This window comes from Pinus tabuliformis, chromosome X, assembly GCF_031772625.1.
Source record: "Pinus tabuliformis cultivar Carrire ecotype Pingquan chromosome X, CPIR1, whole genome shotgun sequence".
NCBI classification, from domain to species: domain Eukaryota; kingdom Viridiplantae; phylum Streptophyta; class Pinopsida; order Pinales; family Pinaceae; genus Pinus; species Pinus tabuliformis.
In genome coordinates, this window is record NC_142308.1 from 343,969,250 (window position 1) to 344,113,428 (window position 144,179).

The 144,179-nt window shown below is 39.4% G+C and overlaps 1 protein-coding gene across 1 annotated transcript; it reads left to right on the top strand.

The window, feature by feature from the left end:
* The first annotated feature begins 1,136 nt into the window (after nt 1-1,136).
* Nucleotides 1,137-105,619, top strand: LOC149139876 (binding protein). The gene is made up of 10 exons (XM_089446493.1): nt 1,137-3,257; nt 75,888-76,643; nt 76,736-77,251; nt 77,691-77,782; nt 102,725-102,812; nt 103,176-103,290; nt 103,410-103,539; nt 103,678-103,852; nt 103,954-104,150; nt 104,339-105,619. The coding sequence occupies exons 1-10, from the start codon at nt 1,248-1,250 to the stop codon at nt 105,222-105,224; spliced, it is 4,965 nt and encodes a 1,654-aa protein (XP_089302619.1). The 5' UTR covers nt 1,137-1,247; the 3' UTR covers nt 105,225-105,619.
* The last annotated feature ends 38,560 nt before the right edge of the window (nt 105,620-144,179 follow it).

Below are 144,179 nucleotides of genomic sequence, written 5' to 3' on the forward strand. Positions count from 1 at the left end.
AAATATAAATATACATCACAATTATTTTTTAAATAATATAATGGGTTAGTTTGCTCCATATGTCATGCTAATATTGAGTATGAGCATTACATACTTCCTTATATTATATTGTAAAACACATCTTGTTTTTCTTGATTTAATAAAAGCCTTCCTCCCTCAATACACCTCAACACACCTCAATATAACATTATCCCTATAATAACAAAAATGTCGACAAAAGTATTAATCCACTTATTAGGTAAGTTAATTTTCCTGAAATACATTGATGATAATTTTAATCATATAAAGTGTAAATTAAATGGTTTGTATTGGATTTAGTCTTACTTAAGTTAATGGTTCAAATCTCATGGGAAGGGTTTGAGGGTGAGAGACAACTGTAGGGATAAAAACTACCCCAAAAGGTTCAATTGAGCATCACAGAATTGTGGTGACAATATCTCATAGGTGGACAGATACACTGCCTTATAAGTTAATGGTTCAAATCTCATGGGAAGGGTTTGAGGGTGGGAGACACCTCTAGGGATAAAAACTACCCCAAAAGGTTCAATTGAGCCTCACAGAATTGTGGTGACAATATCTTTCATAGGTGGACAAGTACAATGTCTTATAAGGTGTCCAGGTTTGATGAAGCCCTTCACAATCGTAGTGATAGGTTCCATCAAACCTTGCAAAATCCCAACGACAACATCATATATGTAGCAGTGATAGGTTCCATCAAGCCTTGCAAAATCCCAACAACAACATCATATATATAAGTTGATCATTCTTCCATCCAACAACATTCAATTCAAATTAGCCTTAGTTTAACTTAATCTAGCTAAATAAATATAAAATTTAACCTTCTAACATTGTTAATATTATCTCCATAACTATAACTTATACATAGTGGAACTCTAACTTTACGATGTGGAGAAAAAATAAATAAATTACTATTCCATCCAATAACATTATGGCTAAGCTCAGTTTAATGAAAACAATAATAAAAAAAAAAAAATCACTGATATTTCGGAAAAAAGTATCGGGAAATAGTGGAACTTAAACTTTGCGTAGCTGAGTTAAAATGGGCTGACGAAAAAGTGAGTTTGAACCAACGTGATTATGATGTTGATAATACATTTGCCACCACTATGGGATTCAAATTGAAATTTTGGGTGGGCGGGATTCGGCAGAGGCCAAGGGAAATATAGACTCAAGAATTACCAGTCGAGATAGAAAGCAAGGACGGAGAGGTCGAGCGAGTTATTGATATGGAGGACGAGGAAGCGTTGGAGAGGGCATGTGCTGCGATCGAAGCCGCGAGCAAAGAAGCCGAAGAAATCCAAGATGAATTCGGGGGGCATTTGCTTTCCGATGGAATTGTGCAGGAGCTTAATGAGATCTTCGGCAGCAGCAACAGCCATGGGTATGGCGTGGATCCGCGCCTGTGGGAGGAGGCGGCTGCGAAGGGGGTGCCGCTTGGTCTGGTCGGGCAGGGGCTGGCAGGAGTGATGGAGAAGGGCGGGGGCAGGGCTCTCATGGCTGCCGATGTCTTTTTAGGTGTCCTACTCGCTCCTGGTTGCCCTATTTACAGTTTTTTCAGCCCACTGGCATTTCTTGCACTTACTAGATGCTTGAGGAACTCATGCCGGAGGTCTGGCGAAGGGGCCGAGAACAGGTCATCGGCAGAGAGGCCGAGGGCAAGGAAGGGCCAGAAAAAAAAAGGTCGAAGAGCGGGGAAGGATGGGATTAATAATAATGATGGTGATGGGGATGGGGATGATTTGAATGGATTTGACGAGGGAGAGGCTGGGCAAGAGCAGGGGCAGAGAGGGGGATCGGTAGTGAGTGTGGAGGATTTGATGGGTGTGTTGTGCAGGCTAGAGAAGGTTATCAGTGTGCTTCAGTTGAAGGATTACCCCGAGAGTCTGAAGGGGCTCATTGAGCTACTAGTGCAGATTCCTCATCTTATTTGTGATTTATTAGGAGAGGATGCTGAAGGGTGTCAGAGGGTAGCTAAGGGTAGGAAGACTACTGCTGCCAGGTCTTCCTCGTCGCCGCCCTCGGTTTCGTCGGTCTGTTTCAAGATGATGGAGAAAGTCTTGCAGCCTGGCCACGGGGATCCTGCAGCTACAGGGGCTGCTCTGCTGAAAGCGCTGAGCCCAAGCATATTGTTGGCGCAGGCGGGTGGAAGCACGCAGCAGAAGACTCAGATTCGGCAGTCTGTGCTCGAGTTTGTCACGATAAAGATGGCAGGCATGAAATGCCAAGCTGTGAGGAGGGCAGTGGTGGCTATGCCCAAGTATTTGAGTGTCAAGGCACCAGAGAAGACGGATGCTCGGGCAATGGCGGTGGAGGCAATCTTGATGATTGTGAAAGCGTTGGGAGGCAGGGAGCAGAGGCAATTCAGTAAGTTTGTAGCGAAACTCTCTCGAGGGAAGCCGCGGTTTCGCCTCATGGCAGTTGATCTTGCTGTTGCGCTCCTTGGAGGCTTGCCTGATCCTCTGGGGCTCAACGGAGAGGATGTGGATGAGGATGAAAATCACTCTATGGAGGAACGGTTCGAAGATGCTGATTGCGATGCACTGCAGGAGCAGGATGCAGATGCCGAGAATGAAGCAGATAAAGAGGTGCAGGATGGTGATCAGAATGCAGCAGTAGAAGAGGCCCAGCCCTCTTGTCAGAAGGATCAAGGGTCTGCGCAAGTTGATTCCAATGCTGAGACTGGTAAAGCGAATACGCCGGCATCTGATAACTTATGGTGGGGTGTGCGATGCCTTGAAGCTCTGCTTCATCGCTGTTCTGATAAAGTTCCTGCAATTCGTGCCCGTGCCCTCACAAACATGGCTCAAGCTCTGGAGCTCCTCTCAGCTGATTTGAGGCATCGTCTCCGTTTGCAAGCATTAATGGGCTTTAGAATTGCTACAAATAAGACAGTTCATGAGCTCAATGCACAGCCATCAAATATCAATGAGTGCTTCACCCCAGGGCAGGAGACCCCCTCCTTGGGAGACCAGACACCATCACCTGAATTAGATGCAGATGGTCCAGGCCCAACTCCGATCACTCCTGCAGCTTCTCACCGGGATTTGGGGTTTCTTTTGAGAAGGCGATGCCTGGATGATAAAGCAGCAGTTCGCAAGGCTGCTCTGATTCTGATGACAAAGTCAACCGCTCTCTTGGGTAAGCCTCCAGATGATACCATGCTGCAAGCAATGGGTGCAGCCTGCAGTGATCCCATGGTTAGCATCAAGAAGGCTGCATTGTTTGCTTTATCAGAGGTATGCTTTGTCCCAACTCATTACTTTAAATTGCTGTTGGCAAAAGTGGCTTAATCGATTGCATCAGGCTTTTACACATGATATAGGTCACCTTCGCTACTCACAATAGAAAAGCCGCCTTCTAGATCTAATCCATATCAAACAAACAAATCAGACCAAAATTATTGATCTCCTGTAACAGGCCCCATTAAAATTTCTTAACTTTCTTCACCCCCTTCTTTTTTGAGGAAACTAACGAGGAACATGATACATTGATACAATTTGCTTTCCAAATCCAATTTTAGAACCAGCCCTTCAAAGTGCAGTTTACTGAAAACAAGTGCGTCATATGAAGTGAAGATTCAAAGTCAATCATGGGATGCTACTACATCTCCTGTATACATAGTCGCTATGCATACTAGTCACCTACTGCTATGAAAGTGGCTGATGAACGAATGCTGCTCTTAAACTATATCTAGAACTGCCAATAAGGTCTGCGTTCAATTCCTGTAGCAGTTGCATAACAGATCACCTTGGTTGGCTGTGCATTTTGCCTAAGTTTTTTGTTATACAGTGACAGAGCTTAAGAGAATGCCTTTTGTACTGGTCTCCAGTGTCACTTTGCGGGTGAAATTTGAAGTGTATAGCATGTGGGTAAACATGCTCTAGTTGGTTGGTAGGGCTATATTGTCCTCACTGTCATAGGAATTCCAGCATGGTTAAATTCGCTCGATAAATCTATATATGGTAGAGGCCATTGCCTTCATTACTTTAGCCTCCTTGGACATAGGTTATACATAGTTTGTAGATGATGAAAATTTGGCAATTTGCCCACATGGGGGGTGGCTCCCTCTTGTTTAACTAGTGCAGCAAGTAATGCAAACGACGAGAACTTGAGTCCAAGATAGACCTATTGGGTTTGTGACACATTCACTGCATGATTTTGAATCCATTAACCATTACATTCACAACAGAGTTGCTTATAAAGACCTTATACTTTCGTAAAGACCAAATTTGGTCACACTGATAATTGTTCCTAAGAATGCGATCCTATGAATAAGATAGACAATACTTAAATAGTGTTTACACTGCTTCAGAAAATTATGCCAATAATACATTAACTTTGGTGGGCAAATATCCTTAACATGTCAAGCTAATACAGGTATTGGAGTTCTGTCTGTCATATCAATAAACGAGACCCAATGGGACTAGATGAGTGCACAGTTGGACTACTAACTCACTGTGGTCAATACAAAATCCCTTGCACAAATGGTAGCTCTAACTTCCCCAACATACTGTCAATGGTATCCTAAATCTCCCAAAGACTGGAAGACTCTGAGATTGCATCTCAGATGACCTTTGCTATAGGCTTATGAACAACACCAAGTTTTTGCAATCTGCCCACCAGTGACTTGGACTCTGGACATCTGGTCAATTCTGGGGTTACAACCATTTGCTGCAACAGTCCCTGCTCCTCAATCATCCTCTTTAATACAAGGAGTTAGGTTACTCAAGTCAGTGTGCAGGATTGAGGCTATTATGATACTAGATTTCCAAACTCACCCATAATAAATTTATGTAGTCTTAGTTTGAATAATTTGTAGAAAATTAATAATCTGCACCCTAACCCCAGTTTACAATTTTGCATGTGTTCAATTGACCCAACCCACATGTTTTGTCATGCTGATATAAATTTCATGTTAAAATTGGCAACTAGGGCCAAACTCCACGTGGGTCATCTTATTTATGGCAGCTGATAATTTTTTTGGATTCCTCTCTTGAGAGGTGTAGGATTTATCTAAAGATCATCTGATTCTGACATGTATTTGTGGAGATATGAATTATTTATATTATTTGATAATTTGTCAAAGCCGGCCAGCAACCAAATAACCCCCAACTCAACCTCAATGTTGCATTTAAATAGAGGAGGCCTCAAGTCACTTGAGACACACACATCTCTCATGATCTCTCTCCACTCGTTTGTGTTTGGTGGAAAGAGATGTCAAGAAAAAGATGCCCTAGCCACAGTCAAAGGGAGAGTTCTAGCTGCAGATTGAAGGGAGATCTATTTGCTGTCTTGAGGAGATCCAATACGTAGTCTAAAGAAGCCCTAATCCGCTGACTAAAGGAGGCCCTAATTGCAGTTAAGAGAGGCCTAATCCACAGCAAGGAGGAGGCTTAATACGCAGTCAAGAGAGACATCTAGCCGCAGTCCTAGAGAGGAGACCTAGTCGCTGTCATAATGAAGCCCTAGCTGTGTTGGAAATACTGGGGGGGGGGGTGAATTAGTGTTTCTTTTCAATTATTATTTTTGTCAGTTAAAACATTTATAATTGGAACACAGAAATATATAACACGAATAGATGCTTTTGTTAATGTGATCATTGCAATAAATCAAGTACAATATATATATATATATATGATTTCAATCAGTTGCCAAGCACCAACTTGGATTCTTTGTGAGGCTCCAACCTCCAGAGCACCAACTCTGTCTTATCAAGGCACCGACCTTGAATTTAGGAGTATTAACTCCCATGACACCAACCCTTTCAGTTCTGAGGCACCAACCTCAAGGGCTCCAACCCTCTGCTGTAAACTGTCTGGATCTGTTTGGTTGTAATTCTTTGCTCCCAACCCTGCTGGGCCTATGACTTACTTCTGTCCTCATGTTCTTTCCATTTCTGCCAGAGCTTCGGCTTCCTTTATTTTCTTACAGTTTCCTAGTAACCCTAAACTTTTCTTGTTCTTTGTTTTATATTCTGGATACCCCTGACCTTTGGCTTCCTTTCTCTGCTGGCTCTTCGGCTTCCTCAACGCTTGCTTGATCTTTCAACTTCCTCTGTGCTCACTTTTCAGCATCCTCTGTCTATGCCACGTCATCCTTTTATTACAATCGCCGCTTCTGGAGGTTTGCACATAACATAGCTGATTCCCAACTGCCGATGGAGCGGATGCGATATGGTATTAAATAGTTATTAATAAGTCCGTCGGGTCCATACCCTTATCGCTATCCTCGGATTGACATTACCTTGTACATTGCGATTACTGCGGATGCGACGTTTGATTAAGCCATGCTATAATGGTGTAGTCGGGTCTGCAATTATATCGCAATCGACGGATTTCAATGTGGCAAAAACTTTAACCAAGCTTGCGATATTGCGACGGATGCGATATTACAATAGGGCATGTTATAACGTTGCAGCGGGTCGACATACGTATCGCAATCGACATTTTAATGTGGCAAGGCTTTAAAGAGGCTTGCGATGTGGCGGATGTGATGTAACTTTAAAGTGTATTACAATGGAATCCTCAAGCTCGTGTATTGTATCGCATCTATATATAATATATATACTCCTCCGTTCTTAACTTTGGTTAATGCGGACTTAACCCATAACCCTTTATCCCCTTTAATTCTATTATAACCCTCGTATAATGAGAATATACACAAACACACGAGAACTTGCAATTTCTGCTTTTACATAGCCTTGGCGCGTTTATCGATGCTTACCTTTATCAGGCTCATTCTCCATCGTAGATTAACTTGCGCTAGTTCCAACGGCAGAGATTTCAGGTGGACAAATAGCATGGAGAACCCGCCCGATAAAGCGGTTTTCTCTCTCCAACCTTGTGCTACGAATTGCTCGGTTAATGGAATCGAGTGCTCTCCTCTAAATACCACTTATCGCCTAGCGTCTGCCAAAAAACCACTGCCACTATTACAAACCCGCCTTTTTGAATATAACCACGTGCATTCACTCTTCATCCGTCTTCTTGATTTCTGCTGATATTATATACTCCTCTGCTCTTTTGGCTCCTCTGTTAACTTATTTGGCATATATTACATGCGATACTCCCGATATGGCTCCTCCTTAATGCCCTACTCTTACACTTACTTGGCTTTCTTGTGGCTTCCGATACCGCTCCAATACCTCTTCTCTGCTTTGATAGCTCCTATGACTTTCGATATTCTCTCCAATGGCTTGACTGTCTTGGCTTTCCTCTGGTTTCTCCTCATGGCTTCTTGCTCCTGTTTCTTCACGGATCTGCTCTACTTCTCCTTGCCCTCACATCATTATTTACTCATCCAGAATATTGCCGTATTGACATCAATGACAATCTAGGTCAACAAGCTGCTATCATAATGAAGCCCTAGCCGCAGTCAATGAAGCCTTAGCTGCAGATTATGAAGCCCTAGCTGCAACATGACGAGGAGAGACCTAGCTGCAGCAAGAGGAGACCTAGCCGTAGCAAAAATAACCTTATAACAACGTGAAGGAGTCTAGAAAAATCAGAGTGGTAGTTATGTGATAAAGCCACATTGTTGTAGGTGACAACATGGTCTATTTCAGGGCTGTTTGGGCATGATAAGGTTGTTCTTGAGCTCGGTTTGCAGGGCAGAAGAAGCTGTAGAAAAGAGGAGCAAGGCACTGTTGTTTAAGGGTTGATTGGGGCACTGATTGAGGGGACCGAAGTTACAGTCTACTGCTGGGTTGGTCCATAGGCCATAGCCAGCAGTTGGAGGCCTTTAGGAGTTGCGTTCAAGGAGGATAGCAACCCTATAAGGCAGCATAAGCATGGAGGGTTTCTTCTAGGTTAAACCACAGTCTTTGGAGGCTGTCTTGTTGAGTTGTGTGGAGGTTGAGAGCAGCGTGGTGTGCCCAAACCAGTGGTACAGTATTACTACAGTGCAGTAAGGTGTAAACATCAGTGTTTGAATTCAATGCTACATCTTTAATCAATCATCATTAGCAGAATGATGGACTTTCTACTCCTGTCATAAATATCAATTTTGTATATTTGTACTATTTCTCTCTCAGCTGAACTATTGAAGAATATAAGAAGAATTAATCAAGGGTTTCCCCACATTGGGGTTTGTCCCTTGCTGGTGCCACATTTTGTGTCTTCTTGTCTTGGCTTGTCTTCTACTGTTTATGTTTATGTTCTATCTACGTTTTACTATCATGCTAATGTGATTGCTAATATGGACATTGATATTGGGCTAATTAAGAAGTTGAAGTAAACTGCTCTTAAGCATAGAACATACCAAAATTTAACATGGTATCAGAGGTGAGGTGAAGACAAAGCCCAAGCAAGAGTGAAAGAGCAATCACCAAAGACATTTGGACAAGGTCAAAGGCTCAATGGGTTTCTCATCCCACTTCTCGGTTGAAGACAAGCTCCGTGAAAAGTCTGACTATCACAGACGTAATATGTTTCTTGATCTGACATTGGAAGAACAAGAAGTGCTGGATTATGTGAAGGGTAAAATCCCTGAGCCTCCATCAAATGCACCAGCTGCTACAAAGAAAACGTACACCAACGGTGAAGTCAAAGCAAAGAAGATTATCAGAGATTCCCAAGCGTCTGGTGGCCTACATCTCTGATTTGGACACCTCCAAGGAGATCTACGATAGATTGTAAGCATGTTCAAGGTTAGTGATGCAAATCAAATTTTGTTTCTCGAAAATAAGCTGAAGGATATTAAGAAGGGTAAAGACGAGGATATTCAATCCTACTTCTTAAGGATGATTGAGATCAAGAATGATCTTCTATCGATTGGAGAAATCATATATGACAGGGAGCTTACAATCAATACCCTTAGAGGGCTTGCACCCGAGTGGTATATATTTAGAACCACTATTTTCAATAATGATCGAATTCCGGGATCTCAAGAATTGATGTCAAGATGTATTCAAGAAGAAACCATGATTGTGGAGCAAGAGATGCCCTCTAATAGAGACAACCCCATTGCTTTCTCCGCTCATGCCAAAAGGAGAAATAATGCAGGGTCTAAAGGTCATTTCAAGGGAAAGCCCAGACCTAAGGGTGGAAGAAAAGCGGGTGCTTTTTTAGCAATAAGTCTGGCCACTATGCGAGGGAGTGTCCAAATAGAAGGGACACATCACATGATGATGATCACAATCATTCCAGGGGCAACTTCAACAACAATGATCGAAGGAATGATAGGTACAATGACAAAGGAAAAAGGAATGCAGGTCTTCAAGGAAATGGTCGACCCTCCAAGAATGCAAGGAGCTCCAGGTATGAAGAATCAAATGTTGTTTCTGATAAGCAAAAGGAGTATTATCTTATATCGACTGTCTCCACTACCTCTCCTCCAGACACTTTAGGAAATTGGCTTATCGATAGTGGTGCTTCAAGGCACTTCCCCAGATACAAGGAAGCTCTCTCTAATCTGATAGAGAAGGAAACAAACTTGGAGATTATTCTTGGAGACGATGCCACCTATCTCATAAAAGGTGTAGGGAATGTTACCCTTCAATTGAATCAGGGTAACTCGATTCATTTACTAGAAGTTCTATATGTACTCGATCTCAAGAAAAACTTGGTGTCCATTTTGGCAATGGAAGACAAAGGTTACAAGGTAGCATTCATCGATGGAAAGGTACGTGTTTGGAAAATGAATTTTAAAGATGCTTTTACTCTTGGGTTCAAGGTTGGCACTTTGTATCAAGTTGCAGGAAGTCCATTGGGGACCATGTCTTATGACACATCTCTACAATCTGAACTATGGCACTAGAGGTTTGCCCATCTTCATTGTAAGGCCCTACCCGCTATGAGACAAATGGTGATAGGGATGTTTGAGTTCAAAGAAGAGCATGAAGGTATATGTCCGGGATGTACCGAGGGAAAACTTACAAGGGGACCATTCCCCTCAAGTAATAGCAATACCACAAATGTGCATCAACCTGAGAGGTTTGAGGTTCATGACCAGGAATCTCATGTATGCAGGTTGAAGAAAGCTCTTTATGGTTTGAAGCAAGTACCCCAGGCTTGGTATGAGAGGATCGATAGATATCTAATGAAGCTAGGATTCACTAGGAGTGAAGCTAATCCGAACCGTTACCTTAAGGTTGAAGTTGATAGACCTCTCATACTGGTGCCTTATATGGATGACCTCTTTTTGACAGGTGCAAACCCTCTCATTCACAAACGTAAGAGGGAGTTGGATTTCGAATTTGAAATGAAGGACTCGGGACTGATGCACTACTTCCTAGGGTTGGAGGTCTGGCAAAAGCCAGGAGAAATTTTCCTATCTCAAGGAAAATATGTTATGAAGATATTGGAAAGATTTGGGATGGTGGACTAGACTACCTCGATGGAGCTTAACTTTAAGAAGTTATGCGGTAGTGTTGCTGGACCTGAATTGGGTAATGCTTTTGAGTATCGTCAACTCATACGAGCACTGATGTTCTTGGTGAACTTCTGTCCAGATATATGTTTTGCAGTTAACACTTTGAGCCAATATATGGTTGAGCCTCATCACTCACATTGGATTGGTGCCAAGAATCTTCTGAGATATCTTCAGGGCACAATCACTCTTGGACTGAGATACACTGCCAGAGATGTGAGTTTGCATGGTTATTCCGATGCTGATTGGGCAGGCAGTGTGATGGATCGCAAGAGCACTTCTAGGTGCTGTTTCTCTTTGGGTTTTTATTAGAATATATCTCTATTTAGTAATGCTCAGTCTTTTAGCTGTTTCTATTTTTCCTTTTAGCAGTTTCTTAGATGAAACTGTTTGTTCTATATTCTACATAGAAACCTGATGTTTCTATTATTGTAAATATCTTTGTATTATCATTGAGCTGTTTGCTCCAGGTTAATCAATTCATTCGATATTCTTTTACATGCGTGTTTCGCACTGTTTTATGGTATCAGAGCAAGGTTAAGAGATTCTTCTTGAACAGTAATTCTCTTTGCATCGTAATCTCTTGAGTCCTTTCTAAGGTCGAGCCCTCTGTAAGCCAGGCAGCCTTCACTGAGTCTTAGCCTCGGCTTTGCTCGCTGTGATAAAAGCTTACAGTCGTCCATCTCGATACAGAAATGGATTCTTCTCTTGCATGATCATTTTATTAAGGAAATAACTTTGTGGCGGTGACTGTTTTCGTGGGAGCGGGATTTTTTTTGGCTGGCCAGTTTTGCTTGGAATCGTGGATCCGGCTATCTTCTTCTTCACCTGGCGGCTACTCGACCACACCGTGGAATCTCTCAGCATTCGTGATCCAGGTGTTTTCTCTCAAAACTCATTTGTTTGTTTGAAAGTCAGACTCGTGGTTTGAAAAATTCGATCTGCGGGCAAATTTGTGGTTTTATTTTCAAAGCTGTCAATCCCGTGGATACGCGTGTATTCTTTGAAACTCGTGGATATTAATTTTGATGACCGAGGATTTATATTTTGAAACCCGTGAATACACATTTGAAACCTGTGATATATATTTTGCCGTGGATATATATTTTCGACCCGTGGATACGCATTTTTTGAACCCGTGAATACACATTTGAAACCTGTGATATATATTTTGCCGTGGATATATATATTTTCGACCCGTGGATACGCATTTTTGAAACCTGTGGATATATAGTTTGGTGTGATTATATATTTCCGACCCGTATTTGAAACCTGTGGCAGTTAAAACCCGTATATACAGTTATTATATACAGTCCATAATACGGGTCCATATTACAGTCCATAATACGGGTTATACAGTCCATAATACAGGTTCATATATACAGTTGAAACCAATCTATCAGTTGAAACCCATAGATATATACACCTGTGGATCTATACAGCTGAGACGTGACGTGAAGCCTTGATAGCTCACGTGGGCCAACGTGTTTAGATACTCGTATTACCAATCCGTGGTGTTTGCCGGCATACCTGAGACGTGAAATATATATACGTATATACCTGAGACGTATATACCTGAGACGTATATATCCGTGGTGTTTGCCGGCATACCTGAGACGTGGTGTTTGACGGCATAAGTGGAGTGGTGTTTGCCGGCAGTGTAAACGTGAAGCTGAGACAGCACATATCCACATAAAGGTATTTTCAGATCCACGTAGTTTCCAGATCATAGTAACGGCATAACGCATCTTTTCAGGGATTTTCCAGTGACGGTATTTTCAAGTGACGCCATCTTCCAGATTCACGTGGTTACGTAGCGGTTTGATTAAAAGTTTATTGTGATTTTCTTTTGAAGTGGTGGGACCAGAACAGCGTATACAGCACAGCTTGGACAGCTTCAGTTTACAATTTGTTAAGGTTATGTGTCTCGCCCTTATTTCCTGTTTCTTTATCTCTGAAGTTTGGCATTTGTTTGCTCAAGGCTGCCTGTGAAGAATTTGTTCTGCAGCCTGTGTTAAACCGGCAGCTGTATAATCAATAAAATCACTTCAAACAGCAGTGTAAGACTTGTGAAAGAAGGGTACAGCTACAGCAGTGGAATCTGCTCTATTGCCATTTTTTTTAGACTGTGGAAATATATTTTGTGTGCTGGACTTCTGTATTGTCTTTGAGAAAATGGCCACGCTCACCAATCTGATGTTAGAAGGAAATCAAGCCTTTTACGCTTTTATGGCTAAAAGGTCTTCAGATCATGTTCCTTCTTCTGCATGGTACATTGATTCTGGTGCATCACGCCATTTCTCTCACAGGCGTGACTGGTTTATTGACTTCTCACCTTTCAGTGATTCTGTGGTATTTGGCGGAGGTGAAAAGTACATAGTAGCTGGCAGAGGTACAGTTCAAATTCAGTCTGGTGGGCGCACACTCATATTTCTGAATGTATACTATGTTCCTGGTATGGAAATTAATCTGCTGTCTGTCAGCCAGATTATGAGGAATTCTCCTCAGCTTGATGTTGTGTTCAGTGCACACAAGTGCTCTATTATTGACAGAGAGACTAGTCTAACAGTTGCTGTTGGCTTAGAGGACCATGGTCTATATAGGCTACTTGACACCGGTGACTCTCCAGAAGTGGCTCTAGCAGCACGTGTCTCTCCCATCAGTACTCTTTGGCATCAGCGATATGGGCATCTAAATATGCAGTATCTCTCTCAGCTCTCCCGGGAGGGACTTGTGTCAGGATTACCTGATATTCAGACTCAGCAGTTAGGGGTATGCGGCGCCTGTCAAGCAGGAAAGCAACATCGGTCTTCATTCAAGAATGGAGAATCTTGGCGTGCATCTAAGGTACTCCAGTTACTTCACGCTGATATTTGTGGTCCTATGAATACAGCTTCTATCACTGCTTGCAAATATTTTTTACTTATTGTAGATGATTTCAGTAGAAAGATGTGGGTGTATTTTCTAAAAAATAAATCTGATGCACTTAGTACCTTTCAGAAGTTTAAAACCTTAGTTGAAAAAGAGTCTGGCTGTAACATCATGACTCTTAGGACCGACAATGGGGGGGAATTTTGTTCTTCAGCTTTTGCCAATTTCTGTGATATTCATGGCATCAAACATCAGTTAACCGCACCCTACACTCCTCAGCAGAACAGTGTTGTCGAGCGCCGCAACCGCACGGTTGTTGAAATGGCTCGTTCCATGTTACAACACAGGAGTGTTCCAAACAGATTCTGGGCTGAAGCAGTATTTACTGCTGTTTACCTTCTTAACAAGTCACCCACTCAGGCTGTTACAGGGAAGACTCCTGAAGAGGTTTGGTCTGGCCGTAAGCCTAAGATCAGTCATCTCAAAGTATTTGGCTCAGTTGCATATGTTTGGATTCCAGCTGCTAAGCGCTCTAAGTTGGATTCCAAAAGCCAGAAACTCATGATGACAGGGTACAGTGATCATCACAAAGCCTATAGGCTGATAGATATAGCTACTGGTCGTCTTAGCTTCAGTCGGGATGTAGTCTTTGATGAGGACAGAGGATTCTTTCAGCAATATTCTGAGGATCAGCCTCACAGTGTTCTTCTTCCAGTCGGTCCACCTGATGGGAGGGATGATGTAGCATCAGTATTAGATAATACTCTATCTGAGCTTCCTCCAGAAGCTAACCCTCCTCTTGCTGTCCCTATTGCTCTTGAGCCTTCTCCACCTCCTTCTGATATTGGTTCCTCTGCTCCTGATATTGGTTCTTCTTCTCTTCGGCCTAAATGGTGGGCTAAAACCATAGGTGATCTCCGGGATGATGAGCTCCTTGAAGGTAGAACTTCTAGACATAAGAACAGACAACAGTCTACAATCAATTTTGCTCTTATGGCTAACATACACAGTATTTTTGAGCCTCAAACCTATTCAGAGGCTAAGGGTACATCTGAGTGGGAACAGGCTATGGAAGCCGAATTCCAAAGTCTTCAGAAGAATCATACATGGACACTTTCTGATCTTCCTGCAGAGAAAAAACCCATAGGCTGCAAATGGGTGTATAAAGTGAAATACAAAGCTGATGGAACCATAGACAAGTATAAAGCTCGTCTTGTGGCTCGAGGGTTCTCACAGAAGGAAGGCATTGACTATGAGGAGACTTTTGCTCCTACAGCCAAGATGAGTACCATAAGGCTTGTGCTTGCCCTAACAGCTCAGTTCAATTGGAAAGTTCATCAGATGGATGTAAAGAGTGCTTTCCTAAATGGTGATCTCCAAGAAGAAGTCTACATGACGCAGCCTCCAGGATTCAAGGTTGCTGGTCAAGAACAGAAAGTGTGTCGGTTAGTTAAAGCAATCTATGGATTGAAACAAGCTCCTCGGGCTTGGTACATGAAAATTGATCAGTACCTGACAGATCAGGGTTTTCAGCGGAGTCCATCTGATGCAAACCTGTATATCAAGCATACTGGTGATGATATCTTGTTTGTAGTTGTCTATGTGGATGATCTTATCATTACTGGCAGCTCTGCACATTTGATCCATGGGATCAAACAAGATCTATGCAGAACTTTTGAGATGACAGACTTGGGACTTCTTCATTACTGTTTGGGGGTTGAAGTGTGGCAGAGTGAAAATCAAATCTTTCTTTCTCAGTCCAAGTATGCCAAAAATCTTGTGGAAAGGTTCAGAATGCAGGATTGCAAACCGGCCACGACTCCTATGGAACCAGGGCTCAAACTTTCAGCACAGTCATCCTCTCCTCTTGTGGATGAAACTTTATTCAGGCAATTAGTGGGCAGTCTCATCTATCTTACTGCTACCAGACCTGACATCAGTTTTGCAGTAAGCTACATTTCTCGCTTTATGTCAGCTCCTAAAGCTGATCATTGGATAGCAGCAAAGCGGGTGCTACGATATGTGCGTGGTACTTCTGATTATGGCCTCTTATATACTTGCAGCTCCAATCCTATTCTCAGTGGCTACACTGACTCTGACTGGGCCGGTTCGGTTGATGACCGTAAATCTACAGCTCGGTATGTGTTTAGTCTAGGATCTGGTGCTGTTACTTGGACTAGTAAGAAGCAACAGGCAGTGGCTCTCTCCTCAACAGAAGCAGAGTATCGGGGAGCAGTTAAGGCAGCCTGTGAGGCAGTTTGGCTTCGTCGTATGCTTGCAGATATGCATGTTTTTCAGACAGGGCCTACTTCTTTGTTTTGTGATAATCAGGGAGTGCTCAAACTTGCCAAGAATCCAGTCTTTCATGAACGAACAAAGCATGTGGAAACTCACTGCCACTACATTCGACAGCTGGTTGAAGACGGCTCAGTTCAGTTGCACTATGTTCCCACAACAGAGCAGCCCACCGATATTTTCACCAAGCCTCTTGGTCCTGATAAATTTGTAAAATTTCGCGGGTCTATTGGTGTTGTAAATAGATTGAGCATTAAGGGAGGGTATTAGAATATATCTCTATTTAGTAATGCTCAGTCTTTTAGCTGTTTCTATTTTTTCTTTTAGCAGTTTCTTAGATGAAACTGTTTGTTCTATATTCTACATAGAAACCTGATGTTTCTATTATTGTAAATATCTTTGTATTATCATTGAGCTGTTTGCTCCAGGTTAATCAATTCATTCGATATTCTTTTACATGCGTGTTTCGCACTGTTTTAGTTTTGCTTTGATACCCTGGATGAGCATGAAGCAGAAGTCAGTTGCTTTGAGCACCGTTGAGGCCGGATACATAGCTGCGAGTATGGCCTAGTGTGAAGCTGTCTAGTTGGGGAAGCTCTTCAGTGAGTTGTTTGTACACGTGCTGTATACCACCGTGATCCTCTGTGACAACTAGAGTGGGATCTGATTATCAAAGAATCTTGTATATCATGATTGCTCCAAGCACATAGACATCAGGTACCACTTTATTCGAGATATGGTACAACGAAGAGCTATAAGGCTTCATCACATTGGGACTGATGAGCAGGTCATCGATATTTTGATGAAGCCCCTGGGAAAGGTCAAATTCTTGACTTTTCGAGAACAATTAGGAGTCGTGGAGAGACCCTCTCTTGAGGGTCCTATATGATATGGATTTTGAGCTCTGGGAGCTTCAGGGGCTTGGGGTACTTCTTGGAGTGATGAGCAACCATAGGGTGAGTGATTCAACCTTCCCCTAGTGGTTTGCTATGTAGGCAGGATGAGTGGTTCATCCTTCTCATGCTGAGACACAATCATAGGGTGAGTGGTTCAGACTTCCCCGAGTGATTTGTTGTGTATAGGGTGAGTGGTTCATCCTTCTCCCACTGAGACATCCTACCCATGCAGTCTGGGACTCATGGGAAGTACCTCATCTGGCCAATGAGTAGGGAAATGAGGATAGGGACCATAGTACTACTGATGGACGGGTCGTGTACTATTGTACTCCCTACGAGAATGACATATTGATCTGGGATCAATTGGAATTGACCTCAGGTCAGTAAGAGTGGTATGAGACACTCTCTTTATTTGGAACTGATTCCGGATCAGTAAGAGTGGTATGAGATACTCTCTTTATATGGGACTGACTTCGGGTTACTAGAGAATGGTATGATACATTCTCTATCACTTCTTCTTTTTCATAGTTCGGTAGAGCAGAGTAGAGCAGTGCATTTATGGTAGAAATAGTACAAACCGGCAGATGGATTAGCAGATGGAGTTCTCCCTAGTTGAGAGGGAGTGTTAAAATTGGCAATTAGGGCCAAACTCCATGTGGGTCATCTTATTTATGGCAGCTGACATTTTTCTTGGATTCCTCTCTTCGAAAGGTGTAGGATTGATCTAAAGATCATTCGATTCCGACATGCATTTATGGAGAGATGAATTTATTTATATTATTTGACAATTTGTCAAGGTCAGCCAGCAACCAAATAACCCCCAGCTCAACCTCAACTTTGCATTTAAACAGAGGAGGCCTCAAGTCATTTGAGACACACATCTTTCATGATCTCTCTCCACTCTTTTGGGTTTGGTGGAAAGAGAGGTCAAGAAGAAGATGCCCTAGTTGCAGTCAAAGGGGGAGCTCTAGCTGCAAATTGAAGGGAGATCTATCTGCTGTCTTGAGGAGCTCCAATACGTAGTCTAAAGAAGCCCTAACCCATTGACTAAAGGAGGCCCTAACTGCAGTTAAGAGAGGCCTAATCCACAGCAAGGAGGAGGCCTAATACGCAGTCAAGGGAGAAATCTAGTTGCAGCCCTAGAGAGGAGACCTAGTTTTTGTCATAATGAAGCCGTAGCCGCAGATTATGAATCCATAGCCGCATCAAGATGAGGAGAGACCTAGCCGCAACAAGAGGAGACCTAGCCACAACAAAAGGAGCCCTATAACATTGTGAAGGAGTCTAGAAAAATTAGCGTTGGAATTCTGTGATAAACCTACATTGCTATAGGTTACATCATGGTTTATTTTAGGGCTGTTTGGGCATGATAGGGCTGTTCTTGAGCTTGGTTTGCAGGGCAGAAGAAGCCGCAAAAAAGAGGAGCAAGGGACTGTTGTTTAAGGGCTGATTGGGGCATTGATTTAGGGGACCGAAGTTACAGTCCACTGCTAGGCTAGGCCGCAGGCCATAGCGAGTAGTTGGAGGACTTTAGGCGCTACATTCAGCGAGGATAGCATCCCTATAAGGCAGCGTATGCATGGAGGGTTTCATCTAGGTTAAATTGCATTTGTTGGACGCTGTCTCGTTGAGTTGTGTGGAGGTTGAGGGCACTGTGTTGTGCCCAAACCGGTGGTACAATATTACAGCAGTGCAGCAAGGTGTAAACAACAATGTTTGAATTCAGGGCTGCATCTTTAATCAGTCATCATTAGCAGAATGATGGACGTTCTATTGCTGTCATAAATATTAGTTTTGTATATTTGTATTATCTCTCTCTGTGCTGAACTATTGAAGAATATAAGAAGAATTGGTCAAGGGTTTCCTCACATTGGGGTTTGTTCTTGGCTGGTGCCACATCTTGTGTACTCTTGTCTTCTATTGTTTATGTTTATGTTCTATCTGCATTTTACTATCATGCTAATGTGATTGCTAATCCGGACATTGATATTGGGCTAATTAAGAAATTGAAGTAAATTGCTCTTAAGCATATAACATACCAAAATTTAACATTTCAGAATGCATTATTTGTAAACATTCAAAGAGTACTTCTACTATTTTTCACATTTCCTATCAGCTGAAAGTAAAGCTAACTTTAGGCAAGGATTCAAGCATACGATACACTTATTTTTGGTCAAGATGACTTCAAAAAAATCCCACAGCCTTTTGGGGAAAACTGGTCTTCAAAGGATGATTTTATTGCTTGAGAAAATTAGTCGAAATACATAAAAATAACCACAGTACTTATCTCTTTCAACTGAAGCATTAAATTCAATTTCTGGAAATTTGTGCCCACTGCCCACTGAAATAATTTCCAGATTTTACAGATTTCATGCCCAGAAATTCTGCCTTTATATCAGTAGTGCTAAATCTGCCTGGATATCAGTGTAAACTTGAGTTCAATTTCTGTGCTGTGAATGCCTCAAAATTTGTGCCTGAAAGTGCTTTGATTTTTGTGTTGGAAATGACTGATGTCCCTCAATTTTCGTGCCAGGAAACCTACTTGAAATTTGTGCTTTCTGTACCAGCAAACCTGAAATCTTTGCCTTGAAATTCAGGCCCAATCAAGATTGGAACAGTCCTTGCAATTCATGCACAAGAGCCTCAAAACTTGTGCATTTGCCCTCGATTTTTGTGGTGTTGTTTGCTTCAAATTCCATGCTCACTGTCCCATCGATTTCTGTGCCTGTTTCCTCGAAAATCGTGTCTCCAATGGCTGTCTCCTCTTAGAAACTCGTGCTCTCCTCTTGCAGCAAACCTCCCTTGAAGTTCTCTTTTCTCCTCTTGCTTTCTCAAATGTCAAGTGAAGAATAAGCCTCATTTTTCTCCTTTTGTTTTTTAGAAAAGATTGAATTCCTAACCCTAAGATTCAATGGTTGAGATTTAATTTCCAAATCTCAAGATGTGTGGTTGAGATTACTTTTCCTAAATGACCCCCTCACACATTGGCCCCATTACTTAAAAACCTCCTAGTACCTTTTTCAAGTTCTATACTTTTTCGATTTTTCTCATCAAGTGATTTTCTCAACTCACTTTTATATTAGAAAAGTGAACTATGTACTTTACAAATAAAGTCACTTTATAAAGTAAAGTGACTTTAATATTTGAAAAATTACATGTTACACCACTTTTAAGTGTCTCTTCCATCCATGACATTAATATAACTCATAAATGTCACAAAGACAAAAATCATTAACGTGTCGACTATGTTAAAAAATAATAAATGCCTAGTAACACTTCTCTCCTTGGTATTATTTTCAACATAATTTTGGTACCTTTTTGATTAGGGACCAACATACCTTGGTTATGTTAATTGTGACAACAATCTAGGGCTACAAAAATATATCATCTAGAATTGGCTTTATTCCACTCTATACCAACGGAGGCACCATCCTCAAGGAAATCCCATATGAATGAAACAAAGACAGTTATATGCTAGTTCCAGCAAGTTAATCTGTCCCACGTGCAGGCCTTAGTAGTTGTTAGTGACAACAAAGTCCCTTACTAGCTGCATAGACCTTGATGAAGCATAGGATATCTATTAGGAACTTTGACATTAATAGTAGGCATCTCAGGAGTAGATTTGTAGTCAGTCCTGGTTGTTACATATGTCAACAGAAGTGTGATAAACCACACTATTTATTATAAGTCTAAATTGTGCATAAAATAGATTATTCTTTTCCAATGGTTTCAGATCACTAGGCATGCTTAACGCAAGGGTACAGTCCCCTCATGTCATCACAAGATCCCTCAAGTATCAGATACAGTGCTTAGTGATCCAGGATTGGGGAGAGTTAAACTTTGCTTCATGTAATTGATTCTCCAAGTGTGGATAATAACAATAAGTCGCATCATAATTTAAGGAGGTACCGTTGGTCTACAAGTTGATAACAGTACCTAAAGTATTGATCACCTCCCACTGTAACTCATGGCTCTAATATATGAACTGTTCAGGTAATTCCATCAGGTACTTCAGAATGGGCATGGGGGTAAGGTTTGTGATTTTTCCTTCCAACCATTGACAAACTGCCAACATTCAGTCGCCACCCCTTAGATTATACCCCCAATGTCCAAACCAGGGAATCTAGAGGTCTTGTTCCACCTCCACCTTGCCTTTCCAGGGATTCCAGAGGTCCTGTTCCAACTCCACCCTGCCCTTCCAGGGATTCTAGAGGATCTGTTGCACCTCCACCCTGCCCTTCCAGGGATTACATAGGATTTGTTGCACCTCCACCCTGAGATTGCTCAACAACTCCACCCAATTTCTGGGAGTCCAAAGTGTGCTAGTCCTGGGCAGTGAGGGGCTCCAGACCACTCTCAATTGATTAGTTATTCTACTGATTACACTTGTGGCAACATAGAATTTACTGTTACAACAATAATTTGAGGAAGTGTTGTTTCATCAGCTCGAACAACAACTAGTTAGGTCAAACTTGCAAATTTTTATTTTCTACATGGTAATAACAATTCAGCCGTGGCACTACTGCTAGTCTCCATACAGAGAATATAGTTGTTAAAATTGGCAACCAGGGCAAAACTTCATGTGGGTCATCTTATTCATGGCTAATAATATTTTTATTAGATTCCTCTCGTCGAGAGGTGTAGGATTGACATAAAGATCATCCAATTCCGATAAGTATTCATAGAGATATGAATTTATTTTGATTATGGAATTATTATCAAGCCGACCTACAACGCATGTAGGCTCAGAAGCCCAACAGTCGCATCTATTCACCCACCAACGTTGTGTATAAATATAAGAGGACTTTTCCTCATTTGGACTCACTCATCTCATCACATCTCTCTCTCTCTATTGCGCAAATATGAGTCTCTTCTCTACTGCGCTGAAATGGGTCTCTCTCTCTCACACATGTGAAGCTGGAAACTGCTGAAACTGAAGCTGCAACTGCAGAAGTAAAGATTGACTTGCTTGGCCTAGAAGATCTCCTCTTTGTAACGACGCTGTAGGTTCCTCTGAACCTCCTTTGAAAGCCGCAACTTTTGGTGGTGGAATGAAGTCAATCCGACGAACGGTTTGCAAGATATCGACTGCCCTAGTTTGAAGCCGGAAATTGCTGAAACTGAAGCTGCAACTGCAGAAGTAAAGATTGACTTGCGTGGCCTAGAAGATCTCCTCATTTGAATTGCGCTGTAGGTTCATCTGAACATTCTCTGGAAGCCGAAACTTTTGGTGGTGGAATGAAGTCAATCCGACTGTCGGTTTGTGAGATATGGTCTGCCCTAGTTTGATAATGAAGCCGCTAATGCTGATGCTACTGATCTAGGGTTTGCTACTGCTGATATGAATCAGATTTATTGTACTATTTCTCTCTGCTGAATTATTGAAGATAAAAGAAGATTTGATCAAAGGGTTTCCCCACACATTGTGGGGTTTGTCCCTGGCTAGCCGCCACATCTTGTGTCTCTTGTCTTGGCTTGTTTTCTGTCGATCGTTTAATGTTCTATCTGCACTTTACTTTATGTACATGTGATTGCTAATCGGTGGAATATAATAAGAAAAAGAAGTAAACTGTTATAAGCATAGAACATACCATAACTTAACAATAGTAAAGCCTAAATTTCCTGCATGTAAAAGGTTGTGAAAATAGTTATTCGCATTGCTTGCCTGTAGCTTTCCTCAACAATTTCTGTTTGTTTAGCTTCTGTTTTGAAATGAACTTAATTGTGCGAAAGGGAAAATTTGGACTGTTGTTGTTGCTTTAACATCCTTCCTTTAGAAAAAGGAAACATGTTCTTTCCATAATCTTTTTCTTAGGCCACAAATAGTCAAACTGTTGTCTCAGTCATTGCCAAGTTTACATCGTTTTGCCACTTCTGAGACGAGTTCCTCCTGTGTGTCTGGTGCCCTTTTGCGGTAATTTACAGTGTAGTGGTGTAATAGTTTCTACGGCTGTGCTTTTAGTCAATTCCAGACTATAGTGAGTTTCACTAACAGTTAGTCCAACAAGCCTCTCAGAGCCTAGATAATTACTTCTTTACTAAGTGACTATGGTAAAAGTTTATTTTATAGTGTTTAATGTTAACCTCGACTGTTAGTGGTTTGGCATATATGTGGATTTTGTATGTATCCATAAACTAGTTTGGCTGGTAACTAAGTTTTTAGTTGAGTTTATTTTGTCTTATCTTACCAAAATTTCTCACAGAATTGAGTTCAAGCTAAGAGTAAAGATGTAAAACTTGATCATTTAATTTAACAGGAATTGGCTCGGAATCCACTGTTCATCAAAATAAGACCGATATGAAAATTAGGGAAAAAGTTTAGTGGTTTGCAAGGAAAAGGGAACCATTCAATGCCCAATAACGAAGAGAGAAAAAAAAAACGATCGCTACCTAAGATACTCACAGATATAGTAGCAGTAGATACCACATCCACAAGGCATTGTTAGGTTACTGGCACTCACCTCTGGTGCTGTAGGTTTCCCTACTACCCTTGGTTTTCCTACGACGCTGCTCCAGTTCGTGCCTCTCCCTTGTGAATTTCCTCACTAGCCGCAATAAATCTTGTTCAAACACAATTTTCTCCTCACTTCCACCATCTTCTTCGCACCTTTCCAACTAGTTCCTCTTTCATTTTCCCTTGTTGCTTTCCTGGTTTCCCCTCTTCCCTATTTGTACTATTCGTTCCATACCCCTGGTTAGTTAGGGCCTGCCTATTTGGCTTTTTCCTTTTTCTGTCATTTGGCCTCCCTTCTTTCTCCCTCTCTCTGCCATTTGCCCTCTTCCCAGCTCGGCATGGTGTGTGGAAGAGAATTTTTTCCTCACGGTTTGCAAATATCTCTAGCCATTGTTGGCTACATTCAGTCCTCACCTCCTTCCTCTCAAGTCTTAGGTTCAATTCCATCGGTGTCCCCTCCGCAAAATGTCAGTAGTAATACATGTCTGGTTGACCTGGGCATTGTTCAGTTCTAGTAGCAATGTAATTATTGTCCCAAACTGTAAGTAGTAATACATGTTTGGCTGACCTGGGCATTGTTCAGTTCTAGTAGCAATGTAATTATTGTCCCAAACTGTAAGTAGTAATACATGTCTCGCTGACCTGGGCATTGTTCAGTTCTAGTAGCAATGTTATTATTGTCCCAAACTGTAAGTAGTAATACATGTCTGGCTGACCTAGGTGTTGTTTAGTTACAGTAGCAATGTAATTATTGTTCGCCAAGGATGTGTGCCACACTAATCAGCAGAGAGGGCGAAACATTCTTCCCTATGCTAAAGAGGGTGCATGCATGCACACATGTTGCATGCAGATCCATTTATTATTGTAAATTGTAGGTGTGTCCTCTCAAACTATAATTGATGGGTTAGGGTATGGACCAACATAAGGGTTATTAATTCAACAATAACACAATTTTACTATTTTTCCCTAGATGTTGTTGAGGTTCCACCTAACTCCCCCTAGTTAGTAGGATAGATTATTGTGTTTTGTCTTTCAAGTCATCTCTTCATAATTACAATGCTAAGAGTTAGGAGAGTGTGTTAATTAATAGATATAAGTGGCCACCTTAAGGAGGGACCATTATGGAGGTTAGGGTTTTGATCAAGTTTATTATCTTCCACAAGGATAACAAAGAATAGTGTCTAGCATAACCCTGCAAATGCAACTTCAATGGATATACTCAGATAACTACAAAAACATTTAAAATGTCCACACAATGCAAGGTGACTAAGATATATATGCATGTACCACAACCGCTATCATTAATACAATATCTACATCCTTTGTAGGGTGACCATGGTTGTTTCATCTCCCTAGTGCTAAATGTATCCTCTCTCACAAACCAACGATAAATAAAAATGTCATAATACTTTGCAATTGTAAAATTTCCATCCATAAAATTGTCATATGATGAGACGATGACAACATTGTCAAAATTGAATCACTGTCATTCTAGGAATGTTTTGCAGGAGTCCTGAACCCCATTACCCCTTGTGCAAATTGGGTCCTTTTTGCATGAGGATGAGGTACAAGGTCTGTTTTTGCATATATGGTGAAATGTTGAAAAGGTTGTGTGCTGAAACTTGAAAGGTGAAAATACCCCAATTTCCAGGCTTGATTCTATCAGTAAACATTTTGAAATGGTCATCCATGACCAATTGGTAGTCTTTGCATTTGCATGGGAGAGGTGCAAGGTTCAAATATTTCCCTCCATATTAGAGTTGGTATCTCACTATCAATTAAATGTGTTTACACATACCCCCAAAAATGTTGAAATTTCAAGTTAAAGAAAGTGAAATATCAGTAAAAGGTGATTTTAAATACATTTCCAAAAATGGGGTTGGCAAGTGGTACTAGGTTGAAGACAATGTTCCACGAGGACGCGCTTCCTCGCGCCCCCACGTTCCTGGGACGGGGAAACTCTTGGGGAAACTTTTCCCCATGTCCCCTTTTTTGGGGAAACTCAGGGAAACTTTGGGGGGACTTCTTCTAGCGACGAAAAGTGCGCCCCCCCGCCCCCCGCCGCCCATGTTCTTTTTGCTAATAACACTTCAAAACATAAACTAAAAAAAATTACAAATTTTAACATAACTAAAAAAATAAAAATAAAAACTAAAGGATAAATTAAAACTTTAAAACATAGTCATTCACATCTCTCTTTCATTTCTCATTAACCCTATGATTTTACCTTGCCGCTTGACATTTTCTTTCTGTTGCCGCTCAACATTTTACCTAGCTGCTCGGGATTTTCCTACTGTCAACGCTCAACATTTTCCATTGATGGGGCTTGAGACATTTGAAGTTGCGATTTTCATTTTGTGACTTGGAGCTATTGGATGGGAGTTGTGATTTATTATTTAGTACTTTTTGAGAAATTTACTAGTATTTCATTGCTTTCTATGTTTACTTTTAGTTTAGTATTCTATAGCTATTTTAGACTTCAACATAATGTCATTGTCATATGATGAATTTACTTTTCGATGTGCATTGTATAATTTCAATTGTCAAATGATTAATCTAATTTAGATGTACTTTGCATAGTATTAATGCCCATTGCCAAATGATGAATTTAGATGGAACATTGCATAATGTCAAATGATGGATTCAATTTAATAATTTACTTTAGGTTTACAATTTTACATTGATGATCGCAAAAATGTCAAATGATAATTTTGATTCATAATAGTTTAATACCAAATGATGATCATATTTAGATGTACATTTCATGATTATTAAGATTTATTATTTACTAGCTTAGTTTTTTTTTTTTAACGTGGTCGGGTACTTTTATATTATAAAAAACTGCTTGTAGCAAGAGCTGTTACAGAGATAGGAAGGAGAAGAAAAGAAGTCCCACTGGGGTACGCAGACTTGGGCTTCTTGAAAATGGACTTGAAGTTAATAAACTGAAATAAAAAACGGCTGTATTGCCTTACAAAAAGGCCTGCAAGGAGGCGAAATTTGCTGGTCATTGAGAGATTACCAAAACTGGTTGACAGTATCCTCGGTCTGAGGTTCTTTTTTGCTGCTTGCTTTGGTTGAGGCTTCTGCCTGCATGCTTTGAGTAACAGTTTGGATGTGTAAGATGGCTTCTTCCATGTGGTTACACTTTTCTTTCAAACTCTCAATCTCAGCTTTTTGCTTTTCCAATTTTTTCCTCTTAGAGCGGCTGTCGGCCTGAAAGTCCTCCTTGAGATCGTTGAAATGCTTGATGAACCTAGCAATCATGAAACAGTGCTGTTTGCATAGCGTACAAGAATTGTTGCCAAGCACACGATCCAAAGGATTCTCAGCTGGATCGCTACCGTCCTGGTTCTCATTCTGAATACGTTTTCCAGAGGTCTCTGCCATGACTAAAGAGAGGACAGACAGGAAAACAGCTGTAGATAGGGAGATAGTCAGTGATAACTGAATTTGGAAATAACAGGAGGTATACCTGGAACCTTTGGTGTGTGAGCGCGCTACAGAACTGCTCGTAAGACCGCCTCGCTTGATGAAGAGCTTCAGGTGCCGGGTGGAAGTAAAGGGGTGAGATCTGACTGAAGAAGCAAGATGAATAGATTCACAGGTGCTTCCGGATCCCAAAGACCGGGAGCCCGATGCTGAGCTTGGCTTATGCTGGCGAGAAGGAGGATACGAACAGGGAGCTGGCATTGCACTATTGCTGCGCTTCGGGGAAGGAAGAGATATGGAGTGAATGGGGGAAGTGGGAGATTTAAAGAGCAGGAAGGGAAGCTGAGCGAGCGAGGAGAGCTGGGAACAATCATGAGAATGGTCTGATTCGATAGGATACCGAATGATCTTGATGCAGTCGAAATGGATTATGAGGGGACATCTACCGGATTTCCCAGGGGTAAAGTCACGAGGATCCTGAGGAAAATTGATCTTGATAGCGGGCCGGCCTGCGTGCGAAGGGATGGATAAGGCGCCGTTCTCAGAGGGGAGATTTGGGGAGAGATTGACTGGACTTGAGCATAGAGGGAAGAGATAAGAATGATGGTTGAGGTGACGTGGATTCAGAGAGGTACTGTTGCAGCTGTTCGAAGGATTTTTCAGGCGGCTAAAGCTGCTAGGGGATGGTTTTGACATAGACGCTCTCATTCTCTCTAATTTGACCGCTCTGCCTGTTGACAGCCTTTGAAGCTAAGGAATCCGCTTCAGTATTGTTGTCCCTTAATATATGCTTGAATGTCGTTTCTCCAATGTTTCTGAGGTTGTCCTGAATCCTGTGCTTAATGTTGCTGAGGGCGGCTTTGTTGAAGTCTGCTCCCGAGACCATGGCTGAGATAATGATGGCTGAATCCCCCAATATGATTGCATTTCTAACGCCAAGTCTTTTCAAGATAGAGGTGCCGAGAAGGAGACTGTATGCTTCAGCTGCATTGTTAGAAACTCTTCCCAGACCCCATTCATAGCTCACTAGAGTTTTCCCATTGTGATTTTTAATAATGCCCCCTGCTCCAGCTCTGCCTGGGTTGTTCTTGGAGGCGCCGTCGAAGTGCAGCGTAGGGCGCTTCTGCTCAAGAATCCACTGGTTGACTTCATCCTTGGTTCCTCTGAGTTTCCAGAGAGGCCTTTTCTTCTGAGATCTTGAGTGGAAATGTTGGATGTTGGTGTAGCTGAGACTGAATCTATTGTACCAATCTATTTCTGCTTGCTGCCAACTTGACTGATTTGGATGAGCGATGTTGTTTGAGCTGATGGTTTCAGATATGGTGGCTATAGTTCTGGCTAGGATACTGGCAATGATCGGCTTTTTGTTGTTGAAGACGAAGTTGTTCCTTGCTAGCCAAATTTGCCAGCATAGATTGGCTGGTATGCATTTCCACAGTCTAAAGATATTCTGCTTGCCTTTCTTGTGGAAGGGATAGCAGTTCCCCCAATTTTTCTGAAGAGAGGAAATCTGATCAGAGCTTTCACTGATTTCCATGGGACTTATCACTTGTTTCCAGCAACTTCGGGCAAAGGGGCAGAAGAGAAAAATGTGTTGCATGGTTTCCTCCTCTGCTCTGCAAAAGCAACAAATTGAAGGTCCCAGGATTCCTCTTTTTCTTAGGTTCTCAGCTGTGAGGATCTTTCCTTTAAGGAGAGTCCAGTTGAAGTGTTTGATCTTTGGGAGACACTCTGTTTTCCAGACCGTTGTATATAGATTCCATTTCACTGTTTGAGCTGTGGCCTGCAAGGCTTTGTACCCCTCTTTAACCGTGAATTTGCCTCCACTGGGATCCCAAATAAACTTGTCTTCAGCCCCTATATTGGTGGGCGCCGAGCCATAAAGAGAGAACTTGAGAGTAGACCAGAGATCTCTGAGATCCAAAGGAGGTTGAAGGTCTTTCCAATCTTGCCAGATGTTGTGATTCCAAATTGATATATCAAACAGGGTGGTGAGGTTTCTTTCGCCCATCCAGATCTGCAGGGGGTGGAGAGTTTGGAGAAGATTTCTCGGCTTTGAGCCCATTATTCTATCTGACCAAATGTTGGTGTTCTTGCCATTACCAGGGAATTTAGAAGTGTTATCTCTGAAATGTGGGAGCATTCTTTTAATAAGCTTCCACACCGGGGTGCAAGGTCTTTCTGTAATTGGATCAGAGAGAAGATTTGAATTCAGGCCACTAAGATATTTCTTTTTTAAAACCTCCACCCACCACGAACCTTTGCCGTTTAAAATTCTCCAAATCATTTTGAGACCCAAGGCCTGATTGGAGAGACTCGGGATCTTGATGGAAAGGCCTCCCCTGTCATAAGGTAAGGTGACCTGTTCCCATTTGACAAGACTGAATTTCTTGGTCTCCTGCTTTCCTCCCTTCCAGAGGAAACTTCGCATAATGAGTTCCATATGTTTATGGATGCTTGCCGGAGCCATGATGACTGCATACTGATAAATTGGAAGAGCAGAGAGGATGGCCTTAATAAGAATAGCTCTGCCCGCCAAGTTCAGCCAGGACACTCCCCAGCTCTGAAGGAGACCTCTCATCTTTTCAATGTGTTTGACCCAAGTCTCTGCCTTGATTGTTTCTTTGGCAAGAGGTAGCCCTAGATAGGAGAAGAAGCTCCAATTCCTTTGCACAGGAATGTCCAGGATCAGAGATATCCTTTGTTGAATTTGAAGGGGGACATTCCAAGTGTAAATCTTGCATTTTCTATTGTTCAACTTCCCTCCTGAAACTGTTAAGAACGCATCCAACACTTTTTTGAACCTTTTTGCCATTAAGCTGGAAGCTCCTCCAATGAGAAGAGTGTCATCCGCGAAGAGCGAATGATTGATCTCTTTGATCCCTCTTTCTATTCGAATTCCAGTGATCTCTTTTTGCCTGCGGAGGTTTTCAAGGTGGATACTCAGAGTCTCTGCAATGATGATGAAAAGGAAAGGGGAGAGCGGGCAACCTTGTCTCAGCCCTCTAGAGCTTTTGAAGTATTTGCTGGGGCGACCGTTGATCAAGGGTGCAGTCCAAGGGTTGGAGATGCACCCGTTGATAATGCTTATGAAATTTTTTGATATTCCGAATCTTTGGAGAACTGCTGTTAGAAAGGAGTGGTCGACTCTGTCAAAAGCATTTGCCATATCAAGTTTGATTATCATTCCTCTTTCCCCTCTATTTAGGCTGCTGTGAATAGCTTCTTGGATCAATATGACATTGTCAGTGATTTGCCTACCCGGAACGAAGCCTCCCTGGTTCTCAGATGTTAAGTGGGGGAGAAGTTTTTTGAGCCTGTTGGCAAGAATTTTAGTGATAATCTTATAGGACACATTGCAGAGAGATATGGGGCGAAACCTTCCAAAGGTGCGAGGGTTCACTTCCTTTGGTATAAGGGCGATGTGTGAAGACTTGGTATTATCTCCCATTTTGTGGTTTTTGAATGCATTCTTTACCATCCGCACAAAGTCTTTTTTAATTGTTTCCCAGTGGTTTCGGTAGAAGGCGACCGTGAACCCATCCGGGCTCGGGGCCTTATCCTGCTGCATGTTGAAGGTGGTTTCTCTGATTTCCTCTTCTGTAATGTCCTGATCCAGCTCTTTATTTTGAGAGTCTGATATTTTGCTCTCAACTGTTCTTAGAAAATCGCTGCTATCCATTTGCTGAGGGGCGGAGGAAAGAAGAGATTTAAAATGGTTGTAGGCTGCTTCTTTTATTTCTTCTTGGTCTCTAATCTCTGTACCCTCGACTTCAATCGAGTCTATTTGGTTTCCAGCTCGTCTGATCTTTAAATTGTTGTGAAAAAAGGATGTGTTTCGATCTCCGGCTTTCAGCCAAAGACAGCGGGATTTCTGCCTTTGATCCTCTTCTTCTGCTCTGTTCTGGCGATAAAATTCCTTGTACATTTCTTTTTCATGGTCTAAGTCCTCACTTGTATATTGCGTGTTTTCTTTATCCTTGTTCCACTGCTCCATCTTCTTGAGTAAATCTGCTTTTTTCTTGTTTTCCATAATCGCTGCTTCCTTTGCCCAGTCTTTGATGACTGCTCTTAATTGTTTTAGCTTTGTTTCCCATATGTATTGTGGCGAACCGATTACTTCCTTGGCCCACTGGTTTTTGATGAGGGAGCGAAAATCCGCTTGAAGGTCCCATAGCTTGTTGTACTTGAAGGGAAGAGGCCCCAGGTTTCGGCCTTTGTCCAGAATGATAACCACAAGCTTGTGATTGGAGGCTGATGCGTGGATTAATTTACTCTTGATAGACTGGAATCTTGCCACGATTCCGTCCTTGAGTAAAAATCTATCAAGTCTCTCTTTGATGTTGAAAGAACCAGTTCTTTTGTTGGACCATGTAAATTTGCCATTGGATGGGGGAATATCCATCAGATTATGTGACTGTATTATGAGCTCCAGCATGTCTCTTGAGGGGTCTGCGTGGAAGCTTCCTCCTAGCTTTTCCTCCACGTGCCTTACTAAGTTCATGTCTCCCCCAAGAATTATGTTCCTGGTTTGCACAGATTGGAGGTCTGAGGATATGGTTTCCCAACAGCGAGCTTTGTCCCTGTAATGATTTGGCGAATATATGTTATATATGTAGTATGCTTCCTGAGATCCTTTGTTCTTTAAATCTGTTCTTATCCACCAGTTGCAGAGATGGGAATTGATGATTTCCCAATTGTTCTTATTCCATAAAGTTCCAATTCCTCCTGAGGCGCCTTCTGATCCTATTGAGATCCCGGTGAAATTTTTGAAGTTTTGGCTTTGTTGTTGAAAGTCTTGTGCCGAAGTTTTGGTCTCCTGAATGAGAAGAATGTCAGGCTGCTCCTGTTTTAAAAGATCCCTGATTGCTTTTAGTTTTAAGGATGAGCCCATCCCCCTACAATTCCAAGAGACCAAGATCATTATTTACCATTTGTTGGGTGAGGACCACTCCTCTCCTTTGCTTTTTCTCCGCTTCCTTTCAGCTTGCCTAGGTATGAGTCCATAGGTTGTTGTGCTCATGTTGCCATCTCTTTTGCAGTTGTTTCGTCTCTGAGTTCCTTGTTTGACTTTCTGCCCGGTTTTCTTGGTGGATCTATGGGTTGGCTGGCTTCTTTCGCCTTATTTCTGGTAAGGATTCTCTCTATGGTTGGGGGAGTGGAGGGAAGAGAGGTCATGCGGGAGGGCGAGGGGGCTGCACGGGGGGAGGAGGGAGGAGAGGAGGGTTCTTCAATGGACAGGGATTCAAAGGCGTTGGAGGAGGAAGGGAAAGCTGAGCTGGGGGGAGGGGGGGGAGGGAGAGAATCCGGAGGGGGTTGAGAGCTGGGACCTTGTGAGGAGGAGGGCTTTTTCCTTTTTACTGGTTCCCAAGTGCCTTCTGGATTTTCCTCATTGTCATTGGGTTCATTCATTTTTAACTTGCTACATCTATTTGCAAAATGACCATACTCGTGACATACCTTGCATTTGAAGGGAAGCTGCTCATAGTCCAGCTGCTGGATGTGCGTCCATTGATCTACCTTGATCTTGATGGCTTCCGGAAGTCCTTTTCCTAGGTCTACTTCCACACAAATCCTCGCGCATGCATGCATGTTCTCCCTTGGCTCCGATCTATCAATGTATTTGCCCACATCATTCCCTATTGCCTTGACTGATTCGTCTCCCCAACAGTGTAACGGTAAATGAGGGAGCCTGACCCAGACTGGGATTGCGCTTGGAATGTCCATTTCCGGGTCCATCTATTCAAGTAAAGGCCTCTTGAATCCATGAAATAAGGGTCGTTTCTGAATATGAGGTTCTTGTCTTCTTTTGATTCGAAGAGGAATGTGTAATAGCCTCTTCCGCAGAACCTGATGGCTATCTTCCCCTGAATCATCGCGCTCCAGTTGCGCTCTACCCATTTCTGGACTGATCTCGGAGAGGGCCATAGCCCAGTGAATTGACCTACTAACCCTCTTTCTGCAAGTGTGATAGCTGACTTCCTTGGGAGGGAAGGGGGAAGATTTACCTCAGGAATTTCATCAAGTTTTTTAATGAACTTGGTCACTGTGGGACGGGGTTTGGGGTTGACAGATTCAGCAAAGAGGGATGCGAAAATTTCCTCATGATTCTCAGAGTCTGGGGGGGGGAGCCCGGCCATTCCAGGCAAGAATGGCCAGCAGGAGGAGGCAGTTTAATGGGGCCAACGCGGGCCTGGAGGCTGGGGATGGGCCCCGATGGGGCAGAGAGCAACGGATCGGGCCAGGGAAGAGATCGAGGAGGGCAGCGGCCCTGCCAGGCAGGGCCTGGGGAGCAGAGACGAGCGCGCGGGAAAGAGATTCAAATCGCCAGAGCTCCACACCGAGCGAGCTACCATAACCTTGTTCCGTATATTATCTTTACTAGCTTAGTTATTAACATATTGTTGGGATATTATTTTTTATTTTTATATATTAAATTTTTAATAATCTTAAAATTTTTATGAATTTGATACCCCCTTGTTTCCCCGAAATTTCCCTAAATTTTGGGGTTGCTTATATACGCCCCCCTTGTGTGTATCCCCTCCCCCGTGTTTCCCCATCCCGGAAACTCGGTGGAACATTGGTTGAAGATTCAAATGTGTTGTAGGCTTTGGTAAATACTGCAATACCAAATTCATCAAATGCCTCCAATGAGGTGTGAGGCAAGGGTTGGTCGAGGGTTGTATCTATAATATTAGGTTTATGGTTATAGGGTGGTAATAATGTAAGAATCAAAACAATGCGAAGTATTATAGGTGTCATGAGAACAAACAAGTTGAAGTGTTATCGGTTGATTAGAACAATAATGTGGAACAATTTACAAATGAAGTGATGCCTCGTTATATATGTTTGAGTGTTCAAATTCATTAGATGAGATCATTCTAAAATGTTTGCCTTTGGCATAACAAACCAGAATAATGGATCCCTTGAACCTTTAAAACAGGTTGATTGGGTGTGCCTTGACTAACCCTAATTTGATCATTGGCATGAACATGGTCAACTTTGATGACCTAGTTGTGTGGGCATGCTAATTCTCCAAATGGCAAGGTATTGTTGACATTGATTGATGATATGGTGTTGAAGTTGGGAAAATTCTACTGCAGTTATTGGTTATTATTCTTCTATCTTTGCAAATTATTTGTCTTTTGGAAATTAATTCACGACGAATACTGAATAAAACACAACTGCAATTTCACCAAAAATTAATCACAGGACCTGAGAAAGTATCTCACACATAAACTTTGACACTGATGTTTTTGGACAAATTGCCCTTGGAAAAATCTCGAAGGGAAAACCAGTTCTACAGATCAGAGTTTATTTTATTTCTTAAACGAATTGAGAATTACACAAATTGCTTTCCTCTCACTGGCAAAGCTTTGAAAATTTTATTTCTTCACTTCGGTAAGGTGATTCGACCTCCTGGAAACCACTTGATGCCTCTAAATCAATTCAGTGTCTCTCTATGCCCTTGAATCAATCCCATTGGTGCGTTTTTGGCAAATAACTCTGCCTCTTTGGAAACTTGCACTTCTTGGGAAAACAACTCGACCTCCACTGAGATTTTGAACTTTACTAGCAAACTTAACTTCTCATGTGCAAATTGATCACACTGGCAATTTTGCACTTGCTCTGGCAATTCGACCTCACTGAAAAATCTACGTTGGCTGGAGAAACTCAGCCTCTCTGCAGATAAATCAATCTCCCTTTGTCACTGAGAATTTGGAAATCATTGTGAAGATTTTGTCTTTGGCAAATCACTCTCAATTACCGCTGATCTTTGTTATTGGTGTCTTCCACATTGTCACTGCGCCCTTGCTATCACTGCAAATTTGCTTGTTCGAATGTTCTCCAAAAGCCCCATTGATCTCCTCTTATAATCTCTTGTTGATGAATCAACGACCACGAGCTAACTCCAATCAATGGCTAGGATCATATTGACTTCTAAAAATCACTTTTCCAGAAGTCTCTAGCGAAATTGATTTGTCTCAACTAATCTTGATTAATTAACCCATTTCCTTAAGTTAGACTTGAAAATAATTAAATTAGCTAATTAAATCTAATTAAGACATTTATCTTACAAACTTTTTTTGGGTATTGGAGCTAATTAATCCACTTATGCTCCTAGCCTTATAGACACATTTGGGACTAGAATACTTGTTTGAGCTACAAAAACTAATAGAAGTGGCATGCAAATTCATGTTATGATTTGTAATCAGAGTTGGTATTGTGTGATTGAGCATTAATGTGAGATATACTGCGCCTTGTTAAGGAGGTTCTAATTGTGTGTGTTGAAGCAGGGCTAAGCATGGTGGGGGACAAGCGTTAATAGTGTGCAAAGGGTCGAGCACAATGAGACTAGAATATATTCAAATGTGTTGATGTTTGTGCATATATTAATACTCCCTTTGAGTAACAATGGCTTCCATTGCAATAGAGATATAAGTGCAAGTCTCCTCTATGATAGAGGTAAAGTGCAAGTACCATTTGCGTCAAAATGTGTTATTGATGAAGAAAATTGTAGAATGTTGCCCAACAATTGAGGAAACTTCTGTTACACTTGTTCAAGTATGAAATACTAAGTGCTTATGTGTTGATATGAGGGTTGATGTCAATGGAAGAATTTGGTAGCATTGCACTTTGCTAAAGTTTTGGGAAATCATAAGGCTATTGGAGCTCAACAATGAAAATTGGATGCATCTCAAGGTATGGTAGCAAATGGCAACTTAAGCTTGAAGGCATAGTCCTCACATTAGTTGGTGATGGTGTATGGATGGTGTTGTATTTACATGAGCTTGCAATGTGGGCCTTGGAACCTTTCTTTTTGGATATGGAGTTGAATCCTCTCCCTAATTGAGAATTGTTGAAATGATAGTAAGAAAGGGTTCCTTGATTTGTGCCTTAATCAAAGGGACCTGAATGAGTTCTTCCTTAGCGTGCTCTAATTCCTAAAAGTTAGGTAACAATTCGTATAAGTTAGGACAAATTCCTATAATTTAGGATTCGTTCCAAATAATTAGGACAAGTTATGAAGCAATTAATTAATATGCAAATGTGGAAGGCCGAGTTTGTTGTCTTCTAGTGTGAGTTAATTTGGGAAAAAGACAAGTGACTTAATCTCAAGTTTTAGAATCGAGATGAGACGAGTTGCATGAATTAGTTCAACTCATTTAACTCATCAATCACAAAATCAGTTGCTAAAATATAATTTGCTAGATTTAGCCATTCAAATTGCTTATAAGGAGGACGAAGGCACAATTGTATTCATTGTCTTGTGAGCACGAGTTGGTGAGGCAAGGCAGTAGAGAGCAAAGGTTTGCGCTTGTGTGTTGATGTTTGTGAGAGTTTGATAAAGAGCAAATAGGGATCAACAATCTTGCAAGGGTTTCAATCTTGGTTCAAGGTACGAAAACAATTTTGTTTTGAGATTGAAATAAGTTGTATTTGTAAGAGATCTAATGCTCAGTTTCTATCAACAATCAAGTAGAAGGTTTTCCTAGTCGGGTTCCCTAGAATTATTGTGTTTGTATAGTGTGATTGTTGTTATTTCTGTTCCTATTCCGCTGCAAAGTTTAGTAGAGAAATTATGTGTTTATATGAGAAAAAAATTATATATAAGATTGCTCATATTAGCAGATCAAAATTACTTGGATTTTCTATAAGAATTTAATGAAATGTGATGCTATCGTGGTGTCATTTGTACTTTGAAGAATGTTGCAAATTGTTGTTTGCTCGGTGTTAAACATTCTAGATTTGCTCGATGAAGTGTGTTGCTTCGTAAACTCCTTTTTATGTAGAGGAAGAAGTGCCTATAATTGTAGGAGTCGTATAAGAGATTTCCATGGTTATTGTTGGTTGAAATCCAAAGCAAACTTCAAATGGCTATGTTGGGTTGTGCTATGTTGAGTGCGAGAGGCCAATTTTTCATCCCAAGTGTATTGCTTGTGATTCACAACATTTGTTTGTTTATCAATCTTGGGATGAAAGGTTGTTGACCTGTCAACCCCTATTTCAACTATGCCCCAGAGAGACTTCCAAAAGTTATAAATGAAATTGGGATTTTTATTATTGATAGGAGATGTAAGCTGCCTAAAGTTAACCTTGATATGTGTGGAAAAATGTTTTAGTGTGTCTTGCATTGAGTTAGTCTTAATCCAAGTTAGGGATATTACCATCTTTGGGAACTAAACAACAACAAACATTGCATCATGATTGTGTTGCTTAGATGAGAGGCTTGTTGGAAGATCTTTAGAGATAGATTCCCATGGGTGCAAAGGAATAGGTAAAGGAGTGCACACCCCTTTGTTGTAGGAAACATGGGATTAGGGGCGTCTTTCGTCCCAGTTTTGGGCCTGAAATGCTAAAACACGTTACAAGCTGTATGGGCATGTTTCCTGAGCTGGAAATGAGGCTTATATGGCCTGAAACATGTTTCAGGCCTGTATGGGTGCACTTTTGCTTAAAAAAACAATTTTTTTAATGGTTTTTTTATTTTATTTCTATATTGTGATTAAATTAGTTTGTGGATGTTTCTAGGTGACTTTCACAAATTATAAAAAGACTTTCACCTCATTCCCTCATCACACGAATTGAGCAAGTCATTTCACTTGGAAAGGGGTGATTTTAGAAAGGAGAAAAGACGAAGAGAGCAGTGGTTTCAGCTCGGGAGATTTCAACAGTGAGCAAAGGAGATTTTAGAAACAAGAAAAAGAGATTTCACAAGCAGATTCCAAGTGGGAAGTTTTTGGCGATGACATTCTTGGGTTTTGGTGCAACTATAACCATCTTTCTCTGGTGTTTTGTGGCATTTTGTGTTAAAATTGGCAACCAGGGCAAAACTTCGTGTGGGTCATCTTATTCATGGCTAATAATATTTTTATTAGATTCCTCTCGTCGAGAGGTGTAGGATTGATATAAAGATCATCCGATTCCGATAAGTATTCATGGAGATATGAATTTATTTTGATTATGGAATTATTATCAAGCCGACCTACAACTCATGTAGGCTTAGAAGCCCAACAGTCGCATCTATTCACCCACCAACGTTGTGTATAAATATAAGAGGACTTTTCCTCATTTAGACTCACTCATCTCATCACATCTCTCTCTCTCTACTGCGCAGATATGAGTCTCTTCTCTACTGCGCTGAAATGGGTCTCTCTCTCTCACATGTGAAGCCGGAAGCTGTTGAATTTGAAGCTACAAATGCAGAAGTAAAGATTGACTTGCGTGGCCTAGAAGATCTCCTCTTTGGAATTGCGTTGTAGGTTCATCTGAACCTCCTCTAAAAGCCGCAACTTTTGGTGGTGGAATGAAGTCAATCCGATGAACGGTTTGCAAGATATCGACTGCCCTAGTTTGAAGCCGGAAACTGCTGAAACTGAAGCTGCAACTGCAGAAGTAAAGATTGACTTGCGTGGCCTAGAAGATCTCCTCATCTGAACTGCGCTGTAGGTTCATCTGAACCTCCTTTGGAAGCCGAAACTTTTGGTGGTGGAATGAAGTCAATCCGACGGTCGGTTTGTGAGATATGGTCTGCCCTAGTTTGATAATGAAGCCGCTAATGCTGATGCTACTGATCTAGGGTTTGCTACTGTTGATATGAATCAGATTTATTGTACTATTTCTCTCTGCTGAATTATTGAAGATAAAAGAAGATTTGATCAAAGGGCTTCCCCACACATTGTGGGGTTTGTCCCTGGCTAGCCGCCACATCTTGTGTCTCTTGTCTTGGCTTGTTTTCTGTCGATCGTTTAATGTTCTATCTGCACTTTACTTTATGTATATGTGATTGCTAATCTGTGGAATATAATAAGAAAAAGAAGTAAACTGTTATAAGCATAGAACATACCATAACTTAACATTTTGGGGTAGCTTTAGCTACAACAAATTAATTTCGGAAAGAAGCATTTGTTTTCTTAGTTTTTTCCCTCTATTTCTTGTATTTTTTTGTGTTCAAAATGTTTTTCTTTACAAATTTGTTTTTTTTTTTTTTTTTAACCTTTTTTTTTGCAGCAATGGCTTCCAACCAAGGTGCACGTTTAGCCCCCTAGTCGAAGTAGAGGGTTGACTATTATTCTCTTTGGAGGCATGTTTAGAAGCTTGAAAGATGAGTGAGTGGTGGCTCATGGGAATGGCAATGTAATCTTTGTAGTCATTAGTATAAAGGCTCCTACCCAAGAGTGAAGGCATATTTTTCGCATGGAGGAGGATAGGGGATTGCTAGTTGCCCAAAAACAACAGACCCAATGGTGAGGAGGGCATATCAAAGAGAGCAGGATGAGGGTAATCGACTTAAAAGAAGGCATGAAGAGCTTGCTAATGCTACTCCTCAAGCTCCAAACACTGAGCTGAGGATTGTGGTTGAAGCAAGGAAGAGGAAAGCAATTCAACAACAACAACTACCACGGTCAAAAAATACCAGAGGGGCATCTGCTTCAGTTCAAGAGAGCATAATTGCTAAATTGGTGAATGTGCAGGCGAGAGAAGAAGCTGATTTTGGAGTGGCTACCTGTGCATCTATGTGTGTGGTATCTCATTCAATGTTGTTTGGTCTCCTTACTCGCAAGATATGATAAGGGCAACCAACAAATCTCCCACAGAGTACAGGAGCCCAACTATGAAAATGTCAGAACTCAACTTCTCAAAAATGAGAAGGAGCTTGTGGAGGATATCTTATCACTGGTTCATCCTTCCTGGAGTAGCTCTATGGTTATCATAGTCTCATGTGGATAGACAGATATAAGGCGCAGGCCATTGATAAATATCATTGCCACTTCACCAAAAGGAACAATGTGTTTAAAGGCGAAAGACAAGTCAAGAGAGGTAAAATATGCATAGTTTGTTGCTGACATTTTAATAAAATCTATTGAACAAATAGGACCTAACAAGATGGTGCAAGTTATCACGTATAATGCACCAGTTTGCAAAGCTCTAGGTTTAATTATTAAGGGGAGGTATGACCACATCTTTTGGACACCTTGCATTGTCCATTATTTGAATCTGATCTTTTAGAGGAGATAGACAATAAAGTTCTCTGGATAAAGTAAATCACAGGGGAAGCAAGGAAGATCATTAAATTCATCCCCAATCACCACCAATATCAAGCAATATTTCGAGAATACTCCGAATTAGAGTTGTTGAAAGTTGCTAAGACAAGATATGCCTTGTTGAGGTTAAGCAACCATTAGTTTCTATGGCGGTGAGTCAACTTTGGGTTGATTTGAGACAGTTAGATTCAAAGTGGGGATATATGGTGCATATATTGTGCCTTGATGAGGAGTGGTGGAACAAGATATATTTCTTGCTAAAGTTCACAACCCCTGCATTTGAGCTTCTTTTGAATGTTGACACAAACCAACCTTTCTTAGGAGAGGTGTTAATTTTAGATAGCAATGGTATGTTCTAAACAATTACTTCAATGTCCTTTTATTAGCCCAATAATAATTTTCGCTTAGTTTCCAATAGCAATCATATAAACCATTATTCACATTGACAATAATTGTAGATAGAACATAAACAATAAAATGTAGAAGACAAGCCAAGATAAGAGAACACCAATATTTGGCGGATGCCAGGGAAAAACCCCAAGATGGGAAAAACCCTTAATTAATTCTTCTTATTATAAATATCAAATGTTCAACAGAGAGGGAGTACAATAATACAAAGTCAAAATATCAACAGATCTGCACCTTCGGCCTATTCTATACCTAGTTTAGTACTTACGGTTCTGCTCCTAGTTCATTACTTATGGTTTTGCACGCAGTTGGGTACTTATGATTCTAAACCTAGTTGGGTACTTTCGGTTCTGCAACTAGTTCGGTACTTATGCTAGAAACTTCAAATATATCAAGAAGAGAGAGATATAGAAGTGTGTTGAGTGATGATGTGCCAAATGAGGTGAGAGGTCACTTGTATTTATACAAGTCGAGGAGGGTGAAGTGACACGTCCTTTAGGCTTCATGAGCCTACATGATGATGTGGCTGACCTGAACAATTCGCACAGGTTTGGGCATAAATTCAAAAATACACTTTTGCTTGTCCAAATTAGATAATCTTTATATCAATTTTGGTCCTCTCGAAAAGAGGAATTTAACGCAATCATCGTCTTTATCAAATGAGCTATCCCAAGGTGGAATATTAACACTCCCTCTGAACTAGGGAGAATTCCACCTATCAATCCTTCCATCATCATTTATCATCATGCCATCTTGTTGTCATGAACCATCTTTGAATCTCATCTTATCTTTGTTTTGTTGAACACTAATATGAACAATGAAGAAGAATTGATCGAGACTGAGTCACAAGACCTTACCACTCTCCACTAACAAAAGTCAGTCTAGATGTTGAACCTCAATCAGACTTGATCCCAGATCAAGTTGTTGAACATCATGCATCTTATACATAGGGAGTACAACAGTACAAGATGCCTCCATCTGTATTGCTATGGTCCCTATTCAATTTTCCCAACTAATTGGCTAGATGAGAGATACTTCCCATGTGTCCCAGACTACATGGGTAGGATGATGCTGGGGAAACAATACAGAAAGAATAAATCACATTCTGCTCACAACCACACGTAGGGAAAGGATGAACCACATCCTACAATCACATGTCACAATCTTCGTAGGGAAAGGATAAACCTCATCCTACGCGCACGCAAACCACCGGGAGTAGGGAACAGATGAACCACGCCCTACATGCATGCCAACCAACAATTGTAGGAAGGATCCTACATGTGGGGAAAGGATGAACCACATCCCATCGACATGTCAACCATCGATCATAGGGAATGAGCATCTTACATGTGGGGAAAGGATGAATCACATCCCAACGACATGTCCACATGTGACAACAGGTAGATGCCTATATGCATCTCTCACTCGGGTATCCGCAGGAGAAGGTGAACCACTCATCCTATGCATATCTCAACAATTGTAGGGGAACATGGACCACTAACCCCTACATGACAACCAACATAGGGGAAGGTGAACCACTCACCCTATGTGTCATATATCATCATGAGCTATCATAAGGGAAGGTCAGCCACTCACCATGTACCTAGCATACTTATAGGGGAAGGTGAACCACTCACCCTATGGTCGCTCATGGCATCAAGGGTTACCTAGGCCCTTAGGAGCTCCCAGAGCTCAATGTTCAATTGAGACCCTCTTAATAGGGTCTATTCATGATTTCTAGCATCTCTTTGAAGGATACCAAGAGGTTATGTAAGAATGATAGTAATATGGCCATCCAAACAATAATGATGAAGCTTGGAAGCTCTCTAAACCAAGCAATTTCACAATAGGCATATTAGCTGCAATGTATTCGACATCGACGATGCTTAAAGCAACCGATTTCTACTTCTTGCTTATCCACGAAATCAAAGCAAACCCGAATGAGAAGCAACATCCTGATGTGCTCTTTTGATCCACCACACTGCCAACCCAGTCAACATCAGAATAGCCTCAAATTCTTGGCATTGTATTTTAGCCCATAGTTGTTTGTGCCACGGAGATACCTCAAGAGATTCTTAGCAACAATCCAATGTATGTGATGAGGCTCGACCATAAATTGACTTAGGGTATTCATAGTGAAGCATATGTCTCGACGAGAGTTTACCAAGAACATCATGGCCGCCACAAGTTGTCTATATTTAGAAGGGTTTGCCAATTCGGGCCTAGCAACACTTCCATATAGCTTTTTGAAGTTGAGTTCCATAGGAGTAGACACATACTTGCAATTCACCATCCCACATCTCTCGAGCAACTTCAAAATGTATTTTCCTTGAGAAAGGAAAATCTCACTTGGCTTTTGCCAGACCTCCAAGCTTAGGAAGTAGGCTAAGTCACACGACACGTCCCTCAGGGTCTCGTGTCCCATATTTCATGTGTTGGACACGAAAATCGCCCTAAAACGTGTCGAAAATGTTTTTTTTCTTGTCCTCCAATCGAGACATGTGTGTTGGACGTGTCAATAACGTGCACTAATGTTTTTCGTTCTTAGGACATGTGTCCCATGAAAAGTGACATTTAAAACTTGCAACATGGTTTATTTTTGGGTTTTTTTGTCATTGTTCGCCACCAAAGTTGAGTTTGCTCGTTGCTGGAATCCAATTTGTTGTGCAGTGTGAGGAATTCCATCAGATTCGAGCGCAATGCTCACAACTTCACATTGCCCTGGACCTGGAGATGTAGGAGACAAGCGTTCGCATGCTTTGCCGAGAGTTTGGAGCACTTAAATTTGTTATAAGTTGTGTTATAGCCTACGAAACTTAACTTAATTATACACGAGTGACCACATATAGATCGTGTGTTGAAATAAAAATCCCAGCTCCCCGTCATGTGCTCATTGCTCACTACACCTTCGAGGTCTAAAGGGAGGGAAAGCTCGATTAACGCTCTGGTCAACAATGAAGTTTGAACACATATAAATTTATAGTTCATAAATTTATGTGAAGTTTGAACATAATCAAACTTGTTTGAAGTTGATAACAAAAATTATAACATGAACAATGAACAATGAACATTGAACTCTGAACATCATTGATGTAGTAAAATTAAAAAAACTAACTAGTAAATTACTAAATAGTAAATAGTGTACATTAAATACTAAATAGATATCATCATGATTCATATCTATATGGATTAAGCACTATATTTCAGTATTTTTTAAGATATATATCTATATCTATATATATATATATATATAAAACGTGTCCCTCTTGTCTTGTTTTTGGGGTCACTGCGTCTTGTGTCGAATACTCGTATTTACGTGTCCTCCATGTTTCGTGTCCTCGTGTCATGTGACTGAGGAAGTAGCACATCCGTCCTAGGTCCTTCATCTTGAACTCGGAAGCCAACTCCCTATTGCATTGATAAATGAGAGAGTCTACACTTGTTAGAAAGAGATCATCTACATAAAGGACCAAAATGAGAGGCTTGTCCTTTTGAACCTTGAAGTATAGGTTAGGGTCAACATCGCTCCTCGTAAATTCCAACTTCAGAAAATAGCTATCAATCCTCTCATACTAAGCCCTAGGGGCTTGCTTCAATCGATAGAGTGCTTTCTTCAACCTGCATACACGTGTTGATTTGGGGTAGCATTGGATGTGCTCTAGCCACGAAAATTGGTGGAGAGGCTAAAGCACAGGAGATCTCCAAGACCCAGAAATGGTTTGGGTAGAATCTAACAAGTTTGAGAGATATTAAAATAATTAATATTTTTAATGGAGTTCTTAAGTCTAAACTTAAGAAAAATAAAATATTAATTGGTATTAATATAAAATTGGGTTAGAATGGTCCAAAAATCATGGATCAAGCCAAATCTAATCTAAGTCGTTGATTAAAGATTTAATCTCGGCCGTTGATGGACCAACGAGAAAAGTATAAGAGGAGGCTTGAGGGTCAGTTAGAGAACACACGGAGAGAGACCAAGAACTCGATTTTTTGGGGCAGGGTTTGCTGAGGAAATTGAGTGAGTGATCAGAGTTGCAGCTGAGGGGCAATGAATACAGAGCAGAGAGGCAGAGTTAGTACCAGGTGGATCAACACAGAGCCTGGAGAGGGACACAGAGCCAGCTAGAGGCCACACAGAGGCAGCCAGGAGCTGCGTAGAGCCAAAGAGGGCCAGCGTGTGAGATGCAGAGGGTCCAGGGGCTGATGTAGAGGCTCCAAAAGCTGACGCAGGGCCTAGACACAACGCTAGGAGCATTTCGTGGGACAGACTGAGAGATGGAGAGCCAGATAGGGTGACGTAGTCCCTATCAGAGTGACGCAGAGCAGCAGAAGCTGCATTGTTGCTGTGGGATTGTTCATTCGGTGTTTTAGATGGAATATCTGTCTCCGATTGAGAGGACTACTGCCGAGAGCATTCTCTGTTGGGTGAGCCATTTTTGGGACCCAGGTTGTATTTTGAATCTGCATAATAATAAAACCCTCCTAATAGCTGCACAGGTTTTCTCGCATTGGGTTTTTCCGGGGACATTAGTCCAAAAACAACGATGTCACTTATGTGCTTGTGTAGTTTTAGTTGATGATCTGTATGTTTTGATATTGTACTTGTATTTATTTTCAGTGTTTACATGGTAAATAAGTTAATAACTTGTTAAGTAATTGAACAAGTAGGAAGAAATAAATCAGATAATACTGGAAGAATTTCTAATGGGTTAAACTTAGAAATTCCAACAATACGTGTCCTTCGATCTTGTATTTAGAACCCCAAAGGTTGTTCCAAGTAGACATCCTCTTTAAGTGAGCCATGTAAGAAAATAGTCTTAATGTCCATTTGATGTAGGCTCCATCCTTGAGTAGCAGTTAGAGCAATAATAGATTAGATGTTTGTGTATAGGGAAACTGGTGCAAATATCTCATCATAGTCTGCTCCTTCCTTTTGAGAGAAGCCTTGAGCAAGGAACTTGGCCTTGTATTTCCCAACACTCCCATCTGCTCCATGTTTGATTTTGTATAGCCATTTTGAGGTGACTACGGACTTGTCCTTTGGTCTAGGCACCACATCCCAAACATTATTTTTCATGATAGATTCATACTCTTCATTCATTGCATCTTTCCAGACTTGGTGCTTTACAGCTTCTTCGAGCGTACATGGCTTAGTTTGAACAATAGTACTGATAGCAACAAAGTAGCCTTGATGCTTGTTCAACGTCTTACTTTCCCGAAATGTCCCTATTGGAGCAATATGTTTTTCAGCATCTTCGAGAGTATCTTTGAGCCACAAAGATCTTTTCCTTGAGATAGAGGGATCACCAGGAGGTGGATCAATGGAATCCATCGGGCCTTCAACATTGGGCATAGGCTCATTTGTAAGGGGTTCATCCTATTTTCTATAACATCATCATTATCCTTCCTTGGAATGGGGAGATCTCTGGCTTTCCCAAGGGAAGTGTCTTCATTGAAGGTGACATCATGGCTTAGTTCCACATTTCTTTGACCAGGCACCTAGATTCTACATGCCTTTGAATTTTCACTGTAGCCCACAAATGTACCTTACTTCCCAGATGCGTCCAATTTGTTTCTTTTCTCTTTAGGCGCATGAAAATACATCAGACAACCAAATATTCTAAAATGAGAAACATCAAGTTTCTTACCAGTGAAAACTTCTTCGAGTGTCTTGAAATCTAGTGCTTGATGCAGGCTCCTATTTAAATTATACACGACAGTGTTGGTGTCTTCTCCCCATAAGAACTTTGGTAGACCTTGATCATGGAGCATAGCACGAGTGGCTTTCATAATTGTTCGATTCTTCCTTTCAACAACTCCAAAAAGTCATTGAATTCATTTGATTCATCTTTGGTTCCATTATTGGTCCTCAATATTTTGATTTTCTTCCCTGTTTGATTTTCCACCAGGGCTTTGGAACCATTTGAACACTTCATCCTTCTTCAAGAAATAAATCCATGTTTTGCGAGAGAAGTCATCCACAAAAATTGCATAGTAGAAGTATCCTCCCAATGATGTTACGAGTAACATACTAGATAGGTCAGAATGGACCAATTGAAGAATGTCGGTAGTTTGGCTTTCACTTGAGGGGAATGGCCCCCTTGTAAGTTTACCTGCTGCACAACCCTGACAAACTCCTTTATGATTCATGTTGAACTCGAGTATACCTGTGACCATCTTCCTTACCCCAGGTAAGGCTTTGTAATGAAAGTGGGCAAATCTTTGGTGCCATAATTCACATTGAAGAGAAGTATCGCTTGCCAAAGCTCTCAAAGGACTTCCTCGAACTTGTTTTTGAGAAAGAGGATTTGATTTGCATTGTTCACTTTGAACATCCCAACCAACTTATCATATATTTCCTTAGAAGTTCCCAAATCAGAAATATAGGCAACCAAAATGCTTTTTAATAGAATCAATCAAAATTTTCTTTGCTTTGACCTCACATTTTCTATATTTCGACTTAGCAACAACTGATGCAATTGAATGAGGCTCCACCACTTTTCGTTGCACATAGTCCAATACTTCATGCTCCTCTAGAGTTAGGTCCAAAGTCATCTTTCATGCATGATAGTCAAATTTGTCATTGAGCTTGTCCTCAGCCTTGAAGCAAGATGAAGAAGCCATTGCCACTTGTCCATTGAATCTCTCTTGGTGATTGCTTTTCTCTTTCTTGCTTGGTCTTTATCTTCACCTGTGCTCTGATACCATGTTAATTTTAGATAACAATGGTATGTTCTATGATTGCAACAATTAGTTCAATGTCTTTTTGTTAGCCCAATAAGAATTTTTGCTTACTTTCCAATAACAATCATATAAATCATTAATCACATTGAAAATAATTATAGATAGAACAAAAACAATGAAAAGCAGAAGACAAGCCAAGACAAGAGAACACTGGTATTTGGCGGATGCTACCAATAAGAATTTTTGCTTACTTTCCAATAACAATCATATAAATCATTACTCACATTGAAAATAATTATAGATAGAACAAAAACAATAAAAAGCATAAGACAAGCCAAGACAAGAGAACACTGGTATTTGGCGGATGCTAAGGAAAAGCCCCAAGATGGGGAAAACCCGTGATCAATTCTTCTTATTATAAATATCAAATGTTTAGCAGAGAGAGAGGGTATAATAATAGAAAGTCAAATTCAAAGTATCAACATATTTGCACGTTCATCCTATTTTGTACCTAGTTTGGTACTTACAGTTATGCACTCAGTTCGGTACATACGATCTGCACCTAGTTTGGTACTTATAGTTTTGCACCCAAGCTGGTACTTGTGGTTCTGCACCCAGTTCGGTACTTATGGTTCTGCATTGAGTTCGATACTTTCGGTTTTGCATCTAGTTCGGTACTTACAGTTATGCACCCATTTTGATACTTTCGATTTTGCACCAAGTTCGGTACTTATGGTTTTGCACCCTGTTCGATACTTACAATTTTGCACCAAGTTCGATACTTTCAGTTTTGCACCTAGTTCGATACTTATGGTTTTGCACCCAGTTTGGTACTTATCGTTTTGCACCATGTTCGGTACTTTCAGTTCTGCACCTTGTTTGGTACATATGGTTATGCACCCAGTTCGGTACTTACACACCCAATTTGGTACTTACGATTTTGCACCTAGTTCAGTACTTATGGTTCTGCACCCAGTTCAATACATTCGGTTTTGCACCCAATTCGATACTTTCGGTTTTGCACCCAGTTCAGAGATAGAAGTGTGTTGAGTGATGATGTGCCAAATGAGGTGAGATGTCACTTGTATTTATACGAGTTGAGGAGGGTGAAGTGACACGTCTATTAGGCTTTATGATCTTACATGATGATGTGGGCGACCTGAACAATTTGCACATTTGTGGGCATAAATTAAAAAATACACTTTTGCTTGTCCAAATTAGATGATCTTTATATCAATTTTGGTCCTCTTGAAAAGAGGAATTTAGTGCAATCATTGTCTTCATCAAATGAACTGTCCCAAGGTGGAATATGGCCCTAGTTGCCTATTTTAACAAGAGGTATGTGATGGCATGGATACCATGGTTGAGAAGACTATCGAAATAATTTCACAGGAGTCTCCATAACCTTTATTTGTCGATGCTTATTTTGCTGAATTAGTCAAGAAAATCATTGTTGAGAGTTGGAACAATTTCCACACTCCATTGCACACTTTAGCACATGCCTTGAACCCGAGATTTTATGATGAAGAGCTTATTACTCAAAGCAATGGGAAGAGGAAGGAACCTCCATAAGGATAAATAGTGGCTAACGGGGTGAAAAATCCCTTATGAGAATGTTTCCATCTCATCTAAACAAGGAGGTGAAAGAAGAATTTGCTAGTTTTGTTGCAGGATTAGATGACTATTCAGTTATAGTAGCTTTGGAGGAGAGAAGCACCATGAGTCCAGTTAGGTGGTGGATTTGTCATGGAGCAAATGATGTACATTTGAAAAACCTTGGCATTCATGTTCTTTCACAAGTGGCAACCTCTTCATCAGCACAAAGGAATTGGAGCACCTATGGTTTTATTGATTCTGTGAAGTGCAATTGGTTGGATTCACAGAAGGCAAAGGATCTTGTTTATGTGCACTCCAACCTTCGCCTTGCATCTCGTAGGGGTCTAGAATATAACATTGGTCTTTCTAAAGAATGGGACGTGGACCCAAAAACTCCTAATTTGGAGCTCTCTCTTGTTGCCCGTAATATTGAGGGCCGAGAGCCTAGAAGTGGAATTGGCCCATCATCTTCTAACACCCCACCATCCATTGTTGAGCATGCTTCTTCTATTTTTTGAACATCAACAAGTATCAAATTGTTGGTTGCATCATTGAAATATTAAAAGTGCTATGTGACGAGGTGTTTATGGTGTAAGAGGATAGTGTCGAGCACATGTTGTGATGTGTTGGACTAAATCTCAAATTCTTGGTTTAGACGAGGTTGTTGTGGGACGAATTTGGAATTGAAAAATTATATTTCAAAATTAGTCACTAATAAAATTATTTTTTAGTAGTTTTTTTTCATGTGCATCAATGTAAATTAAAGCCATTAGACCTCAAGTATGGAAAGTATCGTGATGTATACATATCATGTAAGAGCAATAAATTGGATAAGTTTAAAAAGATCTCCAACTCTATGAGGTTGGCTAGGGTAGGCTAGTCCAAAGCTCTTAATATCATAATTGAAATGGAGTTATAATTCCCAAAATCATGAATTGGACCAAAGTTGGTTGAAAATTGGATTGCAAAATCAATCACTAAAAAAGTAGAATTTTTAATAACATGATTTGTTCATATGCATGAATGTAAATTAAAGCCATTAGACACCAAATATGGAAAGTGTGCTCATATATACGTATCATGTAAGGGTGATGACACTCGATGTGACACACATGAAACAAATTAAATAAACATTGAGACTCTAAATGGTTGGTAGAGTGCAAAAAATGCCATACTACAATCATCCAATGTATAGAGATCTTCATCATCCTTTACATCAATATTATGAGTGCTTCCACCAAATCCTCCATGTGAAATACCAGTGCTTGAAACATTTCACGGTGGAAGTGGCTCCAAGCCCATCTAGTGAATATTGCCATTTGCAAATGTTGTGTAGGCTTTGTTATTGCAAAATATAGCACCTTAGTGTAAAGCCGTAGTGAACAACCTAGATTTAGAGCAATAATGAAAGATTTACCACTATAACCTGAATGATGACTACACTCTTTTTGTTGTTGTTGTTGTTGGACGTAATCCATCATAAGGGAGGCTTCCCTTGTAGATCTTCGAGATCAAGTAACCCAATTAGTCCTAGGCTAAATGCCCCTTAAGTGTCTACAATAATATTTCTCCCAAGATAAGTATATAATAATTAGGGTTTGGGTTGATTTAAGATATAATTTCAAGAGAGCGGGTTCAAAGGTCCCTATGGCTAAATCTAAATCACTTAGTTTGACCAATAGAGGTTAAAATAGGTTCCCAAACAAAAGCAATTAAGAAAATACACTTTACTGTTGTAAACTAGGGTTTCAATCAATAATATACAACATGCAAATACTTTATAACAAAAATAGAAAATCGCCTCAAAGTCTATTAGAAACAAGTGGAAAATTAAAGCTAATTAATGAGTAAACAAGAGAATAAATTGCAACACTTTTCCTTGGTGGAAAACACATATAACAACAAGGTAAAGCTTAGACGTAAACCTTAATCTGACTGAAAATGCATGTAAAATGATAATTTTCATGTTTCCAAATGAATGCATCCAAGTTCTAACACCAGGACAATAAGATCCAAGACAAATAGTGCTGAAAGTAAATGATTTTGTTGTAACCTAACCCTAAGTTACCCTAGAAAACATAAATTGAAAAATATTTAGGGTTTTTAAATGGACCGACATAATAGATAAGACTAGTGCCTTATCCGTCTAGGGCTAAAGGAGTTTGGGAGTAAAAGTCTATGGTAGAAAAGAGATGGATGTGGATTCAACGAAAACAAGGAAGACAAACATGTGTTCCTCACACCTTTAACCCCAACATCCTTCTATCTTCTTTGGAGATTTAAAGGGAGGAAGCTACATCTAGGTTTCTTAAGACAAACTTGATGAAAATTTTGTGCAAGGAGATTTAAAAGCCATAAAATATAACCAAAATGTTTGTGAAAATTTCATTAAACCCTAATTAATCAACAAGAACAAGATGGAAGAAGCTAACTTACATAAAAATAGTACATATCATCAAAGAATCACTAATAATCATCCAAGACAAAGAATTGTCTAACAAACATCCTCCACAAGAAGTTTGGTACACTAGTGCTCCATAGTGCACAAGAATGAAGATACAATTAGCTAGTGAGAGTTCATCTCCTAGTGGGACAATAAGCTAAGAGAATTTGACTTCCCTCTATTTTTATGAGCGCAATCAAGTCAAATTTATCTAATTTAGCCTAAAATAGCCCTAAAATAACATTAATTTATGATTACAAGTTGGATAGATCAGAAGTGAACTCTCAAAGATAGCTAACTCAATGATAAAACTTAGAATTATGCCTCAATCAGCCCACACATGTGAGTTAAGTTCTCTCCGAGGGTTACATGATCCTCCAAAAGTGAATCTCCCCATAAAAGGTGCAATGGAAGGCTTTAAAGGGTGCATCTCATCTCAAAAGTCACGTGCCCCCATCAAATATGTGTCTAATCATCAAGCAATTATTGATTTTCTAGTTTAATCAAGACTAGTATAATTTTTCAAAATTGATAACTACTTCTAATGATACAATTAATCTTCTCATAACATTCCAATCATTAAGCAATTCTACATGAAAAATTTCAACCGTTCACTTTCATCAATAGAGCAATAGAGATCACAATGAACAATATAACAAGAGATAAGAGACAACAAAAATTAGGCTAGCAACTGGGGCAAAACCCACAAGGGGAAAAGTCAACCAATCTTTCCTTATGAGAGATAAATTTACTTCATTAATAGTACATTAGAGTATTCCAACAAGATTCGAAACAATGTGATCTTTAATAAATGCCAAGTCAAACCAATCAATGAAGAGAGAAATAGTCAATTTTGGTCAAAGTTTGATATGCAACAATAGGGACAAATTTCGGCTCGTGGAAGCTCTGAACAAGAGGTTGAACTTTGGTCAAACCTCAATCAAATAGTCACTTGCAATTCTCAGTCAAAGGCCTCAGTGAAACCCTTGGTCAACCCAAGTCAACGAGCATGAAATATGACCAAATTTCGGTCAAATCAGGTCAATGAGCTTTTGCAATCTTCGGCCTCCAAAGACAGTCAAAACTTTGGTTAAACATACGCAAACTAGCCAAAGTCAACAATGGTCAAATAGAAGAATACAAGTTGGTCAATGCAGAGCAAAACTCCTTTGACTCCTTTGCACGTGTGGGATGTGATGTGTCCAAATGAGCTCCAATGAAGTCTAATTTATGTGTCTTAGGAGGTGGCATTTCCACATGTGGGGTTGACTTGATCACATTTATCTCTGTTACCCACCACTTGTTGAAATTTCCAAGTTTAACCCGTTAGAAATTCTTCCTATACTATCTGGGTTATTTCTTCCTACTTGTTTAATTACTTAATAAGTTATTTACCATGTAAATATTGAAAATAAACACAAGTACAATATCAACATCTATCGATCATCAACTGAAAGAAAACAAGCACACAAGTGACACTGTTATTTTTGGACCAATGTATTCGGAAAAACCTAATGTGAGAAAACCGGTGTAGCTATTCAGAGGGTTTTATTATTATGCAGTTTTCAGAATACAAATAGGGTGCCAAAAATGGCTCACCCAACAGAGAATGCCCTTGATAGTAGTACCTCTCATCGGAGACAGATATTTGCGCTGATTAATCACTGGATGAATAATCCCACAACAACAATTACAACTCCCACTGCTCTGCGTCACTCTGATAGGGACTGCGTCACCTTATTCGGCTCACCAACACCCAGTCTGTCCCACGAAATCCTTCCAGCGCTACCTCTTGGCCCTGCGTTAGCTTCTGGAGCTTCTGCGTTAGCCCCTAGACTCTCTGCATCTCACACGCTGGCCTCTCTTGGCTCTGTGCAGCTCCTGGCTGCCTTTGTGTAGCACCCAACTGCTTCTGTGTCAACCTCTCCGAGCGCTGTGCTGTCTTTCTAGTACCAACTCTGCCTCTTTGTTATGTATTCATTGACCCTTGCTGCTGATCACTGATTCTATCTCTCTTAGCAAACCCCACTCTAGAGAATAGAATGACTGATCACTCTGGTGTGTTCTCCAATTAACCCTCAAGCCTCCTCATATACTTTTCTCGTTGGTCCTTCAATGACCGAGATTAAATCTCTAATCAACGGCTAAGATTAGATTTGGCTTGATCCATGACTTTTGGAACATTCTAACCCAGTTTTATATTAATACCCATTAATATTTTATTTTTCCTAAGTTTAGACTTAGGAACTCCATTAAAAATATTAATGATTTTAATATCTCCCAAATCGGTTACAATGTGCCCAAACCATTTATGGGTCTTGGAGATCTCATGTGATTTACCCTCTCCACCAATTTTCATGGCTAGAGCACATCCGATGCTACCCAAACCAACACTCCCTCTTAGCGAGGACTATGCTCTAGTAATACTCCACACTGAGCATCACCCTGATTATCCAGTGTTGGTCCTTGTGCTGATGCTACGCCTCCCCGCCCAACATCCTCTGCACTGCTGCATCCTGTACTGCTGCCCATGGCCCTGGCACTGCCACTGTTGCATCTGTACGACAACTCCCTCTACATTCGTGCTGTTGCTGGTCCATCCTCTTAGCACTGCATTTGTACTGCATCCCCTCTAATCATGCTGCATCGTGCTACCCATAACAGTGCCATTGCTAACTGCTGCACTGCAACTCAGTTACTAAGAAGTAAGTAACTGATCTACCCAACTCTGTCATCCCTGTCAGGCTAGAGACACTCACTATGCTGAAGCTCCCTCTGCCGCTAACAAATGATCCCTCTACTGACCTCTGCACTACTGCAACAACTCCCTGCATCACCCACCGTTGCACACTTTTCTGTGCCATCTTGCACTGGTGCAACACTGCCGTGCCTCTCGCACTGTTGCAGCCTGCTAGCCTCGCGTTGTCCAGGGACTCCTGCACTGTAGCATTCTCTGCCGCTCCATCCGCATTCGTCTCTACTGACATCCGCCAGTCCCGCTACTCCTCTTCGGGGCTCTTGTAACAAGGTATAATCCAAGAGGTTGGGTACCTCAAGGATCTTGCCCCTCATTGCCTGTAGTCTGTTTGACAACAACTCGATGTCTCCTCTCTTCTTCTCAAGTGGCACATGAGCACTCACGGCACAATCGTCATCCCCCTCGACTTCTTTCTTTGCCCTCGCTGGCGCTGCCTTGGTCTCAGAAGCCTCTCCCTTACTCTTCTTCCTAGGACACTGGTTCGTAAAATGACCCAAATTCCCCACAATGGAAGCATTTGACCTTGGAGAGGTGCTTCTTCTTTCTCTTCTCCTGTTTTCCCGCAAATGCTAGAGCCGCATCCTCTTCTCCTCCTTCTTGATTCTGACCCCTTTTCCTCTACTCCTCGCCTTGGTCACTCGTCTGATCTCTTTTTGATGAAGTACCGCCCACAGTTCCTCCCAATCTGGAAGGCTCGACTTGCCCAATATGCTTTGGACAAATACCTCCCAATCCTCTGAGACTGTGTTCAATGCAGTCCTCACCATCAATTCATGATCCGGCGTGGCCCCTATGGAAGTTAGTTGGTCACGGATTTCCTTCAAGTGATCGAAGAAGACATCTATATGCTCTCCCTTCTGCATCTGGTATTACTGCAACTGATTTTCAAGTAACATCTTTCTCTGCACGGAAGTATGTTGGTACAATTTCTTCAGGGCCTCCCACATCTCATTTGTCGTGTCCTTTTCGAAAATATGTGGCACCACATGATCCTTGACCCCATCAAGGATGACGCACTTTGCCCTGGCCATTGCTTCCTCATACTTCTCATTTTCAGCTGGGTCGACTAGGATCGCTATTGTTTTCAAGGCGAAGTCCTTGTTGAAATATCTGTCTAGAATGGACAAGATCTTGGCCTTCCAGACCACGAAGTTGGATGCTCCGTCCAACCTATCATGATCTCTCAATCCATTCATGACCATTATTTTGCTCTTCTTTCGACTCTTCCGAGTTTCTCTACTTCCCTGCTGGAAGTCCTCTGTTCGACTCTTGTTGAGTCTTTCAACTTCCCGTTTGGAAGTTCTCGGTTCGACTCCCTCTGAGTCTCGATTTCCCTTTGGAAATCCCTCTTCCTTGGTCTTGACCTGTTAGGTACTGTTCTGACCACAGTACCCCACCAGATTCGCTCTGCAAATTGCCCGCAGCCTCCTATACCCCAACAACTGAAGGATTGAGCCACTTGGCTCTACGCAATCCCGACACCGACAAATCAACTCCCCTAGCCAACTGCATCAGCCCTCCTGGCCTCTTCGTGGATTTGCATGAGCTTGGTTCTGCCTCCCTTAGCCTTTGCGTGGCTTTGCATGAGCTTGATTCTGCCTCCCTTAGCCTCTGCGCTGCCTTTCTCTGGCCTAGAATGATGACGCAATCTCTTTGCGTCACTCCTTCCTCTATGTGGGAAAGCCCAATGACGGAAAATAGGTGCAACTATTTAGAGGGTTTTATTATTATGCATTTTTCAGAATACAACTAGGGTGCCAGAAATGGCTCACCCAACAGAGAATGCCCTCAGCAGTAGTACCTCTCCTCGGAGACAGATATTCCGGTTGATTAATCATCGAATGAACAATCCCACAACAACAATTACAGCTTGCACTGCTCTGCGCCACTCTAATAGGGACTGCGTCAACCTAGTCGGCTCACCAGCACCTAGTCTGTCCTACGAAATCCTTCCAGCGCTGCCTCTTGGCCTTGCGTCAGCTCTGCTAGCCTCTACGTCATCTTTTGGAGCTTCTGCGGTAGCCCCTAGACCCTCTGTGTCTCACACACTGGCCATTCCTGACTCTGTGCAGCTCTTGGCTGCCTCTGTGTAGCACCTAGCTGCCTCTGCGTCAACCTCTCCAGGCTCTGCGCTGTCTTTTTGGTACCAACTCTACCTCTTTGTTATGTATTCATTGCCCCTCGTTGTTGATCACTGATTCTATCTCCCTTAGCAAACCCCGCTTTAGAGAATAGAATTACTGATCACCAGATAGCTCTATGTGCCATTATCTATGATACTTGAACCAACCATGTGGTCCCTCCCCCATTTGTTATGATCGTATGTTTGAAGCTGAGCCTCTAAACTTTGAAGGTCTGGCTTTTCATTGGTATAGTTGAGTAATTTTCCTTACTTATCATGAACACTTTTGAGCGTGGATTGGTGGGGTGATTCAGCGAAAAGAGTGCGCTAGGTTTGTACACTTGTCTCGTCCACTCGATTTGGTGGTTACCCTTGTATCCTAGTCACATGGGATCTACTTTACTGGCCATTAGCTTTAGGGTTGGCACTATATGGGAAATCTTGATTTTGGTTGTGTGGTCCTGCTTCCTAACACCATATACATCACTCCCTTCTGCTCATTATAGCCCCATTCATCATTTTTCCCATTTGGGTCCGCATGTGTCCACTGCGTCTACATAGGGTTAGCCTCCTCCTCCCCTTGTCCACACCTTGGTTCGAGCCTAGAACAATGCCCTAGAGGTTGATGCAGCTAAAATGAAAAGAAAAGCATAATTTGGGCACTCTCAACACGAAATGAACCACAAAATGCAATATATGGCTGGGACATACAAATTTAGCATGTAGGCAATGGCCAAATTTTAGCTCTACCCCTTATTTATGGCCATCACCTTAGTTCTTATGGGCCCTAGATGAGCCCCTTCCACATTAAGGAACCCATGATTGTTCCGACGCTTGGTAGGCAATGAAATGCCCCACATTAAAAGGGGGTACTTACTGCTATATCCTACACATCATGCTCTCATGCCCTAGAGCCTTGAGCAGTTATGAAGAAAAACTAATCAAAGGCAAAAGGCATATGAAGAAGGGTAGAAAAACAAAGGCCATGTTAACTCATCTACCAGGGTTTGCTCCCTCCTACACTCATAAAACCAAGTGTGGGCTTCCCTCATCGTAACTACCCTTGTACAATGACATGTGGCCTGAAACATTCCCCTGATCCCCACTCTGTTCCATGACTATATCACTTGCCACCTAGCATCTGATGGATGTACCATGGACTTGTCACCCTCTTTAAAGGTTGAAACCACCTAATAGGGTCCTAGGTTAACCCCCTTATTGAGCTTGGAGACACTTCTGGTACACGCCAAAGCCCACTATGGAAGGGCATGCCACCATGAAGTGCCCCATTGATTCCATGATATGTAAGCTCTTTTACTTGACTATTCTAATGATTTGTTGTATTGGAGGGTAATGGGACGCATTGGACCTTATGCAGGATTGCATGTGGGTCTCCATTTGGGGCCTGGTCTTTCCTATATAGGGTCCTAGCCCTCCAGAGGGTCACGTTGGAACTTGTAGGGTGAATGTTGAGAGCCATGGGCTTCCGCCATATCAAAGATTAATTCATGGATCCCTAGCACCACTCATTGATTGCTCGTGTACCACCTTTTGGATGAGGATGATGCACTTGGATCATCATGTCTAATCGACTCCACACCATACACTTGGCATGTGTTCCAGGGTCCAGATGAGGATGTGCCTCAATGCAAGAGACAAAGAGAGGGATTCTGTCATCATCTTGGCCCTTACAGATGGTTTACATGCATCTTCAATCCTCTTGGAGACCCATTAGGATGTCCTTGTGCCTCCACACCCACTTGGGAGGACCACATGGAAGTGCTTGGATAACAAGGGGCCAACCCTTTGTCCACTATGTTTGAGGTCCATTCTCACATCATGGCACACTTTGGACTTCATTAGGCCTCGTCAATGTTCAAATGACTGATCATATTCATTTTTTTTGCCCTCTCGAGGGGCTATTCTTTGTATTATTGAGCTATATTGGTGGGCTTGTCACCAAGTCATGTCATTATTATGTATTTTTTTAATTATTTGGGGCTAAATTAGGCTAATTAGGCAAATCAGATCCCCTTTTGAGTTGTATAAATAAATGAGAGGTGATTCATTTCTCTCATCATCACTTGGATTGCATTGGTATCTCTAAAGATATTTTCTGACTTTCTGTTGGGTAAAATTTTTTGGAGCCTTCTTGATGCGTTATGATGTTTGGATTTTCGCTATTGCCTTTGGAGCTTCTTTTTAATGCTAAGTTGATGAATGGATATACTCCCTCTCTCATGTAAGTCGAATTTTGATGCTATTCTTGTTATTTTACTAGATTACTGCTTGTTATGGTTATCCTTATTCTTGTATGGGTTAAAGTAAATGCAAAATTCTTCTGGGAACCTTGAATAAGTGATTTACTGCATGCGTTGTACTTGAAGAGAGTGGGTGAATGTTCCTAGAGGCACTTAATAGGCTTTAAGCCTTGAAACTTCATCTCTTTGGCAAATTTGAAATATAAATCCCTATCGACCTAGTTGCTGCCCTTGGAGAGGCTAGCAAAGATCAATTAGGGCTCCTTAGGTCATGAAAATTGTCGATCCATGTGTATCTTGACTCCATTAAGCCCAAGCGATAAGGCATTGATCCTCGTATCCCTTTGGTGGTCAAATTTATCCCCCTTTTTTTCATTTTTCCAAATTTTAGGCCTAACCCTAGAAGGTCACCTAGGGCATTAAGGAAATCTTTTATAGCCATCCAAACACCTTGAAAATTAGTCTACAATTGTGTTGAGGTCTTCTCAAGGTGTTCTCCAAATTTGAGCACAATTTGGCGGTGGAATCTCGAGGTATTGCAAGCCCTAGCTCGAGGATCATTTCTCTCCCTAGTTTGATTTGGGTTAGTGTCCTCATTTGGATTATTGCGTTTCAGTCCTCAAAGAAAATTTGTCCTTTGGTGCTCTTCTCTTCCATAATTAGGTCAAGCCCCTCCTTGGTTGATCAACTCCATTCCATTGACCTAATTTTGGGTCCACTTGGTCCTTTGTGGTCCCACAACTTTATAACTCTAAAGATCACATAAAGGCCAATTGTCCACAAAGATTCTCCGGTCTAGGAATCATCTTGACAAAATATATTCCCAAACCCTAGCCTCGAGAATCCCTTTAGCCCTTCCTAGAGAGCCAACCACCTTGCTTTTGAAGCAAGCAACCTATCTAATTGAGTCTCTCTTGTGAATACGCCTTGGGAATCACTTCTTATCTTTTCACAGATTCATCTTTCCTTGTGATTCCTTTTATACCGGGTCTCCTCCCATCAATGAAAGTCCATAAAGAGCAGGGAGCCTTAACTGAGGTGACAATGGGCTATCGCTCCATTGTTGCCCGTGACCTAGTAGTTGCTCTACAGGATCCCCTTTTAGGACCCTTGCTAGTTTGAGTGGTAACAAGGTCAACTTGGTCAAACTTCAAAAATGAATTTTCTCCATGATTTTCCATTGAAAATACTGACCATAGTTACCAAATTTTCAACAGGAAGGCCTCATCAACTCCAACAGCCTCATCACGTGGTTGCCCACATCATCAATCCAAGCATCATGAAGGGGATCCTATGTCATCCTCACCATTAAAGGGCAATGTCCATCAAGAAGGTGCAATGCCAACATGTGGGCGTCTTGTCAACACTGGGGTACACTAGCTTTCATTGCTATGCCTTGGCTTTGAAGGGCAATGTCCAAGGTCTTCGAGGTAGGTGGAGGTATAAACTATGTCAAGTTATCCAAAATGCTCATCAAGAAATGCTCAACGTCCTTTGTCCAAGTGTATTGGGTCAACATTAAATGGGTTGGATGTCCTATATAAAGAGTTGGAGAAGCATCATTCAATCCTACAAGGGATATCCACTGTACTTGGAAGCAAATATCTAAACATACTCAAGGAATTAAGTGAGATCAACATCATGGGTGCAAAACCATAAGAATATTAGAGGTGGAATGATGTGAGGTCAACATCATGGGTGTGGAAACCGTAAGTGTATCAGATTGGGTCAAATTTAATGTTAAAGTCATCAAATTACTTCATACGAACATCATCTTCAAAGATCTTTCTAGCTTATGATTTGTACACGAGTTGCCATGTTTATGATTTGTAAATGATGGGTGAAATGGGCTGGGGTGTGCACTTCATGAATGGAGTTGCAATCTTATGTCAGGTTATATTAAACCATTGGCCATGAGTTCTTTTGTATAGGGGGTGCTTAGCAATGCATGAGTTATGTTACTTGGCTTTTTCTTTTCTTTATATTGCTTCATTAACAAGCTTTAGTGATTATCATGTAATAATGAGATAACCCTTTTGTGATGGGTAGTTTATTGTTTAATTGGGGTCAAGATGTTCATAGAGAGTTCCTTTTACTTTGATAGCATGATAAACTTGGATACTCTCGGGGACGAGTGGGTCTATAGGAGGGGTTAGAGCTAACGATCTTGCTTTCCATCCCTTTCCATTCTTTTTCGTTTTAACATTTGGCTCATGCTTTTTTTTGTTTTTTGTTTTTTTTGGTACGACTAGGGCAAAGTTTCTAGTCCATACTCAAGGATGAGGATAATAGAATGCCAATTCCAATGAACCAATGGCCTCAAGCCTAAAGAATGGAGATGAAATTTGGTGAACGGTGGAAAGTGGTAAGTATGGAAAAATCATGGATCCACTACTTCAATCCAAGTTTCCGAGGTAGTGCCCCTTGTGTAACATTAAGGCATTATAGGAGGTCCCACTGGATCATGGTCAAAAACTAAACCCCCTGGTCAAGTGAGAGAATTAGTTTACAGTCAAGATTGGTCAATCATCTAGATTACCCCTTAATCCATGTTAAAATGCCTAAAACATCAAGTAAAAGCACATGATTGCAAGATGGTTAAAGTGCTTGCCGAATGATGACCCACCATCCTTCAAGAGGAATGTTGGATGGTAAGAGTTGTCTGACCAGTGCAAATGGTGGAGGATCATGGAATATCATCATGTACTGAGCAAACATATGGTTGCTGGCTGGCTGCCTGTCCAAAGAGGGAGAGAATTTTTTCCTATTGGTGTATGCACTTTTTGGTGGGTAACAAGGTTTACTTTGAGAATGTGAATGTGACAATGCTTTGACAGTGGTGTTAAGAGTCCCCATACCTTTTCCATAAATATGGTTGTCCAGATAGCATGTCATAGATCTCTAGAGGTGCCACATCATACTTGACTTTATCTTTCCATGGGTCGATGGTGTATTTAAAAGTACATTGGTCTATAATGCAAAAAACCTTTGCTAACCAAAGCCTTTGATGTTGTAGGGATGTGGGTGGGGTTTGATAGCTAGTTTTGGTTATTGAATATTTGTCAAAAATATTTGATTCTTCTAACTCTTGTTATTGATAATTAAATGCATATGTTGTTTGAACCAAATTTGATTGTGAAAGAAGCAGTTTTGTTTCTTCCTCCAATTCAATTGAGCTCGATGAGCAAATTGGGTTTGTGTGCGTTGTGACAAAAACATTGGAGAATTTAATGGAAAGATCACAGCTGTTTTCTTTTGCTTTTATTCAATGCAAGAGGATCCCTAATCTAAGTGAAACGAGTCTGGTGTAAGTGATATTTAATTTTATCATGATTGGATGTTCTATGAATGCTGCACTACTTATCTATATCCTTATGCTTTTTTGTTGGTGGTGACTCATTTTGCCTCCTCTGTTATTGGCAATTGCTGATTGTTCGTAGGATGTGCAATGTTATTTGGGTGGGGTTTAGATTGCTTCTTATTGGATTGCTTTTGGTGATTGTTGGCATTGTATTGTGGGCTGTGTTGATCACTAAAAGAGTTGTTGTGTTGTTTAAATTGTACTTTTGTTCAATCTTTGTTTAAAATCTGAGCATTCCTAATTGTGTTCATGGTGAGGAATTCAATACTCAAATTGAATTTTTGGTGTAATTTATTTTGATAATTGAGTATGATATTATTTCGTCCTTTCTGGTGTTCAAACAAGCAATGTGTGTGAAACTTGTTTATGGCCATCGACAATTTGATCATGGCATTGGTGCAATTGCTGCCACTTCATATGTTTATTTTCTCGATCCTTCAAGGGATGTAATACTAAGTCATAAAGTTCTTTGTATTTGCATAATGCCCTACATTGAATGGATGCATCACGCCCCTTGCATTTGTTGAAGTGGTCATTGACATGGGTGTCAATATTTGTTGGTCATTGTAATGGTTCTAATCATTGTTTTAAAAACCAGCTGGTTTGGACCAGTAACTTGTAAAATTAGTCACTTGGATAGGCTCGAGTAATCAACCGTTAGAAAAACCCAGTTGGAGGGCCAGTTTGGTACCTGATCGATACAAATTGACTCTAACAGGATGGTTTCTACCCTAATTGGCGGATTAGATCTCACATGTGGAGGGGGGGGGGGTGGGGGTGTTTGGGACCCATGATGGTTGTTTTTGAGGCTGTTTTGGAGGAAACCAGGCGCTGTTTCCCTTTTGAAACAACTCCCTTGGCTATAAAACCAACCGTCCCTCTCCTAGACCCTAAACCTAAACAAAAGGCCTAACTCAACCCTAGGAATGCTGGCAATCAATGGTAATGTCAAATTCTTAAAGTAAAACTTGAATTTTTAACATTACCATTAATTGTTTCATGATGTTTGAGAGTGGTTCTAAGTTCTAACCTTATCGGACTGTATATCGAGAAAATAGAATTTCATATCCCACTCAAAATTCAGTGGACTTAACAGTTTTGAACATTATACATTTGCTAGGATTGCAACATTTTCATTTCATTCTATCATGTGTGAAGTTATGGAATTAGCATGCACCCCTTTATGTACCTTGATGTTGGTGGTATTGATTGTTGAACTCATTTGCCATGGCCTTAAACAAAAATGTACCCTTCACTCAAAGCAAAATAATTGTTTAGGCATGCCAACTTTTTTGTACCGCATTATAAAGTTGAGGAGATGAACCCTTCACTCAAACCAAAATCATTGGTTAGGCATGTTAAGCTTTTTCAATTTCTACAATATTACAAGGTTGAGTAATCTGAGTTTGAAGACTTTGATCTAGATGATGTTTATGTAGCTGTCATTTTTGATCCCCGTACTAGTAGTGGTAAATCAGTGATGAGTTTGATGAGTGATCATGTTGGTCGGTGATTTGTATTAGGCCAGTAGTCCTGGAGCTTGTAGAATTGTTTCTGGACTCTATAGGCGATTTAGAGCGTCATTGATGATGTATTTTGTTGTTGACATGTATTGCACTTGCTGCCATTTTGATACCTTCACCCTTACATGGTATATGGATGAGCAGGCTTCGCATATTTTGTCTCTATTGGTTTGGAATCATGGTTTGAAATCTTCAAAATAAAATTTTCAATTTTCAATTAATAATTTTATGTATCTTTTTCAAATATGGTTCATTGATTCCGATTCGACCCAGTTCCAGTTTGAAGCCTGATTAGAAAGGTGGGCCAATTCAAAACCCGGTTCTGGTTTTTTAAACTATAACAAGGTGCATTCGGCTATTGGCATAAGTTTCACATGTTAGTGCCCTTCCAATTTTGAAATTAAGGTCATTTCTAAACTTCATTATTATATCAGTTAAGGTTATCTTGTGAATTACTTTTGATTATATTTTATAATATCTAACTTAATATTGTATATTACTTAACAGATAAAATTTAGTATATTCAGTATTTAAGATAACTTATGTTATATTGTCTTTCGAGAAAGGAATCAAGTTTGGTTAGCCTTAAGGTTTATGATCAGCCCAAAAGCTATCATGGATGCTAAGGTTGGTCAAACATCTCCTGTGGAACACTCTCACTTCTTCAGAATTTTTGGATGGAAGGTGGATCAATTGCTAGCCACAAAAGTGATTAGTGACGCAGCATGACTCACTTGATTTGAACAGGTGATCTTTTGACAACATGCCTTTCAACAATGACTTCAGATTGATTGAACTAACCTAATTGGGCTTTAAAAGTTGAAGGACGGGGCGGTGGGCTATGATTCACTTATATGTGCTGGTGTCATGAGACAATTTGATATAGTCTCTTTAGATGCAACTGCATGTTGTATCATTATCTCAAGGTGACCTCACGGCTCTAGGAAAAATGTTTACAAGAATTAAACCTTACCCAATAGTGAAAGTTATGCTATATATCAAAATAAACTATATAATTAATAATATAATCTGTATGGAGTGTTAACTGGATTGGCCAGATCAGGGTTCGTGCCTCTACCCAAATCATCCAGAATCTGTGGGTTCACCGATCTGGATCTATTTTTTCACATTTTTTTACTGGATTTGTTTACAAAGTTTTTGGGTGTGATTCTGATTTTTTAGGAATAATTTCTGTGGATGGAGAATTGGTTCCGGTTGGAGGATTCTAGACTTTAAGTGCTAGTACTGCACTCAACTTAAAACCAACCAATTTTCAGATCCGCAGCTTGAAATTTGCTTCACACAACAAAAAATTCAGGTGAATCTGAATTTCATTATTCGAGAAGTGCAATAGAATGAGTCAGAGAACAAATTTTCTTCTTGAACCTCAATACAAAATTTAAGGGGGGCTGAAGTTTACAATACAGAGTGACAGTGACAGTGATCTTTGTGTCGATCCATTGAGAAAAAAATACCAGAATTCAAAAAGCATGAGACTGGTCGCTAGTTGACTAACGGCTGCAGAGAATATAAAGTTGAGAGATGCACATTTAGTTTTAATGTTAAACCTCTTTCAATTAAAAGTACAAAGGGCACTCCTAGGTGGTTATTGATTTTAGTAGTCTTCAAAATTGTCAACTCTTTAAGTGTAATTCTGATGCTGTACATGAGGGGAATAAGGAAGAGGCAAGGGTGAGTGAAAATCACTACTAAATTGAAAAAAACACCATAATCATCCTTCCTACCAAACAAGGGTGCCATTAGAAATCACAGAACTGGTTATATGATGTTGATTCAGCAGTTTACCACCTATAACCAGTTTTGTTCCATGAAGTAATATAAAATGGGTTTCTTAAAAAAAAACTGGTTACAGGTAATGCAGCAATGGCATACTGACCTTGAGCAATAGGAAGAAATAGAGAACAAATCAAGGCAAGTTTTTCCTCTTTCCCCTTCAAGATTTAGTTTCTCTCAAATCAATTAGGCTGAACACCATGAGATAGTCATGTCTGGAATCTTGAACTTTGTAAATGATTTGCGACAGGACAGTGTGAGAAACCCTTATGTAATCAGCCTACCTTAGGCAGGGCTATGCCAAATCTACCTCAGTGAATGAAACAATATGAAGAAAACAAAGAACAAATCCTGGCAAGTCGGTCTCCTCTCCCGTTCAAGCTTTAGTCTCTCTCAAACCAATTGGACTGAATACAATGAGATGGTCATGGCAGGAATTTTGAACTAAATGATTTGCAACAGGACAGTGTGAGAACCTCTCATGTAATCAACCTACCTTAGACATAGCTATGCCAAACCTGATTTGCAAAAATATTATATATGTGAAAGGTACCCAATAAAAGTTGTGTAATCCCAGCTGTTCATTGTGCTGTCTGACCAACCTCTCAATTAGCTGAAGTTATAACAAGTAGTTGCTCCTTAACCTTCACTGCATATAATTACAGAGCTGATATTATAAGATTACCAACCTCTATTAACCTGCAGTTCCAGTATTCTAGAACCCTATGATTCTATGCTTATAGAATCTATGATGTTCTGAATGTGTGAATGAGAAATTTGAATCACAATGTTACAACTTACTAGTTTTCTTTTGGGTTCATATTTGTCATTTGATATTTCATTTCTTTGTTTTGCAATATAAAATTAAGATCTTAAATATGATAAATTTATTAAAAAATTAGTGTTATGATTCCCTGATTCCTAAATTTTGGGACAACTGCCACACCTGCACCAGATTCTCATACATATTCTGTTTGCACACACAGTTTGTGCAAAGTTGTCTCTATGTAATTTACTGATGTATGAGCTATATCGTAATATGCTATATACTAATATACATGATAAAAGTTTGCATATTTGGTGTCTAATGGTTTGGATATATATATATCAATGTTATCAGAACGAGACTGGTCAAGCCCATGTCCGGGAACTGGAAAAAAATTGGTTGACCAAAAAATACATAAATATACAAATTTGAAATATATATATATATATATATATATATATATATATATATATATATATATATATATATATATCCCTTCTAGGAAAGAAATTGGCCTGCCTCTCAGCCTGAAGGCGAGAGTGAGGTTGCTGGTAACAGGGCAGCCCACGATTATACTTGCTCAATAGTGCTTTCCTTAGCCTCGAAGCTTGTACAGCAATAATCATCAAGACATCAAACCTCATCATGTCACTAGTGGGGATTTGAACCCGGGGAGGATAGTAATCATTCCGCCCAACCACCCGAGATAACTCCAATTGACATGCTAAATTTCTCATATATATAGCATGGGTGAATATAACCAAAATAACACTTAGTGCAATCTATCTCTAAACCAAAAATACGTCAACAAAATGGCTCTTGATGGCCTTTGAGTCCGAAAAAAATCATGCTACAACAAATACCTGCTTATCTTCACATTCATTGCCTATATTGGGATCCTCATCATCAATATCACCCTGTAAGCTTTAAAATAAGATAGAAAAAGGTTAACGTGTCGAATTGAGATTTTGTTTGAGTGATGGGTAGATTTTTGCTGGGGTCTTGATAGAGAAGTTCAACAATCAATGCAACCACCATTGCAGTACATAGAGGGCTTGGTGCTTTTGATTGAATGCTTGTTTCATACCCTCATACATGAAAGAATCCAATGGAAACATTGCAGTCCTCCAATCTTGAAATCCTGAAAGCTGTCAAGTCAGCGGGATTTTGAGTGGGATTTGAAATTCTTCTTCTCCATATGAAATCCATTGAGGTTGGAACCACTGCTTTAAGGATTTATCATTAATATTAATTACATGACATTAGCAGGGCCCTAGGGTTGAATATGAGGCTGCCCACAGCCCCACTCATAAATTAATATTGTTATTATTATTTTTTCTTAAATTTGCATTCCGAGGGTTCCTTGGTTGCATTGTACGGAATTGGCTGGTTTAGTGAAAAAAGGCCGGTTTGGTAGCAAACTGGCTGGTTATGTATATGACCCAACTGTTTCGGTACCAAACTGCCTTTTCCAGTTCTGTGACACCAGTCGGACCAGTTAGGGCTTGAAAACAATCAGACCTGCCAGTTCAACCAGTTCTGATTGCAGATTTATAACAATGAATTGTGACATAGAACATGCATGGATCACCCAGCCAACATGGATAAGGTTCATTTGGTGATTAAAACCAACAAAATAACTGAAGTCTCCACCAAATGAACCTTATCCATGTTGGCTGGGTGATCCATGCATGTTCTATGTCACAATTCATTGTTATAAATCTGCAAATTGATTTACCATCTCCTCACATTGTTTTTAAAGAGCTCCAATCATGGATTACATAGCATCGACATCATGCGTGATCGAGGTGGTGGAGTTGTTTGCTATTATTTATGGTCTTGATGAGTGTGTCAAAAGGGGTTTTCGAACATGTCTAGATAGGTATATACTTTTCTTTGTTATGCTAAGCTTGAAAGGCATTGTGCAATTTTTCTTGAATTCGTCAAAAAGGAATCTCTGACATGAGAATGTTTGTGCTCTGATACCAATGAACAAGGCGAGGGCGGGATCGGATCCCTCATTGCACATTGTTCTTCAATTTGCAAGGTGGCATGTTGAATTTCATGACTTGGTCATGATAAAATAAAGAAACGAGAAGCCAAGTTGGTTGTGATCGATTATTATGACAAAGAGGTTGCTGCTGTACAAAATAATTTAACCAAGCAGAAGCTTATGCTGATCTCACAATAGAAGTGCATGATTGAATTAAATTTTTGGGGGATTAAATCACATATCGCTGAATGTGAACTCAACAAACATAGTGCATTGATGATTAAGTGTGAATTATCAACACATTATCATAAGAACAATGAACTGATGGACAATTCCAAACCAGAACACTAGAGAATTGTTCTAGTGTATGTTTTATTGATGGTACTAAAGAATGGTTTAAAAAGAATGGTAAGAATCGAAGTGATGGGAAGGTATCATTGCAACGCAAGTTGTGAGAACAAGTGTTTTGGGCTCAATCTTAAAAAGGATTACAAGCTTGATTTTTTATCAAAGTTGTGGAGCCATTTACAAATGTAGTTATGCCTGTTTATACATGTCTGAGTGATCAACTATTATGTAATTAATTAATTATGTAATTGGGGCACGATCAAAGATCATGCCCCTTCTCGAAAAGGTGCCCAAGAGCATATTTACGCTGGGGCCCTTCTTTTAAAAAACCATCATTCATTCAATAATTAATAAATAAATATATAATTTTCTGTTAATTTCTGAGCTATTTGCTCCAGGTGGTATCAGAGTCGCGTTACATCCCCTGTTGTTGCTGCTAATCGTTCCTTCCGTTGCAAGAACTAATGTCTGAGTTGCGTCCTCTTGTTGCCTTCCGTGCTCTGTTCTGCTCCCCACACCATTTGCAATTGTTTTCCCACTTTGTGCTCCCATTGTCGTCTGATATTGCCTGATCGATTGTTGTTCTCAACTCCTGATCCGCTCGACCATCTGCTCTCCTCAACTCCTGATTCCCCTTGTGTTCCTTTACAATCTGTGCCCTTGCCTGTGTTCTTCCGTTGCTCGACCATCACGCACTGTTAGGAGTTGTGCACCACCATTTCACACCGACGTATTTTTCATTTGGTTAAGTTGAAGTGTTGACATAAAAATTGCATTATAACTTGTATAGTAAAAAACTGTATATATTATATAGTTAAAAACTATATATTTACCATATAGTTAATAATTAATTTAATTATTAATTAAAAAAAACTTTGTTTATATTTATAGTTGTAAAAGAAATTAATAAGAAAATTAGGGTCAATTTAAAAAAGGGTTAAGCTGGATAAATACACGCCACCACATACCCTTTAGATGTCATCATGATGACAATGGCTGACTTTAGTAAAAAAAAATCAAGGAGCTCTATGATACCACAAAGAGGATAGAGAGTTAGCTCGAGCAAAACCATAACGAATTTAAAAAGGATTATGCAATATTTTCAAATACGTGAATCTAAATCATAGTCAAGCAATGGTGATGTTGAATTCTATTTGTGACAAGTTGAAGATTACATCAGATCAAATACCCCAGAATAATGAAGCAACTCAACATCTCAATTCTTCAGATTCGTCAAACTCATCAGAATCACATGAGAAAGCCGAGTCTCCAAAAGCATCGTCGATACTCCATCAACAAAATAGTAACACGAATTTTCAAAATATGTAGCTCTGGAATCAATTATCAAATATATAGCTTGCGAATCAATACCCTCTCTTTACTCCAATAGTTGTGACATATTGACGAAGAGAAAAACTTGAACTCTCCAAATTTGACAGTAACAAGAAGTGTAGTGTTGCATGGTTCAATAGAGTGGAAGAATATTTTGAAATTTAATGTATTGACAATGATGATGAAAAGATCAAGCACACGTCCATGCAAATGGAAGGCGAAGCATATAATTGTTATATGCGGTGGAAAAAGACGACACTTGCTATAAGTTGAAGGAAATTCAAAAATGCATTCTTTAAAAGGTTCCAAGGTGTCAAGGAAGAATAATTCTTCTCGGCGCTCACCAGACTGCAACAAAAAGGAGATGTGGACGAATGCACTCGAGAATGGGAAACTTTAGCTACAGGAGTACATGGATTATTAGATACTCATTTCATTCAATTATACATGACAGGGATCAAACCCCATATCCAGGCTGAGCTTGAGCTTCATGATATCACTTCTATAGAAGTAGCATGAACAAAAGGCAAAAGCCGTTGAAAAGAAACACGAAAAGATGCAGTAGCCAAAAGTTGAAAGAGTATATTCGAGACGAAGATTTTCCCAAGCTGCGAACACAGATAACACAAAATATGTTCCACCATATCTTCGTGAAGGAGAAAAAACTAACTTGGAAATGCAAAGAATGAAAGAGGGCAAGTGCAAATGGTGTGGCGAAAAATGGGACCCTAAACATAGATGTGCTAAAGGAAAAGAGACCAAGAATTTGTATAAATGTGAAGCAACTGATGGTTCAGAAATTGAAGAATCAAAGGGAGAAGAAATCAAAGATCTCTCAAGAATTTTCTTCAGAGCTAGATAATGAGAATATTCTGTAAGTGTCATTATCAGCCATGATAGGTATATTGCATCAAGAAGATCAGTGTAAAGGTTTTGATCGAAACCGGTAGCACCCACAACTTTTTGGACTCAACTAGGGCGAAGAGACTCAACATTTTCACATTTCCCATGCCCAACATGAAGGTTATGGTGGCTGATGGTAAGAAAATTGAAAAGGTAGGGAAATGCCATAAAGTCAAATTACAAATTCAAGACTATAATCTAGAGTCTCTGTTCTAGACTCTACCATTAGGAGGAGTGGATGTGGTCCTAGGTATCCAATGGTTTCAAACCCTAGGTACTTACTTTGCCAACCATCAAAAGTAGTTTATTAAATTTGAATGGGAAGGGCAGAAATACAAGCGATATGGGTTCAGGCCCCGTGAAAATCAAATTGTATCATCATCCCAGATGATGAAAACGATCCGGAAGAGAGCACCAACCTATTTAGGATAGTGTCATCAATTAGAAATGTTAACTTCAAATCTGGTCAACGAAGAAGCACTAGAGGTCCAAGAGCTAATTCAAAAGCACAATGAAGTATTCCAAGATCTTCCAATGAAGTTGCCTCCTAAAAGAGAAATCGAGCATACAATTGAAGTCAAATTAGGATAAAATCCCATCAACTTCAAGCCGTATCGATATCCACATCATCAAAAAACCGAAATTGAAAGATTAGTCTAGGATCTTTTAAATGTGGTATTATCAAAAAAAGTAGAAGTTCGTATGCTGCTCCAATTATATTAGTTCGAAAGAAAGATGGATCGTTCAGATTATGTGTCGATTATCGAGGACTAAGCAAAACAACAATTAAAAACAAGTTTCCAATCCCTTTTATTGATGAAATGTTGGATGAACTACATGGAGCTAAATACTTCACAAAATTGGACTTAAGGTCAGGGTATTACCGAATTAGAATAACGTTGGAAGACATAGCAAAAATTGCATTCCAAACACATGAACGTCATTACGGGTTTAAAGTAATGCGTTTTGGTTTAACCAATGCACTGACAACATTCCAAGCTTCTATGAACGATCTATTCTGTCCATATCTAAGGAAGTTTGTGTTAGTGTTCTCTGATGACATTCTAATTTATAGTAAAACATGGAAGGAGCACCTACAACATTTGAAGCAAGTCTTTACTGTATTAGAAGAGCATCAGTGCTATGCCAAGAAGTCCAAATGCACTTTTGGCAAAGAAGAAATAGAGTGTGTCAGACATATAATATCCAAAGGAGTTAAAGTAGATCCTAATAAGATCAAGGCTATAAGGAAATGGCCCAAACCAGTTAATATCTCCAAGCTAAGAACTTTCTTAGGATTGACTGGGTATTATCGAAGATTTATAAAAAAATATGCCCATATAACTGCACCCCAAACGAACCTTTTAAAGAAGAACTCATTTCGATGAATGATGAAGCAAAAAGTGTTTTGAAGACTTGAAGAAAGTTATGTCTAATGCCCCTGTATTGGCAACTCCAGACTTCTCAAAATCATTTGAAATTGAGTGTGATGCTTCAGGTTTTGGTATAGGAGCAGGATGACCACCCAATCGCGTTTGAAAGCAGGAAGCTCAATAAGCAAGAATGACAACAAGGAAATGCTTGCTATTATGTACACATTAGCCAAATGGAGACAATATCTCTTGGGAAGTAAGTTCTTAATACGAACAAATCATAATAGTCTTCAACATCTCCTCCAGCAGAAAACACTATCTACAGAACATCAAAAATGGATCGAAAAAATCGGTGCATTCGACATGGATATATTACATAAGAAAGGGAAAGATAATGTAGTAGTTGATGCTTTGCTTAGGAAAGACGAAGAACCATCATTACTTGCGATTTCAGTTGTTGTTCCCGAATGGCTTAATGACATTCAAAGTGAATATGCAAAAGATCCAGAAACAAGTGCTATAATCAATAACCTTCCTCAGAATTCAAAATTTAAATGGAAAAACGATATTTTGTGGTACAAGGGAAGAATTTATCTATGTTCAAATTCCAAATTTAGGGCCAAGATTCTCAAAGAGTCGCATGATTCACTGTGAGCTGGACACATAGGATTCTTTAAAACCTACAATAATGCACGTCAATCATTCTTTTGGAAGGTTATGAATAATGATATTCAAAAATATGTAGTAGAATGTGATCAATGTCATCGAAAGAAAAGTGAGAACATTATGACCCTAGGGTTGCTCCACCCCTTAAATATCCCAAATAAAAAATGGTAAGAAATATCAATGGATTTTATTGAAGGATTCCCCATGTCAGACGGGAAAGATAAAATTCTTGTAGTAGTAGACAGACTCACAAAGTATGCACACTTCATAAGGATGAAGAAATCAGATTCTACAAAAGAGACTGCTAGGATATTTTGTAAGAATGTCTGCAAATTACATGGATTTCCTAAAGTCATTGTTAGTGAAAGAGATCCTAAGTTTAAGGGGAATTATTGGAAGGATCTTTTCAAACATATTGGAACATACCTCAACATGAGTTCTGCATATCATCCTCAAACAGACGGTCAGACAGAAACTGTCAATAAGTGCTTAGAAGCTTACCTTTGTTGTTATGCAACAAACAAACAAAACAAGTGGGCTCAGTGGTTACATCTCGCTGAATGGTGGTACAATTCAACTTATCACACCTCCACAAAATGACCCCACTTCAAGCTCTGTATGGATATGAACCTCCCAAATCTAAAGCATGTGCAAACACAACGAAGGCCATGTGTCAGTTGCACACAAATGGTTGAGTACAATGAGCCTCGAGGAAAGTTGGGGTGCACTATTTTGCTAATGGCTAATAAGGGCCTGATGCAGACCAAAAGTACAGATTACAAATGACCAAAATCCAATGGAAAGATTAAAACATAAAATTAGTTTATCATGTCATGTAATTGACATAGGTAAGTCCTTATTAACCCTTTTCCCATTGCCTAAATTATGGAAAACCACAATTTCAAAGCTGTTTCTGTTTTAAAAGTTAGCATGTGCAAACACAATGAAGGCTATTTGTCAATTGGACACAAAGGGTTGAGTGCAATGAGCCTGAGGAAGGTTGGGGTGCACTGTTTTGCTAATGGCTGAGAAGGGTCTGACGCAGAACAAAAGTACTATTACAAATGCACAGAAGGCAATGGAAATATTTACACAAAATTAGTTTATCATGTCATATAATTGACATAGGTAAGTCCTTATTAACCCTTCTCCAATTGCCTAAATTATGGGAAGCCACAACTTCAAAGATGTCTCTGTTTGAAAGTTTTCTGTCCCATATGTTGAATTTCCACAACCTTGGGTCTAGGATAGAATCTTAGAATCTCCAACGCTACCAGATGAAGAATCTCAACAGAACTACTTTGCACAGTGGAACAATATAAAGCAGTAAATCACACATGCACAAGTATAGACAAGTTTTTACAAATTTAAACCCAACTTCGTTATATTAATTAACATATAATACAACTGTGTAGGACTCCCATACAAGGGATAATGGTCCTCAATTATCCACAAGTACAAGAATACAAGATACACTGACAATCAAGCTGCAGTCTTTATGTTGTATCTCGTCCTGCCGGTCCTTTGCTCCCCTTCTGCTCTCTAGCTGCCCCTTAGCCCATCAAAGGACAACACATAGAGACTCCAGGAGGGCTGCCACCTATCGCTGCTGCAAGTCGTTTCTGCTACATTGAAGACAGGCTGATCCAATCTGCTCTTCTAGCTGGCCAATACCTGACCTCCAATCTGCCTTCTAGTAGCTTCTTTCGTCCATCAAAGAGCTACACATTTGGCTCAATCCTTGACCCACCCTTCAGCTGTCAAGCTCTTGTTATGACTGCTTGTCAACGGCTACTTTGGGTTGCCAATACGCTGCCCTCCACCAGTACAATGGCACACGATCCTCCACTGTGAAATCTGATCCAAGGAAAGGCTTCTAACCACCACATTAAGCCTTCCAATTGGCTCCCACAGGCTGCTACTAAACTGTCCACACTAGGACACCATCCCCAACATCAAATCAACCCAAACACATCGTAACATACCTTGGTTTCAGAGACTGTTTACTGCTGTACATTGCTGCTCCTGGTTAGGGCTTGTGACCCACTGTTACAGCTCTCATAACCTTGCACAATTAACCTTCTATAGCTGCAGTCTTGCTGTCCCTTGCTCCTGTTGTTTAGGACCGCGTTCTAGGAATAGTCTTGCCTTAGATTAGGCCTCCCAGCCCTCTCTTAAGTGTCCAGAACTCCTCCAGATCTCTGCAGCACCCTACAGCAGCCCTTAACAGCCTTCAACTAGGCCTTTTGCCCCCCTGCAAGGAGACTATCCTCTGCGACCCTCAAACAGAGATACCCTACAGCAAAACTGCACCTCAAACAGCCCTTATAACACCTCTGTAATGCGGCCTGCTCCTGCAATAAACTCGGACCTGTGATGAAGGTGAAACATGCCCAAAAGAGCCCTAAACCTCCACGTCTTGTCCTCCTTTGCGTGCAGCCAGCTCAGAGATGAAATGATGATGATTTGATGTCTTTGAATGGATGTAAAAGAAATCACTTCACCTCTTATTTATACCAAACAAGAGGGCTCAATGGATTTTTGAAGAGACATGTCTTTTGGACCAGTTTGACTCAAGCCTACATGACTTGACGGTGCAAAAACTCATTGTCAACTTCAAAAATTCCTAACACATCTTCTACAACTCAGATTTTGACGACTCTTGTTGCGTTGAATTCTCCTCAACGTCCTCTATCATCTCCGTCCATCACATGCAGAAAATCCTGCATGGTTTTGGCCCAAACATCGATGGGTGCAAAACCCCAACCTTGGGTTCCAAGCCCACAGATGACTTTTGTGGTGCTTCACCCTCCAATCCCCGAACGCTAGGGCTTGGAGTACCTCCCAAGCTACTCAAAAATCAACACCACATTAGGGATCCTTGGTATTATCATGTCAATAGAATATTAGAGAAATCTTGACTATGTACATTTTTTGGTCTTAGCTGTTTTTGTAGCCATAAATGTATTTGAAAAAGCAATAGCATCTAGTGTTTTCTTCCATCAATTCAGACATTGCTTCTTCAGCTTTTTGTTTCTTTTGATTTTTGTTCCTTTTGTATCTAATAATGATGATTTACATTGTTTGAAACTATTGAAATTAAATACAAGGGATAATTCCAGGTATGGTAGCAATTTCAGCTCAAAGCGTTTTTGGCTATGGCTTGAATAACAGGAAAGAGTTCATAGAATGCTGTTGTCACACTTGATCATTGAAATGTAATTGCTTTGTTGTCTATTACATCTTTCTCTTGTTTCAAACTTTCATATCTAAGAATGTTGTAGCTACACTTGATATTGAGTGTTATTTGCTTGTTGATTTGTTCTCTCGTATTTAACATTTTTGAACTAGTACAGTTGTATCTTGGAACTATTTAGACATTGTTTGAAAATATTTTTGGAAATTTGCATGCTTTTGTGAAGAAAGTGCATGTAGGAAATTAACAAGTATAGTGTGGGTTATCAGCATATATGTTCAAACATGCCTCAAAAAGTTTTCATGCAAGAAAGTTTCCAAGGGAGTGAGTTAAAAAAATGGACAAACTCGACCATTTTTATGTTGAAATTCTTCTCCAAACCCAATATGAATTTGCCAGAAGTTATAATGGCAGCTAATTAATGAGAATTTTGACTGTGGGACTTTTCCCTTAGGGGAGTTAGCCCATTTTAAGAAGATCTGATTGTCAAATTTTAAACAAAATTAGTGTATCAAGGTGGAACTTTGCTTTTCTGTAAAAAATAGACTAGCTGTCCACTTTTTAACTCATTTCATTTTGAAGGGCTCTGTACTTCATATATGGAAAATTGTCACCCATAACGATATGTGCTATAAGCCTATATGAGACAGTCATTGCCTTATTGGTTGTGGCTTTCCTTCTTTATGAAATACCCAAAAAGTAGATACCTTGACCATTCCAAGCAAACCACTAGTGATGCCAACCAATATAATATTTTTTGTTGGTAAATCAGTAATGCTTTAGATTCGGTATGCTAGTGAAGGTGGTTAAAGCATTGTTAAATCTTTCTACGCAGTTGGGTTTAGTACTTGTTGGAGTCGTTTGTTATATGTGGTTCAGATTTTATCTCATAGTTTAGTGTTTAATGAGGTACTGATGTGTTATTGAAGTCTATCCACAAAAAATTCTTTACATAGTCTTTTTGAACTTTTTTACAGGTTTTGAAAAACTTTCCTACTCAGGGAGTGATTTCAGAATGGTTGCAGTCTGTGCCACCATTAGTAATGGATAATGAGTCAAGTATTCAAGAGGAATGTCTGAATCTATTTCAAGAGCTTGTCTTGGACAGAATATCTTCAGTTGCAGCTCAAAATGCATCTGGTAGACGTTTAAAGTTCTCTGATATGTCTTCATCTCAAGGTCCAGATCAGGAGATGGGCACATTATTCCCCCAAGGTGTCTTGCCCTTACTAAAAGGAATATCTGATGGAAATGTGGCATCCTGTGTGAAGCGAATATGCACAATGTTGGGAAAGAAGGGGCGATTGAAGGGTGGAATAGCCCTTGCACTTCAGAACATTATCACCACCTCTGAATCTGTAGCATTGAAGTATTCAATACCTATAGAGAAATGGACTGCCCCACCTGGTGCTTGGATGTTGCTCTCTGAGGTTTCAGCATTTACTCCTAAGGCAGTTGGTTGGAAATTTCTGTGCCATCATTGGCAGCTTCTTGATAAAACAGAACAGAATAATGAAGCACCTCAAGGCACACCGTATAACACTCCTGTAAAACAAGGTATGGACAACAATTTTGAAGAAACTGAAGCCATGTCTGTTGGCTGGGCTGCGGATCGAGTGTTTCTGCTGCAAACGATATCAAATGTTGCTGTGGAACTTACCCCAGATGCAGCTGCTGAACTGGCTCATGATTTGCTGAAACGCTTGGAGGCTTTCAATATGCATCCTACCGAGGTAAAATCTAGCATTTTAGGTACCATTAAAAATGCTGACTTGCATCCTTCCAGTTCAAGACTGACGTTCAATTTTGATATTGCATTAGACAGGTGGGTGCACATGTAAAGGCTCTTATAACTTTATGCAAGCGACAGGCAGCCACTTCAGAAGAAGGAACCCATATTATTGCTGTGTGGGTTGATCAGCTACTTTCAAAATCTGAGGAAATATTGGATGAATATATATCGCAGTTTTCAAATGCTGAAAAAAATGACAGCTTTAAGACCCCTCAGCCTACAAGCAAAACCAGGTCACGGACAAAGAAGAAAAGCAAGTCAAAATCTTCAGACCTTTCTAGCCTGTCAATACAGGTTGTCACAGCTATATTCACAGTTGGTGCACTAGTTCTTGTGTGTCCCACAGCTAAACTGGGTCGCCTGGTTACATTACTGCAAGCTATGGTCACATCTAAAGGCTCAAGTGCCGGAGGTACAAAACATGGAAGGATATCTTTGTTGCCAAAACAAGTTGCACCTGCTGTGTATACACAATCTTGGGTCACATTGGGCAAAATATGCCTTGCAGATGATAAACTTGCGAAGTCTTGCATCCCTCTCTTTGTACAGGTGGTTATTGACAGCCTTCCTCCTCTTATATGCATGGCATATGCATTGCTTTTGCCAATGTTGGATACTTGTCATTGAATAATCTAGTCAAGCAGTCATGTCACCTGCCATTTGCACTTTACCCATGTCATAAGAGTGCATATCAAGTAGATACGAAATGTAATACAACAATGTACATCATACCATTGCTCATTGGATGTCTCAGCATTCCCCAATCAATAGTATGGTTCTTGGTTATCACATAGTCCTTTCCAATCTGTCGGTTAGTTCTTATCCATGAATATAGCAATAATATATATATATATATATATATAGACAAGTGATCATAATCATCATGTTATTAAGTTTGTTTGCAAGTTAGTTGTCGGTACATTACTCTATGGTCTTCCCATGTAACTTTATTTCCATAAGTTTGATGTTATTATGTTTTGATTTACAGGAGCTTGAAATTACTGACTCTCCAGCTGTTCGCAACAATATTATGGTGGCAATGACTGACTTTTGTGTCCGATACACAGCTCTTGTTGATGGGTAAGATGATTTGTTTCAATGTTGTGATGTGATAGGGCAATCTGTCCTGGGGTTTGACTATAGCAGCAGCCCTTCCTTTCGAATTACAGTAGTAATATTTAGTACAATCTTCAAATAATTTAATTGTTTGCTCTAAAACTGCATAATACACATTGACAGAAATGACAATACGGAGCTCAGTCCACCACAATCGAGTTCGAATCTAGCAATACACAGATTTTTCAATAATTGAAACATGGAACCCAATTTACCACAGTACCGTGACTTTTCATCCAAGTATATCAATGTACCCACAGAACATATATGATCCAGTAGTTTATAGATTTGCAACCAATTGACAAATTACAGTGACTCAACTACAGAAAGACCTAATTTAATCTTGATGGTGAATCTGTGGAAAACGGTCCACTGCGTTGCTTACTGAACTGGACGCGTGCTTCAGAAAAACTTGTCTTTACACAATTTGGCACAGAATTTCTAATTTAACTTTCCAAGTCTGCAGTCAACAGAGAAGTGATGCGAACTACAACAGCGATGGGAAAATACAGTCTACGATATGCACTCAATATTTATGCTGGCTTCTACGGCTGAGTTAGAATTATATTTAGAATTCCCGCATCTTCAGCTGTCGACGATAAAGTCCAGATGTTCTCTTTTTGTCTTTAGCGGAAAATTCTGATTTCCATTCAACTCTGCCGCTGCTCGCTTAATACAACAGTTTGCTTGAAACCACAGTAGTCTGTCCAGCTTATGCGTATCTCATGGGATTTCAAAACATGCCCCAGTCCTCTCGCATGACTCAAAATGGAACCTTGCTTCCAACAAAACCTTCCTCGGTTAGCCAATTCCTCACTCGGCTGTCATGGAAAAACACATCCTCATCTACAGGACACTCAGCAAGGGTTTTTTAGTATGCGATTTGTTCCACATCCAGAGAAAACATCCACTGAGATCCTGTATAGTGCCTTTAAGAGTTTCACTGCCTTTAATTTGGGAGGACATCCTGAAACGAGAAAAAGATCAATCAAGAGAGACTTCGCTGTCTTTCCAGGGAGCGACCTGTGCCCAAAACCAAAATCCACCAAAGTCTAGATCCACAAGAATTTTTGTTATTTCTCTGGATGAATTTCTCGGTGCCATAACAAGATCAACACCACTGCCTCAAATAGAATTCTTGTTCGAGAAAATAGAGAGAAGAAAATAGGAAGATTCCAACTAGGGTGGAATCTTTCACCACTGAAATTGACTAGAAAAAGGGGTCTTAAAACCCTTGGAGCCTCAGGGTGAAAGACAAACAGTGATAATTGATCCAATTCAATGATGATTAAAATGAATTCATCCTCACATATTTATATATTTTCTAAAGGGGTTGTTGTGGCACACAATGTCTAGGCATGGCGACAATGACTCAGATTGGGGGCTGTCACCGAACCCCAATCTCTCCGTTTAAGCTGTCTCTCAACAACAACCTAAGGGGGGTAGACCCTATGGAAATGGAATGAAGGAGAACTAGTTGGGAGACAACCAATTAGGGAGACACAGTGAAGCGACCAAGTACTTGTTTTAGATTTAACAAGACTTGTAGGATTCAATTAGATTTAGAAAATTGATACCGGTGCCTAATGGAGTCGACTATCTTGCTACAAAATTTAGGACCAAGTAATTGACCCTAAGGGGAGTAGACCCTATGGAAATGCAATGAAGGAGAACTAGTTGGGAGCCAACCAATTCGGGAGACACGGTCAAGCGACCAAGTACTTGTTTTAGATTTAGCAAGACTTGTAAGATTCAATTAGATTTAGAAGATTGATACTAGTGCCTTATGGAGTCGACTATATTGCTACAAAAGTCAGGACCAAGTAATTGATGAGCAACTGCGGCTTGGATGAATAACTATCTTATATGAAATGCAGATCTTAAAGCTAATGTGGGATGCAAGAATCTTGGTTAATTTTAGTTAAATTCCTTTCTAAGTTTTAACCCTTCGATCTTTTCTATATTGAGCCTAATTTCGTAGTAAGTGGTAGAGAGAAGATAAGGTGAAGCACACTAAGGTGTGATTAACGATACCTCTTCTGAAAAGCTAACATACTCGGTGCCTCCGGCGTTGCAGAGCGCTGTGGCTTTGATGATTTCAAGGTCACTGTTTTAAGTACTATTAAAACCAGACTTTTCAAGCAAAAATATGGATTGGTACCTATCTTTCTATCAGCCAAGCTTATGCGCAGAAGTAAATTTTAATTATGCCAGGTTAACCTAATTTGCAAATGCACGAGACGATTAAAAGATGGAGCAAGATGAAGCTAGATTCAAGGAATGAAAGCGCTTATGTTACTTCTGAGTTATATGTCAACGCCCTTAATCGCCACAATAAATATTCACTTCACTAGACTAAAAGATAAACTTCTCAACAATATGCTTACAATATCATAATACAATTATAGCTCAAAGAGAACAAAAATTTCCATACAGTTCAATATCACGTTCAAGATAATGCAAATTATATAGATGCTCAAAATACGTAATGTAGGAAATGAAAGATATGCAATTTACCATAATTCCATGAAAGAGTACTTAACAATTACTTGAAAAATTATGAAAATTTAATATGCAATAAATATCCAATAATTTCAAGTAAATAGAACCACGCTTAGAGTTAATTAAATGAGAGCAATCTTAATGTTGGGAATCGTGATTGATGTTAGACCAAAACCCGCAGGTGTTAGTCAACGATCGCATCGCTAGAGATAAAGATCCACGAGAGGCGGTTAGTTTGTGTCATGAAACACACGAAGAGCGCTGGTTTATACAGTGTCCAACAATCTCCCCCCAACGCGAGTCGGGTGTGTATCAAACTCGTAACCTACGCTCACATACCAATTGTTGGAAACACTGAGAGGGGGGTGAATCACTATTTCTTTTCAATTGTTATGTTTACGAATTAAGATTCTTCACAATTATAATCAGAAAAAGTAAGTAATAAGGATTTAATTATAAACAAGTGAGGACACCAATCTTCTTTTACAAAAAATGAGTACAATGATGTTTGAGGGTACCAACCCTTCAATCTTCCAGGCTCCAACCTTTTGCCAAGCACCAACTTGGGGCTTTTGTGAGGCTTCAACCTTAAGGGCTCCAACCCTATCCTTCTCAAGGCTCCAACTTCTAGGGCACTAAACCTCCAATTTTCAACTTAGGTAACAAACAGAATGTATAAATGACTTACTTCAAAAACTTCAGGACTTCCTTCAATAGTCAAACAGTCACTCCACAAGATTGCCACAAACTCCTAATTTTGTCCACTGTCCAAGATCTGAATATGTGTGTTCTTCACTATCCAAAGCTTCAAGTTCTTCACTGTTCAATCCTCCAAGTTCATCACTGCTCTAGGCTGAAGGTTCCTCAGTGTTCAATCCTCCAAATTCATCATTGTTCAAGCCTTCAAAATCTTCACTGTTCAAGGCCACGAGTTCTTCACTATTCAAGAGTGCGCAAAGGTTTCAAGTTTGAAGTGTCAGACATAAGTCTGCTACAGGTTTGAACAATAGTTGGTCCAAACCACCACCAATCGAGTCACCACAGTTCTGAGCTTATGTGTGACATAGTTCCACAGGACTGAACTGTGTAAGCCTCTAAGCTGAATGGTATGTGTTGTTGCACAAATTGTTTAGGCACCACGACAACGCTCAGAGTAAGGGTTGTCACTCTAATCCTTTCTCACTCCGTTTAGACTCTCTCGTAGACCAGTCAAGGGGTTTACTCCCTAAGGTGAATGAATGAGAATAGCCTCTGAAACACAGGTTATAGGAGACTTGAAGATGGAAAACCTGATGACAAATCTTGGTTAATTGATATGAATAGGTTAAACACAAGACACATCGACATGATAGAAATGATTATAGACCAGTGCTTTCGTATTCGATTAACCATAGATTAAGTAAAAACAAGTTATCCAAAGCAATTTACAAATGTGATGAATAGTGACAATCATGAACGATTAAATGTAAACACCCAAAATTCTATCATGCAAGAGAGTCCATATTTAAAATGATTATCATTAATGACCCAGATCTAGAATTAATTAACTTTCTCCTATAGGCAATAAATTTTTTGAAATATCAATCACACTTGACAATAGAGAAATACTACCAAAAAACGACAACAAGGAAATTTAGATGAACAATTTAATTATTCCTTAGGAAATTTATTTAATGTAGTAAAATGAAGAGATTAAATTTTTAATGTGACAAAAGTAAATTAAAAGGGTTAATAAATCGAAATTTAATGGGACATAGGCCATATTATTTCTTTTTAATGTGAAAGTGAAAATCCTCTTTTAATTTTAATTCTTGTAGCCATTATAAAGTCACCCAAAAAAAAAATAGATTTTTTAAATGTTTTAGTATTTTAGTTTTTTTGATGTTATTGTTTCTTTTGATTTTTTTAATGTTTTTTTTTGTCAAATGAAATCAAAATCAAGATTAAAAAAAATCATTTTTTTGAGATTTCATTTTAGTAAAAAAATGAACAAAACAAAAAAAAGCAAAACACAACCAAATATTTTTTTTTCTTGAATTATTAACAAACCTAAACCTAATGCGTGCCAAACATAAAACGAAACATATGATAATGAAAAGGAAAATCGAATGTTTGTTGTGTGTTGTGCAGGTTGTAGGAGAACAGAGGCTGCAGAAAGGGAATGACAACGGTAGGAGCAAGGGGAGAAGACTGCGCGAGGGTGAATGGAGTAGCGGAGAGGGACGCATGAGGCAACAACTCGACGGAGATGAATGGTGAGGAAAAGCAAGAGATAGCTTGCAGGTGTGAGGGTTGGGAGTTGCAGATCAATGCAGTTTGAAGGAGAGAGGAGATCCATGAAGAGAGAAGAGGATGAGGGACTATGGCAACAGATTTGGAGTATGAGACAACAGTGGAATGGAGCTGTAGGTTTCGAAGGAGGGAGAGCTGCACACAGATGGTAGCAAAGGGTATGGTGTAGAGGGATGCAGATTTGAGAAACATATCGTTGGTAAAAGGGAGCACGATGACAACAGTAATGGATTACACAGGTTTGTAAGCAACAAGGGTTTAGGAAGCCCATTTTTTGCAAGAAGGAGGCCACGAAGAAAATGCAAGCAAAAAAATTACTGCCGGAATGCTGCAATAGAAGGTTTTTTTTTTTTTTTTTTTGAAATTGCACAATGAACCCCAAAAACCAGGCATCAATTCAAAGAAACCAATCAGCAAAAATGGTGGCCCAAAAACTCTTTGAAAAATTTCCAGAAATATTAATTAAAATGTTGAATCCTCTTGCTTTAGATTTATCCCTGAAACCCTCATGAAAATTTCCAGATCTAAGAATTTTGGAACCCTCGTAAAAAATTCTAGATTTAAAGCTCCTTAAAACCTTGGACTGCAATTTTTTTTGAATAATGTCCTTGGAAAATCATTTTGATAAGCCCTAGAGATCCAGTTTTTACCCTCCAAGGCTTAGATCTGGAATCTACTTAGGTTTTTCCTCAGATCTGTAGCTGCACGACAACAAGAAAACACCCAAACGATCTATACAATGATAAAAACCAGTGTTGATAATATCGGTATCGGCAAAATATCGGCGAGGGTCCAAAAAATATCTTATCGGCAATATCGGCAAAATATCGGCAAATATCGGCAAGCATAAAAAATAATTTTTTCAAATTTTTAAATATAGTCGATATTTTGCCGATATTTTCAAAATATCGCGATATTTTGCCGATATTTTCCGATATTTGCCGATATTTTGAAAATATCGCGATATTATCAAAACAGAAAATATCGCGATATTTTCTCGGCGATATATCGTTTTGTCGAAAATATCGCGATATTTTCGAATATCGCCGATATATTGCCGATATTATCAACAGTGATAAAAACTAAAACCCAGAAAAACCGAAGTCAAAAAACCAAAAATAATTTACAGATCTATGTATAAGAATGGTAGATCTATCAGATGTGATGAGTATGAATCCAACTTTGCTCCCAGATCTGATAATCTAAGGCGCTCAACAACCAGATCTATCAATTTCCGACATAATATATATATATATATATCTATATATATATATATATATATATATATATTTGAATTTTAAGGAGGTGCTAACTCAAAACCCTTCATGCACCACCAACAAAATATTATGATTAGCCCGAGATTAATTTTAGTGGGCTGCTAAGAAAATATGGATCGGGAGTTGGCTGGTCCGACTGAAAACTTCCCCTAGTGCTTGAGGATCTAAAAATCAAGATTTCCTGCAAAACTCAATCCAACCATTAAAATAGAGCGAGAAAATGATAATAAAATTCAGATAAATAGAGATACTTGCTTTAGTCAGCCATGATTTTCTAGATGAGTAGGAAGTAGAGATCTGTGCAGTCGAGGTAGAGTATATTGCAATTAGTATGGTTAGCTGTGATGCAGTGTGGCTGTGAAAACTCCTTGTAGAGCTATTTGATCATGTGCCAGATACGACCATGATATATTGTAAAAATCAAAGCAGGATTAAACTTTCATAGAATCTAGTGTTTCATTGCAAGTCAAAACACATTCAGATCAAGCATCATTACATCAGAGATATGGTATAGAGAGGAGTAGTGAGGCTCCATCACATATTGATAGATGAGAAAGTTGCAGACATTCTCACCAAAAGCGAAGTTCTTATGTTTTAGAGGACAACTTGTAGTGCAAGAGAATGTATCTCTCCTTGAGAGGGAACACTGAGCATATGCTCTTCCTCCAGTCTTTTGACTAGCCATGAACTTAGTGGAGAGGGGGGGGATACAAAATCTAATTCCACATCCAACTAGTGTACACTCTTAAAATATTATTAAAAAGTACTTTTCTTCTTTTCCCTGCAAAAAATATTACCCTTGGAGAGGACATCATCATCTTGAATCCTATTGGTTCTTTTAACGTTGATTTTTTTTTGCATACATTTCATTTTGTGGCGCACTTTTGACCTCAAAATTTGTCTAATGCTACACATGCGACAATATAATGGGTAAAAAGTTCCTTACAATATGTGCAAAGTTCTTTCTTGTTAACCTCTTTACAATAACTCTTGTATAGTGTTTCACATTGTTGGGGGTCATGATAATGTCCCAAACAAAAAAAGTATCTGCGAATGCGAAATTTATATTTATTTGTTAAGACACAAATCCACAATTTTATGAAAAAACAATGTGGTTTGATATATTGTTGACATACCTTCGAATGGGCACAACTAGTGTGGACCGGTTGGTTCCAGACTTCCAGTCCTTTCCAATGCTGGTTCTGGTGCTTTCCAGTGCCAAATATCTAAATTGAAAAGTGAAGGTTAAATTTGATTAAAAAGCTTAATGAGAGAAAGGTCTTTTGTAGTGCCATAATTATTGGTATTATTGTTGTTGAGCACATTCATTGGACAAAGAATCAAATCAGAGTTTGGGTTGGCCACCATGCAGAAAAATACTAGTTATGCTCCTTATTGGCAGGTATCCCATTGAGGACTTGTTGCCCCTTCTTCCAACAAGGGTACCTATAGTCAAATTCTTCACTTTTATTTAGCGCAGGGTTGGTTGGAGACATGAGGCACTTCATAGATCCTAATGCACAAGGCTTCTGGGTCCAAAATTCAACGAGGGCTTAAAATGATCATCACGATGCATACTTGACATTCCCTGTTGAGTTTTTGGCAAAAATGGAAATGTTGTGCTAAATTTAGTCTCCAAAGGGCGACGTGAGCAAAAGAAACGAAGCATTTTTAGCTGCCTATGACATACTTTACGTGTCAACTTCTTCTTCATCCCTAGTTGGATTGATAGATCCACCTTTTTGTGGGAACCTATTATTTCTCATTATACATGTGTCTTTGACCACTTCATTTTATAAATATTTAGTTTCTGGGATTTGAGTAGATCTAGAATGTCATTGCTAGATCTAAGGAAATCCCTTAAATAATATTATTGTAACATAAAAGATGTTCCTTGCTTGCTCTATATAAAGGAAGGACTTCCTTATTTGTAATTCTTGATTGGATAGTAGCCCATGAGGCATAGAATAGATGGTGATGGAGTGTACTATTATGTTACTTCGTGATGTGAAGGTCACTGGCTCGAAACTCTGTGGGCAAAAATCCAGTCATGTTAAGGGTTGGTGTGGCCCAGGTCAAGTGCCATCCCCAAGTGATTTTGATCGCTTAGATGCCCTTGGGTTGTAGTTTTTCAAGCCACAGGTCAAGCCTCAACTCAAACTTAAAGAACATGACAAAGAAAAAAAATTCTTGATTGGATAGTAGGAGTATTTATTTCGTCAGGGCTTAATGAAAAGATGTCTTGGTGTCTATTGGGGTTTCATGTTTATTATGTGGTGTATGTTTCGGCAAAGAAGGCCTTTCTTTCTGTAGAAAATCCACGAAATTCTGATATGTTGATAAGAACAATATGAAAAATACTTTCTTTTCTTATAAACACATAATTTCTCTACTCACTTTGTAGCGAAATTAGGAACATAAATAAAACACAGTCAGACAATTGAAGACAAATATTTTTTTTACTTGGGAACCCAACTGGGAAAAGCCCTCTACTTGATGAGAATCCTATTGATAGAAAAATTGAGCAATTGATCTCTTACAAATACCACTGTTTCTGAAAACAACCTAGTTTTCTTGCCTTGAACCATGCTTGAAACCCTTTCAAGACTATTGATTTTTGCTGCCCTCTACCAGTCTATGCACAAGCTTCTCTTGCACAATCTTCCTCTCACAAGATCCACACACAAATTCATGCTTCCTCTTGCTTGGTCTAACCAACTCGTGCTCTCCAAAACAATGATTAAACTTGTGCCTTCTTCCTCCTTTTAGTAGATAATTCGAATGGTTAAAATTATTGAGTTTTCTAATTAAGGAATTGAATTGGAGCTTTTCTAGTTAACAAAAGTCAACAAAACTAGTTAACTAGATCCTCCTAAAATTTAGGAGGCTGACTCCACTTAAGCTTTCAATTCCCAATTTAACTCACACTAGAAGACCAAAACTCGACCTACAACTTCAACACATCAATTAACTGCCTCATGCACTCCTATTTTTTAGGGAAACTCCTAAATTTTAAAAACTCGACCATGCACAAAAAGGAACTCAATTTCACTCCTTGAATTAAGGCACAAAGTAAGGAATCATTTTTCTCGCTAATTTCAACACTCCCTCTTAACGAGGAAGGTGCTCTCAGAATAACGTCGTTCACTTGGATTTTTCTTCAACTTTACCAAGTACTTCGCTACTGCAGCTACTCCCTCTGAACTAGAAGACTTCGCTGCTTTCTTCTGCGGAACCTACTTTGAAAACCTATTCTTTCCCACCATGCTCTGCAAGTCCACAAATTTAGTCATAAGTGCCATGTACCTTGTGCATCTTTGTGGCTGCCTCTTGATGTTGGGAGACTCAACTCTCTTTTGATCTCCCTTAACCAAGTCCTCCGCCCACTTTGCTTGAACTCTCCCTATACTGCAAGTCTCTAACTGAGTGACTGCCTCTGCTTCACCTGTCTCTACGCTGCACTTGTCTCTACTTGCAACTTGTAGAGATTCTTCACCATCACACCTATTTGCTTCTTACATTCAAAACTAAGTGTTAGAGGTACACCTTACCTTTGCTAAAGATGACATCATATCCCTTGTCCTCAAGGGTGGCTATCGAAACAAGATTCTACCTGAATCTTGGAACATAAAGAACATCTCTGAGATGAAGGGAATTACTTGACTCCCTTTGAAAGTTTATAGTACCAACTCCACTCACTACATATTGACCATCATTTCCTAGCTCAATTTGAACCTGCATCTCCTTCTCCTTCAAGTGATTGAAACTCTTCTTGTTCTCGATCATGTGGAAGGGAAGCTCTTGGATCAATACACCACATACTGCTATCTGTTGAGCATGCCATGTAAGCTATCAACGAGAAATCCTTTTCGAACTGGGCTAGAAAAGTCATCTACCGTCGTTGATGCAACAACATGATCCTTCCCGACCCCCTTCTTTTTAACAAGACACTTAGAAGCATAGTGTCCAAACTCATGGAAATGAAAGCACTTGATCTTGCTTACATCCTTCTTCCCTTTTGATTGGACTCGATCTCTCTTGGGCCCTTCTTGCCCTTGGCCTTGCTACTCTTGCCTGCCAGGGCACATTTCTCCTCGTCCTCTGCCATATCTGATCTCACTTCTATGGTTGCTCTTCAAATCTCTTCCTACATGCAGTGAGTCCAAGACCTTTCCCAATTTGGAAAGTTCTCTCTCCCAGTAATAGCATATTGGAACCCTTTCCATGACTTGTGAAGTCCAAGTAAGGCAAAACTCACAAGATCATGATTAGATACAACCACGCCCACCCTACCTAGTTCATTCGTACCTGAGTGAACGTTGTCAGATATGGGACGATAGGCTCATCCTTGCTCATCTGTATACTCCTCGACCTCTCCTTAAGAGCAAGCTTCTTGGTATCACTGGTACTCTTATACAACTTTAGGATTGTCTTGTATATCTCATACGCTGTCTTCTTCTCATGGATATGAGGCACTATTTGATCTTTGGCCCCTTCTAGAATGATCCTCTTTGCCTTGATATCATTCTTATTATGCTGGTCCAATTGTTGGGCATATTTTGGTCGTGGGATAACCTGCTTCACGAATTCTCCCACACCATTATCTTCCAACTCTATCATATCCTCCTTTTCCAAGCTATGACGTTTGATGCTCCTTCTAGACAGTGATATGCTCTGAATCCTTGGTAAGCCATGCCACTTCCCCTACGAGCTCTCTAAAACCTGCCCACTACCAGCCTTGTAATCCTTCACAAGAAGCTGTACTTAAGGCTTAAATAATTTTGCCTCTCCTATCAGTCTTGTAGTCCTCCACAATGACTGAATTTAGGGCTTCTTCTGGAAGCTCTCTAATAGTCTTCCAACCTGTACACGAGCTGCCCACTTTTGCCAAATAGGACCTCTACGAACCTAACTTCAACATGATACATGAAAGGGGGAATATCATACCTGAAGGATCAACTTCTTTCTCAAATCTTCTGGACTTGTGCATGTACAAGTGCCAACAACATTTGGCCTTGGTTAGGGCTGTTGTAGCAGTTGCGGCCTTCTATTGCCTTCAACACTTGCGCCGAGCCTTCTTCTAGAACCCTTTCCATCTGTGCTGTGCCTGGGTTCTACTTGGCTCCTGTAGCAGCTTCTTTTGAGGCCTTATGACCCTCCCAAATGTCTATTACAGGAGCTCAGTGTATTTCCAAGAGACACATAGCTATTGCGGCCTGTTTTGAAGAGAATATGCCCAAAAATTCTGCACAGAAAACCTTCTAGACTTCAACCTTCTCACACGACCATTGCCTGCCCAATCTTGGTTGTCTTGAAACACAAGAGGAAACATTATCCCGACCTCCTTTCACTTCAGTCCAACACCTAAGGGACTCGGCTTCCACATACCTCCTTTTCCTTGTGTGATGCACTTGTGATGATCTTAAATCTGTTCTAAGAGTGTAGGAACTTACAGGGTAAGTAACTTAGATGGAACACCAAAGGACGTTGCTCACAAACAGATCATAGATCAATACACCAATATTCTTGACGTGGTTAAAACCCTCAAAGAGGGAAACAACCCACGACTTCAGCCAACAGGACCACTTCAAGCAATTTATTAATAAAAGAAAGAAAATTTACGTAAGCTTCTTTCATGAACGGTCACCCTACAAATGACCCTCCATGCTCTTTAAATAGAGATCATGGACCAATCGGGTGTTAAGCCACGGATCATGTGTCGGTAATATGATGAGAGAATGAATCATCAGATCACTTCATGTCTAGAACATATCATGAACGTCGGATTGTAAGTCACAAAAGTACATAGTAAAGAAACACACTTTACTTAACTCTACACTAGACCAAGTTATACTTGACTATTTCCTATTTGTCGGAATATCCTAACATTCCCCCTTAAGAACAACTTGGGATAAGATTGAATGATGTACAAATATGAACAGTTCTAGTCCCTACAACACTAAGAGATCTATCATTACCAACATATATATTTTTGGTGTTACAGTCATTTAAAGAAGAAAACATGGCTTTGTTTTTTGCCATGTGATAAGAAGCTCCAGAATCAATGAGCCGCTCATGAGAATGAGAGGAAGAAGATACATTTAGTGCATAACCAGATTTAGATGCTTGACAACCACATGTAGAAACTATTATTCCTGAAGATGAAGTTGAAGTTGAAGATTGCTCCAAATGGATGTTATGTTTCTTCATTGCTGCTTCCAAGGCTTCCATCTTCTTAAAGCATTTGGATTCTAAGTGGCCATCTCGATTACAAAAGTTGCAATGTTTATCATTCTTCTTCCCTTTGTTTTTATTTGCCTTATCATTTCTTTGAATTGATTTTTCAGTTTGAGACTGAAATTGCTTAGGACTAGTTTTTTTAGGATACTGCTTCTTATGATTCTTTGAATTTGGTTGTTGCTGGGCGGCTAAGGCTTTCTTAGAAGAGTTTCCAAGATTAATGTTAAGTTATGGTATGTTCTATGCTTATAACAATTTACTTCTTTTTCTTATTATATTCCACAGATTAGCAATCACATGTACATAAAGTAAAGTGCAGATAGAACATTAAACGATTGACAGAAAACAAGCCAAGACAAGGGACACAAGATGTGGCGGCTAGCCAGGGACAAACCCCACAATGTGTGGGGAAACCCTTTTATCAAATCTTCTTTTATCTTCAATAATTCAACAGAGAGAAATAGTACAATAAATCTGATTCATATCAGCAGTAGCAAACCCTAGATCAGGGACATCAGCATTAGCGGCTTCATTATCAAATTAGGGCAGACGATATCTCACAAACCGACTGTTGGATTGACTTCATTCCACCACCAAAAGTTGCGGCTTCCAGAGGAAGTTCAGATGAACCGACAACACAGTTCAGATGAGGAGATCTTCTAGGCCACGCAGGTCAATCTTTATTTCTGCAATTGCCGCTTCAGTTTCAGTAGTTTCCAGCTTCAAACTAGGGCAATCGATATCTTGCAAACCGTTCATTGGATTGACTTCATTCCACCACCAAAAGTTGCGGCTTTCAAAGGAGATCCAGATGGACCCACAACGCAGTTCCAAAGAGATCTTCTAGGCCTTGCAGGTCAATCTCTGGATCTGCAGTTGCAGCTTCAGGTTCAACAGCTTCCGGCTTCACATGTGTGAGAGAGAGACCCATCTCTGTGCAGTAGAGAAGAGACTCATTTCTGCGCAGTAGAGAGAGAAATGTGATGAGAAGAGTGTGCAAATGAGGAAAAGTCCTCTTATATTTATACACAACGTTGGTGTTTGAATAAATGCGATTGTTGGGCTTCTGAGCCTACATGAGTTGTAGGTCGGCTTGATAATAATTCCATAATCAAAATAAATTCATATCTCCATGAATACTTATCGGAATCGGATGATCTTTATATCAATCCTACACCTCTCGACGAGAGGAATCTAATAAAAATATTATCAGCCATGAATAAGATGACCCACATGAAGTTTTGCCCTAGTTGCCAATTTTAACACTCCCTCTCAACCAGGGAGAACTTCATCTGCAATCTGTCTATCGATCGTTACTATTCATCCATCAAATGCACTGCCTTGTACAGCCTGACCCTTGCCCTGCTCTGCTCTATTCTGCCTGTTTTGCTTTGTCTTGGTCTGCTCTGTACTGATCGGTATTGTTTTGCTCTGTTCTGTTCTGCTCTGCTTTTGTCCGAATTATGAAGAAGATGAAATGATCGAGGATGTATCATACTGACTCAAAGTCAGTCTCAGAGTATGTACCACTGGTCCTAGACCAGTCTCAACCAAGCCGAAGTCAGCGTCATAGTGAGTACAACTCCACTGGTCCTAGACCAGTATCATCCTCCACTGATTCAAAGTCAGTCTCAGAGTGCGTACAATTGGTCCCAGACCAATCTCAGCCGACCTGAAGTCAGCTTCATAGTAAGTACCACTCCTACCACTGGTCCCATACCAGTATCGCAGTCTTAGAGAGTGTACCACTAGTCCCAGACTAGTCTCAACCGACCCGAAGTTAGCGTCATAGTATGTATCACTCTCACTGGTCCCAGACCAGTACTGCACTGACACGAAGTCAGTCTCGGAGTATGTACCACTAGTCCCAGACCCATCTCAACCGACCCGAAGTTAGCGTCATAGTATGGTACAACTCCTACCACTGGTCCTAGACCAATATCGCAGTCTCAGAGAGTGTAGCATTGGTCCCAGACTAGTCTCGACCAATGTTTTAAAACTCCGACTCCGACTTCGACTCGGCCGAGGGTAGACTCCGACTCCGACTCCGACTCGGTATCGACTCGGTCGGCTCGATTTCAATGACTCGGTCGTTGTAAAAATATATTAAATATTTATTTTTTATAAAAGCACATAATTTTAAAGATTTTCATTCATGTTTCCAAACACACAGCATTAGAATATAGATAGAAGACAACATATGATCAAAGTAGGCTCATGAATATATCAATTATATCAAAATGGCACTCAGTGCACTGTCTAATACATACACGATGATGATATAGAGATCAAAACAAAAACACATAACCAAGGAGGCTATAAATGGCCTCTACAACAAAAGTCTGTGACCAATACTACTGGCTACTGCTAGAGTTGCCAACATCATCTGGCTCAATGTTACTTGGGAGCGGGAGCGAAAGTGGGGAGCGAGAGCGAAAATGGGAGCGGGAGTGACATTTTCAGAAGCTCTTGGTTTGGGAGCGAATCCTAGAGGAGTTCGACAACCAATGTCACCAACATCAAGGTACATAGAGGGATTGGTGCTCTTGATTAAATATGAGTTCCATACTTTAATACATGACAAAATTCAATGGAAACATTGCAACCCTCCAATCCTAAAATCTTGAAAAACTGATAAGTTTGTTGGATTTTGAATGAAATCTAAAATTCTACTTTCTCCATATGAAATCCAATGAGGCCGGAACCACTCTCAAACATCCCGAGTCATTTCATGGTAATGTTAAAAAATTAAGTGAAAGGATGAAAATGAAGATTAAGGAGGATGCCACTTTTACTTTAAGAATTTAACATTACCATGAAATTTGAATAGCATATCAATACTAGGAGAGGGGAATGGACCCCAAATAACGTTTAACTAATTTAGAAAACACCTTGGAGTCCAAACCAATCAGCAAACACTTTAAAATTTCATTAAAAAATGACAAATTGCTGTTTTGATGGGGTTATGGGCCGTAGGTTATGACTCGGCCGAGTCAATACGGAAACGGTTGAGTTGGTCGAGTCATGGCTGACTCTGCCTCTTGAACCGTTTCCTCCACCGAGTCATAATTCTGGGCATTGAAACGGATCAACTCGGCCGTTTCCGTTTCGAATCGGTCGAATTTTAGAACTATGGTCTCAATCGACCCGAAGTCAGCGTCATAGTATGTACCACTCTCACTGGTCCCAGACTAGTACTGCACTGACACGAAGTCAGTCTCAGAGTATGTACAACTGGTCCCAGACCAGTCTCAACTGACCCGAAGTCAGCGTCATAGTATGGTACAACTCCTACCACTGGTCCCAGTCCAGTATCACTGATCCCATATCAATGGAGGTCATCCTAGTGTAGGGAGTACGGTAGATACAACGATGCGTCCATCGATACTACTATGGTCCCTAACTTCATTTCCCTGCTCATTGATAAGATGAGAGGTACTTCCCATGAGTCCCAGACTGCATGGGTAGGATGCCTCGACAGGAGAACTAATCAATCTTGTCCTCACAGGGGAACACATCAATCCTGCTACAATCGCCATGGAGAACACATCAATCCAGACCTCACAGGAGGACACATCAATCCTGCTACACAGGAGAGTTAATTATCCTGTTCCACAAGAGAGCGAATCATCTTGTCCCACAAGAGAGCGAGTCATCTTGTTCCAGTGCGCACCACTAGGGGAGGGTGAGTTACCCTGTGGTCGTATGTTGCTCCAGTAAGAACCGCAAGCCCTCAGAGCTCCCAGTGCTCAATGTATGCAACATGCAGGACCCTTGTATAAAGGTTTCTTGACGACTCCAAGTCGTTTGGGAAAATCACAGATTAGATCTTTCCTCTGGGCTTTGACAAGGTGTATCGACCTGTACAACATCTTAATGCGATGGAGCCTCCTTGCTCATCGACTTACCATATCCCAGATGATGTCTATCTGCTGGAGCAATCGACGAATACGGGATTCCTCAATAATCGAATTCCACCTCTGGTTGTTACAAAGAATCACAATGATATGTGTTCAAACAGCGCACTGAAGAGCTTCCCCAACCAGGTAGCTTCATACGAGATCATACTCGTAGATATGTATTTGGTCTCGATGGTGCTTATGGCCACTGACTTTTTCTTCTTGCTCATCCATTATATCGAAGCATAATTCAAAGAGAAACAACACTAAAAAGTGCTCCAATGATCCTCCACACTACCTGCCTAATCAACATTCGAATAATCATGCAGTTTCATATTTCGGTATCTCAATCCATTAGTAATTGTGCCATGAAGATATCTTAGAAGATTCTTGGCATCAATGCAGTGAGGCTCAACCAAATATGAGCTCACAGTGCTAACTGCAAAACATATGTTCGGACGGAGGTTCACCAAGAACATCAACGCGAATGAGTTTTTGAAACTCAGAGGCATTTCCCAAATCTGGTCTGACATCACTACCATATAACTTCTAAAAGTTAAGATCCTCGAGGTAGTCACAGGCTTGCAGTCCATCATACCAAATCTTTCCAATATCTTTACCACATATTTTCCTTGAGATAGGAAAATTTCCCTTGGCTTCTACCATACTTCAAGTCCTTGGTCCTTCATTTCAAATTCAGAAGCCAACTCCCTCTTATATTTGTGAATGTGAGGGTCTGCACCTGTTAGAAAGAGGTCATCCACATATAACACCAGTATGAGAGGCTTGTCATCTTCAACCTTAAAGTAAAGGTTAGGATCGGCTTCACTCCTAGTGAATCCCAGCTTCATCAAGTAGCTGTTGATCCTCTCATACCATGCCGGGGTGCTTGCTTTAGCCCATAGAGAGCCTTCTTCAACCTGTGTACATGAGATTTTCGATCATAAATTTCAAATCCTTCGAGTTGCTCCACATAGACCTCTTCTTTGATCGAGCCGTGTAAGAACGCAGTCTTGACATCCATCTGATGTAGGTTCCATCCTTGTGAAGCGGCAAGGGCTATGATCGAGCGGATGGTCGTATATCTAGCAACAGGTGCAAATATCACATCATAGTCTATACCTTCCTTCTGGGAGAAACCACGAGCAACAAAACAAGCCTTATACTTTTCTGTACTTCCATTTGCTGCATGCTTTATCTTGTAAAGCCATTTGGAAGTAACCACTGTCTTGTCCTGGGGTCTGGGAACTACTTCCTAGACATCATTCTTCATGATAGACTCATATTCTTCGGTCATAGCATCCTTCCATACTTGATGCTTGACGACGTCTGAGAATGATGAAGGCTTATTTTGTATGATCGTGCTCATGATGGTCAAGTATCCCTGATACCCATTAGGTTTCTTACTTTCACGAAAGGTTCCTCGGGGTGCAACATGCCCTTCAGCATCATCAAGTAGCCCCCTAAGCCATGAAGGCCTCATACTAGAAGAGGAAGGCTCATGTGGGGGAGGATCAATCGGAACCATGGGTTCTTCTACATCAGGCATTGATTCATCATCCTTTTCTTTCGGTTCCGTCGTGTCGGCTTCTTGAGAGCCCCTCAAAGTCGGAAGATTGTTCACCTTGCTGAGAGCCATATCTTCGTCAAAGGTGACATCATGACTAATTATGACTTCCCTTTGACCGGCTACATAGATTCTATAGCCTTTAGTATTTTCACCATAGCCCACGAAAATTCCCTTCTTTCTAGATGCACCCAATTTATTTCTTTTCTCTTTCAGCACATGAAAATATTCAGGGCTTCCAAAAATTCTAAAATGAGAAACATCAGGTTTATTACCGGTGAACTTTTCTTCAGCAGTCTTGGAACCCAATGCTTGATGAGGGCATCGATTTTGTACATATACGACAGTGTTTGTAGTTTCAACCCATAGAAACTTCGGAAGTCTTTGATCATGTAGCATGGTTCGGACAACTTCCACAATCGTGCGGTTCTTCCTTCTCGCCACACCATTCTACTCAGGAGTACGTGGTGTAGTAGTCTCACTCTTAATGCCAGCTTGAGATATGCCTGACTGAACCAACTGTAATATATCAGAGGTCTTGCTTTGGCTTGAGGGGAATGGTCTCGTTTTGAGCTTTCCTTCGGCACATCTCGGACATGCACCTTCTTTCTCTACTTGGAATTCAGGCATCCCTGTTACCATCTGTCTTACATCGGGTAGAGATTTGTAATGAAGGTGGGCAAACCTCCAATGCCAAAGTTCGTACTGAAGAGTTGTGTCAGAAGACATGACAGCTAGCGGACTTCCATCGACCTGATATAATGAATCAACACTAAACCCAAGAGTAAAGTCATCTTTAACATTATTTTTCCATATACATACCTTGCCATTGCTGAAGGTTACCTTTTAGCCTTTGTCTTCCATTGCCGAGATGGACACTAGGTTCTTTTTGATGTCAGGTGCATTTAATACATCCTTGACTTTCTAGCCTTCGTGAATGGTTGTCCTCTTCCTCGATCCCCAACTCTCCTCTTACCTTTGCTGTTGAATTTGCCATCAGAGGGATTTTGATCATCGTCCTGGTGTGAGTCCTTTCTATCAAGGCACTCCCTTGCATAGTGACCTGCTTTATCGCAGATGTAACATCGTCCTTTTCTTCCACCCTTAGGTCCAGCCTTTCCTTTTGATTTAGTCCCGGAATTATTTCTTTTCTTAGCATGAGAAGAAAAGGTAGCAGGAGGACCTTTAGGCATGGGCATTTCTTGCTCTTCTTCTCTTGTTTCTTCTTGAATGCATCTAGCCATTAATTCCTCGAAACCAGGAATTACATTATAGTTCAGAAGAGTAGTCCTGAACACGTACCATTGGGATGGTAATCCTCTAAGAGTCGTGAGTGCCATTTCCCAGTCTACCGTAGATTTCCTTGGAGGTGTCTAGTTCAGAGATGTAGGCCACCAAGTGCTTGTCAATAGAGTCTCAGATGATCTTCTATTTTAACTTCTTCGGTTTTCCATTTGTTCCATGCAGCATCAGATGCATTTGATGGAGGCTCAACAATATTGCGTCTTACATGGTCCAGCGCTCCTGGATCTTCTAGGGTTAGATCGATAGACATCTTCCATGTGTGATAGTCATCTTTCTCACAGAGCTTGTCTTCGGCAGGAAAGAGTGTTGAGGACCCCATAGTTCTTTTAGGATAGCCTTGCCAATCTTCTTTTCGGTGATTGCTCTTGCTCTTGCTCGGGCTTTGTCTTCACCTCAGCTTTGATACCATGTTAAGTTATGGTATGTTCTATGCTTATAACGATTTACTTCTTTTTCTTATTATATTCCACAGATTAGCAATCACATGTACATAAAGTAAAGTGCAGATAGAACATTAAACGATCGACAGAAAACAAGCCAAGACAAGAGACACAAGATGTGGCGGCTAGCTAGGGACAAACCCCACAATGTGTGGGGAAACCGTTTGATCAAATCTTCTTTTATCTTCAATAATTCAGCAGAGAGAAATAGTACAATAAATCTGATTCATATCAGCAGTAGCAAACCCTAGATCAGCAGCATGAGCATTAGTGGCTTCATTATCAAACTAGGGCAGACGATATCTCACAAATTGACCGCCGGATTGACTTCATTCCACCACCAAAAGTTGTGGCTTCCAGAGGAGGTTCAGATGAACCTACAACGCAGTTCAGATGGGGAGATCTTCTAGGCCACGCAGGTCAATCTTTACTTCTGCAGTTGCAGCTTGAGTTTCAGCAGTTTCCGGCTTCAAACTAGGGCAATCGATATCTTGCAAACCGTTCGTCGGATTCACTTCATTCCACCACCAAAAGTTGCAGCTTTCAGAGGAGATCCAGATGGACCTATAGCGCAGTTCCAACGAGGAGATCTTCTAGGCCACGCAGGTCAATCTTTGGATCTGCAGTTGCAGCTTCAGGTTCCGACTTCACATGTGTGAGAGAGAGACCCATTTTTGTGCAGTAGAGAAGAGACTCATTTCTGCGCAGTAGAGAGAGAGAGATGTGATGAGAAGAGTGAGTGCAAATGAGGAAAAGTCCTCTTATATTTATACACAACGTTGGTGTTTGAATAGATGCGACCGTTGGGCTTCTGAGCCTACATGAGTTGTAGGTCGGCTTGATAATAATTCCATATCAAAATAAATTCATATCTCCATGAAGACTTATCGGAATCGGATGATCTTTATATCAATCCTACACCTCTTGACGAGAGGAATCTAATAAAAATATTGTCAGCCATGAATAAGATGACCCACATGAAGTTTTGCCCTGGTATCTAATCTTAACAATTAAGAAGACCAAGATGTAAGAGTTTTTCTTGTTCTCTTATTAAAGAATCACAAAAGGCATCAAAAGAGGCGGAGTTGTAGTCTTGTCCTTGAGAAATAAAGGCTTCTCTAGTAGAATGGAAGGTGGAAACAAACACAAAGTAGGCTAGTCCCAACTTAGTAAGAATGGAATAGATAAGGCTACCATCTTCTTTCTTAACCCTAGTACCTTCCAAGAGAAGTGTAAGGGTCTTGAACTTGGACAAAAAAATCTTCAATGGAAGAAAAATTATTGGGGTCCAATGTAAGCATCTCATTTTCGAGTTGATGGGCTCTAATTTCATTTTTAATTCCAAAAACTTTAGTGAGCTATTTCATTGCTTCCTTAGGGGTATCAAGTTCTGCGATATGGAATCTAAGGTCTGGAAAAATAGACAACCCTATCAACCCACATGCTTGATCTTGCCTATTTTCCCATTTGACTGCCTTATCTTCATCTTTAGGTTTAGTTTCTTGGCCTGAGGCTTTTCTGTAAAGACCTTTACTTCTAAGTAAATCCACAATGTAGGACTACCATTCGAAGTAGTTGGTGCTGTCAAGAATAACTTGGCATGGACTTTCCTTTTTAACAGAAACTGAAGTTGTAGATGCTGAAACTAAGTGTTCTAATGGAAAGATTCTGAAAATTAAGCCGATTAAAAAACGGCTCTGAAAACGACTTCCGGATGAAGAAGTTATGGCTTTTTGAAGAAAAGTTGTTGAATATGACGACGAAGTGCGTGAATGTGCGGAAGTGAATGATAATGTTATATTTTAAAAAAAATCCCCTTTCCCACGCCCCCCCCCCCCCAAACTTATCTAACTAGCTCACATCATTTTATTTTGTTTATTTTATTAATTTTTTGTTTTTGTTTTTTGTTTTTCTTTGTTATTTAAATTTATATGTGACCCACTTTTATAAATAAGTGAAAGTCACTTTTACAATGGTACTTTATGAGTTACCCACTAAATTGTAACTTAAATAAAAGATAAAGAGACTTTGGAATTATAAGTGACTCACTTTTTATAATGGGTGAGAACATTTTTACATAAAGTAACTTTAAAACATAAATTACATGTGCTTTTTGAAAAAGTAACTCAACAAAAAGAAAGACTTGAACTCAAGAGCTCTATTCTCATAAAGTAACTTTGGACCAAGTGAGCTAGTTTAAAAGGTTAGTAATTTTTCCAAAAGAGGAAGGGTTTTTTGTAGTCACTGAAGCTTTGGGGTGCGTGCTTACTTGAAAATCTCTTTTGCCTACAAAACGAAAAACCACACAACCCAACATAGACATACAAAAAACCAAACCTTATGGCTTGAAGTTAGCTTTTGCCATAAACTAAATGTTTTCCTCAATGTTTTTGATTTTTTGAGATCACACTAAGGTGTGGTAGAAAAGAGCATACGAATGAAAAAAATCCTTCCTTTCTGTTTCTGATTTGCCCAGATCGCACAGAGTTGCAGGGCAAAAATGATACACAGAAATCAAAGGTATAGATCTGGCAATAAAAAGCAGAGAGCTAAATAAACTGAAATAAATAGAGAGATGAATAACTAAAACTGCAAATAAACACTGCATACCTCAAGATCTTAAAAATGACGTAGGTAGGGCTACCGGAAACCTTTGAAACGAAAGGGGTTCCTCCCTGGAACAAATGCTCCTAACACAATAGAGTAGTCCTCTCGGCTTGAAAGCAGTCAGAAATAGTAGATCTAGGAAACGACAGTCGCATGCACTTGTACCGGCTTCAGATTTGGATCACTAACGGATGCGGCCCTCAAATAGCTCTGATAACATGTAGGATTTTACAGGGTAAGTTCCTCTGATTGAACACCAAAGGACACTGCTCACAAACATATCACAGTCAATACACCAGTATTCTTGACGTGGTTAAAACCCTAAAAAAGTTAAACAGTCCACGACTTGAGCCAACGCGACCACTTAAGGGAATTTATTAATAAAAGATTTTTATTTATTTATTTATTTTACATAAGCTTCTTTCATGAACGATCACCCTACAAATGACCCTCCATTCTCTCTTTAAATAGAGATCATGGACCAATCAGGTGTTAAGGCACCGATCAAGTGTTTTTTACGTAAGCTTCTTTCATGAACGATCACCCTACAAATGACCCTCCATGCTCTCTTTAAATAGAGATCATGGATCAATCAGGTGTTAAGGCACCGATCAAATGTCGATAATACTGAGGAGAGAATGAACCATTAGATCACTTCATGTCTAGAACATATCGTGACCGTCGGATTGTAAGTTACAAAAGTACATAGTAAAGAAACACACTTTACCTAACTCTACATGAGACCAAGTTATACTTAACTATTTCCTATGTGCTGGAATATCCTAACAAAGAGCTCTGGTACCATGTAGAAAATCCATGAAATTTTGATATGCTTATAAAAACAAATCTGAAAACACTTTTTTTTCTTACAAACACAGTTTCTCTACTCAATTTGCAGCGGAATTAGGAACATAAATAAAGCAAGTCACATAATTCAAGGCACAATTTTTTATACTATGGAACCCAACTGGGAAAAACCATTTGCTTGATGAGAATTGTATTGATAGAGAAACTGAGCAATTGATCTCTTACAAAACAACTGTGTCAATCTGAAAACAACCTAGTGTTCCTGCCTTGAACCAGGCTTGAAACCCTTGCAAGACTGGTGATCTTTGCTGTCCTCTACCAGTCTGTGCAAAATCTTCTCTTGCACACTCTTCCTCTCACAAGCTGCACACACAAATTTGTGCTTCCTATTGCTTGGTCCCACCAACTGGTGCTCACCAAAACAATGATTAAACTTGTGTCTTTGTTCCTCCTTCTAATAGACAATTCGAATGGTTAAAATTAATGACTTTACTAGTCAAGGAATTAAATTGGAGCTTTTCTAGTTAACAAAAGTTAATAGAACTAGTTAATTGGATCCTCCTAAAACTTAGGAGGCTAACTCCACTTGAGCTTTCAGTTCCCAATTTAACTCACACTAGAAGATCAAAAACTCGACCTTCAACTTCAACACATCAGTTAACTGCCTCATGCACTCTTAATTTTTAGGGAAACTCCTACATTTTAGGAACTCAACCATGCACAAAAAGGAACATGACTTTGACTCCTTGAATTAAGGCATAAATCAAGGAATCACTTTTCTTGCTTATTTCAACACTTTCTTGGTTCCCTTTGCAGTGTTTTAAGGGTTTGAATTTGTAAGTGATTTAAGATTACCACAAAGCATAGTGAGATCGATCCATTGAGGGGCAGCATTGTTATGTGAATAGGGATGCCAATGACATAGGTCTTCATATCCCCTTTATTGGTGTCATGGCATAGTCGATTCTTGGGTTGAGGGCAATCCTATTGAGGAATTCTCTCTAGTGGGTTTTTGACTTTATAGGTTTACCTTGATTGGTTGGGAGATTGCCCATCCATAGATACTAGTCTCTCCTTTGATCGATTATTTTGAGTAATTGACAAAAGGAGGGTCATTCTTCTTGATATTCTCTTGTCATTGATATTCCCTTGACTCCATCACCCTTGAATATTGGCACTGATCTTCACTTTTCTCCATCACCAACACCTTCTTTCCTCTTAAATTCAACTCTATCACTAGGATTAATTGTGATATCACCTTGCTCCTTGTTGCTTAACCATAGTGATTGTTAGGGAAGTCACCTTGAGCTGGAGAAGAGCCGGCCTAAAGTGGTGGAGGTAGGTCCCTGAGGTGACAATGGGTGACCTATCGAAGTTCCACTTGGATTGTACAGTGTGGGTTGGAGCTTTTACCATTCTAATGCACAATTTGAGCTGTAACAGGAGCATAATTGTTTGCAAACAAAGAAAGAATAGAGAGTGACAACCTAGGAGTGAACTTGCTAGTAACAATGAGAACTGTCAAGGATAAGAATCTGGGATTCTTTCAAGTAGAGATGTTAACTGGTAAATGCACTATATTAACTAATTACACCTAATATTTTGTACGTTTAACGTAATAGATTATTGTCATTTAATTTATTGCCAAGGGGATTATTGAGTAAGTTGCAAATTCATTGATGGACTCCCCCTGCACAATTGCTTGCTGAGAACTCCATCTCTGGTTATGTGTGATTATTTATTGTTGTACCTATCTACAAATCTTTGTTTAAGATTAGGAATGTACATATGCTTCTACAGACCATGACAATGGGCCAGATATTCTCATGATCACTTTGCAAGTGGTTGTAATGGTTGTTGTTATGATGTGTGCAGTTGATACTTGATGTTTGTGACACTTTCTACTGCTTTGTAGTTTACTGATTATTTTGTTTTCCCCATGGCTAATGGTGATTTCATTACTGTAACAGCTGCATTGCCAAATTAACAAAATCTCTTCGTGATTCTTGTGAGATTGTAAGGAGGCAAGCATTTATACTTCTTGCCAGATTATTGCAGGTATGTCTGTCTTGGTAAAAATATTTTATAGCTTATTAATTAGAAGAATGACTATGGTCTTAGATGTGAAAGATACCAATTACGTGAGCTTATAACCAGTCTAGAAATTTCAATCTGTTGGATGCTGATACTTAAATCCTGTATCACTAACTTTCGACTATTCATAATTATTGTGTGAATATTACAAAGAGGTTATGTCAAGTGGAAGGGGATGATGTTCCATCATTTTCTGTTAGCTCTTGTTGATGAATCTGAAATTGCCGACAACTGATCTAGAAAATTCATTTAATCTTGTAAGATATAAATCTTTTGTATCACATTGCTAATGTTTGACTATCCATAATTATTGTGTCTATGTTACAGAGGGACTATGTCAAGTGGAAGGGGATGCTGTTTCATCGTTTCCTATTAGCTCTAGTTGATGAATCTGAAAAGATCCGCCAGTTGGCAGACTTCCTTTTTGGAAGCATCCTGAAAAGTGAGGCATTTTATGAGAATATGATGAAAAGTTGTAGCATCTATTTACTAAATGCTTGATTGCTTAAGAATCCCTTTGTGGTTGCAAATGAAAACTGCTAACTGCACTTCATCTTACAGCAAAGGCACCACTATTGGCTTATAACAGCTTTGTGGAAGCCATCTTTATATTGAATGATTGCCATGTACATGCCAGTCACATTGAGGCATTACAAACTTCAGAGGTTGAACGCCATCTATTTTCATTAAGGTGATTCATTATTTTCTACGAATTATGAGAAAGTATAGTACTAACATAAACACTTGATGTGAATATTGTGGTTAAAATAAAAATTTGGAAGAAGTTTGGCATGTAGGTATATCTTATCTGTTTTGTTTATGTTGGCAGAGGTAATAATGAAGCAGTTTGTTTAAAGCGCATGCATATCTATGTATCCTTATTAAAGCAAATGCAACCTGAGCACCTATTGGCAACTTCAGCTAAGCTCTGTGCAGAAATACTTGCTTCTGCAGCTGATGGTTTGCTTGATCTTGATGATTTCGCTTCACAGTGTGTATTGCAGGTATGTTTGTGTTTTACTACTTTGTGTTTGGAATAGTAATGAAATGTTATCCATTCGCTTATATTTCGTCAAATATTTGTCTTGAAAATCATTGGTGTTAGGATGCACTGCAAATACTAGCATGCAAGGAGATACGCATTCAAGCCAATCGAACAGCTGCAGGGGTAGCTGAGAATATGGAGCTGGAAGAAGAAAGTGGAGCAGCAGCTTTTGCGGCATCAAAAGGGCGAGTTGTAACTCAGATTGCAAAGAAAAATTTGATCCAAAATGCTATCCCAATTTTTATAGAACTCAAAAGGTATCGAAGAAAGATTTCACTATGATGTCTCCTGCCATCTCTTTGCTAAATTTGAGCACAGTTATCAACTTACTATTGTTGTTACCATGTCATTTTCCTTTTTCTCTTCGAGGGAGATGTGCAAGTCACTTTATTTTGATATTGTTAATTGCTATAATTTTGAGTCTCACTGGCCTATGCTATTCCAGGTTGCTTGAGAGCAAGAACAGTCATTTGACAGGCTGCTTAATGGACTGCTTACGTATGCTTCTAAAAGAGTACAAGAGTGAAATAGATGAAATACTGGTAGCAGACAAACAGCTTCAGAAGGAACTTCTGTATGATATTCAGAAATATGAAGCTATGAAAACCAAATCGAAAGTGGCAGAGGCAGTTGTAACAGTGCAAGATTCTGCCCCTCATAATGTGCCTGCCAAAAAGAATGACAATCTGGGAGGCAATTTACCAACAACTTCCCAAAATAATGGCAGTGTTCATTCAGAACGGCCTCCCAAGACTCCTGCATCTGTCAACAGAGTTAAGAAAGGAAGCAACAAAGACAAAGAAAATGCTGATATCCATGACGCTCACAAGACTGTTAAGACATCTGCGATGAAGAGGAAAACTTTCTTCTCTCCAGTGGTGGAAAAGTCTCTGACTGGCAAGGTCAAGTGGTTGGATCAGACTTCTGGTCACAATTTAAGAACACCTGAAGTGCCTATGAGGACTCCTCGGGTAGCTTCAAGCAGGGGCCAGGTAGGGTGCACTTCAAATGTCTTAAGGTCTGCAAAAGAAACTGTGCTTTCCCCCAATAACATTTCTGTATCGAGGAGGCATAAGATTGCTTCTGCAGTGGCAGATGTTGCTGCTGCCCAAACTGTTTCGGCTGTATTACGGGAAGTTGCTACAGGAAGTTCGACCCCTTTACATTCAATGTCCATACCCAGATTAAAGCCCTCAGTTCCCAGCACCATGAAGGCAAGGGTTGGTTCTGCAGAAAATTCGACAGGCCTGGCAAGTTTATTGGACTCTGAAGGACAAGAAGGCCTACAGTCAATACAAAGGAGGCAAATGTTTAATGACATTGATGATTAGACATCTGGCTTCAGTTATAGTATTTTGTAAATACTGAATGTTTCTTTTCAGCGGAGATGCAAATATTAGTATGTGGTTTCTCTAGAACGTGACCATTGTCATCATTTTGTCTCATTACTTCCTTAAAGCAAAATCTAAAGCAGATAATGCCTTAACAGCTTCTTGATGACAATAAGCATGCACTTCTGTTTCTGACTGCCATTGAAAAGCTCCTGCCTGATAGTCGAAAATAATTATTGTTTTTGAAAGACCAATTCACACACGATCAACTCTGCCAAAGTTCTCCAGTTGTTAGAATGTGAACCATTCTAAGGGATGGAAAATCTGAAGTTTGTAAGCCTCTTGATTGGGGCACGATTACTACCTTTTGCATAATTTCTGACATTCCCTTTTGACTCTATAGTCTTTCATGCGAATGGTGTTCTCATAAAAATTGTGACACCTACATGAATACACCAATTTTGTCTTCAGACTTTCCTTGCCACTTTTAGCATGTTTATAATCTTGATCCCAAATATAAACTTCAATGATTCACTGACAAGTCCACTGCTATGCCATCACTGGAAAGAGTTACACTCAAAAACCAATTATTTGATCTTAACAAACTTCTTGAAAGTGCCGAATGTGCTTTCCTTTGGTAAACCCAATTGCTGCTCAAAACTTTCAGATATCAAATTTTATGGCTACTGGGCTGTAACCAATGGATTTCTTAACTGACCCTTGACAAAGAAGAAGTTTTTGCTTTCTTCATTTCGCTTAGGGTGTGGCTTATCCATAAGAGTCAGTTTTATGTGAGAAATAGGAAACCCGATTCCTATTGCAGCAACTGGATATAAACATAAGATAACCTAGTTATTTTTGGACCAATGTCATCGGAAAAACCCAACTCGGGAAAATCGGTGCAGCAGCTGAGGGTTTTATTATAATGCAGCAGTGAAATAGTCCGAGTACAATTGGATGCTGAAAATGAAAACCCTACAGAGAAAATTTGGCAAGAAAAATCTAGTGAAGAATTTCTTCACTCCATAGGGAAATCCGTGCTCTAACCTCAACTCAAATTGAGCCGTACAAATTGCCTCTGCGCAGTTACTGTGTCACCCTAGCACTGTTGCTGCTGTTGCTCTCAGCTTGGAACCAATTCTTCTCAAGCCATCTGACCAGCTGCTATTTGGGAAAATGTCTCTCCCGACCTTTGGAACCTCTGCCCAACTTCTGGCAGTGAAATATTTCTTCTCCCCCGCAAATCAACTTTGCCTCTTGAGGCTACTGTGCTACTTTGCGTCAGCCTCATTGTGGATTATCTGCCTCTGCAAATGCACTCACCGGATCAGGAAATCTTCCTTTGGCTTCACTGTCCCTGCCCCTCTCTCACTGCTTTGTTTTCTCTGGCTCTCTCTGGGAACTGAATGTTGCTACTTAGAAAATCGATCTCCTCAAGTGATTTCTCCAAGCGCCATCGACTTGTTTTTATAATTCTTTATTGAGACTTCAACGACAAATATTAGATCATAATCGATGGCTAGGGTTGCCTTGAAGTTGATTTGCGTGAGTCTCTAGAACATTCACACCATAATTTAATCTATTTTGATTAATTAGTCATATTCCCTAAGTTTGAATGTTGCTACTTAGAAAATCGATCTGCTCAAGTGATTTCTACAAGCGCCATTGACTTGTTCTTATAATTCTTTATTGAGACTTCAACGACCAAGATTAGATCATAATCAATGGCTAGGATTACCTTGAAGTTGATTCGTGTGAGTCTCTAGAACATTCACACCATAATTTAATCAATTTTGATTAATTAGTCATATTCCCTAGTTTAGATTTAGGGAATATTTAAACAAAATGACTAATAATCTAATTAAGTCATTTCTAGGTGGAATTTCCAGAAACGATTTTTTGGTTTTGGAGATCTCCTGTATTCTAGCCTCTCAACAAAATTTCATGGCTAGAACACATCCGATGCTACAAAAACTAACAATCCCTTTTAGCGAAGAATGTGTTCTAGTGCTGTTGTCTTTTGTAGCAACACCCCGTCTCTGCATAATCTCCTGTCATGCTGCTGATGTTTGGTTGCTACTGCCCACTAACCAGTGCACAACTTTGATATGTGATACATCTGTGCTACTGCTAACCCTGTTGAACTGCTACCAACACTGCATCTGCACTGCAACTACCTCTCCATCTGTTACTACTGTAACTGCAACATTTGCAACTGAAAAAAACTCTAAACACTGAATCAACTGTGATCAGTATGGTGCATCTGTCAGCTGAGTCTATGACTGCTTGCTAGCATTTGTACTATTACTGAAGAATCCGGGCTGCTGCTGACTTTGCACTATGCCAACTGTACTGTTGCCAACTCTGCATTGCACTCCCCAACATCTGACTGCAACTAGACTCTATATCTATCACTCTGGCATCTGACTGCATCTACTGTCACTGATCCATCCTTTTACTGAATACTGTGGGCTCTTGTAGCAAGGTACCGATTCAAGAGGTGGACCTCCTCAAGAATCTTGTCCATCTGTGACACTCTAAGGCCTAAACACGAAGTCACCCCACTTGACTCCTGGGGGTATGTCAACAAACATGGTGAAGTCTTCCTCTAGCTTGGAGGAAGGCCTATCAATCTCTGCTGGGGCTACCTATTGGTCTTGCTTTTCCTCCTTGTCCTTCTTTTTTAGAGGACACTGGGTGCTGTAGTGACCAAACTCACCACATCTGAAGCACTTGACCTTTGACAAGTCCTTCTTTCTCTACTCCCCTTGTCCTTGATTGAGACCCTTTGATGTGAGGGCCATATTCCCTCCTTCACCTGCTTCGATCTGCTGTCGCTGCCACTGATTGAGCTCTTCAATAAAGCTCGTCTCAACTCCTCCTGTTGCAAATCGACCCACATTTTGTCCCAACTTCGCAAAGTTTTTCTGCCCAAGATACTAAGGACAAATACCTGCCACTCCTCTGAGACACTGTTGGTGAGATAGGGGTTTGTGCTTCCCCTTTTTGCATCTTGGTGCATTTCAATTTCTCCTCTGAGTACATCTTTTGCTGCTTGTTAGTGCCTTGGTAAAGCGTGGAAAGTGTATCCCACATCTCCTTGGTTGTTCCCTTGGCTACTATGTGCGATACAACATGATATTGGACACCGTCTAGGATCGATCTCTTTGCCCTCGCCATCTCATTTCGGTATTCCTTTAGCTGATATGCATCCGTGGGGGTAGCTATCACTACATCAATATATGGCTTCATGCCATATTCATCCAGAAGGAAGGACACCCTTTCTTTCTAGATGACATAGTTGGAAGCATCATCCAACTTGTCCTGATCTTGAAGTCCGACAGTGGCCATCTCATATGATGTTGAAAATATTGTCTTCCCTTTCTGCTTAGCGATTGCTACTAGGTCGTCTCTCAGCTACTGTTACTCGACTGCTATTGCTACTTGGCCGCAACTGCTACTTGGCTGCCGCTGTTACTTGGCCGCTGTTGCTACTCTGTCGGGGAGTTTGAACTTCTTGAGACTAGAAGTTCCTTGAAGAAAATTTTCCCTCTGTGTGTTTTTCTTCCTCCCGATGCTAGTTCTGCTCTAGCAACTGCTGCAAAAATGCTGCATCCAATTAGAGATATGCTTTGCGAAAAAATACTCGCTGCTCCCATAGCCTTTACAAACCCTTGATCTGGAGAGATTGAATTTTTTCTTTCCCTTTCAGAAAAATCGATTTCTCCTCAAGAATTTGACCTCTTGGCCAAGATCACTGCACTGCCTCTAGAGTTTCGAACTGCTGCTCCTCAATGAACAACATATCTCCCTCTTCATTCACTACTGAGCTCTCCAGTTGATCATTTGTGCTCCGATACCATGTAAGAAATCGAAAACTCGATTCCTATTGCAACAATTAAAACAATTCTCCTAAGTGTTAAATTAATTCTTAACAACTTATTTACTGTGTGCTACAACAAATACTGAATCAATCACATTGCAACCTACACAAATAAACTGTGGAAGAAATAAACACTGGAAGAACTACTAGCGCACACATAAAATAACAGTTACTTTTTGGACCAATGTCCCTGGAAAAACCCAACTCGGGAAAATTGGTGTGATAACTTAGGGTTTTATTATTATGCAACAGTGAAATAATCTGAGTACAACTCGATGCCAAAACTAGCAATCCTACAGAGAAAAATTGGCAAGAAAAATCTACTGAGGAATTTCCTCACTCCACTGGCAAATTCAGGCTCTAGCCTTAGCTCAAATTGAGTTGTCCAAACTGCGTCTGCGCAGTCACTGTATCATCCTAGCGCAGTTGTTGTTGCTCTCAGTTTGGAACTACTTCTCAAGCCGTTTGACCAGTTGCTGTTTGTGATAACATCTCTCCCGGCCTCTGGAACCTCTGCCCATCTTCCCACACTGGAATTTTGCTTCTCCCTAGCAAATTGACTTTGCCTCTAGAGGCTACTCCGCTGCTCTGTGTCAACCTCACTATGGCTTCTCTGCCTCTCTGCAAATGCATTCACTGGGTTAGGAAATTTTCCTTGGGCTTCACTACCCCTGCCCCTCTCTCACTGTTTCGATTTCTCTGGCTCTTTCTCTGGCAATTGAACGTTGCTACTAAGGAAATCGATTTGCTCAAGTGATTTCTCCAAGCCCCATCGACTTCTTATAATCCTCTGTTGAGACTTCAACAATTAAGATTATATCTTAGTTGATAGCTAGGATTAACTTGAAGTCGATTAACTTAATTAATTCTGATTAATTTGACATATTCTCTAAGTTTAGACTTAAGAAATATTAAAAAATACGACTAATAATCTAATTAATTCATTTTCAGGTGGAATTTCCAGAAACGATTTCTGGGTTTTGGAGATCCTCTAGCCTCTAGCCTCTCCACAAAATTTTGTGGCTTGAACACATTCGCTGCTACAAAAACTAACATTTTAATCCATCTTCTTGTTCCTCCAACTTTTGTTTGTTCACTGGAGCACATTTCTTGGTTTGTTGAAGTCTACAGTGAAAACTTGAGTTGATGAAGATCACACAAAATAGAGAGTCGAGGGTTTCAAACTCTATAAAGAGCATAAACATTTCTGCAACTTCAATCATGCTGGATTGAACGGTGGCAACTTGATCAATATACATTGTAGCAGCATCAGAATCTCATGTCCTTGAAAGACCTAATTTACTTGAGTTCACATCCAAATTTAGTTTGGGAAATATAAAGTTATAGAGCTTTGTCAAGATCAACAATAAGATCTGAGAATAGGTTTGAATGGTGAGATAGTAGCAATCCAAAGAAACCATTCAGAGTCTCTTTAACAGTGCTTAAATCTTCAACTACTGAGGGTTCATATAGTTTTCATCTTTGTTGTTCATTATGTAAACTCTGATTGCAGTTCTTGCTGTCAAAGTACTAGAAAATCCATCTACTCTACCCTGGTACCATGCAAGTAGGTCTCAAGAATCTCTACTGCAACGATTCTAGCATTCTAAGCTTCTTCATCTCCACATAACGACTTTTTGACCTTCATATGTTTAATTGCAAGAACCATTCGAGGTAAACCATTGATACTAGTATCTCTGCAACTCTATGGACTGATCCCATTTGCCAATAGCAACTATTGTGATAACAAAGGCATTGTTTGGCTATCATTACCCAACCTTTGCTTGACATTTAAAGGAGGCCTAACAAAATCGAAGAAGATACTCTGAATTGGGCTGGAATACATTGCTGTCATCTTATTCACCAATTTGCCTTTTGGGCAACATAACCTTCTCTCTTGGAGACCAACATTGGATCCATGCTTCTGTGCGTATAACCATGGTGAACTGCTTTTTATTGGCCAGAACAATAGACCTAAGTGGTTTTCAAAAGGAGTTTGCGGAGGGGGTCACCGACTGTAAGTGGTTTTGTTGGATGGGGGTGCACAATTTATCGATGTTCTGCCAAGTTTTCGAGACGGGGAAATGCAAGAGCGGGGGATATGCATGCGGGGTCGTATATAAGCAACCTCAGAATTTAGGGAAATTTTGGGGAAACGGTGGGACGCCAGTCATAAAATTGATTAGAAGTATAACATATTAAAATAAAAAATAAAATCCCAACAACATGTCAATAACTAAGTTAGTAAATAGTAAATGTTAATAATTATGAAATGTACATCTAAATATGATTATCATTTTATATTAGACTTTTATGAATCAAAATTATCATTTGACATTTATGCAATCATCAATGTAAAATTGTAAATCTAAAAGTAAATTACTAAATAGAATTTATCATTTGACATTATGCATTGTTTCATCTAATTTCATCATTTTACAACGGACATTAATATTTTGCAAGGTACATCTAAATTAAATGAATCATGTGATAATTGAAATTGCACAATACACTCGAAAGTAAATTCACCATCTGACAATGACATTATGCTAAAGTCTAAAGTAGCCATTTTTTTTCTCTGAAAAAAAGAAGTCTAAAGTAGCCATAGAACACTAAACTAAAAGTAAACATAGAAAGCAATGAAATATTAGTAAATTTTTAAAAAAATATTAAATAATAAATCACAGCTCCAATCTGGTGACTCCAAGTCACAAATTGAAAATTGCAGATCCAAGTCACAAAATGAAAATTGCAACTCCAAATGAAAGTCTAAAGTAGCCATATAATACTAAACTAAAAGTAAACATAGAAAGCAATGAAATACTAGTAAATTTTTTAAAAAATACTAAATAATAAATCACAGCTCCAATCTGGTGACTCCAAGTCACAAATTGAAAATTGCAGATCCAAGTCACAAAATGAAAATTGCAGATCCAAGTCACAAAATGAAAATTGCAACTCCAAATGTCTTAGGCCCTCGGTCGGTGGTAAATTTGAATCACAACAAATTAGTGATGGAAAAAGTCGAGCAACACTAGAAGGAAAATGTTAGGGAACAAAGTAAAATGATAGAGTTAAATAAGAAATGAATGAGAAATGTGAATGATTATGTTTTAAAGTTTTAATTTATCCTTTAGCTTTCATTTTCATTTTTTTAATTATATTAAAATTTGTAAAATTTTCAGTGCCCTTGATGTTTCCCCAAGTTTCCTAATAAAAGGGACGTGGTGAAATGTTTACCTGTCCTAGGAGCATAGGGGAGCAAGGAAGCGCGTCCCCCACCCTAGGGGACATATCCCCATGGAATATCGCAATTTACCACCTGCTGCCACGTATGAAGAGCTGTTTTGGTGAAACCACAAATTGCGGACCCCCCTCCTTGTTAAACATCGGATGGACAAGGGGTTGTGCAATTAATCCTTTAGCCGTTTATCTCCAAGCTTCAATACCGATCATTGAAAAATGCAAGCATTTTATTTATGTCCTGTCTGAATTGTACGAGGATGTCAATAAGAAATGCTTCCATCATTAACCGCCTCTGTTCAGAATTACCAAACTTTTGAAATTCATTAACTGAGTGCAAGTTTCCTTCCAGATTGCTTTGCAATGTATTTGCTACTTTGGAGTGCCAGTCTCGCTTGGTGTTCATTTGATATTTGTATGGCAGGTTTAAGAATTCGGTGGTCACACATAACATTTGACCTAGTTCGATAAATTTACAGTTTATTTGATCTTTGGACGCTTAGCTTTCAATTTGAATTGACATGCATTTGAACATTCGTCATCTGGCATGGTACTGAGATTTTCGATAAATTTATAGTTTATTTGATCTTTGGATGCTAAGCTTTGAGTACGAAGGCATAGGCATTTGAATATTCATCACCTGGCATGGTAATCAGATTTTAGCATCGACTGAATACTTGGAAAATAATGGTTTAAATTTTCTCATTGATTTGCTTTCATACTTCCGTTAGATGATATTTGGATTATCTGTGCGTTGTTTCTTTTTTAATGAATGTGAAATCCCACATCTCGATATATATATAGAGCCCCAATCACTATATATATATATGGAGGTTTGTGGATGACCCAAACCTCATGTGAAAGCAAGGCAGGCTCATTTGCCTTCGGCCAGCCAGCCCATCACCCCACCTTCCAACCAATATATATATATATATATCTATATATAAGGTTTTCCAACGCGTTATGCAAAGAATGCCCCTTGTGGGCTCCTCCCTTGGCTTGATGCTGTAAGGTTTTCCAACGCGTTATGCAAAGAATGCCCCTTGTGGGCTCCTCCCTTGGCTTGATGCTGTGCGCTGGCCTTACCTCGACTTGCGACTGGTTGGTTCAGAGTCCTTTGCTTTGTCGATGTTGGTTAACACTCGATGGTTTTTGATAATATATACAACATGAAATAAAATTAGAGATTCAGATCCCCAAGCCCAATACTTTTGCCACAATTTTTTTTTTATTATTTCAAATAAATAATTATATATATATATATATATATCATATTTCTATAAAATTTAAACTTATTTAAAATAAAAAATTCTATTAAATATGAACCAGAAATATCTGTAAGAACCCTTCGCCTTGCCAATTTTGCATATGACCGAGAGTTTAGCCAATAAGCAAACTGTCAAACTTTGAAATTTTTTGTAACATTTCAAAGGGGTTAGAAAATGTTACAACATCGGCCCCAGTGGGGGACTACTTCCCCCTGCGGGATGCAAAGACCTTGTAGATTTGTGCCTTGAATGTGTTGGGCATGAAGTCGTACCAAAACTTTAAATCCATCACCTCCAACCTGTGACCTGCAAATTTGAAACCTGTTTCCAATCTGAAATTCCACTGTTTCAACATGTCTGTCCAGACCTTCAATCCCACTACATCTACAACCATATGAAGTGCTGGTCCAAAGGCCTATAAGTTGCAATCTGAAATCATACTGAACTAATCCAGACACTGACTCACATTGAAATCTGAAAACTGAAAATTGCTCAAGTTGAAACAACTGATATTACAAACTGCAACTGAAACCAAATTGAAAACCTGCTGCTAAGTATTACGAAATTCTTTTTCTTTGATGATTTCCATAAATTTGATAATTGATCCACTTGAAAAGAAAAAGAATTTGGCAGTAATTCATTATTCTTTGGGCTCTGGTCTCTGCGGCAATCTATTAAAGAACTCTGCATCTATCAGTAAACCTGCAACTTGTGACTCACATATTGATAAATAGCATGCCCAAAACTCTAACCAACTCAAACTGAAGCAATCCATATACACACACTGCACACAAACCACTGATCTACTGCACACTAAATGCTGAAAGAAATCTTATTTAATTCCACACTTCTACTTAGCTGATATTAGCACTGTTAAGTGTAGTCATGTTTCTAGTTCAACCATGTGAGCATTGGAATAACTGACATACCACGTTGCCAACAATTAACAACATGAGAAATATTTACAATATGAAACTTAAGCACCGTAGGCAATTGATACTTATAGGTGAACTTGGAAAGCTGCACCTTCTGTAGACTTCTGAATTTTTTTGATCACAATAGAGAGGAAGAAAAATACACTGCTCAATGCTCCCATTACAAACCCTTGAACAAACACAACAGTAAAGGAAACAAACATTTCGAACTAGAGGAATCGGTAACCCAGTGGAATCACCATATAGACAAAGTGGAGCCGCCAGGTGAAAGAAACGCAACGAGTAGTTAATGTCTACTCTTCGTTCACTAGCAAGGAATAGATATAGTCTTGATCGTTCTTTGGGGAAACATTTCTTTGTTACTTCGCTCCCTGGCAACAACACCAAATGTTGTAATGTTTTTGGAATGCAGTTCTTGGCTCCGAAATTGCACCAAGAACCAGAGGGGGCTCCCTCAAGTGTTATGATGCTTTTTGTTGTTCACTGTCACTGGACAACAACCTATGAATCACAGTGGCCATATCTAAGGGTTGTTTTATAGGGTGGTTGCTTGGCCCTAATTAACAAATAAAGCCCTCTCCTGCAGAGACCTTATCGAAGTGCCAACGTTCAACTATGGTCGAATAACATAGCTTGAAAGGATTTGATGGAGGAATGGAGGAAAAATTAAATGATTAAATATCCTCCCTGAATATCTAATTATCTAATCAAGAGTAGAAGCATGTAGAAGAATTTCTTCAACTAACAACAATACATCTAAGAATTGGTATAGAAGCAACAATTTATTGATTCAGAGGGATCAACAACAACATATTGTCACCTTGATCTACTCAGTAAATAACATAACACTACGGTAGGATGTCAGGGAGGTTGATACTCAACCTAGCCTTGGCAGTGTCCTGTACAACTTTAAATGTATGCAGGAAAAAAATATGTATCACAGAAAAAGACATACATGAGAAACAAATTTTGTCATTAACTGGCGCCAAAAACCCTCGATTAAAAAATCTGCAGTAGAAGTCTTTACAAAAAATGTCAGTGTTTTGGCATCCAAATCCAACATTTTTACATTACAGATTAAAGAATATATAGAATATTACAATCAACAAACTATCTCCAACTCTTAGGAACATAAAACTAAGCTCTAGAAATCAAAATCAATAAACTCTAAAAATAAACTAAATCTGGAAAAGGGTGCAAGGTGTCTCAAATATTGGATCTTCTAGAGTCAACTGCCTTGGATTTGGAATAATCTTTTGCCTGCCATTTGTACCTATCCGTTGCTTGAAATGTGGGTCTACCTCCTTGTATTAGAAAAACTCAAAGCTGCTATCTGCCTCTTGTCATATTTGGTCTGTTGTTCGATGAAAAGGTTCCTTAATATGATCCTTGATACTTCTTATCCTTCTCATAGGCTGAGTCAATACCATAAAATCTGGGACTGCATTCAATCAAATAGTGATTCTTTGGCTTAAAATATGGAACATATTCATTAAAAATAAATTTGAAGATAATGTTGTAGATCTTGAATAATTTCAACACCTTGACCTATGAGTTGTCCATAAGATTAACAATCTTCAGCTTATCTCATTGGGAGTGTCTTAGTTGCCACCTCATTTGCTTGCCTAGATATGTCAATTTTATTGTCAAAATGACCAATGTTGCAAACAATTGCATTGTTCTTCATTTTCCTCATGTGATCCACCATGATGATATCCTTGTTGCCAGTGGTGGTGACAGAAATATTAGCAGTGCTAACTACATCCTCTAGAGTCAGGACAGGAAGACAGTGAGGACAGGAAGACCTTCCATAAGAGCTCGCAGGGCACAGATAGCACAACCCTTCCAACATAGTCATATACATATAGAACAACAACCTTACCAACAATCATGACATTTGTGGGTCTCATCAGACCATCTGGGAGGGAGTGTTGACATCCATACAAGTTATCGAATATGCTTTTGGTAACAGAGAAATACATTGATATCACGGAGCAACAAAGTGTCACTGGCCTGCATATGATAAAGCCTTTTAACACCAGTAGTAGTCTCCTCAAACACTCCAACCAACCTATCCTTCATCCTGTGTATTTTTGAACCAATTCAGAGCCCAAAATTCTGATGAAAGTGCAATTTGTGTGATGAGCTACTGCCCTGGCCAACAATGTCTTTCTAGTGCTAGGAGGTCCATACAACATTACACCTTTGGGTTGAGTTATTCCAAGACTTTCAAACAGTTCTGGATGCTTCATAGGAAGCTCGATAATCGTCATTACTCAACCGTTGCACAACGTAGTGCACAAAATGCTTACAAAAAAACATGTGAATGCATAATACTAAAAACAAGTAAAGGTAATATAACTATTGGATAACAACACATCCTTCACCTTCAGCAGTTAAGATTTACTTTAGACCAATATCCTTTAGGGAAAAAATATGCTCTTGTTTTTGGCGCTGTTGACACCTATTCCTTGTGATTGGGTGAATCTATGTAAATAGATAAATAGGAAATATGAACAGTCATCGGGAGACAAACTGAACAATCTCTCCCTCATGTATATAATGAAGACCTACCTGATGGAATAAAACAGTCGAATCATTTTTGCCTTATGGAGTTACTGCCTGGCCTGACATGGTATCAGAGCCAACTCCTTTTTAGCTTTTATGTCCCTTGTAACTCCCAGTCTGCTCTCCATATAGCTGAGCTGCTCCTCCATATAATTGGCTGCTCCTGACATGGTTGCTGCCCCCTCCATACTGTCCACACTGTCCATGCTGTCTTGACTGTCCATAAACGTTTCACAAAAAAGCGCTGTTTTGACTGTCCATAAGCCTAACATAAAAGAAGCGCTGTCCCGTGCGTTAAAATTTTTGAAACCCTTGCGTCATGCTATTGATGACATTGATGCACCACTTCTTTGCGTTTCTGTAGCTTTCCATATCCATTTTGAACCTCTGCTGCGTGTAAAACCCTGTGCCTCTTGCATGAACCTCTATTGCATGTAAAACTTTGTAATGGTGTGGCTGCTGGGATTCGAGTGGCGTCCCCTGAGAGATCGAGCTGATTGGGAACGATGAGGAACGTTGCTCCTTGTGAACGTTGTTCTTGACACTGCTGTTCGTGGCATTTGTTAAATGATGTATTGAGCGTGCGGGCTGCTTGTTTATTAATTCCCCTCCAATTTTTTAATCTCTGTTGTTCATTATCTAGCTCTGCCATTTTAACCTGTCAAGATTTACCATTCAAAATCTGGCAAACGAGACAAGGCGCATCCAAAAGAGGCCGAGCTCCCGACGGAAGAAGCCCTGCAACTGCACGATCTTAAGATACCATGCACCTCCGCTCCTCTCCCTTTGGAAATCATCATCTCTGCTATGACGGTTCGAATACAAAAGTGCCAGCTTCAATACAAAGCATCCTGAGGATTTGCATACGAGAAGTTCCGCTTCTTCATTGCCATATGACCGCGTGCTTGTCCCTGACCTGGACATGTCAGACTTCAGTTATGGGAGCAACTAACACATGAAGCACATTTTTTTTGAATGTTTTTGTATGGAAATTGGCATTCATAATTTTTAAAGCAGACTTCTTGCTGGCAAAGGTCATTTTGCAAAGCATGAGAAGTTTGAAAAAAAATGTTAATAGACTAGTTTTAGCACAATCAACAATTGAAAGTCGACTAGTAAAGTCTTAGTTGAAAACCAACATTTTTTTTGTGGTACAACCACATGGATATGGACAAAGGGATGACTTCATATATTTCTAAGAGGGTTTGTAACTTGTGATATTGAGAGTCCAAATACGTCTGGACTACGTTCTTCGGCCTTTTAGTGGACGCAGTGCTTTATGCTGTTGAGGGTATTTTTTTTTGGACTTAGTGCAGATGAATGTGAATTGACATTTGAGTTTGCTGTCCAGTCACATCAAAAGTATATATATATATATTTTTTTTCAATTAAGAGTAAAAGTTTTGTAGCAGAAGTTTTTTTTGCTACAGTATGCATTCAATCATATCCATGGTGGGAATAGTTCTCACTGGCAAGGAGAACTATCCTAAACGGTCCCAAATGATAAAACACACCCTCATTTTCAATGAGTTGTGGAAAGGAGTGTGTGTCGGAGACGGAGACAATGAACCAGTACAACCTACCTCAGACAAAGAGCTCGTCATTTGGGAAAACAAGAACAACAAAGCTTATGCATTAATCGCAGCATCTATAAATGAAGAGGTGAGTCGCGATATTCCGTCATATTCAACTGCCTTTGAAGCCTTACAAAAGCTGAAAGAACTCTATGACTCACATTCTACACTTGAAGTTGTTCAACTCATGATTAAACTCTTCACTCTTGAACTGCAAAATAATGATCCTCTTGCTCTTGCATCTGAAGTAAAGTCTATAATGCATGATATCAAATCCACTAAGGTTGAATTGGATATTCCTCTTATCGCTTTTCTCAAGGCACTTTATCCTACTTACTCCAATTATCTTGAGTCATTGCAAGCAAATGGAAATCTCAAAGATATAACCTTTGACTCTCTTGTGAAAAAGTTTGCTGAAAGAGAGAAAGCTTTTGGAAAGAAGACAACCCCTGAATCTTCTGAAGAGGCTGTGTGCCTTGCTCATAAAGAAAAGCATCCTGCTCAAGATTCTACAAGAGGAAGAGGTGGTCGAAGAGGAAGAGGAAGATATTTCAGAGGCAAGGGGGCAGACATTCTCAAGGAGAAAAGGCAGATTTTCACTGCATTCGCTGCAAAAGAAATGGATCACATGATGCCTCTACATGCAAGCTACCATGGGACAAAATTGAGTAGAAAAGAAACCAACAGAAAGGTAAAAATGATGATACAGACAAAGGTAAAGCGTCTGAATCCGCTCACTATGTTGTGGCACAATGTAACATTGGAGTAAATGAAGATTTATTTAATGCTTCACTTGTTTCTTGGAAAAATGATTGGTTGCTTGATTCAGGAGCAACCTACCACATGACTCATAGAAAAGATTTTTTTGAAGATTTCACTGACAATGTTGATGGAGCAGTATACTTTGCAGATCAATAAAAAATCAAGCCATCAAGGCTTGGCACAATCAGGCTTAAACTGTTTGGTCTTCTAGACTTTCTTCTGCATCATTTTCTATATCTCCCACAGTTCAAGAGAAACTTGTTGTCCTTGGTCCACATTCGCCAGCAAGGTCACTCCATTCATATGTTTAATGGCAAGCTTGAGGTAAGAAAAGCATCTGACCACTCACTTGTCATGAGGACTATGATGCCCTCATAAAGAACGACACTTGGAAGCTGGTTGATCCTCCATTAGGAATCAAACCAATTGGTTGCAAGTGGGTCTACAAGAACAAGTATCAAGTTGATGGCTCACTTGACAAGCACAAAGTTAGGTTTGTGGCAAAAGGTTTTGCACAGAAGGAAGGGGTCGATTATGAGGAGACTTTTGCCCCCACATCAAAATGGGCTACCATCCGGACACTCTTTGCACTAGCAGCTCAGAACGGTTGGAAAGCCCATCAAATGGATGTAAAAACTGCTCTCTTGAATGGATATCTAAAAGAGAATGTTTTCATGTCCTAGCCTGAAGGATTTGCTGTGAAAAGACATGAACATAAAGTATGCAAACTTGTGAAGTCCTTGTATGGCCTCAAACAAGCACCGCGAGCCTGGTATGAAAAACTAACTGAGCATCTTCTGAAACTCAATTTCAAACATTTTGATCTTGATGATGCAACTTTATTTGTCAAGAAAGTTGGCAAAACAATTGTATATCTTGTGGTATATGTAGATGATCTTTTGATGATAGGGAACAATGAAAGCTACATTGCATCCATAAAGAAGGAATTGGGGAAAAGTTTTGAAATGACTGATTTGGGCTATGTTCATTACTATCTTGGCATTGAAGTAACCCAACATCCGAAGTCCATATTTCTTTCTCAAAAGAAATACATTCGAGATCTGTTGAACAGGTTTGGCATGACAGAGTGCAATCCTCTTACTACTCCAATGGAACAAAACTTAAAGCTCACATCTATTGAAGGAAAAGAATTTGAGGATGCAACAAAGTATAGACAACTTGTAGGAAGCCTCAACTACCTAACTACTACCAGACCAGACATTTCATTTCCTGTTGGAATCCTCTCTAGGTTTATGCAAAATCCTTGTGAGGGACACTGGTCTGCTGCAAAAAGAGTTCTAAGGTACTTGAAGGGAACTCAATACTTTGGAATCAAGTATACACAGGTGGACGACTTCAATTTGATTGGATACTCTGATTCAGACTTTGATGGAGACAATGAAACTGGGGTATCAACTTTAGGATATGCTATGAGTCTTGGATCAGGAGGTGTCTCCTGGAGATCACACAAACAATTAGTTCCAGCAGATTCCACAACAGAAGCATAATACATGGCAGCAGCTGAAGCAACAAAAGAAATTGTGTGGCTCAGAAAAATTCTTGAAGATTTGCAGGTAAAACAAGTACAATCAACTCCACTCATGATTGACAATACCTCTGCAATAAAGTTGGCCAAGAACCCAAAGTTTCATGATCGAACGAAGCACATCAATACTAAATATCATCTGATTCGACACCTTGTTGAGGCCAAAACAATCCATCTCTATCATTGTTCCACAAATGAGCAAATTGCAGACATCTTCACCAAAGCGCTTGGAAGAGAAAAGCTTGAACGATTCAGAATGATGCTTGGACTCACCAACATCCCTTCAGATTAAGGGGGGGAATTTTGACACCTAATCCTTGTGATTGGGTGAATTTATGTGAATAGATAAATAGGAAATATGAACAGTCATCGGGAGATGAACTGAATAGTTTATCCCTCATTTATATAATGAAGACCTACCTGATGGAATAAAACAATTGAATCATTTTTGCCTTATGGAGTTATTGCCTGGCCTGACAGGTGCTGCCATGTAGTTACAGGGAAATCCTTCGAATAGGTTTATTCTCAATTTTCTGGTTTGTTTTCATTTATTGCTATCAAATAATCAAACAAATCAGCATCTTCTGCTTTGCTAGCGCGAGTGGGTTCAAGAAGGCTTTGAAATGCAACTTCACGTATGTCTAACTCCTTGTTTCAAACTAAATGAGTCAATAGATGAGGAAACCCAAGCTCGATGGCCATCTATGAGAAATTACTTTGCATGAAATTCTGAACCAGGCTTGAATGTTGTTTTTTCTTTCAGAAATCTGTCCTTTGTTGGATTTCTAGATATTTCGAAATTCTCTATCACTTATATCAAATACTGCTAGAGACATTCCATTGTATTAATTTTGCAATCTGTTTTTAACTGCCATTGAAAATCTCCTGCCTGATAGTCGAAAATATTTATTGTTTTTGAAAGATCAATTCACACACGGTCAACTCTGCCAAAGTTCTCCAGTTGTTATAATGTGAACTATTCTAAGAGATGGAAAATCTGAAGTTTGTAAGCCTCTTGATTGGAGAACGATTACTACCTTTTGCATAATTTCTGACATTCCCTTTTGACTCTATAGTATTTCACGTGAATGGTGATCTCATAAAAATTGTGAAACTTACATGAATACACCTATTTTGTCTTCAGACTTTCCTCGCCACTTTTAGCATGTTTATAATCTTGATCCAAAATACAAACTTTAATGATTCACTGACAAGCCCACTGCTATGCCATTACTGGAAAGAGTTACACTCAGAAATTAATAATTTGATCTTAACAAACTTCTTGGAAGTGCTAGATGTGCTTTCCTTTGGTAAACCTAATTGCTGTTCAAAACTTTCAGATATCAAATTTTATGGCTACTGGGCTGTAACCAATGGATTTCTTAACTGACCCTTGACAAAGAAGTTTTTGCTTTCTTCAATTTGCTCAGGGTGAGGCTTATCCATAACAATAAGTTTTAATCCATCTTCCTGTTCCTCCAAATTTTGTTTGTTCACTGGAGCACATTTCTTGATTTGATGAAATATACAGACAATCAAAACTAGACCTTGAGTTGATGAAGATCACACGAAATAGAGAGAGTTGAGGGTTTCCAACTCTATAAAGAGCATAAACATTTATGCAACTTAAATCATGCTGGATCGGAAGGTAGCAACTTGATCAATATGCACTGTAGCAACATCAAAATTTCATGTCTTTGAAAGACATAATTTACTTGAGTTCACATCCAAATTTAGTTTGGGAAATATAGAGTTATAGAAATTTTTCAAGATCAACAATAAGATTTGAGAATAGGTCTGAATGTTGAGATAATAGTAATCCAAAGAAAGCATCCAGTGTCTCCTTAACAATCTTTAAATCTTCAATTGCTGAGGGTTCATATAGTTTTCATCTCTGTTGTTCATTATGTAAACTCTGAATTCCCTTCTTGCTGTCAAAGTACTAGAAAATCCACCTACTCTACCCTGGTACCATGCATGTAGGTCTCAAGAATCTCTACCGCAACGATTCCAGCATTGTAAGATTCTTCATCTCCACATAACAACTTTTTGGCCTTCACATGTTCAATTGCAAGATCCATTCGAGGTAAACCATTGATACTAGCATCTCTGCAACTCTATGGACTCATCCCATTTGCCAATAATGACTATTTTGAGAACAAAGGCGTTGCTTGGCTATCATTACCCAACCTTTGCTTGACACTTAAAACATGCCTATCAAAATTGAAGAAGATACTCTGAATTGGGCTTGAATACATCATTGTCATTCTATTCACCAGTTTGCCTTTTGAGTATCATTACCTTCTTTCTTGTAAACCATCATTGGATCCATGCCTCTATGTGTATAACCATGGTGAATTGCTTTTTATTGGCCAGAAGAATGGAACCAGGAGGTTTTCCAAAGCAGTTTGCGGAGGGGGTCACCGACTATAAGTGTTTTTGTTGGGCGGGGGTGCACAATTTACCTCCTGCTGCCACATACAAAGAGTTGTTTTGGCGAAACCACAAATTGCGAACACCCCCTCCTTGTTAAAAGTCAAATGGAAAATGGGTCGCGCAATTCATCCTTTAGCCGTTGATCTCCAAGCGTCAATACTGATTATTGAAAAATACAAGCATTGTATTTGTGCCCTGTCTGAACTGTGAGGGGATGTCAATAAGAAATGCTTCCATCATTAACCGCCACTGTTTAGAATTACCAAACTTCTGAAATTCACTAACTGAGTATAGGTTTCCTTCCAGATTGCTTTGCAATGTATTTGCTACTTTCAAGTGCTAGTTTCACTTGGTGTTCATTTGATATTTGTATGGTAGGGTTTAAGAATTTGGTGGTCACACTTAACAGTTGACCTGGTTCGATAAATTTACAATTTATTTGATCTTTGGATGCTTAGCTTTCAATTTGAAGCCATTGTCATTTGAACGTTTGTCATCTAGCATGGTACTGAGATTTTAGCATTGAGTGAACACTTGGAAAATAATGGTACTTAGCTGGCATGCTAAATTTTCTCATTGATTTGCTTTCATACTTCTCGCAAATGATATTTGGCTTGTATTTGTGAATTGTTTCTTTTTTTAATGATCCCACATTGATATGGAAATAATGATGTATATATTTTGATATTCAAGATGGGAAATTATTGAAAGGAGGGGGTGGAGGAGGTGAATAAGTAATTTAAAATTCTTTGTTTCTTCTCAACTTCATCTTCTTTTTATGCAATTAATGATTCATGTTTGTGCTCAATAGTTATTGAATTCCTTCTGCAGATTTCAAGGAGAGAGGTTTGCAGATTTGTTTACCTAGAATTCAAAGTATTCATAACTTACATGAATACTATCCCATCAACTATCAAATCCTTAAACACTGGATCAAATTTTCCTAATCTTGAACAATACCAAATCTAGTTGATATTCTCCTTGAAAATCTCAACTAAATCAAAATTGCATGAATTAATTACAAAGCCATTCAATCTATAAATCCTAGCTCAAATCCTATCTAGAAAGCTTGTAAATTGACAGCTAAAGGATCCCACTCCTTTTCTTGTAATTTTTTTGGATTTTTGGAATAAGTTTTAAGCCTTTTGCCTTCAAGCATCATGCTCCTGCATCAGAGTCCTGAGGACAAAATTCTTCATGGGCTCCTGTCCATGAGCTCTTCTACATAACTACCCAACTTCTGTAGCATGGAATCTGTCGTCCAAGTAGCTTTAGCAATTGGTTGATCCTTCCATTTGACCAAATACTGAAAATACTCTTGTCCTCTTGTGTTCTTCAACAATTTCTTGTCCAAAATCCTCTCTGGCTTCAATTCCTTTTCTATAGGTAATTGTTTTACCCAATCTATCTCTTATTCTTCTTGGTTCTTTGCTGTTTCATCTGTCTGTCCATTTTCATACCTGTATAAGTTAGCAACATTAAAAATTGGTGATATTCCAATATCAGGGGGTAATTCTATTTCATATTCATTTGCAGAAAATTTTCTCAAGACTCTGCATGGTCAAATTTTCTTAAACTTTAGTTTATTATACTCCCTTTTGGAAATCTTTCCTTCCTCAGGTGTGCTAAGACCAAGTCTCCAACCTCAAAATTAACTTCTCTTTTCTTCAAATCTGCTCTGTCCCTATATTTGATGTTGCTGTTCTGTAGTTGTTGTTTTACCTGTTCATGTATTGCTTGAACTTCTGTAGCAAAATCTTTTCCTTTAGCACTTCTCCTTTTAGGTTTTACCAAATCTCTCAATTCAGACACTCTTCTTGGGTGCATTCTATAGATTATATGGAATGGACTCTGCCCTGTACTTCTGTTAGGAGAATCATTATATGCATATTCTGCCTATGCCAATACTTGATCCCACTGTTTTGGATGTTTACCTGCAAGACTCTCAAAAGATTACCTAAGCTTCTATTTACAAATTCATTTTGTCCATCAGTCTAAGGATGATAAGCAGAACTGAAACTCAATTTAGTTCCAAACTTCTTCCACAATGTCATCTAGAAATGTCCAACAAATCTGGTGTCTCTATCTGAAACAATGCTCTTAGGTAACCCATGTAATCTTACAATTTTCTTAAAAAACAGATTAGCAATATGAGTAGCATCACTGGTTTTATAACATGGAATGAAATGTGCCATTTTTGAAAATCTGTCAATTACTACATAAATTGAATCATTTCCTCTTTGAGTTCTTGGTAAACCCAAAACAAAGTCCATACTTACCATGTCCCAAGGCCTATCTGGAATAGGTAATGGAACATACAAACCTGTGTTTTGACTCCTTCCCTTTGCGTACTGACAGACTTTACAATTTTTCACATACTTTTCTACTTTAGACTTCATTTTCGGCCAAAAATAAAACCTGTTCAACTGTTTATAAGTTTTATCTACACCAAAATGCCCTCCAAGTCCTCCACTATGTTTTGCCTTGATCAAATTCTCCCTCATAGAACAATTTGGTATGCACAGTTGATTTCTTTTAAACAACAATCCCTCTTGCAGGAAATAATCCAGCCACTTGCTTCTGTCTAACAAGACAAGATTCCTACAAGCTTCAATGCCTCTTTAAAATCTAGATCTTCCTCATATAACTCTTTAAGAAAATCAAAACCCAACACTTGAATTTGAATTTCTTGAACTAAAATGCTTTTTCTACTTAAGGCAGCTGCTACTTTATTTGATTGACCAGTTATATGTTTTAATACAAAATTAAAAATTTGCAGGTATTCTACCCATTTTGCATGCTTCTGGTTAAGCTTTGGCTGTTGCATAATGTACTGTAATGCATGGTTATCTGAATACAGTATGAACTCCTTGGACATCAAGTAATGTCTCCACTTCTTCAAAGACTGCACCACTGCATAAAACTCTTTGTCATAATAAGAATATTTCTTCTTTGTCTCATTCAATTTTTCACTAAAATATGCTACAGGCCTGTCCTCCTGACTCAAAACAGTGCCAATGGCTTCTCCACTGGCATCACACTTCACTTGAAAAGGTTTGTTAAAATCAGGCAAAATCAAAATAGGTTTCCCAATAATCTTTCTCTTCAACCGCTGGAAGTTCTTTTCTGCTTCAGCAATCCATTTAAATGGTTGTTTGTCCTTCTTTACTGTGTCAATAATTGAAGCATTAATTTTGCTAAAATTCCTTATGAATTTCCTATAAAAATTAGTAAGATCGTGAAAACTCCTTACCTCAAAGACACTTTTTGGTGAAGGCCACTCCATGATAGCCTTGATCTTCTCTGGATCCATCTTTAAACTCTCAATAGAAACAATGAAGCCTAAATACACCAATTCCTCCTTCATGAATGAACACTTATTTAAATTTAATAGTAATTTTTCTTGTTGTAGCCTTTGTAAGACATAATTCAGATGTCTCACGTGTTCCTCCTTAGATCTGCTGTAAACTAATATATCTTCCAGATATGCTATTACAAATTTACCAATAAATTCTGTCAGAACTTCATTCATAAGTCTCATAAATGTACTAGGGGCATTCGACAATCCAAAAGGCATTACATCCACTCATAAAATCCTTCATTGGTTTAAAAAGGAGTTTTCTACTCATCTCCCTCTCTAATTCTGATTTGATGATAATCACTTTTTAAATCTAACTTTGTAAAATATCTAGCTCCACTCAAACAATCCATCAAATCTTTGATTCTAGGTAAAGGAAATCTGTACCTGATTGTTATCTTATTGATTGCTCTCCAGTCAGTGCACATTCTCTAGCCTCCATCTTTCTTTGGGCTCAACACTGTTGGCACTGCGTAAGGACTCAAACTCTCTCTAACCAGTCCCTTGTCTAATAGTTCTTGAACCTATTTCTGGATCTCTTGATTCCCTGTGGGAGTCATCTTGTAAGCAACTTTATTAGGTAGATTTGGTCGTGGAATCAAATCGATGTGATGACTGATTTTTCTAATAGGTGGTCACTCATCAGACAAATCATCTACAATAATATCACAATAGCTGTCCAACATCTCTTGAATTTCAATGGGTAAATCCGAAACTTTTGTGGAAGTAATTACTACCTTGGGTTTACAAACCAATGCAAAACTTACCTCATCTTCCTCCATCTGCTGTAAGTACTCCTTTTCACTCAGCAAAAGGGTCTTTGAATCAGGTTTCTTCGATGTATCCTCTTCTTCTAGCAGCAACAATGTATGATTGACACCATCTTCGCTGAATTTGTATGTTTTCTTCTTTCCATCGTGCATAGCTCCTCTGTCATACTGCCATGGTCTACCCAACAATATATGACACACATCTATAGGCATCACATCGCACAAGATTTTGTCTCTGTATTTTCCCAACTACAACTCTACTTCACATTGATCATTCACTACCAAATGATATCCCTTTTGAAGCCATGACACCTTATAAAGTGTTGGATGTTTCTTTGTTTTCAATTTCAACTTCTCCACCACTTCTATGGAGACCAAATTATCTGTGCTATCACTATCTATTATCATTTGACAACAATTCCCTTGAACTTTGCACACAGTCCTGAACAAGGTTTTCCTTTGTGCTGGTTCAACAATTTCTTTAGCTGGTTTTAATAAAATTTTTTTGACTACCAAAGATTCCCCTTTCTCTAGTACATTCTCTTCATCTATTTCCTTTGTTGTTTCCTCTTCAGCGTTTGCAACAATTGCATTCCTCTGATTCATTCCTATGTTTTCTGGGCACTCATAAGCTCTGTTTCCCAGCTTGTTACATCTGTAACATCTAACTTCTCTTCCTCTACCTCTGCCTCCTCTTCCTCTGGAAAAACTCCCTCTGCCACTTGCATCACCTCTTGTGGGTGCATGCTGACTTGAGCTACTGCTAGCTCCATCTCTAGGTGCTGTAGATCTTCCTCTACCACCTTGTCTTCCTCTTCCTCGGAAAGTACCTCTATTTCTGGCAGGCTGCTTCCTCATGAGTTTTTCTTCAGCATTTAGTACCATCTGATAAGCCTCTTCCACTGTTTTAGGAGACAATACACGTATCTCATCTTGAATGTCCATTCTAAGACCATTCACATTTTTGGCAACCTTCTCATTTGTATCTTGAATTTGTCCTGCTCTTATACTCACTTTGTAGAATTCCTCTGTGTATTCCTTTACTGCCATAGACCTCTGTCTAAGATTCTGCATCTATCTAAATAATGTTTGCTGACAGTCACTTGGAAGAAACTTACCTTTTAGTTTTGCCACCATCCTGTTCCAATTCTTAATTGGTTGTTTGCCAAGTCTTATTCTATCTGCCTACACTCCATCCCACCAAAGTGCTGCATGTCCTTTTAGTTTCGTGACAACAAACTTCACCTTTTTTCCTTTGTCGGTTTCTTCATAATCAAAGAATTTATCCATGTCATTTATCTAGTCAATCAATTCCTCGGGGCTTAAGCTTCCTGTGTAGATTGAGACTTCAAGTCTAGGCTTGGATGTGGATTTCAATACTGACCTGAAGAATCTCATTTTAGGAGTTACATTTGTAGGTTCTTCATCTTCTACAGCTACAGCTTCAGGTTCACTAACATCCCCAACATCTGCATCTCTTCCCATTTCCACTGCTTCCAATCTAGCTTGCATCTGTTGCATAGCTTCCAACACTTCAACATTTGCAACTGGTCGTCCTCTTCTTCGACCACCATCTCTTCCTCCAACTCTGAAAGCCATGTTGGATTTCTTCTTCTGCCCCTGGAGATCATGTCCAATGTTAGTGGGCTGCTCTGATACCACAAATGGTGGTCGGGGTGCAGGTGTAAGAGACAAACGTTCAAATCCGGAAACTATTTCTTTCAATTTTGGTGGAATTTCTTCTTCAATTTCCTTCAGAGTCTTAGTCATTTACCTCCAGAGTTAGATACTCTGCTAGATTAACAGAACCGCTAATTTAGCCACAACAGCTAAATGCTTCTTTATTCCTTTAAACATCGCATATCACAATCGCAAACTTACCGATAGGTTTCTTCCTTATTAACGATGTGATGCGATATTTATCAGCTCACTTCGTATCGCATATCACATCTCGCAACTCCGCCGACCGGTTCGTTCACTCTTGAACCTTGCGATGCGATGTTAACCAGCGATCCAACGGTCAAGATTAACAGTGATCCGACGACCATTGTGATATCGCATAAAGATCTACGTGACATTACCCCTCACGGAGTCGATAGACTTATCAACCACAGTTATAAAATTTCAGGTCCGGACTTGAGATTAACGTCGTTGATAGTGGGTTTCAGATCTACGGCTCGCGGGACTTCAAATTAACACAAGGGTCAAAACCAGGCCAACCCCCACTGTTGACTATGGCACAATACGTTGAAAATGGAATCAACAGTGAGGAACGAGTGCGGGACTTCAAACCCGATTAAAGAATCCGTACACCTCCAAACCTCGCAATTGTTAATACACGACAAAGAAAGATTAAATACGAACATATGAGATCAATAGAACTCTGAGTTTTAAGTCAACTTGGAAATTCAAAGATACACAAAGACACTGCAGAGGGACACGACCCTTCGCGATTGACCAATTTTACACAGAAATGCACAGAGATTTAATGTCTGCAATTTTTATCATATATGGCCAAAACAAGCCGAATCAGTCAAAATCCTTTTACAATCATTCATAACTTATATGAATACTATTCCATCCATTATCAGATCTTTAAACATTGGATCGAATTTCCCTAATCTTGAACAATACTAAATCTAGTCAATATTCTCCTTGAAAATCTCAACTAAATCAAAACTGCATGAATTAATTACAAAGCCATTCAATCCCTAAATTCTAGCTCAAATCCTATCTAGAAAGCTTGTAAATTGACAGCTAAAAGATCCCACTCTTTTGCTTGTAACTTTTTTTGGATTTTTTGAATAAGTCCGAAGCCTTTTGCCTTCAAGCCCCATGCTCCTGCATCAATATTTCTCATTGTTGCCACTAACCTCTGCCTACCTCCTCCTTTGACATCAATGGAAAGTGGTTATAGATGTCTTGTAGCTTGTAAAAGAGTCCTTAGTGCAGCTGTCATTATTGCTTTAATGCTTTAAACATGCAATGTATTGTTCTGCATTATTTATTGAATGCTACTCCACATGGCTTATTAGAGCTCCTCCATATTGAATGAATGTTGTTGTGTATGATATATAAATGTTGCTCCAAACACACTTTAAAATGAATTAACATAGCAAGAGTGTTACATAACAATGTTGTGAGAATACTTTGTAAAATATTGCAAGAATTCATAGGATGAAAGCAATGCAGAGCACATTGCAAGAATACTTTATCCTTACAATTTTCTTCAACAATAGCTCTTTCAATTTACACAATAGTTCACATGTTATATTGGTCATTTTCTGCACAAACAATAAATCGATCATCGAATACATGTAGCTTCTGTAGCATCTTAAAGTGGATATTAAAAGGGAAAAGTTTGTTGAATTCGAACGCTACAACATTCCACCAAATCCTTGTATCCAAAACTTTTGATTAGGAGGAAGATCTGATCCACAATAATAACTGACAGATAAATAATACCCAACAATAATATAACATTATCTTATCTTGGCCATATATAGATCAAGGATGACAATATCTCCATAGCTGCAATAATGCCAATATATCCCAATATATCCCATTATTTCAGGCCTCGCCCCTCATAAGCCTGGAATTAGAAAAAAAACATATCTGTCAGGAAAAAGACTCGAGGGGGTAGCAGGGACTTTAGAGGCATAACTATTGTCACTGAAAGTGGGGTCAGAAACCTCTCCTTGATTGAAGTTCCTATTTATGATATGCCGAATCCACAACCCCTTAGAGCAGATGCGGTTGGTGAACCCTCCAAATGACTCTTATTGTCTCTATGAATATCAGGGGCCTCGGCGTTGACCCCAAATTCCTAACGCTGAAAACCTTTTTTTTTTCTCTTCTAAACTGGGAATAATTCTTATACAAGAAACAATGCACAGCTGTGAGGCCACTATTTCCTACTTCAGGAAGATGCTACCAACATGGTATATGGTAGCCACAGAGGCTAGAGGGCTATCAGGAGGTTTAGCAACTCTTTGGGATCCCACTCGAATCAGGGCCAAAGCATACAAATGCTTTGCAGGGATCATCATCACTGCTTCCATCAGGGGCAAAAATTTTCTATAAATGTTCTCAAAATTTATGCGCCTTATAAAAACAGAGCTCCGTTCTGGGGAAAATTTTTCTCCTCAGAAATTTTTGATATAGATCATTTGATAATTGCAGGTGACTTAAATACTACTTTGAGCTCTGATGAATGCTGGGGTCATTGTAGGAAAATGGATTCTCTTGCAGATAGCATTAAGCTCGAACTCCTTAACAAGAACTTGGTGGATGTCGTCCCTGGGGAAATGAAGCCGACATGGACTAATGACAGATCTGATAAGGCTTACATTGCGAAAAGAATCGACCGATTCCTAGTGCATGTTAGCATTATAGACAAGATGGGCATGCCTCATTCATCAGTGGAGAATGTATTAGTGTCAGATCATAGACCCATTTTGCTATCCTGGCCGGAGAAAGGTTTCAAAAAGTGATACCCGTTCAAATTCAATCGATATTTCCTACAGGTCCCAACCTTCAACGATCTTATCGAAAATGCATGGAAGGAGATGTCAGCAAATGCATTTCGTCCCCCGTTCCTAACATTTCGAGAAAAGATGGCTGCTTTGAGGAAGATTATAAAGAAATGGGAAGTGGAAAAAAAGGAAAATGATAAAAAGGAGCTGCTGTCTATCCAACAGGAACTGGACTCCATTCTGAAAGAAGCAAATGCTAACACCCTCTCTTTCTCCATGAAATGCAGCATTCAAGAGCTTGAAAGGAAAAAAATGGAGTTATTAAAACAAGAGGAATCCTTCTGGCGGCTTAAAAGCAGGGCAACATGGCTTCAAGAAGGGGACAAGAACACGAAGTTTTTTCACAAGTTTGCAAGTGCAAGACGTGACAAAAACTCCATCTGGAAAATTAAGAATGATAATGGAGACTCTTTTGTATCACAGGAAGATATTACTAGGGAGGCTGTAAACTTTTTTAAGAACCAATACAACAGAAGGAATAATGTTGCCTTCCGGGATATTCTGTGGGGTATTGAATTGGTCCCCCAAATGTTCGATGAAGATGAAAATGAGGCGCTGTCTCAACCAGTAACAGAAGAAGAGCTTCTTGGAGTCCTGAAGTCTTTTAAGAAAGATAAGAGTCCTGGGCCGGATGGCTGGACAATTGAATTCCTCACTCATTTCTTTGACCTCATCAAACATGATCTCCTAAGGATGGTCGAAGCGTCAAGGATGTCTGGTAATATTCATCATATTACCTCTTCAACTTTGATCGCCCTCATCCAAAAAAAAGTGGAATCAGAATCATTCAATGACTACAGACCGATATCTCCGAAGGATGGTCGAAGCGTCGAGGATGTCTGGTAATATTCATCATATTACCTCTTCAACTTTGATCGCCCTCATCCAAAAAAAAGTGGAATCGGAATCATTCAATGACTACAGACCGATATCTCCGTGCAATATATCTTTCAAGATTATCACGAAGATTATTGCTGAAAGAATTAAAGGAATTCTGGCTTCCTACCTGACAAAGGATCAATATGCTTTCCTAAAAGGCCGGAACATCCTAGATGCTGTAGCTAATACACAGGAATGCCTTTCTTCTATGTCTGCTCAACAATCTCCAGCGGCCATCATGAAAATTGATTTGTAGAAGGCTTTCGACTGCTTAGATTGGGGTTTTATGGAATGCCTTCTTGCAAAGATCGGCCTCAACTCAAGGAACATCCGATGGATAATGGCATGCATTGAGAATGTGAACTATGCGGTTATTGTTAACGGGTTTCCCTCTCACTTCTTTCAAGCCGAGAGAGGCCTGCGACAGGGATGTCCTTTCTCGTCTCTCCTGTTCATCCTGGCCATGAACTCTCTGAGTATCCATATCAACAAAGCAGTGACTAAAGATAGATGCAAACCCATAAAGATATGCAGGCATATAGTCTCTTCACACAATCTCTTCGTAGATGATGTTCTTTTATTTGCAATGCTTTATAGATCATCGTGGATATGTTTAAAAGACATTCTGGACAGATTTCAAAGAGCTTCCGGACTCCATATAAACAAAACAAAATCTCTGCTATATCACAACGATATTGACTTGGAGACAGTGAACTGGATTTCTCAGCTCTTTGATATTGATTCCAATTTGCTCAAGCAAGGCCTCAAATACCTTGGCTTCCACCTTAAAGCAAAAGGTTACTCCAAAAATGACTGGCTCTGGTTGACAGAAAGATTTTTCAAAAAAAATCTCTGCATGGGAATTCAGGAGTCTTTCCTTGGCGGGCAGGGTCACACTCTCTCAAACTGTTTTGATGCAGATGGCGGTCTACTGGGCTCATCTATTCTTCATTCCGACAAGCATAATAAAAAAGATAACCTCGATCACGACAAACTTCATTTGGGGAGGAAGTTCCGATCAGAGGAAGTTTCACCTATCTAAAATGGACAGAATTTCATTACCAAAGAATCTGGGGGGATGGGGTCTAAAGGATTTGAGAATTTTTGGCAAGGCACTTTTGTGCAAATCGCTCTGGAGAGGGATTTTCGGGGACGGGCCATGGAGTGAGACCATTAAACAGAAATATTTGAAAGGAAAATGCCTGGAGTTCTGGTATAGAAATGATGCAATTGGAATCAAAAAAGGATCGACTATTTGGCTTAGCTTCAGGAAAGTTGAGAAATTCTTCTTGTCAAAACTAAGATGGAGGATCCACTATGAAAACAGGCTCTTCATTGGCATTGATTCTATCGCTTGTAGTCGCAGCTTCTATTTTCCAGAAGATCTTTTATTTGTCCTTCACAGAATCAGTGTTTTCGCTTGGGACAAACTCATCTCGGATTGGCTAGGTATTACTCCTATTTGGAAAGATGCAAATGACATTGGTCTACCAGCTGAACTCTCTTCCACTTGGAATGCGGTCAAAGCATCCCTATAGGCAAGCGGAATTATTCGCGGGGGACTAAATGACCACCTAATTTGGTCCAAGTCAAATACTCCTGTGCCAGGCAGTGTTAAAGACATCTACTCCGATATCATCTGCTCAAAGGCTTCGAGCTCTGCCTTTTTTTCCCGATGGCTTTATGGAAAACAAGATGCCCCCCTAGAATGATCTTTTTTGCATGACTGGTATTTAACAACAGAAATCTGACATGGGATAACCTGAGGAAGAGAAATTGGCATGGACCTAGCAGGTGTTCGATGTGCGAGTTAGAAGAGGAGACTAATCTTCACATGTTTTTTCATTGCAACTCCACTCAGGAAATCTGGTATGAGCTTGCCATTTTATTTGATTTTCCTCTTAATGTCTTTGTCTCTGTTCATGCAGCCTTTCAATGGTGGAGTTCTCAATGCGAATCAAGGCGCCCCATTCTTATCATCATGATCTGGTGTGCTTGAAAGTGGCGGAACCATAAAATCTTCAGAGATTCTAAGGCTCCATATAAGTCCATTCTGCACTGTATCAGTGCTTTTTTTTGACTCTGTTTCAAGCAACATGCCTAATTCTTCGGGCTAAGCCTGTCTTTGCACTGTTCTTACGATCATAATGATATGCATATGTACCCATGAGTTCTGTCCCTTTTCATCTAGATTCATCTGCTTCTTTTATCCCTACAGTCTTGCTATAATGCTGTGCTATATGTCACCCCTCTTATTATGATTCTTCTCAGCGATGTCTTGTTTTGGAGCTGCACAAGTCATCTTTTTGTATCCAATTATGGTTTTTTATATTGACTTAATATAATCTATGATGCTTTTTCTTCTGAAAAAAAGATTTTCTTGGTCATCGATGAGCAAAGACAATAAATCTGATTGAAAATTGCTATCTAGCCCAACAATGGTTCTAAATGACCAAAATAAAATCATGCAAAAGGTTATTAAAAAAAAACTTGATAAATATGCCATACACAACTTCATATCACACATGCCATAATTCTGCATCATTTCCATTGTTAGACTGGCCAGCTGTATCAGTCCTTCATCATTTCCCGCACCTCAAAAAATATCAAGGCTGCCCAAAAATTTGAGCTCTTCGCACTGTCGAACCCATTGGGGAATTCTTCCAAAACTCTTCTACTTTTCTCTTCTTCTATTGATGTTATTTCAGTCCTCGTCCTTAGGAAAGGATCTAATGTCTAAGCACAACGTTTATGTACTATTGATTTCCAAATTCGTTATTCAGAAATTTATTTATTTAGAGACAAATAGAGATGTTCTTTAGAATCTCCTCAATATCACTCACCATTCTCCCTACTGATGCAACTCCTATACCATTCTATCCATAATAGAAATCCATTGTAATTGAAAAATTTATCACATGAGTATCCCCGAGCTGATTGACCACCCATCCATCACTGTTGGAGTCGATCAGGGTATGGTCAAAGAAGGAAAAAAAAAAATAATGCCAATTTCCATGCCTGTAATCGACCCGCCATGACTGTCCAAAAGTTTTCGATGAGGTTTGAGCATGGAGAGAATAAAGCGTTAATGAACAATGCTGCCATATATTAGGGCATAAACCCATAAAACACTTAATGCGTTAATGCCAATATTTCCTTCATTCAGTGTTAATGCCAATATCGCCTTCATTACGTTACGTGGATGTGATATATTAGGGCATAAAACCCTAAAACACTTCATGCATTAATGGCAATTTTGCCTTCATTCATCGTTGATGCCAATATTGCCTTCATTAAGTTACGTGCATGTGATATTGCCCTAAAACAATTAATGCGTTAATGCCAATATTACCTTCATAGCATTAATGGAAGGTCTTGAGCTACCCACCACAACATCATGGATTTGAAGATGTGCTAAAATTTGAACTCCTGAAAACTAGAGATGAATCGCAGAATATCAAAGTCCTCCAAATCAAAAGGAAATATGGGAAATTGTTTATTCCCTTCACTTTTATCAACATCTTGTTTGTTCATCCTTTCAGTGGAGCGATGATTGATTAACATTGTTACACATCACCCATATACCCAAGTAATTATGTCGTATCATGTAATGGTTAATGTGTGATTAAAACTAAATGCTCTTATAACATAGTTCATGTTGGTTGTCATCAAACATTTTCAACAACATTGTTTGGGTAACATGCATCTGTTCTTATGACATTATTTTGATTCAAGACAAAAATATACAACATCGTGTTCACATTCACTGTGTTAATCAATGTGAAGGCTCCAACTTTCCCACGTGTTCTGATAATACATATATGTCGTAAGTCTAGTGCAGTTGTTGTATCTGCAGGGAAGACAAAGCATCCACGAGACTATTGATCAAGGTCGTGTTTGGGAGGATTCAAGTGGATGTAATTTGTTGAAGATTTTCTCTGATGGAGAAGCACATGCACACATTCCATGAACCCTTTGAATGTTAATGTCTTGTAGTACGAATGCATTACGTTGTCCGTAGAGGGAGCGCTATAGGAAGGCGTGAGCGATACCACCGTAATATAATACAATAAGGCTTTAGAATATGTAATGTAAAAAAAAGATTCCTCTGGTTCACTGTAGTTTTGCCAAGGCACGCTCCATATTGTTCCTGCCCCTCCCACTGCTATTATACTGTTCCTGCACCTGCCACTGCTATTACACTATTCCTGCACCTACCACTGCTGCTTCGATAGCGTTGTATAAGACAGTAACGCACCATAATAATATTGTATAAAGCTGTAACGTACCATAATGATCTGTTGTAGTATACCAAGTTTAAAAGAAATTAAAACTGATATATTATGAATGCATGCAATAATTATTCCTTTGCACACAATTATTCCACTGCTGCATACATTATTTAACGTTGGTCCAATCCACTGGTTGTCAATACTATGTATGGTGTTGTCTTTCTGTCCTTGACATCTCTACTCCCGTCAAAATCTTGACCTTCATAATTGCAATTAAACATGCGTTACTTTTTTTCTCATTTTTCGTAGCTTATCATGATATATAGAAATCATTCTGAGCGCTTGGTTTTCTTTGATGGATGCCAATTTTCCTCTTTATGCTTACTTTCTCTGCTTTTCCTTATTGTAACTCTCCCATTATTTTTTTCTTTTAAAGATTTTAGTGCAGGAAAATGATCAATGCTTAGTGCAGGAAATGATCAATGGCATGTATTGGCAGTCTCCTATTCAACATTTTATTGTTTTCTGGATTCTCTTGGAGTTGAATGACTAGAAATTGCATCTCAATGCCTCAACTCAGATGATGCTTTGCAAAAATTCCTCCATAGATTCACTTTGATCAAGTAGCATAAATATTATTTAACTCCTTACGACAATAATAATGAAGCTGAAGTGCTGCAATTGAGTGAGGCATGGTGTTTCAATCACCCATGGCCTTCAATTGTAGAGACATTTTCATAAATTTTTCTTTTTATTCTGCAATACAATAAGTTTGAATGTCGATTTCTGCATTTGAGTTCTTCAATATGTTTATTTGAAAGAATTTTCTCCTAGGGTATTTCATATTGCAGAGTCTCATTTTCTTCAAAAGTTTGTCGCTGCTTGAAATGAGATTGATGAGCAAGGATAATTTCCAATTTTTTCTTTTTGGAATGGAGAATGATCTCGCTGCAATTTCTCTGAACTTTCATCTTTTGTTGATAAACTTATTTTTCTTCTTCAAGCATTCATAGTAGTGATCACAATAATAGTGCTGAAGGATTTAAAGAAATCCTAGTGATGTAGTGAAATTGGTACAATATTTGATTACTTGCTGAGATAGAAGTCTTCATATGGAGATCGCCAATAATAAGGTTCTAATGTAGAACTCATGATGCTTCATGATGAATGCATCTATAAACCAAACATAAACATATATAGAGTCTGCTCATCTACTTGATGTCAATGTCTTTGCTTTTGCTTCCATGTTTATATTTGGATGGCTCTCAGGTTTTATACATCAGATGTTTAATGGGGATTATCATAATGTACATTGATGCATTCAGAAAATGAAGAATTTTGAGAAAAAAATGATGATGCAATTATACAATAAGTTATGCTTAACTTTCAACATGATTTGAATAGATATGCAATTGTCTTAGCAGTACTAGTACTGTGTCTACTTGCAGAAATTTATTTACATGTTTATGCATCGGATATATACATGTGAAAGAAAAAAACATTGAAGAATGGTCTTTTGTATGGTGAACCTGATTGATGTTATTAGCTCCTAGAGAACGTGACTTGATTTCCCACTTTGATGATGCTTTTGTTCTTGCTGCTTCTTTAACTGCTTCAAATTCTTGACATGATCATAAGCTTTGTGTTCCTCTTCATTACTCCTTCTTGCTCCTATAATCTCCCCCTTAGATTGTGCTCAATTTCATATACTTCATAGTCTTTTAGGTTCTCCTTTTGAAGTCACATTAGTGAAGAGAGTCTGTAGGTACTATCCCTAGCTTGTTTCTCAGATATTCAAATGGTTCTTTAGCAAGGGGTTTTGTAAATATGTTTGCTATTTGTTCCCTTTTGGGTATGTACTCCATCTTCACTGTTTGCTCATCCACTTGTTCTCTGAGAAAGTGGTGCTTTATAGGGATATGTTTAGTCCTTGAATGGAGCACACGACTTTTCAAAATGCTTATTGCACTTGTATTGTTGCAGTTGACAGATATAGGTTCATTAAAGTTTACCTTCATGTCCTGTAGTGTTTGTTTCATCCACAATACTTGTGTGCAACAGGGTGCAACAGGGTGCAACTGCTATGTATTCAGCTTTCGCGGTAGATAGAGAAACTGATGTTTGTTTTTGCTTAGCCATGCCACCAATGATTCTCCTAGGTAGAATGCACCACCGCTTGTACTTTTTCTGTCATCCACACAACTTGCCCAATCTGCATCTGTGTATGCTGTCAGAGTAAAATCCTTACCTTTCAGATACCATAGACCATAGCCTATAGTCCCTTTCAAGTACCTGAATATTATTTTTGTTGCTAACAAATGGCTTTGTTTGGGTGCTGATTGATACCTTGCCACTAATCCCACTGCTAACATTTTATATGGTCAAGAATATGTTAGATATAACATACTTCCTATCATAGTTCTGTATAGATTTTGATCCACATCAGGTGATGCATCATCTGCACATAGCTTACATCTCGTAGTCATGGGGGTTGAGACATGTTTACAATCTTCCATTTGGAATCTTTTCAACATATCTTTCACATACTTCTCTTGAGAAATGAATATGCGTCTAGGGTTTTGCAGGATTTGGAGCCATAGGTAGAATGTAAGTTCTCTAATCATAGACATTTCGAACTCAGTCTACATCCCTTCAACAAACCATTCTACGAGATGATACTTATCATTGCCAAACATAATATCATCCATGTACATAACTATAATTTGTAACTCATCTTCATCAACCTTATGTATAGATTGCTATCAACTCCTCCTCTCTTGAACACTTGTTTTTGAAGGTACTTGTCTAGTCTAGAGTGCCACTCCCGAGGTGCTTGTTTAAGACCATATTGTGCTTTCTTTAACCTGTAGACATAACTAAGCTTATCTTTCAATGATAAACCTTCAGGTTGTTCCATATAGACTTCTTCCTCAAGATCACCATTTAGGAAAGAAGATTTCACGTCCATTTGATACACCTTGAAATAATTGTAGCATGCAAAGGCCAAAACCATCTTGATTTTCTCCAATCTCGCGATTGGTGCAAATATCTCTTCATAATCAAGTCCTTCTATTTGTGAGTAACCCTTACACACCAGTCTGACTTTGTTTCTAACAACTTGACCTTGCTCATTCATCTTATTTTTAAATACCCTTTTTGTGCGAATGATATTCTTTCCGACAGGTCTTGGTGTTAGTTCCAAAGTATTGTTATTCTCAATTTGGTCTAATTCCTCCTTCATAACATCTATCCAACTTTTGTCTTTACTTTCCTCCTCAAAGTTCTTTGGCTCTATCTGTGACAACATGGCTATATGAACTTGCTCAGATTTTTCTGCTAGTTATCTCCAATAATTTGATTTTCAGAGTGATTCTTTTGAGTGTATCTTGAAGGTCCTTTCGGATGAGTCTTAGTATCATCTAATTCTTCATCTTGTACTTCATTCTCCTTATTGATATGATAATGATGATCTGGAGGATTGATAAAACCTGTGTTCTTGTTCTTATTGGGTAGCTCTTCATAAACCTTTACATCTATGCATTCCACAATCTTATGTAGTCTTTTATTATAACACCTGTATCCCTTACTTTTTGATGAATATCCCAAAAATATTCCTTCATCAGATCGAGCATCAAACTTTCCCAGCTTTTCATCATTATTTTTGATATAACATTTACTTCCGAATACTTTAAAATGTTTGATTGTTTCTGGTTTCCTGTGCCACAATTCATAAGGTGTCTTATCACAATTTGGTTTAAGATGTGCCTTATTGAGAATATGTACTGTTGTATGCACCGCTTCTTCCCAATAGGTTTGAGCAATGTTTCTCTCTTGCATCATGGCTCTGGCTATTTGCTAAACAAACCTGTTTTATCTCTATATGACTCCATTCTGTTGTGGCGTGTCTGCAATAATATATTTTTGTTTTATCCCAAATTCATTACATAGGTTTGTAAATTCATCTGATGTAAATTCATCTCTTCTGCCTGACCTTATGCACTTGATCTTGCACCCTGTTTGATTTTTTGCCAATGCCTTAAATGTTTTAAATTTCTCAAACGATTCCAACTTATTTATGAGAAATGCTACCCATGTTAATCTTGAGTAGTCATCGATTACCAACATGAAATATTGTTCTCCTCCTGATGCTTATTTTATGGAAGACCCGCATAGATCCATATGAACTAGCTGCAAGGGCTTACTGCTTGATAATTTATCTTTGACTTTGAATGATGTTCGTATTTGTTTTCCCATTTGACATGACTTGCAATAGTGTTTTGAGGATTTTTTTATTGTTGGTAGATCTCTTACTTACTTCTTCTAGCTGAGTTTGATGATGTGATCAAAGTTGAGATGCCCCAATCTCCTATGCCATAGCCAGGATTCATCTTGTTTGCTGATGTAGCATTCCTCATTCTCTTCTTTCAAGATATATACATTATTCTCAGTTCAAACTCCTTTATCCAAAACCTTCCCTGTAGCTGCTGACTTGATTTCAAAGTCTTGAGCTCTAAAAAGAACATCACAACCTTTGTCACACATTTGACTTACACTCAACAAGTTATGTTTTAGACCATCTACAAATAATACATCTTGAGCCTTTCCTCTTCCATTGTTCAGATTGACTGTACCCTTTCCTCTAATTCTTCCAGCTTCATCATTACCGAATGTGACATTTCCAGTTTTATTTTCATTCAGGAAAACAAACTTGTTTCTATATCCTATCATATATCTAGAGTAACAATTGTTCACATACCGTTTATTATTTTGATCTTGAGCATACAGAACTAAGTCACACTTGTCATGTTTCTTTTCTTCTACCTTCTTTCTCCATTGCATGCATCCAATTGTTTTATACATATTCTGAGATGTTAATCTATTGTCTTTAAGCTTACATTCATATGACTTGTGTCCATAGTTCTGACAATAGAAATATTCAGTGATATCAAGGAGTGGAGCAAATGCATTTTTGTCTAGATTCATATTTGTTTTAACGTTCGTGAATCCATTATCTCATCTTAAAATTTCCAAAACCAATTCTTCTGACATAAGCTCTACAAATTTATGGCTTTATGTCCAAAATTTTTACAACAATAACAATACCATATAACAAATATCTGTACCTGGTAGCGGACGCTGTTTACGAATCTAACCAACTTGACATTTGATAATCCTGTCTTTTGAAGAAGTGTGGTTTTTGACAGGTTGTCTATTGATTTTCCATTTCTTTTGCTTTTTGTACTATACCGACAATGTTCCTTTATAGTTGTTTGCTTGATGTTGAAGTTTTGCTCAAATTTTTATTCTTAGATTGATGTGAGTTGTCATCCTCTCTCTTAGCAAATTTTACAAAGGTGATTGCCCTTTTTTCCTCCGCCTTAGATTTACTGGGTTCTCCTTCATAATCTAACCCTGTATTTATGAGTGGAGACCTCTGAGAATTCAATATCACATCTAGTTTTTCAGATCCTTTTATTTGTTGAATATTTATGTTTAGTTCAGTTTGAGCTTTCTCTAGCTTTTTCTTTAGACATACCACCTCTTCGTCCAATCTTTTACACTCCTGGTTTTTCTCTTTTATCTGCTGTAGTAAAATTTCTTCCACCTATTTTGCGTATTCAAGTTCAAATTTCAAATTTCAACTTGATAATTTCATCTGAATTTGATTCTTCCTTTACATATTTTAATAGGTTCTCTTTCTGTTTTCTATTCTTTAGTTTAAGCCTTTCTATTTCATCTAGGGCACTGATTAACTCCCCCTCAAGGTCTATCTCACCTTCCTCTTCTTCTTCATATTCCTGGCAATTATTTTCAAGTTCTTCCAAGGCCATCAGTATAAATTCACTAGTTCCATCTTCAATAGAGGATTCATTAGAACTTTCAGATCCACTACTATCTTCTTGAGCATATAAATTTTTCTTTTTGAATTGTGTCTCTTTCTGAATTTTATTAGACTTGTTCTTCTCTTTCCCTTTAAGCTGATTTTCCTCTTTCTTAAAAGGGAATTTTGATGCATAATGTCCCACTCTTCCACAATTAAAACACTTAAATGGAAGTTTTCCTTTATACTTACACGTGCCTTTCTTCAACCTTCTGACGAATTTTGCTTATTCTTCATCATAACCTTAGGATGACCGCTCCTTTTCTTCTATGTGCTTGTCTACCTTGAAAGATGTCTCTCTACTGGTTGCCTTCCCTTTTGGAATTCTCATCTCATATGCTGTCAAAGAGCCACGTAGTTTATCTCTGTTCAAGGTATCAAAGTTTGTTGTTTCTTCTATAGTTGAAACCTTAGGATTGAATTTAGAAGGTAATGGCCTCAAAAATTTCTGAACTATTACACTTTCATTGATTGTTTCACCTATACCCAACATGATATTTACATTTTCATCAACTCTTAAAAAAAATTTAGATGTACCTTCATATTCATTCATTTTTAACGTCTCAAACTGAGTTCTATACACTTGTAATTTGGCCATCTTCACATTTTTATCTCTTTCAAGAATATTTTCTAATTTATCCCAAATATCTTTAGCTGTCTCACAATGCATTACTTTAATAAATTCAGACTCACATAGACCACTAAGAATTGCATTCATAGTTTTTACATTAGCTATAAAATTCAGTTTGACATCTTTGTCACTAGTGTTTCCTTTGGTTCTTCATACCTCATCAACACAACAGACCAAACTTCTATTCCTAGAGACATTAAATATGTCTTCATTCTTACTTTCCAGAAGACATAGTTTGTACCAGTAAATAGAGGGGACTTATTTGAAGAACATCCTTCTTGACTAGCCATTTTACTTATTTAGGATCTCCTTCCAGTTGTTAGACAACTACTGAAAGAACTGGCTCTGATACCAATTGATATTTTAGATGGGAAATCACTGAGAGGGAGGAGGGGGGCGTGAATCAGTAATTGAATTCTTTGTTTTTGCTCAACTTAATCTTCTTTTAATATTC

Excerpts from the sequence above, each read along its gene's own strand:
- LOC149139876 (XM_089446493.1), top strand. The coding sequence starts at position 1,248 with ATGGAGGACGAGGAAGCGTTGGAGAGGGCATGTGCTGCGATCGAAGCC. Across the intron at positions 76,644-76,735 it reads TCAATATGCATCCTACCGAG|GTGGGTGCACATGTAAAGGC; the intron begins GTAAAATCTAGC and ends TGCATTAGACAG. Across the intron at positions 103,853-103,953 it reads CTTCACAGTGTGTATTGCAG|GATGCACTGCAAATACTAGC; the intron begins GTATGTTTGTGT and ends CATTGGTGTTAG.